Below are 144,179 nucleotides of genomic sequence, written 5' to 3'. Positions count from 1 at the left end.
TTTTCTGGTCCGTGTGCAGCGAAAGATTCACATGCTGCGGAGGTGGGGGCGATTAGCTTAGCTTTGGATGTGTTTTTAGTGATGGGGTGTGTAATACCCAATTATTGCCCGGAGCCCAAAACCATTTACATAGCCCAAATGAATTAAATACATTCGGCCCAATAAGGCTCAAATTGCTAACCCTAACCTGCTAGCCCAAAAAACACAAAGGGTATAGCAGAAACCCTAGCTTCCATACTTCGGCCGCAGCAACGGCCCCATCACCCACGTCCAGCAGCCCCGCACAACGCACGTTTTCCACACAACTGCAACGAACCATGAATAGTAGTAGAATATACGGTAAAAATGTAAATGGGGAGTTTTTGGAGTGTTTTTGATTTGGCTATAGAAGCCGATTAAGGGATCTGTAAAGGGGGTTAGACGATTGTTGTATTGAAAAATACTGAAATACGAAAACAAAGAATCAAAAGAGAAAAAACTTCAAAGGCAAATCGGTTTTTTTTAAGGTGACTGAAGGTTTTTTTATTGTTTTTTCTTTTCTTTTTGGTGTTTTTTTCTATTGTATAAAAAAGAAAAATAGAAGAGAAAGCAACTGTTTTACCTGTTAGAGCGGTGCCGATTACTTCCTTTCTCTCCGTCACGATCGGAGTTTGGAGGGAGGAAGGCTGAGGGCGACAACGGAAGCCGTAGGACGGCCCTGTTGGCAGCGGTGGCAAAGGAAGATTAAAAACCTAGCAGAGGGTTCATTTGTTTTTTGTAAAAGAAGGCAAAAAATGAATTTTTTAGAAAAAAGTTTGCTTTTATAACGGGCATGAAACGACGTCGTTTAGGGCCTATTTCAATGGCCCCAAAACGGCGCCGTATAAGGCCATACCCGCGTGTGTGACCCGACCCGCCTAGGTGACCCGCGTGTTTTCGCTGGTGTGGATATTTTTGAAATTGGTCCCCCTGTTTTTGCAGTGTGTTTAAATTAAATTTCTTAATTCTTTTAATTTTTACTGCACGTTTTATTTTTGTTTCACTTCGGTTCTTATTGAAACGCAGCGTTTTTGGCAGAATGGATTAATTTCCCTTTTGGTCGCCATCTGTTGTGTGTGTGTTCAATGGGGTTCGCGCATTTATGTTTATTTCGAATTTGCCTTTAAATTTCTGTTTGGATTACAAATTAGTCCTTCTGTCATTTTTTTACACTACTATTATTATTATTATTATTTTAAATTATTATTATTATAATTATTATTAGTACGTTTTTTATTCCAAGTTTCTATACATATACACGCATATTTTTTATATATTAATATATATGCATATATTTTAGACTTTATAAATACATGTATATATTATATACATATATATTTATTTTATTTTCATAACTTTTATATACATATATATATACATTTACATTTTATAATAAATGTGCATTTTCCATATTTTAAAATCCATGCACATATACATGCATTTTTATAATATATATACATATTTTAGAAATTATTATAAGTTTTTTTGTTTTGTATATGTCATTCATGTTTTATATATGTGTATATTTATATATACGTATCTTAATATATGCATATACATATTTTCAAAATTTACTTTTATATATATATATATATATTGTAAATACATATACATATATAATTTATATTAAAGTGTTTGTTTCATGTTGTATAATAACATTTTGTCTTTTTTTTTAAGAAAGGAAAATGTTTGTTTTAGTAAAGCATTAAAATTGTCTTATTTCGTAATTTTCAAAATATTTGGCATTCATGATTCTTGAGAAAGATTGTGTCATAACTTCTTGGATTTTAATTTTTTCGATGAATTTAGATAGCCAAATATTTATTTTGCAATAAAATCACACAGATCCAAAATAAAAAGTTCTCTCGAGATTTTCAAAATATTGAATCATAACTTATTGGATATGACGTTTTGCTACCTTGAGTTAAAGATTTCTAAAAAAATAAAGGCAATATTCTGTATTTAGGAGTTTTGGGGAAATTAAGCCCTAACTTCCTGGGTTTTGATTTCTTCATTCAACCCAAATAGCCGAATATCCTTTTCAAATTTAAGTGAATGAGTTTTAAAAATTAAGAGACAAACTTAATTTTGAAGATTAAAAATGTTGCGCCCTAACTCACTGGGTGTGACGTTTTAATTCTGTAATGGCCTAAATTCAAAGTTATCGGAACAGTGGTTTCGGGACCACAAATCCGATGAGAAAAAAATTATTTTTCTTATATTTTTATGGTCTACGATTTCACAAAATGAATTCGTGAAAATTTCGTTCAAAAATTTCGACATTTGGGCACTCAATTTAGTTAAAAGGACTAAATTGTAAAAAGTGCAAAAGTTGAGTTCTACATGTTAGAGGTGTCCAATTGTTATGAAACTTTAAATTGGAGGTCCTTATATGGTAATTAGACCATTGGTTAAGTTGGTAGACAAAAATGGACATGAGATAAGTGAAATAGAAAATTTTTAAGTTAGGGGAAATTTGGTAATCTAGTAATTAAAATGAATTAAAAGGGAAAAAGATGGCAAATTGTGCTCATATTCTTCATTTGGATGAAATCAGCAAGGGGGGAAGCCATAGTTAGGGTTTTCAAGCTTCCAAGCTCCATAGTAAGTGATCCCAAGCCCCGTTTTTAATGTTCTTTACGTTTTTTGAGTCTCGGTAGCTTAATTTATCTTATTCTAGCAATAATTTAACCTAGGGTTTATATTTGAAAAAATACTCATAGGTGAAAAGTGTTTATTTTGATGTTTTATGATATAATATGAAGCTAGAAATTATGTTAAACAACTTTTGCTAGCCGATTTTAAGTGAAAACGAGTAAGTTGACATAATCGGTAAAAATCCCTAATGTACATAAGTAAGTGTTAGAGTGAGAATTTGATGTTGTCATAGAAGAGAAAAATGTTCAGCATGTCATAAAACATAAGAATATGAGATGAAGTTTAATTTCCGAGCCTTGGGGCAAAAATGTAATTATGTAAAAGTTTAGGGGCAAAATTATAATTTTTACAAAGTTAGAGTCGAGGGCTGTTTTGATAAATGTGAGTATTAAATGAGTTAAATTTGCTATTTTAGATCAAGAAGAACGAAACTCGAGGTTAGACAAAGGAAAGAATAAAGTTGAAGGCTAAGTTGGTGAATTTGACTATAATTGGTATCGAGGTAAGTTAACGGTAAATAAATGCAATATTTCAATAATTATTATTAATGCTGCTATTTTCCAGCAACTATGAATTAATTTCATGAATTTATTTGATGATGACCTAAGCATGAAATGGCAGAGAATTAAAATTAAAAAGTACTGTTGATACATAAGGATGGTACTGGATACGAATGTCATGACATTTGGGTAAAGAGGTCCCATGTAAGACCATGTCTGGGACATGGCATTGGCACCAAGATGAGGGGTCCCATGTAAGACCATGTTTGGGACATGACATTGGCACCGAGATGAGAGGTCCCATATAGGACCATGTCTGGGACATGGCGTTGGCACCGAGATGAGAGGTCCCCTGTAAAACCATGTCTGGGACATGGCATGGGCACCGACACGAGAACATCCCATGTAAGACCATGTCTGGGACATGGCTTTGGCATGTTATTATCAGAAGAGACCCGAGTACCCTTATTGTTCCAATGTAGCTCAACGGGCTAATAAACGAATCATGTTCAGGAAAGTTCAGTTAAAAACATAAATGGCAAGCTCAAGTAAGTTATAAGAGTTAAGAACTTATTATATTATCAATTGATATTCAACGATGCAGCAAGAGAAGAGTAAGTTATGCACACAAGTATACTAAGTAAACAAGCAAGAGAACTAGAATGAGATTAACTAAAGAGTAAACTAGAGATATAGACACTTGAGTTTAATTATTTGTGTTTAATGTTGTTATTTATTTGCTAGTAAACTTACTAAACTTAATGCTTACTTCTTTTATTTTTCTTTCTCTTATAGTATTGCAAAGCTGCTTCAAGGATCCTAAGAAGTCGGAGATCGTCTACACTATCAAAAACAACTGCTAGGTATTTTATGATGAAACACGTTTGAGTTATGGTATGTATAGGGACTTAGTTATTTTGCATGTTTGTAATTATGATTTAGCTAAAGAATGAGGTGTAAGTATTTGATGATGAATGGTTATCAAAATGGTTAAGTATGAAGGTGTTTGTTGTTATAAGAGTCTAGGTGATAAATTATCCATGGAAATCATGAAAGGGGTAAAATTTTCCAAAGAAATAGAATTCAGGCTGCACAGTGACGTGACTTTGAAAAATCACCTAGGATAGTATATAATGATTTAGAAGGTTAATGATATATATATTGAAATCTTATTGAGTCTATTTTCATGGAAAAATAACAGTTTAGAAAAATGAATTTTATATTTTAAGGTATATGAATTTTAGTGGGACAGGGTCAGAACTGTTTCTGGAGTCTCCTGTTCTGAGTTTAGAAAATCATTAAAAATTGTAAAAAAATAGTTTTGAGCTGTATTTTACATGCTTAGATTCCTTATTGAGTCTAGTTTCTGTAGGAACAAGTGATAACACCATATGAAAAGTCTACAATGAGAAATTTTATTTTTAATAACAAGAGGTCAGAACAGTCTAATGGTGAAACAAGGGAGACTTTAACTAATAAACTGTACTAATTGACTGAACCAAAAATTTTAAAAGTTTTATGGTAAGTAGATATATGAGTCTAGTTTGAGGGAAAATTTACGGAGTTAAATTTTGAGTTCCGTAGCCCGATTTATAATTAATTTAGTAACTGCTGCGGGATTGGATAGATTGCTGTAAATAGTGAAATTAATTTTCAAAACAAGTTTTTATGCTTCGAATTAGTAAGATAAGCTAAGTAATGCCTCGTGTTCAACTTCGGCAACGGTCTCAGGTAAGGGGTGTTACAAATTCTTTGAAATAAGGATGTTTTATTATTTTAATTCAATCAAGTTAAAAAGTTTTCTTTTAAAATCTTTTTAAATTTTCGACACCAAGACATTAAACAATCAATTTGGTACCAATTTTGGGCGTTACGAGGGTGCTTACCCTTCCTCGTGCGTAACTGACTCCCGAACTTATTTTCTCAAATTTCGCAGACCGAAATAGTTTTTAAGGTGAGCCGATCACACCTCAATAAAGGATTGGTGGCGACTCCATTTTTTGTTTTTAAAGTCGATAACTTATTTTTGTTTTCAAAAATAGTTTCGACAGCTTGGCGACTCCTCTGGGGACTGGTTAGAGAGTCGAGCCGTAAGGGTGGAAGGGTAGTTGCTCTTTAATCATCGAGGTTGGTTCCAGGAGGTGTTTAAATGGGTTGAAAACAATGGCTCAAGACTGTGGTCGCTGTTTTCTTTATTTAAGGAAATTGATTTCAGGTTGTCTAAAATTGGAAATGTATCCTTTTCGAGAGTGGACAAGCACGGTAACGCGATGGCCTTTGCGCTGGCAGTCGCTGGCATGAAAAGGAAGGAAATGTTTAAGGCATGGTGGTGATTTTAGTGTGTTGTTCTAGGGTGTTTGCAAGTGTTTTTGCAGGTGCATTTGCAGGCTTTTTTGGTTGTTGAGGGTTTGCTTGCTGTGTTGTGTCTGTGTTTCGGATTATGTTCTTAGGTTGGGTTTTATGGATCTTGCTGTATATTTTGCTTTTCTACAGCTTTGATTGCTGTTGCTTTTGATTAAGCGAAAAAAAAATGTTATACCTAAACTTGATTTTATATCTTTTACTTTCTCATTATTGTGTTACTGTCTTGCGTATTCATTTGTTTATTTCTTTATTACAACAACGTTTAGAGCAATTTGCTGTTGTATTACTACTTACTAATTTTTTCAATATATAAAAATATTATTTTTCTATCATTATATAATTTTCATTTGTTGAAATTCAATAAATCACAACATATTATATTAATGAAATATTTTCATCTTCTAATATGTAATAATTTTAGGATACTTGGTGGCTTCCTAACCAGTTTGCAGAGTTTAAATAGTTTTTGAATTGTGTAGTTAAATTAGCATTGATATTATTGTCAAAATAGGAATACATGAATTCACGTATGTTGAAGTGCATTTATCTTCAAATGTAAAGGTGATAAGGAGTCATGAATAGTTTTAAACTCAGTGTTTTGAAGTATTAATAAATTTTAATTTGAAAATTTAAAATCTCAAGTTTAAATCCTATCTTATATTAATTTGACCTTAGTTTATTATTAACATAATTAATACATTGGCCCACTCAAGACTCATAATAGTAACTTCTCAAATCATACAATTTGACTTATATTACCAAAAGAAAAGAAAAGAAAGGCCTTGTCATGGAAAACCATACAAATTGACTTGTATTATTTAGCATATGCATTGGTCTACTCAAAGATCCAGAATAATTCTAACATCCCAAAATGCAATATAATACTGGTTTTAACATCTAACCAGTTGCATAGACTGGATAGAACATGTTATTTTCATTTTACCCCTCAAGTTTATTATTATTATTATTATTATTATTATATAATACTGATTTTAATTAATATTTAGTCTAACATAAATTTTCTCAGCAAATATAACATAATTTTATTATGAAACATTATTTAATATATAATTATTTTTATAAATTTAATTTTTAAATATAACTTATCATAAATACTAATATATGTATATTCTATTCTTTATTTTAAATATGTTCTTAAATCTTAATTAATTTATTATATATTCAAATTTAATGTATTTAATGGTCATTTTAATTCTAATTTTATCACCACTGTGTTTAAATTAAAATACACATCTCTCAGCTAATTTTAATCTCATTATTATAATTATTGCTCTCCCGCCATCACATCACCACTATTGTTTTAATTTTATTCGAGATAATTTCACCTTGAAAAAAAAAAACTTTTAACATTACTACTAAAGTTGTATTTTTATTTTGAGAGTGAGGGATATATGTAACATTAAGTCATTTCAAACAATATGGAAAAAAAAAATAGTAATTGCATTAATAGTCATGGTGATTGATCCAAGCAGACATCGACCCTTTGGTGTGAGGATATGTGATTTCTTGTTGCAATTTCTATGCATTCGCGTTAAACTGGAAAAACAACAAAAATAAAAAGTAGGGTGACAAAGATAAAGCAGTACTAGCAGTGTTTAAAAAAGAGAAAAATAAGGCTAGTGTGAACAAGTGTGCTACAATGTACCTTGCATTTGTAATAAAAAAAAATCAAATAAATGCCAGTCAGATCTTAATTAAAAATGATGGCTAGTGTGAGTGATAAAGGATGAGAACGATGAACACGAAAGCAGATAGTAAAATTTGTCAAAGTCGCGGATTTGACTTAGGGCCCTAGACGTTTGGAAAGAAATTTAGATTTTGACACAACTTAAAACAAAATTGAATCCAAGTCAGATAAATCCAAGTCAGATAAAAAAATTAAAATAAATAACTAAAATAAAATAATAAATCAAAGATTAAGGAAGTGAATAAAGAAGATAAATGGAAAGATAAAACGTCGCGTATAGAAGTCCTAAGAAGCCTCGGAAACACGAAGAATCCATAACCCCCTTCAAGCAGCTCTAATTTCCCCTCCAAGATAGAAACATTGGTAAGAAAAAGTTTGAAGATGATCCCCACAATCTAAAAAGATTGTTAAAACTCTTCTAAAAGAAACTCAAGTGAAATTCTTGAAAAAAAAAACTCAGAGAGAATTTATTAACTCAAAAGAAAAATAGAATAATAATAAATTGTCTGAATTGTGTACAATGCAAAGACCTATATATAGGCTAGCTAAATAAATCTAAATAAAACTCTTTAGTATACTAGAACTCAAATTTAATCTAAACAAGAAATAATTTTAAACTAAACTTTTTGTTAACATAAAACTCTAAATAACTTAAAATACTTAATAATTATCAAAATTCGAAATAAAATCATAATAAAATAATAATATATGATAAATACAATATTGGGTTTATATATAATAAAAATTAAGCCTAAAACCCAAACACAATATGATTTAAACTCGAATTAAAAGCCCGAATCTCGTAATTCCCGTCGTAATCCCATTCAGAAATTCTACTAGCGCAGTCTTCACTAAAACGGTCATAACTTGAGCTCCCAGACTCAAAATCGAGTGATTCAAAATGCGTTTCAAAGCTAAGAGATAGATCTTCAGACGCCATAAGACATCTCAACCCAAAAATGCCAGGATCCCATCCAAAAAGTCGTCGCAAGTCTGCTGATTTCTCAAGCCTGAAAATTGGCAATTTTGATGATTGGAATCTACTAAATTTCACCCCATCTGTGCATGTATCATTCTCCCTTTCCCTAAAAATATTCGTTCTCGAATCTTGTCTTTGATCGAGTCCTAATTTGATTTGCTTAGCCTTTGACATTGTTGTTGAGCCTAATTTGAAATTGTGCCTTGAGACTCGCATCATTCCCCCCTTCCTCAAGAAGACTCGTCCCCGAATCTTTAGCTGCACGGAAAGAAAAGGGATTAGAATAAATGACAATAAAATGAATAAAATACTTACCTAAGCTTTCTTGTGCGCCAAAACTATCTCCAGGATCAAATATATGATTTTGATATCCCAAATCAGCATGGATTAAATATCTCTCCTTCAAAAACAAATCATCAACACTAGACAAAGAAATATTATGGACACAAGTGTTCAAATAAAAATAATTTGTAACTTTCTTTTAATATGTATGGTTATCCATAAGAATTTCCAACGATGAGTTAAGAATTCCACATGATTATAAAAATAAAAAAATTTAATATTATTATGTTAAAATTCATATTTAGAGTTTAAGGTAGAAAATTTTGTTGCAAGATCAAATGCATGAGGTTCTTTAATAAACTTGTCAAATGTAACAAAAGTAAACTTTAAATACCTAGATAAACCCATAAAACTGTCAGACCATTGTTTATTGAAACTTGACAATTGAGAAAGTATGTCATAGGGAAAAATAAAATCAGTAGCATACTTATCAAAAACATTCAAGGTATGCCTACATATTTCAATTTCTTATGTATCATTACTTTTCTTATCTTCTAGTACCTGTGGAGAATTATCAATGTTCAATTTACCTCTTTCCCACAAGTAAAATTGTCTATCGATGGTAAAGTAATATAATTGAGAGTCCGTCAATGGATCATTAAAATCCTGTAACAAAGAAACACCACTAAACAAATTTAAGTTAGAGTTAGTTAAAACAAAATCACTCCTCACTTTTGTATGGGTATTTTCTTGCTTTTTATTTTCTTTTTCCACTTGAGAACTCTCCTGTAACACCCCGACCCGTATCCGTCGCTGGATTTGAGTTACGACCGGTCAAAAACCCAACTCAGAATTTTTTTTTCATAAATTATACCAACTCAACCACAAAATTTCATTCCATATATATATATATATATATATATATATATATCACATAACCAATTAAAATCAACATGCATCATTAATCAAATTTCATATACTACCATGTTTCAAAAATTCAACCATATCATTATCATTTACCTAATCAAAATTTAATATCATTCCGATTCTTAAAACATTTCCAAACATATATGATTATATATCATAAATCAAGCATATACCCAAACATTTATTTGTACACATATTTCATTTCAATTTACTAAATATACTACATATTACAACATAGGTAATCTACCCTGTTTTGGACAGCCTTTTTACATCAATTTGGACAGCATTCATATACCAAACTAGACAGCATTTTCACACCAAAAATTGGACAGCATATATACAACAATTTGGGCAGCATAAATACAAAAAATTGGGCAGCATTTAAGCATAAAAATTGGACAGCATATATGCAACAATTTGGGCAGCATAAATACAACAAATTGGACAACATTTTAGCATAAAAATTTGACAGCATATATGCACCAATTTGGGCAGCATAAATACAACAAATTGGACAGCATTTTAGCATAAAAATTTGACAGCATATGTGCAACAATTTGGGCAGCATATATATACCAAATTGAGCAGCATTTTTACATCAAAATTGGACAGCATATATACAACAATTTGGGCAGCATAAATACAACAATTTGGACAGCATTTTAGCATAAAAATTTGACAGCATATGTGCAACAATTTGGGCAGCATATATATACCAAATTGAGCCACATTTTTGCATCAAAATTGGACAGCATATATACAACAATTTGGGCAGCATAAATACAACAAATTGGACAACATTTAAGCATAAAAATTACATGAACATATACCACATTTTGGACCATTAAAGCATATGCATTAATACCGAATTCAAACCAAAAGAGATAAGCCATTTTAACATGGCTTTTAAATACATATACACATTGGTTCCAAAATCAATTTTTAACTATGCTATACATGCCATATATTTGAGAACGATTTAGCAAAATACCAAAAGAAATTATCGATAGTGTGACGAACTTAGCTGACGATCCCCGAACACGTAGCGATCACCAAAATCTATACATCAAAACAATTATCCAACACATTGTAAGCTAATTTAGCTTAGTAAGTTATAAGCAATTAAACTCTACTATTTAAACCAATATCTCAAATAATATTCAACCAATTCATACTACTAAATCATCTTACTTTTAGCTTACCATATCATAAGATAATTATTCACTTATTACTATGATTTAACTAAAATCAATATAATTACACAACCATAAACATTTCTTCAAATCTAAACACAAGACCATATACATTATGCATTTCCTCATCATGTAATATAAAGAATCATATTATATATATATATATGATTCCAAATATAATGACCACATAGGTTTAATATCTACAAAGCTTAACCTTAAATACAACCATAATGGTTACTAATCAAGAATTCCAAGTATTTACTCATTTTAATAATCATGATTTCTCAATAAGACAAATACTCAATACTAATAGTTATTCGAAAATAATTAATAAGTTCGCACACTTAGTGCTGAATAATCAAACTCGCACACGTAGTGCTTTGCCATTAAACTCGCACACTTAGTGCTTTACAATTAAACTCGCACACTTAGTGTTTTACAATTAAATTCGCACACTTAGTGTCGAAAGTCAACAACTCAATACATCTTATTTCAATAATTTTATCACTACATGTATATATATATACCATTCAATTCAGCATAATTACTTAGATACTAAGCTGATTTTAAAATGATACAATTATATATATGCTTAATAACTTACCTCGGATGTCGTCGACTAATAGATCGGCTACTCAACTACTTTCGATTTCCCCCGATCTAAATCTGATTTCTTGGTTTTTTGATCTAAACATATTCAAATAAATCTCATTTAAACATATTTTCATTCAATTTAGTCTAAGAACATATAAATGAAAAAATTACAATTTTTACCCCTAACATTTCACACTTTTTGCAATTTAATCCTTTTTGCTCAAAACACAAAATACACAAATTTTGACTACACCCCTTAAGGGCCGAATATTCCTAGTGTCTATACAAGCTCGTGCATTTTACTTATTTCACATTATAGTCCTTGAAAATTTTATTTTCTCAATTTAGCCCTAATTACTCAAATTCACTAAAAATTCAAAGACAAAACATGTTAATCTAACACTTATATTTCATATTTCATCAACTAACATCATGAAACTCAAACATTCATCAATGGCACATTTCAAAATCATCAACAATTCACAAAATTAAGACATGGGTTTTGAAGTATTCAAAGCAACGATCTCAAAAACGTAAAAATTATCAAAAATCGAACAAAACACATGCCTAAATCAAAGGACAAAATAGCCGAACCTAGCTTTCTTCTTTTCTTACTTTTTCTTTTGATGTTTCGGCTATGGATGAAATAATGCATGATTCATTTATTTTATGTTTTATTTTATTAGCATTATATTATAATATTATTATTTTACTTTTACATTTAATATATATAAAAACTATATATATAATTCATCATGCCGTCCACTACATTTACTATTGGCTAAATTACAACATAAAACCTCCAAATTATAAAGACGACAAAAATTAGGCACTTTCATATTTAACCATCAAATTTTTATTTTACGCGATTAAGCCATTTTCTCAAATTAAGCACACAAACAATAAAATTATTTCATGAAACTTTCACACATGTAAATTCACACATCATAAACACACAAAATAATATTAAAATATTTTTTATTTTTTATTTTTTATAGACTCGGATTTGTGGTCCCGAAACCACTATTCCGATTAGGGTCAAAATTGGGCTGTTACATCTCCAATTTTAATTCATATAGATTTTCACTCACCAAATTTGGACCATCAATTAGACTTTTATCACTCAAGGTCACTTTTCTCTCTGTCCTTTCACATTATTCTTCCTCACTTCCCATATCCCCTTCACAAGTATTATGAATATTCAATTCAATAAAATCTATCTCAATAGGAGAACATGATGTTTCTATCTCATCCAACTCCATGGATTTCAGGAAGAAATTCTCACTATCATCTTTTTTCGGTTCACAAAGTTTGCCATCTTTTTTAATCAACAAAAGTCTTGTGTTGGCACAATCACGACTGTAGTGTCCACGCCCTTTGCACGTAAAACATTCAATGTCATGAGCTCTTTGTTGTTTTGGTGAAAAATTAGAAGAAATGGGTTGCTTGAAAGATGTAGAAGAATGCTTTGTAGGAGCCCCACTTTTCCACATAAAAGGTTTAATCTCAGCATGTTTTGGCAGCAACTTATTAGTAACATAGGAGGTTTTGAATTCTTAAAAGTAGAATTAGAACTTGTACCTCGATAATAGTGTGATGCTCCAAATGGATGAGATTGATGTTGCTGAAATTGTTGCTCAATCTCAATTGCCTTGTATACCATCTCCTTAAGATCAATATAGGTGTGAAGATTAAGAGCATTGGCTATCGAAATGTTCAAGCCATCTACAAATCGCACCATGGTAGTTTCTTCATCCTCTTGTATATTTACTCTTTGCATAAGCATCTCCATCTCCTTAAAATACTCATCAATAGATCGATTACCTTGAACAAGGCGTTGAAGTCTTGTTGAGACCTCTTTATAGTAATGAGAAGGAACGTAATGCTTTCGCATCACTTGCTTCAACTCGTCCCATGTTTCAATTACCCTTTCGTGGTTTCTTTGACGATCAATTCCAAGTTGAATTCACCAACTCAATGTATAATCTAAAAATCTGATGGTCGCCAATTGAACTTTTTCCTCTTCGGGGCATTTATAGTAACAAAACATAAGTTCAATTTTTGATTCCCACTCACAATATGCTTCGAAATCATACTTCCCTTGAAATGGTGGAATGTTGAACTTTGGTTTGGCTAAAAAAATATTGTCTACGATCATTATAAACCAAAGTCTCATCATTTGCGCGAGAGACACGTCGAGCATTATTTGTACGAAGACGAGGCTGATCAACTTTATCTTCCTAGCGTCGAGCATTATTTACACGAAGACGAGGCTGATCAACCTTATCTTCCCAATTACGATTCCAACATTCAATTTTGGTATTTAGACGTTCCAAATTTTTGTTGATCATGTCTAGAATAGTGTCACATTACTGATCTTGAACATTTCGAACCTCTTGATCCCTTCTCAACTTCCCAATCATAGTATTGCGAATCATAATGAAAACCTGAAAAAAACACAACAGTCAAGAAAAAAAATTAAGCAAACCTCACTGTTATGCACTCAGAAATAAAAATCAAATTCTCAATGAGGTAAGAATTAATCTTGTGAGTCTTTTAAAAGTGTCTATATCAATCAATCAGAATGTATTAGAATCAAACTATCAATCAAAGCAAACCTAATAGTACCATGAGTCCAAAATTGGCTTAGACATTAAAGAATTATGTTGCACGGAGGAAGGAATATGCAACGTGTTTTAACCTACTAACACAAGAAATAAGAAAGTGTTAGAATGCGTAAAGGAAAAAATAAAAAGTAAAAACAAATGAAAACTTAAAGCTAAGAGTCAATGAAAATTACTAAAACTCGAAAACCCGAAAAATTGTGAAGCAACTTGACAAACTCTGGTCGAGGTGTTCCTAATTTCCAAAACTCACGAAATTTAAATTGAAACCTCCTCAAATAATATAGATCTGATTTGGAAAGTTTCGGCACAAAATTAAACTTGTCGAAACCGTTTTTTTTGAAAACAAAAATTTAGTTGTCGACTTTAAAAACAAAAACTGGAGTCGCCACCAATCCTTTATTAAGGTGTGATCGGCTCACCTTAAAAATTATTTTGGTCTACGTTTTTTGAGAAAGCGAGTTCGAGTCGATTCGCATACGAGGAAGGATTAGCACCCTCGTGACGCCCAAAAATCGGTACCAAATTGACTATTTGATGTCTTAGTGTCGAAAGTTAAAAAGATTTTAGGATAAGCTTGAATGATGAAATTTGCAAAAGGATAACCAATTGTTCAAGTCATGTAAAGAAATCGAGTCCCAATACGTTAGGGTACAATCCCTCATAATCCCCGAACTTTGATTATCACTTTTATTTTATGCGAAAATCTTCATTTTGAGAAGGTAACAGGCCACACCCAATACGTTAGGGTACGACAAGTTAAGTTCCCAAAAATGATTTTTATGCTCATGCATTTTGAATAAAGAATATCATCGGTTATTTAAGATCATCAAAGAAAATCAGAACCCAATACGTTAGGGCTCAATTTCCCCCGAAAATCCCAAACTCCGAATATTGCTTTTATTCAAAAAAAAAGTTTTGAATCAAGAAAATAACTTTGATGTATAGTTAAAGCCAAAATATATTTTCAAAAGGGTATATTAAAAAGTTAATGTACAATATGATACAAATATTTTAATTTACAACATATACGAATAAATATTTACAAATACATATATATACAAATACAATATAACAATAAAGTCACAAACATATGTACACATATATCTAAAACACATATACAAGTATACATGCAAATAGAAGGAATGAAATATATCCAATAAAGCAAACAAAATATGTATTAAAATAAAATAAAAGTATAAAAAAAGCATATGCATATATTTACGAGAAAAAAAGGTATACGTATATGTATATATTTAAATATTTATATATGTACAATATGTATTCAAGTAATGGAATATATATAGAATAATGAAAATGTTTTAGAAAAAAATGTAAATATATATGCTGTAAAATAAATGTATATTTTAAATTATAATATATAGGAAATATATGTATATTAAAAATTTACATGTATATTTATATATATATATTTGTAAAAAAAGTGAAGAATAAGATATGAAAATAAAATATATGGTAATATACATAAATACTATTTGCAAAAGTAAAAAAATATAAGAGTATACGTATATCAAAATTTGCTTGTATGCATAAAAAAAGTTTAAAATATTCATATACTATAAAAACATATATATATATTAAAGAAGCATGCATGTGTATACTATAAGAATACGTGTATAAATAATGATAATAATAACAATTTAAAAAACAAATTGAAAAGAGAAAAGAAAAAAAATGTAATTAAAATAAAATGAAGGACTAAATGGCGATGCGCGCATTCCCTGAGGGGGCTAAAATGAAAATAGCCCGTCTCCCTGAAACGGTGCGCAACAATGGGCCAAATTGAAACAAAAAATAAAACACAAAGTTAAAATTATAAATATGAAAAGGACTGCATTAAAAACGACTAGAGAGCAGAGGGACCAAGGAGATAAATATCCCCCTAGCGAAAACACGCGGGTTACCAAGCGGGTCGGGTTACACATGTGGGTTTTGCCCCTATACGACGTCGTTTTGAGACCATCGAAGCAGGCCCTAAACGACGTCGTTTCATAACCCTTATAAATGCCAAATTTTCCTTAAAAAATTTCATTTTCCTCTTTGATTCAGAAAAAAATAACAGAGAAGCTCTGCTAGGGTTCCTCCTTTATACCGCCGCCGCCAATCGAGGCATGCCACGGCTGCCCCGGTCTCCGATCGCGATGGAGAGGGGCGCCAACTCAGCGATTCCGACGAAAATAGGTATGTTCATCCCTTTTCTTTATATTTTAAACAAAAATAAATAAAAAGAAAAAGAAACTCTATAGAAAAAAAGATATATGTATATATGAAACAAAATAAAAGAATGATAATCTCAATGAGGTAAAAACCAGAGAGAAAGAAAACCTTTGTCTTTCAAAAAGAAAAATCTATTTGCCTTTGAATTTCTTTCGGTCTTTTCCCCCTACAGATTTCTAAATGGCCTTTTAAATAGCCGAAAATGGGAAAAAATGAAACCAAAATCTAAAGAAATCCCTTCTGTTTCTCTTTGTTGGCCAGATCTTTTGCTATTCTCTTTCGCTTGTTGCAAGTACGTGCTTGTGGGGAAGTCGCGAGATTCGCGGCGGCGAGGGGCACGATGTGCGGGATCGACGGGCGTGACGTGTGGAAGCAGTTGTTGCGCCAGTTGCTGCGGCGCTGAGGCAGAAGCTAGGGTTTCTGCTATTCTATTTTTTGTGTTTTAGGCTGATTTGGGCTTGTAATTGTTTGGGCTTTATTTGTTTAACGGGTCGGGCAAAAATTGGGCCCTACAACTGCCCCTCTTTGCTCGTTGTCGTGTAACAGGAACAGAGCAAAGACTAAAAGCCCAATTGTGCCCGGTCTTACTGGGCCTCGACTTCTTCAGCCTCATTCCTTCCTACTGCATCTTCAGAGGTATAGGAACTGGTGCTTCAATCTACTCCACTTTAATGTCGGGGAGATAGGATTCATACGTCATAGCTTCTTAAAAGAACAAAATTTGTCATCTTTAATCTACTCCACTGCAACTTCAGGGAGATGAGATCTGCGATTTTAATCCACTCCATTGCAACGTCAAGGAGATAGGATTATTTTCTTCTGTCTATTCCACTGCAAGACTTGTATCTCCGATCTACTTCGCCGCCAGTATGGGAAGATAAGATCTGCTATCTTCGATCTACTTCACGTCAATACATGAAGACGAGATCTACTTTCTTCGATCTACTTCGCCACCAATATGGGAAGATAAGATCTAGTTTCGTCGATCTACTTCACGCCAATACATAAAGATAAGACCTACTTTCTTCGATCGATTCCACTGCTGACCAGGGAGATAGAATTACTGGCTTCAATATACTCCACTGCAACCTCAGGGAGGTAAAATCTGCCATCTTTGATCTGCTCCACTACTGCTTAGGGAGATAAGATCTGTAATCTTCAATCTATTCCACTGCTACCCAGGGAGATAGAATTACTGGCTTCAATGTACTCCACTGTAACCTCAGGGAGGTAAAATCCGCCATCTTCGATCTGCTCCACTACTGCTTAGGGAGATAAGATCTGTAATCTTCAATCTATTCCACTGTTGCCCAGGGAAGTAGAATTACTGGCTTCAATGTACTCCACTGTAACCACAAGGAGGTAAAATCTACCATCTTTGATCTGCTCCACTACTGTTTAGGGAGACAAGATCTGAAATCTTCAATCTATTCCACTGCTGCCCAGGGAAATAGAATTACTGGCTTCAATGTACTTCACTGTAACCTCAGGGAGGTAAAATTCACCATCTTTGATCTGCCCCATTACTGCTTAGGGAGACAAGATCTGAAATCTTCAATCTATTCTACTGCTGCCCAGGGAAGTAGAATTACTGGCTTCAATGTACTCCACTGTAACCACAGGGAGGTAAAATTCACCACTTTTTATCTGCCCCACTACTGCTTAGGGAGACAAGATCTGAAATCTTCAATCTATTCCGCTGCTGCCGTTTTTTTTTGAAAACAAAAATTTAGTTGTCGACTTTAAAAACAAAAACTGGAGTCGCCACCGATCCTTTATTAAGGTGTGATCGGCTCACCTTAAAAATTATTTTGGTCTACGTTTTTTTGAGAAAACGAGTTGAGTCGATTCATACGAGGAAGGATTAGCACCCTCGTAACGCCCAAAAATCGGTACCAAATTGACTATTTGATGTCTTAGTGTCAAAAGTTAAAAAGATTTTAGGATAAGCTTGAATGATGAAATTTGCAAAAGGATAACCAATTGTTCAAGTCATGTAAAGAAATCGAGTCCCAATACGTTAGGGTACAATCCCTCATAATCCCCGAACTTTGAATATCACTTTTATTTTATGCGAAAATCTTCATTTTGAGAAGGTAACAGGCCACACCCAATACGTTAGGGCACGACAAGTTAAGTTCCCAAAAATGATTTTTATGCTCATGCATTTTGAATAAAGAATATCATCGGTTATTTAAGATCATCAAAGAAAATCAGAACCCAATACGTTAGGGCTCAATTTCCCCCGAAAATCCCAAACTCCGAATATTGCTTTTATTCAAAAAAAAAAGTTTTGAATCAAGAAAAAACTTTGATGTATAGTTAAAGCCAAAATATATTTTCAAAAGGGTATGTTAAAAGTTAATGTACAATATGATACAAATATTTTAATTTACAACATATACGAATAAATATTTACAAATACATATATATACAAATACAATATAACAGTAAAGTCACAAACATATGTACACATATATCTAAAACACATATACAAGTATACATGCAAATAGAAGGAATGAAATATATCCAATAAAGCAAACAAAATATGTATTAAAAATAAAATAAAAGTATAAAAAAAGCATATGCATATATTTACAGAAAAAAAGGTATACGTATATGTATATATTTAAATATTTATATATGTACAATATGTATTCAAGTAATGGAATATATATAGAATAATGAAAATGTTTTAGAAAAAAATGTAAATATATATCTTGTAAAATAAATGTATATTTTAAATTATAATATATAGGAAATATATGTATATTCAAAATGTACATGTATATTTATATATATATATATATATATATATATATATTTGTAAAAAAAGTGAAGAATAATATATGAAAATAAAATATATGGTAATATACATAAATACTATTTGCAAAAGTAAAAAAATATAAGAGTATACGTATATCAAAATTTGCTTGTATGCATAAAAAGTTTAAAATATTCATATACTATAAAAACATATATATATATATATATTTATTAAAGAAGCATGCATGTGTATACTATAAGAATACGTGTATAAATAATGATAATAATAACAATTTAAAAAACAAATTGAAAAGAGAAAAGAAAAAAATGTAATTAAAATAAAATGAAGGACTAAATGTCGATGCGTGCATTCCCTGAGGGGGCTAAAATGAAAATAGCCCGTCTCCCTGAAACGGTGCGCAACAATGGGCCAAATTGAAACAAAAAATAAAACACAAAGTTAAAATTATAAATATGAAAAGGACTGCATTAAAAACGACTAGAGAGTAGAGGGACCAAGGAGATAAATATCCCCCCTAGCGAAAACACGCGGGTTACCAAGCGGGTCGGGTCACACATGCGGGTTTTGGCCCTAAACGACGTCGTTTTGAGGCCATTGAAGCAGACCCTAAACGACGTCGTTTCATAACCCTTATAAATGCCAAATTTTCCTTAAAAAATTTCATTTTCCTCTTTGATTCAGAAAAAAATAACAGAGAAGCTCTGCTAGGGTTCCTCCTTTATGTCACCGCCGCCAATCGAGGCATGCCACGGTCGCCCCGGTCTCCGATCGCGACAGAGAGGGGTGCCAACTCAGTGATTCCGACGAAAATAGGTATGTTCGTCCCTTTTCTTTATATTTTAAACAAAAATGAATAAAAATAAGAAGAAACTCTATAGAAAAAAAGATATATGTATATATGAAACAAAATAAAAGAATGATAATCTCAATGAGGTAAAAACCAGAGAGAAAGAAAACCTTTGTCTTTCAAAAAGAAAAATCTATTTGCCTTTGAATTTCTTTCGGTCTTTTCCCCCTACAAATTTCTAAATGGCCTTTTAAATAGCCGAAAATGGGAAAAAATGAAACCAAAATCTAAAGAAATCCCTTCTGTTTCTCTTTGTTGGCCGGATCTTTTGCTATTCTCTTTCGCTTGTTGCAGGTACGTGCTTGTGGGGAAGGTGCGAGATTCGCGACGGCGCGATGTGCGGGATTGACGCGCAAAGTCTTGGGGCGAGGGTCTTGGCGTTAGCGAGGCATTGCGTACCGAACTTGCACTAACGACCTAGGGTTTCTGCAGTGGTTTCTACTTTGGGCTAGCGGGCTAGGGTTAGGTGTTGGGCCATTCTAGGTTTAGTTGGGCCTGGGCATTGTTGGGTTTGTACAGCTGCCCCTCTTTGCTCATTGTCGTGTAACGGGAATAGAGCAAAGACTAAAAACCCAATTGTGCCCTGTCTTACTGAGCCTCGACTTCTTCAGTGCTTCTTTTCTTTAGGTAGCATCATTCCTTCCTACTGCATCTTCAGAGGTATAGGAACTAGTGCTTCAATCCACTCCACTGCAATGTCGGGGAGATAGGATTCATACTTTGTAGCTTCTCAAAAGAACAAAATTTGCCATCTTTGATCTACTCCACTGCAACTTCAGGGAGATATGACTTATAGTTTCAACTTGTTCTACTACGACTTAAAGATAAATCGGATGCGATCTGCTCTACTGCAACTTCAGAGAGATGAGATCCATGGTTTTAATCCACTCCATTGCAACTTCAAGGAGATAGGATTTGTTACTTTTGTTTGCTCCACTGTAACTTCAGGGAGATAAGACTTGTATCTTCGATCTACTTCACCACCAGTATGGGAAGATAAAATTTGTATATTCGATCCACTTCGCTACCGATATAAGAAGACAGGACCTGCTATCTTTGATCTACTTCACGCCAGTACATGAAGATAAAATCTATTTTCTTCGATCTACTCCACCACTAGTACGGGGAGACAAGACCTGTTTCTTTGATCTACTTCACGCTAGTACATGAAGACAAGATCTGTTTTCTTCGATCTACTCCACCACCAGTATGGGAAGACAAGATTTGAAATCTTCAATCTATTCCACTGTTGCCCAGGGAAGTAGAATTACTGGCTTCAATGTACTCCACTGTAACCACAGGGAGGTAAAATCTGCCATATTTGATCTGCCCTACTACTGCTTAAGGAGACAAAATCTGAAATCTTCAATCTATTCCACTGCTGCCCAGGGAAGTAGAATTACTGGCTTCAGTGTACTCCACTGTAACCACAGGGAGGTAAAATCTACCATCTTTGATCAGCTTCGCTGTCTATACAGGAAGGCAAGATCTGCTATCTTTGATCTATTCCACTGTTGTCCAGGGAAGTAGAATTACTGGCTTCAATGTACTCCACTGTAACCACGAGGAGGTAAAATCTGCCATCTTCGATTTGCTTCGCTGTCTATGCAGTAAGGCAAGATCTGCTATCTTTGATCTATTCCACTGCTGCCCAGGGAAGTAGAATTATCGGCTTCAATGTACTCCACTGTAACCACAGGGAGGTAAAATTCGCCATCTTTGATCTGCTCCACTACTGCTTAGGGAGGCAAGATCTGAAATCTCCAATCTATTCCGCTGCTGCCCAGAGAGATAGAATTACTGGCTTCAATGTACTCCACTGTAACCACAGGGAGGTAAAATTCACCATCTTTAATCTGCCTCACTACTGCTTAGGGAGATAAGCTCTGAAATCTTCAATCTATTCCGCTGCTGCCCAGGGAGATAGAATTACTAGCTTCAATGTACTCCACTGTAACCACGAGGAGGTAAAATCTGCCATCTTCGATCTGCTTCGCTGTCTATGCAGGAAGGCAAGATCTGCTATCTTTAATCTGTTCCACTGCTGCCCAGGGAAGTAGAATTACTGTCATCAATGTACTCCACTGTAACTACATGGAGGAAAAATCTGCCATCTTCGATCAGATTCGCTGTCTATGCAGAAAGGCAAGATCTGCTATCTTCAACTTGCTCTACTACAACTGAGGGAGGCAAGGCTGGTGTTTTCGATCTGCTTCACTGTCGATGCGGGAAGGCAAGATCTGTTATCATCACTGATCTGTTCTCTGGGGAACATGACCTGTATAATGAACCTAATTATGCCTAATGATTAGGATGGCATGATCAAAATGAATCAAATGCTCCTAACTAGACGTGTATGAATGACATTTGAATGAATGCAAAATGTCATGAAAATGATATTTTAATGCTCGAGTTATTATTACTCCAAGTTTATTAGTGTTTTATTGCTAATATGCTATAGTGCCCTTTTGCTCGGCTGGCGAACCCAATAAGCACTTGACCAGATTGCCCCCACTGTAAACCTCCAAGTTTGATCCACTGAGATGTAAAATTTGTACCATCTTTTCCCGTTGTAACCCAAGAGTAAAAGATTTGGCCTTTTATCAATCCTCTGTTATCACAATTCAAGGATACAGGATGTGAAACTTTTTGGTCTCTTACACCATTCCCAGGGTGTTGTACCAAATGCTCATGCACAAATGAAGAAATCTTCTCCAAGAACAACTTCTTCTTATTATTCGGTGATCATTGCTTGCTTGTTCATTGAAGCTTTGTCACCAACATGACATCTTGCCATTTTATTCAATTTAGACAAGAAAATTCAAAGGGATAGTCTTTAATTTAGACTCTTCTTTATCAGATTTCCAACCTGGTGCGTTCTAAACAATAGTCTTGTTTAAGGTTCCTATATTATTCAGAGACTTCTAGAGTAATATGCAAAACTTCCCTTGTGAAAATTTTATTAGTCCATTAATCATTATTCTAATGTAACATGCTTGCAAAAAGATCATGGATAAAAATTGAGTTGGTTCTGAGCATAGCTCGAAATGAATAAGTTGTCAAAGATAATAAAGATGGATAACAAAGAAATTGATTTAGGAATGCGTATCTTGGCAATGAATGAAGTGTTCCAAGAATAGCAAAAATGGTATAAGGATTAGGTGCCCCAGATATCGCAGCTTGAAATTCTCTGTACAAACTTTCTGAAGACCATTCTGAGTTTAACATGTGTTTAGGAGTACTTTGTCGATGCCCCAAGATGTCGCCTACCATTTCCTGTTGATTTAGGTATAGCAAGACCATTGCATGCCCCATTCTGATCAGTATTTGAGCTACTCCGATAATCTCATGCCCCATTATAATCAATATTTGAGCCACCCTTTTTGGGTTTTCAACTCAAATCCCCTTTGGTCTAAGGCGCCCTTTGCGGGTTTTCACCTTAGCCTCTCCATTTTACTTTTCTATTTTTCAGTTTTCATTTTCACTTTTTCACATCACTTCTTTTTCTTTTTTCTTTTTTTTTGGGACTCAAACTACCCTTTGCGGGTTTTTATCTTGGTCCTCTCCTTCTTTAAGCGGAGTATTTCCTGACTGAATCTGAGTTTACAGGACTTCGCAAGTTTATCATCCATCTCGCTCAAAATCAAAGCTCCTTTGGAAAAAACCTTCTCTATAATCATAAGGTTCATTCCAATTTGGCATCCGCTTCCCTCCAAGATATTTTTTTTGTAGAGGGAGGATCTTCAACATTTGGTCATCCTCATGGAATTCTCTAGGATGAACCTTTTGTTTTAGGCTCGCATCATTCATTTCTGGTACATCTGACCGTGATGAATAGCTTTTAGTCTTCTTCCTTCTATCAAGTTCAATTGATCACATTGTGATTGGATATGTTCTACTTCATCCAACTTGCTCAGCCAATACCCGGAGAGAAAGAACTTCAATAGAAAAAACCGTGATGAACTAAAGAGAGAGGCACTGCTCCGGTAAAGCTTTCACTGTATCATTCATGATATTAACCTTGAACATATTGTAAATTTCTGATATCATGCTGTTGTTCAGATTGCAATGACAGTGCTTAACCTAGGCATATCCTGGTATGACCATGCGAAAGCATCTTTAAATGCTTGAAGTAACTCAACAATGTCCCTCTTTACTTTTTCGGTTATGCATGTTACCTCAAGGTCACAGTCTCTATTGTCTCCTCGTGAAGTAAAATTTCCTTCCTGCTCTACCATCCTTAACAAGTCAGGAGATAAGCTACAATTTATGACATCTTCAAAGTCATGAGATCCCTCTAAACACATGTCTCACTCAAAAGGCAATTTTGAGTCTGTAGCAGCGTCACTCATGTCATTGATATTTGGGGACCCATAGTGGGTACCAAAGAATATACAAAAGAATGTACGAATAATATGAATGAATGAATGAATCGTTTGGCAGAAAAAGTCCAAAAGAATGAAAAAAATGTAAAGAATGAAAGAACATTTGCTCAAAGATGATTACAATAATGTATTTCATTAAAATAATAATGTTCAGACGTGAGCCTATTTCACAAAGAAATCCTTATTGGTTTTAGGCTAAAAGCAACAAGTGTGTTCTAAACATTACTCTAACAGACTCTAAATACTTTAGGGGTTTCCTCTACGGTCCAATTATTTAGAACACTCCCAGGTTTACAAGGGCGAATATCTGACAAGGTCCCTTCTTCAGTTGTTTCTTCATAAATGTCACTGATGTGAACACCCCAACAACTCTTCATATATTGCATCCACCCTATTGTCAATCATGATTGGGAAGCAGATTTTTTGCACTTGATGAGTCATCAAGCTTGACAACACCCATGTTGATGAGTTTTTCAACTAGCTTTTTGAAGGTAATGCAATTCTCGATTGAGTGCCCTTTAATTCCCGCATGGTAGTCACATTGTGCGTTCGCATCATACCACTTGGGATACGGAGGTTGTGGGGGTTTTAAGTAGGAAGGGGAAACAACGTGTGCATCGAATAAACTTTGGTACAGCTCCTTATACATCATCAGAATTGGCGTGAAATTGAGCTTCTCAGTACCTGGTTTCACTCCAAATTCCTGTCTAATGAACTTTGTTGACTAGCAACCCCCTTTCCTAGATGACTTACAGTAACTGATTTAGAGTAACTTATGTTGTTCACCTCATTTTCTCTTCTCCTTGGGACTAACCTCTTGTTACTCTCCTCTGCATCAATTTTTTCGCTCCTTATAGCGCTTTCAATCATTTCACCATTCATGACTATGTCAGGAAAGCTTTTTGTGGCACTTCCTAACATATGTGTGATGAAAGGTGCTTCCAGGGTGTTAATGAACAACATGGTCATTTCCTTTTCCAGGAGCGGTGGCTGAACTTGAACTGCGACCTCCCTTCATCTCTACGCGTACTGCCTAAAGCTTTCGCTCGGCTTTTTCTCCATATTTTGAAGAGTGATTCTATAGGGAGCCATGTCTGTCACATGACTATATTGTTTCATGAACGATTGTGCCAAGTCCCTCCATGAACCAATCGTGGCACGACTCAACTGATTGTACCATTTGGATGCTGCCCCTGCAAGGCTGTCTTGGAAACAATGTATCAAGAGTTGGTCGTTGTTAACATATCCCGCCATTCGCCTGCAGAACATGGTGATGTAAGCTTCTGGGCAGCTTGTCCCATTGTACTTTTCGAATTCTGGCATCTTAAATTTATGAGGGAGTACCAAATTCGGTACTAAACTCACTCTTTAGGCGTCAATACCTTGATAACTTTCAATGACCTCCATTGCCTTGAACTTCTCCTCGAGCCACTTGTATCTTTCCTCTATCTGTTTCGACAACTCCTCCTTTATTCTTTCCTTCTCTGCCACTTCATCAAAGTCAGGAATGGCCAGGTTGACAGGGTTATTTCTGGGATTAGAGCCCGATGCAGCTTGAAAGTTCGAAGCATCGGCCTGAGACTGTTGAGGTTTAATTGTGACAGTAGGTTTGAGCGGGTATGCTTCAGCTTGAGCTCACGCATGTGGAAGAGTAAAGCCTGGAGGATAGAGTAGTTCATCCTCGTTACCTTCTTGTTTCATCTTGTCTAACCGCTCCTGCACCTGTAGCTGAAGTCGATCTTGCATCTCCTTCTGACATTGTTCGAGTTTTTCTAACCTCTGATCCATATATTTAATCTTTGCTCGGGTGCCGTAACGGTGCTTGGTTAGTTGGTTGGTTTCCAGGTTAACTGAGTAATGATTTTAATCAATTAGGATCTTTTAATGGACTTTATTGTGTATGATGTCATGTGATGCAAATGCATGCAATAAATGCATAAAGAGACGTTGATTCTGATTCAATTTCATTTAGAAAACTTTACAAGAAAACAAATCTCTTTACATAAAATGGATATTTATATGGCCTTGCCCTCATAGGCGGAGACGTTCGATCCTCTTCTTCATTTGAGCGTTAAGATAAATCTCACGAACTCTTCAAAAAAGATGTCTCTTCTATCTCTTTTTGCTCGATCCGGGTCACAACTCGTTGCTCACTCATCCTCGTGATGCTCATTGGCCTCTCTTTAAGAAGATTCAGCAGCTCTCGAATAATCTTTGTCATCTTGAATCGTTGGGCAACGGAGCCATAGTCGTGTAGTCCTCCATTAAATTATCATCCTTCTCTTATCACGAGTTCTTGGACCATATTCGGACAACCATATTGTCATCCACTTTATCAAGAAACCCATTTTCTTATGACAAGCTCTCTATTTAGCAACTGAACGTGAATCAACACCTCTTTTTTAAGATGAAAATGTAATGCCATGTCATGCAATCAAAACAAAACACAAAAAGGTCAGTATCATATAAACATAAAATATAACCAAGAAATAGTAAAACTCCTATTCGGATATCTACTAAGGTTTAGTGTAGCTCTACCTAGGGTAAGTTCCTAACTTTTACTATATGAGGGTTATTTTCTAGAGTAAGGGTACCCGAACCAGCAGATTCCTCGATCCTCACCCATTATAGGCTCATGTGGATCGAGTTCAGTTCAGGGGGATACATTTCCCTATGGCTGCACGGAGATGAAAATCTCACGAAGACATAGGTACAGATGTATCCCGGAAGCGGTCCACTACCCTGCACGGAGGTGAAAACCTCACGAAGGACTAGTTTCTCGCTCCCACTTAAAGGGTAACACTAACCATGCAATGCAAAATGCAAATACAGATCAACCAACTTGATTCAATCATGCAAATGATGAAAATCAACAAATGCAAAAGGAAATCATGATTTTTTTTAAAAACTTTTGACTTTCGACAAAAAGACAAAGCATAATCAATTCATGGCTCGACTCTCAAATGTCCCCAGTGGAGTCGCCAAGCTGTCGAAACCGTTTTTTTTAAAACAAAAATTTAGTTGTCGACTTTAAAAACAAAAACTGGAGTCGCCACCGATCCTTTATTAAGGTGTGATCGGCTCACCTTAAAAATTATTTTGGTCTACGTTTTTTTGAGAAAACGAGTTCGGGAGTCAGTTACGCACGAGGAAGGATTAGCACCCTCGTAACGCCCAAAAATCGGTGCCAAATTGACTATTTGATGTCTTAGTGTCGAAAGTTAAAAAGATTTTAGGATAAGCTTGAATGATGAAATTTGCAAAAGGATAACCAATTGTTCAAGTCATGTAAAGAAATCGAGTCCCAATACGTTAGGGTACAATCCCTCATAATCCCCGAACTTTGAATATCACTTTTATTTTATGCGAAAATCTTCATTTTGAGAAGGTAACAGGCCACACCCAATACGTTAGGGCACGACAAGTTAAGTTCCCAAAAATGATTTTTATGCTCATGCATTTTGAATAAAGAATATCATCGGTTATTTAAGATCATCAAAGAAAATCAGAACCCAATACGTTAGGGCTCAATTTCCCCCGAAAATCCCAAACTCCGAATATTGCTTTTATTCAAAAAAAAAAGTTTTGAATCAAGAAAATAACTTTGATGTATAGTTAAAGCCAAAATATATTTTCAAAAGGGTATGTTAAAAAGTTAATGTACAATATGATACAAATATTTTAATTTACAACATATACGAATAAATATTTACAAATACATATATATACAAATACAATATAACAGAAAATCGCAAACATATGTACACATATATCTAAAACACATATACAAGTATACATGCAAATAGAAGGAATGAAATATATCCAATAAAGCAAACAAAATATGTATTAAAATAAAATAAAAGTATAAAAAAACGCATATGCATATATTTACAGAAAAAAAAGGTATACGTATATGTATATATTTAAATATTTATATATGTACAATATGTATTCAAGTAATGGAATATATATAGAATAATGAAAATGTTTTAGAAAAAAATGTAAATATATATGCTGTAAAATAAATGTATATTTTAAATTATAATATATAGGAAATATATGTATATTCAAAAATGTACATGTATATTTATATATATATATTTGTAAAAAAAGTGAAGAATAAGATATGAAAATAAAATATATGGTAATATACATAAATACTATTTGCAAAAGTAAAAAAATATAAGAGTATACGTATATCAAAATTTGCTTGTATGCATAAAAAAGTTTAAAATATTCATACACTATAAAAACATATATATATATATATATATATTAAAGAAGCATGCATGTGTATACTATAAGAATACGTGTATAAATAATGATAATAATAACAATTTAAAAAACAAATTGAAAAGAGAAAAGAAAAAAATGTAATTAAAATAAAATGAAGGACTAAATGGCGATGCGCGCATTCCCTGAGGGGGCTAAAATGAAAATAGCCCGTCTCCCTGAAACGGTGCGCAACAATGGGCCAAATTGAAACAAAAAATAAAACACAGAGTTAAAATTATAAATATGAAAAGGACTGCATTAAAAACGACTAGAGAGCAGAGGGACCAAGTAGATAAATATCCCCCCTAGCGAAAACACGCGGGTTACCAAGCGGGTCGGGTCACACATGCGGGTTTTGGCCCTAAATGACGTCGTTTTGAGGCCATCGAAGCAGGCCCTAAACGACGTCGTTTCATAACCCTTATAAATGCCAAATTTTCCTTAAAAAATTTCATTTTCCTCTTTGATTCAGAAAAAAATAACAGAGAAGCTCTGCTAGGGTTCCTCCTTTATGCCGCCGCCGCCAATCGAGGCATGCCACGGCTACCCCGGTCTCCGATTGCGACGGAGAGGGGTGCCAACTCAGCGATTCCGATGAAAATAGTTATGTTCGTCCCTTTTCTTTATATTTTAAACAAAAATAAATAAAAATAAAAAGAAACTCTATAGAAAAAAAGATATATGTATATATGAAACAAAATAAAAGAATGATAATCTCAATGAGGTAAAAACCAGAGAGAAAGAAAACCTTTGTCTTTCAAAAAGAAAAATCTATTTGCCTTTGAATTTCTTTCGGTCTTTTCCCCCTACAGATTTCTAAATGGCCTTTTAAATAGCCGAAAATGGGAAAAAATGAAACCAAAATCTAAAGAAATCCCTTCATTTCTCTTTGTTGGCGAGATCTTTTGCTATTCTCTTTAAGCTTGTTGCAGTGCGTGCTTGTGGGAAGTCGGAGATTCATGGCGGCGAGGGCACGATGTGCGGGATCAACAGCGTGTGACGCAGCGATTCTTGTGCTTGATTCTGCTGCTACCGAGGCGAAGCTAGGGTTTCTGCTATTCTATTTTTTTTGTTTTAGGCTGATTTGGGCTTGTAATTGTTTGGGCTTTATTTGTTTAACGGGTCGGGCAAAAATTGGGCCCTACAAAACCCACAAAATATTTTTTTATATTTTCATATTTTATTTTTTGTACTTTTTTATCACTTTTTTTGTGGAAAATATTTTTTTATACTCTAAAATAGTGCCAAGAAATCATATGTAAAATTTTAGAATTTAAAAATCGTTTACCCACTGAATTTTTTTTTTTTTTGAAAACTGTAAGGGTAAAAATTTGTTTTGAGGCTGTTTTCTAAAAATCAATTTATAAAAATAAAAAGAACTCCTAAAACACCCAAATCTGATACCAAATGATAAAGGATGAGAAGGATGAACGCGAAAGCGGATCGTAAAGTTAGTTTGTCAAAGTCGCAGATTTAACTTAGGGCTCTAGACGTTTGGAAAGAAATTTAGATTTTGACACAACCTAAAACAAAATTGAATCCAAGTCAGACTAAAAAATTAAAATAAATAACTAAAATCAAATAATAAATCAAATATTAAGGAAGCGAATAAAGAAGATAAATGGAAAGATAAAATGTGGCGTATAAAAGTCCTAAGAAGTCTTGAAAACACGAAGAATCCACAACTCCCTTTAAGCAGCTCTAATTTCCCCTCCAAGATAAAAACCTTGGCAAGAAAAAGTTTGAAGATGATCCCCACAATCTAAAAAGATTGGTAAAACTCTTCTAAAAGAAACTCAAGAGAAATTCTTGAAAAGAAAAACCCAGAGAGAATTAATTAACTCAAAAGAGAAATAAGATAATAATGAATTGTCTAAATTGTATACAATGCAAAGGCGTATATATAGGCTAGCTAAATAAATCTAAATAAAACTCTTAGGTATACTAGAACTCTAATTTAATATAAACAAGAAGTAGTTTTAAACTAAACTTTCTTTTAACATAAAACTCCTAAATAACTTAAAATACTTAATAATTATTAAAAATTCGGAATAAAATCATAATAAAATAATAAAATATGATAAATACAATATTGAGTTTATATATAATAAAAATTAAGCCTAAAACCCAAACCCAATATGATTTAAACTCGAATTAAAAGCTCGAGACTCGTAATTCCCGTCATAATCCGGTTCAAAAATTCTTTTCGCACAGTCTTCACTAAAACGGTCATAACTTGAGCTCCCAGACTCAAAATCGAGTGATTCAAAATGTGTTTCGAAGCTAAGAGATAGATATTCAAATGACATGAGACATCTCAACCCAGAAATGCCAGGATCCCATCCAAAAAGTCGTCACAAATCTGCTGATTTTCCAAGCTTGAAAATTGGTATTTTGATGATTGGAATCTAATAAATTTCACCCCATCCGTGTATGTATCAATGAGTGTGCTGTACCTTGACATAGTAAAAAAAATAATCAAATAAATGCCTGCCAAATCTTAATTAAAAATGATGACTAAGTGTGCTATGATGTAATTTCTATTTTGAAACAAAAATAGTAATTGCAGTTGTCATGGTCTTTCTTCCAACCCAATATCCACCCTTTGGTGTCGGGATCTGTAGTTTCTTATGACCATTTCTAAGCATTCACACTAAATTGGAAAAATAAGAAAAAAAGAAAGGTGACAAAAATAAAGGAGTACTGCTACTCTTTAAAACAAAACAAAAGCTAACTTATATATATTATAATTGATAGGTATATAACTAATATATTTTTAGCTTTTTTTTTGCGTTTTTGGATGATTATTTGATATTAATAGTGAATTTTATGTTTTTAATCCTTTAAATTTATGTTTTTATATTTAAGAGAGCATTTGGAAGCAAAAAGAGAGAAAAACGAGCGAAAATAAAAAAAAATGAAGCGAGTAATATGAGCCACACGAGTTGGACCATTCCACATTACCTGGACACATGGCCGTATAAGCCACATGAGTTGCCACACGGCCATGTGGCAAGCTATGTCGATTTCCCAAATTGCACTACAAGCTGGAAAACGCGATTTTTAAGGTTTTTTAAGTATTCTGAGACCTATATATGGAAAAAAATAATAGAAGAAAGCCGTAATAGAATACTCAAGAAAATAACTCGAAAAACACCATTGAAATGGATTCTGAAACAGATTTCCATCAATATTGAAGATTCCTATTTGATTTCTTTAGAGATTATCATGAGTTTCTTTGTTTCTTGTGGTTATACTATACTTTGGATGTTTTTATTTGCAAGCATGAACTAATTTTCTAAATCGTGAGAGATGAACCTCATGATATATTCATTGTTTGATTTTTATTTTACGAATAAAGAGTTAGATCTTATTCTCAATTATGTGTAATTAATTCTTGGTTTTATATTTCTAAATTATTGATTCATGTTTGATGTGGTTAAATCATAGAAGGAATAAACCTGTTTAAGAGTAGATCTAGTGTAATTGAGTGGAGTTGCATGCAATCCTAAAAATAGGACGACATAAATCTATTGGATTAGAATCAAATCTAATAAAGGAATTCATAAATCGAGTTAATTCGATATTAGAGATTTTAATTAGAAATAATTTTCAATTAATGAACCTAGAGCCGATTGTTTTTATTCTTGAGGAGATATTAACATAATTTAAGAATTTAGATTGATAATGACAGATGAAATCTAGATGAATTACATCCTAAGTATTATTTTGTTTCTTGGTTGTTAATCATTTTTCCCTAAATTGTTAAATAGTAGAATTTATTGGTTAAATAATTGAAAGACAATAATTACTGCTACTTTTAGTTTTTATGGGAGCGATATTTTACTCACCGTAAATATACTATTAATTGATAGATGCACTTGTCTTAGTCGATTTTTAGTTAGTTCGTGCACATTAATAACCACAAATTTTTCTTTTCATTGAAAAATCTTAATATTTTTATTGAAAATCTAAAATTAATTTTAAAAGGATAACGTAAAAAGATAAAATAGTTTTTCCTATAAAAATTCACAATTTTATTATAAAATTGAAGTAATTTCCTACAAAACCCTAGATCTTAATTTCCTACAAAACCCTAGATATTTCTTTTTTTACTGAAAAACTAAAATTAATTCCAAAAAGAAAATGAAAAGAAAAAATAAATTGATTTTTCTATAAAAATTCAAATTCTTCCTATAAAAATCTAAATAATTCTTTGCAAAATCCCAAGTTTTCTCTTCCTAAAAATATTAAAATTAATTTTAAATAAATAAATTAGAAAGATAAAATAAATTTTCTAACCTAAATTTTCTCTTTTAAAACCAAAGTTTTTCTCCTTGATAAAAATTAATTCTTAAAAAGAAAAGCATAAAGAAAATTAAAAAGATAAAATAAGTGGTCAAAATGAAAATTTATTTAAGTTAGATGACTAAAACAAGTCTATGTAATGACAATTTAACAATGCTTGACTAAAATGATAAAAATATGTAAGATGAATGCCCGTATTGTAAATTTTTTATTTTGGTACTAAAAATATAAATTTATAAAATAGTTGTGGAATTTACGAAATTTATACTTCGCTGACTAATGATATGACTGGGTCAACCATTGATGTGTTAAATTTCAAATTATTGGCCCCATCTTCACTGTCCTAGTCTTTTCTTTATTCATAAATTTCTAAGAGACATCCGTTACGAAGTCATTTCATCACATCTTTAGAGAGAAAACCTCGAATATACAGCACTTGCCTAACACAAATTTTCTGCATCTAGGCTCTACTATTAAAATTTATTATGGTTCGCGTTGTTATTTATTAATTATTTTTAGTTAAATTATAAAATAAAATATATTTTAAGTTTCTATATTTTATATATTTAAAATTTAGTTTTAAATAAATTTATTTTTAAAATTTTATTTTTTTATTTTTGAATTTAAAATTCAGATCTATTATTAATACCATTAATTTTTTATTAAATTTATTAGTGTGACATTTTAAAATTAAAAACACTCACTTAGTTATAATATAACAAAAATGACATTGAAATGAATTTGAATTTAACAAATAATTTTAATATTTTAAAAGTTACATTAAAAATATTTGGGCCAATAAATGGTATTGTAAAATTGAGATACCAAATTCTGTTAAAAGTTGAAGTACAAAATTTAAATCTTAAATTCAAGTACAGAAAATTAAAATTAAAATTTAACCATTATTATATATTCTTAAATTTAAGTATAGCTTAGAAACTAAAATTAAAATTTAACCATTTCTTAATATAATGCCATAAAAGAAAAAGGAAAAGGCTAGTCCACGTGTTGCCCCGTTCTACCTTCCTTCTATAAATAGTTACTAAAATGATTAAAGTAAAAATTTTGAAGGTTAAAATATGTTACATTTGTAATTTAGTTTATTTACTTTTATTTTTAAAAATATAGTTATTTACTTTCAAATTCTAAAATTTATATTCAATTATTACCGTTATTGAAATTCTTTTATTAAATTATTTAGTGTGACATTTTAGAATTTAAAAAATTCTTTGATAATTATGTAATAAAAAATATTTTTAAAAATACTAATTCAAATCCCAGGATAATTTTTTATTACTCATAGTTGTATTTAATTATAAATTTATATAAATTTAACATATTTATATAAAAACAAAAAGAGGAACTTTCAAAGCAGACGTTAGGAAGAAATTTCTACTACTCTTAACAGGCAAAGCCGAAAAGATAACTATTATTAATTTCTCTTTTCGCATATAGAAATCTATTATTATTTAACATTTTTATTGAGTTGGTGGTACAGTTTATTGGATTAACTAAGTTAGAAAAATTACAAAATATCTTTTGTAATTAAAATTATAAGTTATATTATTTAAAATACTGTATTTTTATTTAAAAACCAATAAAAATATGCAGGTATTTGAACCCAAATCAATTGTTGCATTACCAAAACTTTTAATTTATCACTAAAATAAAGCTTTATTTTAATATTTTTATACATTTTAATTTTATTATGCACACTTCATTTCTTCTAACAATTGTATATCTATACTTACTATATACTATTATTTAACTTTTTGACTAAGTTGGTGTCACTGTTAAGGAAATTACGGAAACGTCCTTTTGTAATTAAAATAAGTTATATTCTTTGAGGATACTTTAATCTTTATATTTAAAAATCAATAAAAATATGTATATGGTGGGATTTGAACTTGAAGCAATTGCATTATTAAAACTTTTAATTTACCACTCAAATAAAGTTTGTTTTAATATTTTTGCACTTTTTAATTTTATTATGCACACTTCATTACTTCCATCACTTCTATATCTATACTATATATAAAGATTCTGACTGAGTTTGTGTCACCCATAATCGAGCCCCAACTCAGTTATTAAATTATCACATTGTTAGACAGAGCGCCCATGAGACTTGGTTCAATCGTGGGAAGAGTCAAAGCCAATAGGCAAAGAGGAACAAGAAGAAGCCTAATGAAATGCTTCTTGTGTTGATGCATTGCGAAACCAACTAAAAATCTAATTAAGGCAAGTGCACCTATCTATGAATAGTATAGTTATGGTGAGTAAAAATATCGTTCCCACGAGGACTACAAGTACTAGTAATTATCGTCTTTCTATTATTTAACCGACAAATTCGAGTTATTAATTAAAAACTAAAATTAACTATGGACACGGCAAATAACAATTCAGGAAAATAAATGATTAACAACCAATAAGCTAAATAATACCTACGAAAAAATTCACCTAGACTTCATCTGTCACTATCAATCTAAATTACGCAATTTCTTCACTTAGTATCTTGATCCGTAGAAATTCCTAAATTATGCTAATATCTCTTATGAGAGTAAGAGCAATCGACTCTAGGTTGATTAATAGAAATTATTTTCTAATTAAAACCCCTATTATCGAATTAACTTGATCTATAAATCCCCTATTAGATTTGACTCTAACCTGGTAGATTTATGTTGTCCTATTTCGAGGATTGCATGCAACTCCACTCAGTTACATCAAATCTACTTTTAAACAAGGTCTATTCTTCCTCTGATTTAAGCACATCAAACATGGATTAATACCCTAAGGTTTATCACATAAAGTAAAAATCAAATGACATAATTTCATCTCCCCTAGGCATTTAGAAAATTATTTCATGCTTAAAAATAAAAAAAATCCAAAACACAGTATAAACGAAAGAAGCAAAGAAACTCATTATAATCTCTTGAGAAATCAATTGGGAGTCTTCAATCTTGACATAAATCTACTTCAGAATTGACTTCAATGGTGTTTTCAAGTTGTTTTCTTGAATATTCTATGATGGCTCCCTCTTATCTTCTTATTTTTGTCATATATAGGTCTCAGAATGCCCGGAAAACCTTAAAAATCGTATTTTTTCGCTATTTAGAATGCAATTCACGAAATCGATACAGCCTGCCACACGACCGTGTGGCAGCCCGTGTGACACACACGACCGTGTGAAAGGGGTCAACCCGTGTGGCCTCTGGACCTTTCTTCGATTTTTTAATCTCATTATTACAATAACTACTCTCCCCACCATCACATCACCACTGTTGTTTTTAATTTCATCGAAAATAATTTCACCAATGATAAAAAAAAAATGTTTTTTAACATTACGAATAAAGTTGTATTTTTATTTTGAGAGTGAGGGATATATGTAACATTGTCATTTCAAACAATATGGAAAAAAATAGTAATTGCAATAGTCATGGTGATTGATCCAAGCAGACATCGACCCTTTGGTGTGAGGATATGTGATTTCTTGTTGCAATTTCTATGCATTCGCATTAAACTGGAAAAACAACAAAAATAAAAAGAAGGATGACAAAGATAAAGCAGTACTAGCAGTGTTTAAAAAAGAGAAAAACAAGGCTAGTGTGAACAAGTGTGCTACAATGTACCTTGCATTTGTAAAAAATAAAAATAAAAAATCAAATAAATGCCAGTCAGATCTTAATTGAAAATGATGGCTAGTGAGAGTGTGCTGTACCTTGAATTAGTTAAAAAAAAAAATCAAATAAATGCCTGTCAAATCTTAATTAAAAATGATGACTAAGTGTGCTATGATGTAATTTCTATTTTGAGAGTGAGAGATGTACATAACATTAAGTCATTCCAAATAATATGAAACAAAAATTATAATTGCAGTAGTCATGGTCTTTCTTCCAACCAAACATCCACCTTTGGTGTCGGTATCCATTTCTAAGCATTCACACTAAATTGGAAAACTAAGAAAAAAAAGAAAGGTGACAAAAATAAAGGAGTACTGCTACTCTTTAAAACAAAACAAAAGCTAACATATATATTATAATTGATAGGTGCTAAAAGTAATATATTTTTAGCTTCATTCTTTATATGTTTTTTGATGATTATTTAATATTAAAAGTGAATTTTATGCTTTTGATCTTTTAAATTTATGTTTTTATATTTAGGAGAGCATTTTGAAGCAAAAAGAGAGAAAAACGAGTAAAAATTAAAAAAATTGAAGCGAGTAATAGGAACCACACGAGTTGGACCATTCCACACTACCTGGACACATGGCTGTATAAGCCACATGATCTGCCACACAGCTCCGAGATGGAAACCCGATTTTTAGGGTTTTTCAGGTATTCTAAGACTTATATATGAAAAATAATAATAATAGAAGAAAGCTGTTATAGAATAATCAATAAAACAACTCGAAAAACACCATTAAAATGGATTCTGAAACAGATTTCAATCAAGATTGAATATTCTTATTTGATTTCTTTAGAGATTATCATGAGTTTCTTTGTTTCTTGTGGTCATACTGTACTTTGGATGTTTTTATTTGCAAGCATGAACTAATTTTCTGAATACATAGAGAGATGAACCTTATGATATATTCTGTTGTCTGATTTTTATTTTCCGCAATAAAGACTTAGATCTTGTTCTCAATTATGTGTACTTAATTCTTTGTTTAATATTTCTAAATTATTGATCCATGTTTGATGTGCTTAAATCATAGAAGGAATAAACCCTATTTAAGAGTAGATCTAGTGTAATTGAGTGGAGTTGCATGCAATCCTAGAATTAGGACGACATAAATCTATCGGATTAGAGTCAAATCTAATAGGGGAATCCACAAATCTAGTTAATACGATAATAGAGATTTTAATTAGAAATAATTTTTAATTAACCTAGAGTCAGTTGTTTTATTCTTGAGGAGAGATATTAACATAATTTAGGAATTTAAATTGATAATGACAGATGAAATCTAGGTGAACTCTTTCCTAGGTATTATTTCGCTTATTGGTTGTTAATAGTTTATTTTCTTAAATTATTAAATAGTAAAATTTATTGGTTAAATAATAGAAAGACAATAATTACTATTGTCGAAATCATTTTTTGAAAATAAAAATTAGTTATCGACTTTAAAAACAAAAATTGGAGTCGCCACCGATCGTTTATTAAGGTGCGATCGGCTCACCTTAAAAACGATTTTGGTCTGCGAAATTTGAGAAACCAGGTTCGGGAGTCAGTTACGCACGAGGAAGGGTTAGCACCCTCGTAACGCCCAAAATTGATACCAAATAGATTGTTTAATGTCTTGGTGTCGAAAATTTGAAAAGATTTTAAAAGAAAACTTTTTAACTTAAGTGAATTAAAATAATAAAACATTCTTATTTCAAATAAATAAAACGTCACACCCAGTGAGTTAGGGCGCAACATTTTTAATCTTCAAAATTAAGTTTGTCTTTTGATTTTTAAAACTCATGCATTTAAATTTGCAAATGATGTTCGGTTATTTGGGTTGAATGAAAAAATCAAAACCCAGTAAGTTAGGGCTCAATTTCCCAAAATTCCTAAATACAGAATATTGCCTTTATTTTTAGAAATCTTTAACTCAAGGTAGCAAAATGTCATATCCAGTAAGTTAGGATCCAATATTTTGAAATCCCAAGAAAACTTTTTATTTTAAATCTGTGTGATTTTATTGCAAAATAAATACTTGGCTATCTAAATTCATCGAAAAGAATTGAAGCCCAGTAAGTTAGGACACAATCCGTCTCGAGAATTGTGAATACCAAATATTTTGAAAATTTACAAAATAAGATGATTTTCGTGCTTTAATAAAAAAACAAACATTTAAAAATATATATACAAATATATTAAAAAAGAAAAAAGAAAATTAGATATATATAGGTATGTTTATAAATTGTAAAATATATAAAAGAAATGTAAGTATGCACGTATATATATAAATTATAAACACGATATGTACATATATTTCAAAAGTATTTACGCAAATACATTGTTATAATAATAATAATAATAATTACAATAATAGTAATTTAAAATAATAATAATAATAATAATAATAATAATAATAGAGTGTAAAAATAAAATGATATCAAATCTATTAATTTATTTTTTAAAAAACATGTACAAAAAGGATCAAATTAGTCCTAAAACAAATGTTTGGGGCCAATTTGAAGATAAAAAAATAAAAAAATGGACCAAATGGACCACACGGATAACAGTGGAAGACCAAAAGTGAAATTAATCCCGCCCTCCAAAACACTGCACAGTAACACGGATTAAACTGCCAAAGAAGAAAAATATTCGGGCCAAATTAAAAGAGAAACAACGGGTTTATTTAAAATGCTTCACGAAAAAGGAGTCCTTATTGCGAAAATTTCCCATTTAGGGCAGAAACGCGCGGACCCTGCCTACGGGTCGGGTCGACATGCGGATCCTGCCCTCACCAAACGGCACCGTTTTACTTTTATTATTAAAAACAAAATTTTTCTAAAAAACATTTCATTTCATTTTAAAAAAAATAAAACAGGGGGAAAACCTTTTCTAGGTTTTCCTTAACCCAAACTCCCCAGCAGCCGTAGCCACTTCAGCGAGCCTGAAGCTTCCTTCCGGCTCCGATTCGGGCAGAGCAAATAGGGCTCCGTCTTCCTCCACGCAGGTAAGAATCTTTTCTCATTCTCTTTATTTCTGTTTTGCACACCCAGAAAAAACGAAAAAACAAAGAAATAACGGAGAAAGCTATATAAAAAGAATGAAGAAAATCACCTTTATATAGCCGAAATAAAAACTCCCCCTTTTACATTCTTTTGATTCCTTGTTTTTGTATTTTTAATATTTCTTAATACCACATTTTTTAACCTCTATTACAGAAATCAATTGGCGTTTTATAGCCAAATCTTTTTACAATTTGCTATCTTTTGGGTCACTCCCACTGTTTGTGGTTTATTGCAGGTGGAAACGGCGTTATACGGAGCTACTGATCGTGGGTGAAGCGACGTGGGGGTGATGGGTAGTTGCTGCAACGTGGGTCGTGTGGCGTCGGGGCTATCTGCTGCTTAGGGTAGGGCTAGGGTTTGCAAATTTGGGCCTTATTGGGCCAAATTTATTTGGGTTGTGTAAATGGTTTTGGGCCTCAGGCAATAATTGGGTATTACAACTATTACTTTTAGTTTTTGTGGGAGCGATATTTTTACTCACCGTAGCTGTACTATTAATTGATAGATTCACTTGTCTTAGTCAGATTTTTAGTTGGTTTCGTGCACATTAATAACCACAAAAATTTTCTTTTTATTGAAAAATCATAATATTTTTATTGATAGTATGTCCTTGACCTTCTTGATCGGTACTCTCTAACTAATGCAAAAGCCATACATACTCCTATGGTTAGTTCTTCTACCTTGTCTAAACATGATGGTCGTCTACTTACTAATCCGACTGAGTATAGGAGTCTTACTGGTGCATGAGTATGTTGCTCTCTCTCGACCAGATATTGCTTATGCTGTTAATCGCGTTTGTCAATTCATGCATGCCATGACGGACACTCATATGGTTGCCTTAAAGCGTATTTTAAGCAATCTTTGTGGGACTGTTGGTCATGGATTGATGTTTCGTCCTTCTACCCGTCTGTCCTTGGTCGACTATGCTGATGCTAACTGGAGATTGGATTTTGATGATCGATGATCTACCACCGGATATTATATTTATTTTGGTGACAATCCTATTTCTTGGTGCTCGAAGAAACAACAAGTGGTGTCTCGTTCCACTGTTGAAGCAGAGTACCGAAGGTTGGCTGCGCAGCATTTGATGTCACGTGGATAATTTTGTTGTTACAGGAACTACATGTTTGTTTCGTGGATGTTCCTACTATTTGGTGTGATAACTCTGGTGCTGTTGTTGTAGTTGTTAATCCGGTGTTACACTCTAACACTACACCAAAACTGACTTTTAGCCGCGTTTTTAGCGGCGCTACACGAAAAACGCTGCAGAAAATAAGCATTAGCGGTGTTTTTGGTAAAGCGCCGCAAAAGACTTCAGCCCAACGACGCCGTTTTCTGAGCTGAGAAGGATTTAATGGTGATTTTATGAAAGCGCCGCCAATTATCAGTCTTTAGCGGCGTTTCTCGGTAAGCGTCGCAAAAAGACTTCAGCCCCACGATGCCGTTTTCTGAGCTTTTGGGGATTTAGTGGCGTTTTTGGGGATGCGTCGCAAACGTACTTCAGCCCAACGACACCGTTTTTGAGCTTTCGGGGGATTTAGTGGCGTTTTCATGAAATCGCCGCTAATGCTGAGGTCTTTAGCGGCGTTTTTGGGAAAGCACCGCAAACGTACTTCAGCCCAACGACACCGTTTTCTGAGCTTTTGGGGATTTAGTGGCATTTTTATTAAAGCGCCGCTAATACTCAGGGATTTAGCGGCGTTTTTGTGAAAGCGCCACAACAATACTTCAGCCCAACGACGCCGTTTTCTGAGCTTTCGGGGATTTAGTGGTGTTTTTATTAAAGCGCCATTAATACTCAGTGATTTAGCGGCGTTTTTGTGAAAGCGTCACAATAATACTTCGCCTTAACGCCGCTTTTACGAAATGAGAAGGATTTAGTGGCGTTTTTATGTATCTTGCCGCTAATGCTCGTGTCTTTAGCGGCGTTTTTGGAAAGCATAAAAATACTTCAAATTTCAACGACGCTGCTTTTTTAGCTTTGAGGATTTAGTGGCGTTTTATGAAGCGCCACTAATACTGTGGATTTAAAATAAATTAAAATATTTGTTAAAAATGGATAAATTAAAATACTATTGATTTTTAATTTATGTACTAAATTATTTCAAATATAATTGTAAGAGATAAGATAGTATTAATTTTAAAATATTTAATTTAATTATCATTATAGTTTAGGGTTTAATAAATATGGTTAAGGTATATATATGGTTAATTTAGGATTTAAGATCGGTTTAGGAGTTACAATTTTAAGTTTTATAGATTATGAAATTAGAGATTATGGATTAGGGATTCTGGTTTAAGGGTTAATGTGATTTAAGGTTTATGGGTTAGGGGTTATGGGTTAGGGGTTAGATGTTAAGAGTTAGGGATTTAGGGTTTATAAACTCGGTGTTAGGTTAGAGTTTAGGGTTTAAATTAATTAGTGTATTTTAAGTATATATTAAATAAGGTTTAGGGGTTAGGGGTTAGAGGTTATGGGTTAAGGGTTTAGGGTTAAGGGTTAAGGGTTAGGAGTCAGGGATTGGGCTATGGTTTAAGGTTTAGATTAATTAGTGTTTTTAATTTATATATTAAATAAAGTTTAGGGGTTAGGGGTTAGGGGTTATGGATTTGGAGTCGGGTTAGGGATTAACATTTGAATTAATTAGTACTTTTTAATTAACATATTAAATAAGTTCTTTATATAATTGTAAAGGAGATAATAATAAATTGTAAAGATTATTAATTTAAAATTGATATGCAATATATAATAATTTGAATATAATAATTTAAAATTGTAAAATTGTAAAAAATTGTCAAAATTACAAAAATAAAATGAAAATAAAAATAAAAAGAAATAAAAAACTAAAATTTTATTTTACCTAATTTTTATAAATATTACTTAAAAAGCTGAGATTGATAATTTTATCTAATTTTTTAAATATTACCAAATTAACAAAACTATTCATTAAAATTTGGCAAAACAGCGCCGTCTCAATAGAAAATTTAATGTAGTAGTGGCGTTTTTATTAAAAACGCCACTATAAACTAGATATTAGCGGCGTTTTATAACAAACGCCAAAAATATTCTTAATATTGGAGACAAAGCAGTGCGATTTTTGGTGAGATTCATACCATTTGATAAAAATCGCTACTTTTTATTATTTGCTTTTAGTGGCGCTTTAGAAAAACGCCGCAAATTAATGTAACTATGTTTTAAGATTTATGCAAACGCTGCCGTTTTATCTGTATTATTAGTGGCGATTGGGCTAAAACGCCAGGAGTTCGAGTTAATGGACTGTATTTGGCCTAATATTTAGTGGCGTTTATGTATAAACGCCGCAATTTACAGAAATTGTTTAGGAAAACGGCTCCGTTTTCTTATTTAACTTTAGTGGCACTTTTAGTAAACGCCGCAAAAATGTTTTAATTTTTATGGAGACGATGCCGTTTTCTCTAAAACGCCATGAGTTTGAGTTATCTGATCGGGAAACGACAGTGTTTGATCATATTACTAGTGGTATTTGGTATATAAACGCCGCAAATTACAGAAATTGTTTAGGAAAACGGCTTTTTCTTATTTACTTTAGTGGCGCTTTTAGTAAACGCCGCAAAAATGTTTTAATTTTATGGAGACGATGCCGCTTTTCTCTAAATGCCATGAGTTTGAGTTAATCGATCGGGAAACGACAGCGTTTGATCATATTACTAGTGGTATTTGGTATATAAACGCCATAAATTGGTTAATTATTTTGATGAAAACGACGTCGTTTTTTTCCCATCCTTTTAACTTAAGCTAAAACCCGATTCTCCATCCCCAACCTCTCATTCTCCCAAACCCCTAAAATTTCCCTAATCCCTTACTGCATCACAACCTCTCATTCTCCCAAACCGCTCGCTTCATCGCATCAACACCTCCGTCTGTATGCGGTGCATAGAACTGCTTGGTAAGTTCAACTACTTCCTTCATCTTCTTCATGCGCGAATGTTTCTGGAATACTGAATTTGAACAAATGTTTACTAATTGCGTACAGTAAAAAGGGTCTTTCGAATATATCTGGAATTTGGGGCTTTTGAGCATTTGGATTTCTCATTTCAAATTGAATCATTTACTGCTGTTTTGTCGAAAATTAGTTTCCATTGCTACCATGTTTCATCATTTACTGTTGTTCTGTCGAAAATTGCAAAATTGTTCAAAACCTATTGAATGATATCTATTAATATTTGCTATGGCAGGGCTACTATACTACTATCAGAAAAAATCCAATACTGGCAAGGAACTGAACACTACACCACTGTTCAAAACTTGTAAGTTCAAATTTCTAAAGAGCAAAGTAATATTTTAGCACGAAATCTGAGATTCAATCTTTTTTTTTATTTTTTTCTTTTATAATATATTTAAAATTTATATACATTTTAATATATAATATATATAGTTTTAATTGCTACCATGTTGAATCATTTATTTACATTGCTCATTTAAAATTGCAAAACTGTTTCTAAACCTATTGAATGATATCTATTAATATTTGCTATGGCAGGGCTACTATACTACTGTTAGAAAAAATCCAATAGTCTCAAGGAACTGAACACTACAGCACTGTTCAAAACTTGTAAGTTCAAACTTCTAAAGAGCAAAGTTATATTTTTGGTTGAAATCCGAGATTCAATCTTTTTTTCTTTTATAATATACTTAAAATTTATATACATTTTAATATATAATATATATAGTTTTAATATCTAGTTTAAAATGGATATAAATTTATATACATTTTTGATTCAATCTCTTTATTATATATAGTTTTCTTTTTCTTTATTTAGGAACAGAAACTATAAACCGATTCATAATCAAATTTAGACTTTGCTTAAATCATCAAATGTATTTATTTGTTCGGATTTCTTTCATGAAAATAAATTCTTTTACTTGGTAACAAATCTTGCGACTTTGAAAGGAATATGGACACGAAATTTCATTTCTCTAGCATGTTATGTATCTGTACCATTTTATGTTTCTTTATTTTCATTTTCGCTTTTCTATGTTTTGTTTTCTGTTTTGCTATTTTCATTGAATGAAGTGTTTATCAAGTGGAAACAAAAACCGAGTGGTTCCCCCACTGCTCCAACTTGAGGAGGTTTTCCAGTTTAGATTAATTTGTATCAGCAGTTTGCTAAACATTGAGAAAAATATTATTTGTCAAAATCATCAATTAAAGTTTTTCTTTTGATGTGGTTCTGAGTTTTGTGATGAGAAAAGGATGTTAGAGAGGATTGGTTCAATTTGATGATTCTATCAATCAAGTAACAACATCATAAATCTCAACTTGTACAATACTGTGTGCTGTAAAGGAAAATAAACATAATACATAGGCGACAATGATTTTGACACATTTTAGTTTTTATTTAACTTATTAATATTAAAAAAGTATATATTCATATATTTTATCATAACTTATTAATATTAAAATTTATATATATGTTAATATTTTTACAATTTAATTTAACTTATTACTAATATATATATTGTTCGAATATAATTTTTAAAATTTATATCTTACATTACTTAAATAAATATTTTTAAGTATATTTTAGATGTCTTACATTAATAAATAAAACATATTTTTACTAAATTTTACTCTTAATATATTACTTGAATATATTACTTAAATAAATTACTTAAATACATTACTTACTAAAATTTCGTTAAATTTTTACTTAAATATGTTACTCGAAACATTACTTACTAAAATTTGGTTAAATTTTTACTTAAATATGTTACTTAAATACATTACCCGCTATAAATTTAAGTATATATTACATTACTTACGAACTTGTTAAAATATATTATAGTTTTAAATCGGTTATAAATCGATACGTAATAGTGATATACTTACATCATACATAACCTACATAACTTACATAATACAAAGCTTACACAACCGAAATAGCTTACACAACTTACGTAACTTACATAACTTACATAACTTACATAACTTACGAAGTTATATAATACATAATAACTTACAACTTACATAACATACATTACTTTGATAACTTACATAAGTTACATAATACACAACTTACATAAGTTACATAATACATAACTTAGATAATATCGCGATCCTCATCAACGGATTTAGATTTCATACAAAATATAGCGAGAGGTTGAGGAGAACGCAAAATTGTGGAATAGTTGTCAATTCTGCAATTACCAGTTATGCAAGTGCTAGGGACAATAATCCTGTCGAGGGAAATGTGGAATATTTCGGACATCTTACTGACATAATTGAGTTGGATTACTACGGCAAATGGAAAGTTGTCTTATTTCGTGGTGATTGGGCCGATGTTAATACAGCTCGTGGAATTAAGCAAGATCAATTTGGTTTTACAATGGTGAACTTTGACCGATTGATTCACACAGGACAACAACTGATAGATGAGCCGTATGTATTCTCATCTCAAGTCAAACAAGTTTTTTACTCAAAAGATCCAACTGATGAGGGTTGGTACGTTGTACTCCGTAACATCCCTAGAGGCTTGTTTGACATGGGCAGTGGGAGTAGAGATAACATCGACGATAGATCAGTAACTTTGCCCTTTTCAGAACAAAACTTAAACAATAATATCCCTAGTACTAGTGCATAATTTCAATAGGTTCGTCAGGATACCGATGAAGATATTTACGAATAATGATGTAGTAAGATTTTACGATTGTTTAATTATATGTAATATCATAATTTAAATCTTGGTCTTATTATATATTTCAACTGCTTTTATATGTCTTTATTATTGTTGTAATTAGTTATCCCGTTGTCAACTATTTTATGTGTATCGCAGATAAAATGCCTAGAAGAAAAATTCTAAGGGGAAGCATTGTTCAAAATGATCCAAACTCGATGAAACAAATAATCTTGAACAACAGATGCAGCTTGGATCTCTGAATGTTCGATTACAACTGAGGATCCTCTGAAGTTCAAAGTAATTTTACATTTAATTTACATGCGTGTTTCATTATAGTTTATTTATTTTCAAATTCTTATATTATAATATACCATTTGTAGTGAAAATGGTGGGACGCGCAGAGGTCGAGGACGTACGCTACTTAGAGAGTTATATGAGTTAGATCCAGTCGAGCGTGTCAAAGTTGGACGAAACAATTTTGGTCAGCCTGTTGGATCAGAAGCTCGACTTTTAGTAGGATACATGGGCATTTTAGCATGAAATCCGAATATGTTGCCTATCAACTACGAGTCATGGCCTCAAATGCCCGATAGCAACAAAAACCAAGCCCTCGATAATATTAAGGTAATATAATGTTAATGTCATCTGTAATGCTTGGGAAATAGTTTCATTTATATTTACTTTATTAACTTGTGTTTTTTGTTTTTTGTAGGCGAGGTATGCTTTAGAGGTCTCGGATGCTTATGTAAAGAAGGCATTGGGAAAAAGATGGAGAGACAACAAAAGTACTTTGAAGAAAAATTATTATAAGACAAAAACAACCCTCGATGAGAAATTGCAAACTGTCCCGCCGGGTATGTTGAGGTACCAATGGGAAGATGCGGTTAGATTTTGGCATTCGAAGAAAGGCGAGGTATGACGTACTTCCAAACTATTTTAATTATTTTGGTTTATAGTATTTTCTATTTACGTACTAAAAAATTTAATAACGTAGGATCGTGAACAAGTTGAAAAAAGCAGCAGGCAGAAACAAGAAATGGAACTTTGTGATCAGACGAAAATTTTTGAATTTAGATGATGGGAAAAATGGGTGCATACCAAAGTCTTAATGGCGTTGGCTCGTAAAAATATAAATTATTCCGAATACAAAAGGGATATATTATAGAAACAGAGTATCGTCATACAAAAAGGCATAAAATATTCCTAAAAAACCATAGAATGAAAAACTCCCGAACAGTGCACTACACCAAAACAGACTTTTAGCGGCACTTTTAGCGGCGTTTGGATAAAAAATGCCGGTAAAAATCGAGCATTAGCGGCGTTTTTCAAAAAACGCCGCTAAAAATAAGCATTAGCGGCGTTTTTAAAAAAAACGCCGCAAAAAACCAAAGCCTAACGGCGTCGTTTTCTTACCTTTGGGGGATTTAGTGGCGTTTTCGTAAAAGCGCCGCTAATGCTGGGGTTTTTAGCGGTGTCTTTGGAAAAGCGCCGCTAATACTGGTGTCTTTAACGGCGTTTTTGAGAAAGCGCCGCTAATGTTGGGGTCTTTAGCGGCGTTTTTGAAAAAGCACCGCTAAAAATATTTTATTTATTTATATTAATTAAAATACAAATGAAATAATTTTTGTTCAATTTGACAATAGCGGCGTTTTTTTTAGAAAACGCCGCAAAAATCATTTAATTTTATAAAATCCCGCCATTTTACCCCAATTTCACCCCCTGAAATCCCTAATCTTCAGACTTTTCTTCACTCCCGTTTTCTTTAGACTTTTCATATCCCGCTTCCTTCTCATTATCTCTCTCTCTCTCTCGGTTTCATTTCAATATTTCCCCTCATTCTTTTTCGTGAGAGGGAGAAACCCAAAGATTTTGTCTGCCGTTTCTTTTTTTTTTTGGTGATAATGAAATCCCCTGTTTTCGATATTTGTTTGAAATCTATTGTTGTCGGCCTGTCTGTTTCTTTTTGGTTTTTTATTTGTCTACTTTCGTGAGGGATAATCCCTAAGCTTTCTATTACAAAACTCACAGTTTCACTCTTTGTTTGAAATCTATTGTTGTGGGTCTGTCTGTTTCTTTTTGGTTGCTTTGTCGAAAACTGATTTCAGGTATGAATCTTTACTTGTGTTTGCGTTTTCATTTCTGTCTTTCTCTTTGTCTTTTGCCTTTTCATTTCTATTTTTAGTTTTAGAACTATGTTTTTTTTTTTTTTTTACTTCTAATTCAATTGGTTTACTTTATGATTATTAGTTTTCAGGTTTAGGCATCTGAGCTTTTGGAGCCGTTCTACCTTAACTCTTTGGATTGTAAGTACAATCAGATGAACATTTGAACTTTTTTTCATATAATTGGAGGGCCCGACTTCTACGAAAAAACTTGAGTATTTCAAGAAAAATGAAAAATCCGAGTCCCTTCTGTAAAAGAAGTCCAGCAACCATTGAATTTATAGCATAGGATTCTTTTTCTTTAGGTGACATTTTATGGTTATGAATTCTGATTCGATTCTTTATTTATAGGTCTGTTTCTTTAGACAATTCTTTGGGTCAGTCACAAAGGTTGATTACCTGACATTGAGGCATGGATTTATCATGGTAAGCTAAGCCATGGATTTCTATGGAGTTTTATGCTATTTTATTTTTCCTATTTTCTTGTTTCTAATTGAAACTTCAATCTGCAATACTTTCAGGCACATTTGGCACCTGAAAACGAAACAAAATTCGATTTCCAGAAATACATCAAGAGATCATTAGAGAATGATTTTAAAGTTGTTGTAGGGATCAGGTTGGTAGTCTCAAGCTAACCAAGAGTTCTTCAATTTTATTAGTTAAAACTTTACGATGCTAAGTTAATGATTGTGTTTGCAGTCCAATCATCTGGTTCATTGCTGTCTTGTTCTTGCTTGCCTATACACATGGTAAGTATCTCATCATATTCATAAAGAATTGAGTTCAATAGTGTCATCATATGAACATAGTGATGGATATTTTTGAGCTTACTAATGATTAATGATCAATTTGCTCTTCATCAACATGATGGTATTCATATTTATGGCTACCTTTTATTCCCTTAATTGTAAGTACAATAGCATGTTTGATTTATTTGTACATGTATTTCTGGTTTGGGATTATGAGCAAATTGTTTGATATGCAAATTTGTACATGTGTTTCATATGCAATTGTTTGATCACCTTATCTAATAAGTCATTTTTCATCAAATTTCAGTATGAATTTACGATAAGATCTTGCTACCATGAACATATTGAACAGTTTGAATAAATGTTTATTTTTGCAAAAAAAAAAAAAAAAACTGTGGATATAATTTATCCATGTATTTTCTACTTTAGCATGGCCTTGCTGTCATTACTTTCATAACAACTAATTTACTTGTATTCCATTCATTAGTTTATTTTTCATAGAATGTTTTAGTACTTTCTTCCCTAGTTCTAGATTACTACCGATTGTTCTTTGAAGCTCATTGCTAAAGCATAATTGTTGGATCTTTTTCAGCTGTGGATTTCTTCAATCAGGTGAATCTGCTCTATGGTACCCTCACTAAGTTTTGTACTCTTGAGAATTGCCCTACAATGACTGCAGGACCTAAGTAAGAGATATAAACTAGATTCTTTTTGCCCTTTTCAATAAATTAGGCGTACAATTCCTAAATATTATTGTTTTCCCTCATGACCTCTGTCGTGTTTGGATCCATTGATGGTATTGAAACCTTTTCTCTCAAACAATGCATGTGTTCAGTCTCTAAGGATCTAGATAAATCGAAACTCCCTCAACTTGAATTTAGGCTCTTTATCTCTTTGAGCTAGATGATACTGTATTAATTTATTTTTGTTAAAGTTATATATATCTGCCTTTTTTTTTTTTTTGAATTTTGATGTCAAAATATATCATTTAATCTTGGCTGATTAGTGGGATAAGAGTTTGACTTTATATCATGTTTTCTTTGATTTGATAGTCCTAGGTTATGATGAGATGATGTTTATTATTTTATTATTATTATGATTTGCCTTTGTCTTTTGTAATAATTTGATTTTTGCCATATTTTAGATGTCAGTAGAAAGACATCAAATATGTTAAAGCTAAAACTATTATATTTTTGATATTTAAATATCTTTTGCTTTAATTATGAAATTTTCAAACTTACTAAATATGTTTTTCGTATTGATAGCTTAGAATATTTTTCTTGTAAAGAAGAGTTTATGTATTTGTATTGATATTTAAATATTTTTCTTGTAAAGCAGTGCTTCGTGTGACAACAAACATCGCTCGGGAAGGTCTCGTTATCGGTTCCTAATGGTGAGTTTTATATCGACCATATATCAGTTTGTAGCTTTCCGTGTTTAAGAAATAAATTCAGTTAGTTACAGATTATATGTTGTTCTTTGAATCTGATCAATGAAGTTAATATAAACCATGCTAAGCAGTGGAATAAATTCAGCTAGCCTTGTGCAGACCCTTTAACCTTCTTTTCTTTTTTTTACTTTGTTGTTTAATACAGTTTATAGGACTAATGGTTTTGGGTTTGATGCAGTTTTTGCACTTGCAAAGCTTATGAATGTCAGTGAAGATGAGAGTCAACTTTCTGCTATAGCTAGGTATGGCCTTTTTTACTTATAGAGATGCAAGAATTTTAGTTGTAATTCAATTGATGATTTATTGATTTTTTAAAAATATTTTGTAGGCAAGGTTCAGGTAGTGCTTGTCGGAGTTTGTTTGGTGGATTCGTTAAGTGGATTATGGGAAAAGTAAGTTCTTTCTGTATGTGTTGAGCGGTTCATTTCTGCATGTATTTAACAGTTCATCTTTCATCAGGAAGGGTAGTACCTTTGAGTAACCAATTCTTATATTTTCTTCTTTTTTAATACCTCTAGGAGGATGATGGAAGTGATAGTCTTGCAGTTCAACTAGTAGATGAAAAACACTAGGAAGATCTCTTCATCATTATTGCTGTGGTGAGTATTTTCTCCAATCCTCATGTTTTACATTTTTCCAACTATAGGTTTATAGTTGCTACTCTGCAGGGAGATAATTTTTTCCCCACAAGAACATGAAATATACTTACGATTAGATTTTGCAAGATTCTGTCTCAATTAATCTGCATCCTTTCTCGTGGTTTGGTATTATTGATTGCTAAGAGATTGACTTGCAGGAGAGGTGCAGAGGGATAGAGCTGCAGAGCTTTTGGGTTTGCGTGCATGCAATTTTCGGCCACGACACTCAAGCAAACTTGGAAATGAGTTTCGGGTGTTCACAAACTATGACCCTGGGGAGAGATTAGGAGGATGGGAGCAAGAACAATAGGTGCCTTTTTCTTGCCATCGTTTGCTAGGAATATTTTCTCATGGATGAGCTTCATGCAACCTAATTTTTATCCATTATCAAGGCATTTCCAACACTTACCCTTGGAAAAATTAACCAGCCTTTCTGCTAATTTTCCCAGAGAAAACATGAAAACATGTAGATGAGAAAACTTCCAAGCAAGTTCATCCTCATATTATGCATTTTGGTCTACTTTTTTAAACTAGTGCAATTTTCCTCACTTGTGTAGATTTCGTAATACATAAAACTATTTAAGGTTGTCTAAAGTTGTACTGACTCATGCCTACTCATTGACATTTTGAAATGTAATTAGGAAGTTGTTCCAAAACGCACAATACAGATGGAAGAAGCCATACAAGTTTCTCATATGTATTATTTATTTTAGTTTTGATTCTAAATTTTAATTTTTACTTTAATATTTACGACAACTTGAGTTTTAACTTTTGTATTTTAATTGTGTTATTAATTTATTATTTTAAATTCTAAAACTAAATTCATTAATTTTTATATTTAGTTTTAAAGTTAAAGTTTTCATAGAAAATTTAATTTAAATAATATTTTTTATTTACCCTTAAAAGTATATTTAAAGTTCAAATTTAGAAAATAAAAACATAATATAATATTTATCATAAAAATAAATATAATTTGATTAAAATAATTTTTTTAAAGAAAAAGAAAAACATGGCTAGTGTGAACGAGTGTGCTAGGATGTACCTTGACTTTGTAAAAAAAAAAAAATGCCAGTCAAATCTTAATTAAAAATATGACCAAGTGTGCTATGATGTAATTTCTATTTTGAGAGTGAGAGATATACGTAACATTTAAGTCATTTCAAATAATATGAAACAAAGATAGTAATTGCAATACTAGTGGTCTTTCTTCCGACCAAACTTCAACCCTTTGGTGTTGGCATCTGTAATTTCTTATTACAATTTCTAAGCATTCACACTATATTGGGAAAAAAAGAGGTAAAAAAAAAAGAGTACTAAGAGTGCTAGTACTCTTTAAAACAAAAGAATGGCAACCTATATATTATAACCACAACTTTTGTCCATTTATCGAAAAATCATAATTCATTTCATTTTAATTTAATTCTAAAACGATAAAGTAAAAGAAATTAAAAGATAAAATAATTTTTCCTCTAAAAATTCAAAAATTTCTTATAAAAATTCAAAGTAATTTCCTACAAAACCCCAAATATTTCCTTCTTATTGAAAAACCTAAAACTAATTTTAAAAATGAAAATGAAAAAATAAATTGATTTTTCCACTAAAAACTCAAGTTCTTCCTATTAGAATCCAAATAATTCTCTGCAAAATCTTAAGTTTTTCCCTTCCTTTTATTGAGAAAAAATTGAAATTAATTCTAAAATTAAAAATAAAAGAAATGAAAAAGATAAAATGATTTTGCTAACCCGACATAAGTTAATTCTTAAAAAATATATAAAAATTAAAAATATAAAATAAGTGACTAAAATGAAATTTTATTTAAGTTGGATGACTAAAATAATTCTATGTAATGACAAATTAATAATAAGTGATTAAAATGATAAAATATATAACATCAATACTCATATTACAAACTTTTTAGTTTTAGTACTAAAATAAAATTGTATAAAAGTTGTGGAATTCGCCAAATTGATACCTTGACCAATGACTTTTAACAGATTAAGTTATGATTTGTCTCAACCGTCACTTTAATTACATGATCTTCACTTTCCTGTTCTTTTCTTTATTCATAAATTTCTAAGGGACATACGTACGAAGTCTTTTCAATTCTACTTGCCCTTTAAGGATGTGCAGACGAACACATGTGTATGAGTTTAATATGTTTTGTTTTATTTTTAATTCAAGAGGTGTTTCGGTATTTTCTCTAAAAAAATTGAAAAAAAAGATGATTTTCCCAACTTTTATTAGGGGGCCTAGAAATATTTAGATGCAATGGCTTAGTACAACCAATTGAAAAGTCCTACTTTTTTTTTTTAATAACTATAACCATGCAAAATGGAAAGAAGACTAATTATATATAAAAATAAAATAAGTTCATTTATTAAAATAAATTACATTATCATTTTTGTGCCTGCTAACAAATTCTTCTTTATAGGTTATCTATTTAAGAAAATATCAAAGACAATAATATCAAAGGGCAAATACAACATTTCCTTTGAACATTGAACATTGTTTAAATTCAAACAACTCCAGGCAAACACACCAAAGCCATAGATTTGACGAAAAAAGGAAAAGAAAAAACTAAAAACTAAAACAGCATACAACGTCTCATAAACCTAACATAGCCCAAAAATACTAATTTACAAATGCAAACACTCGTATGATCAAATTGAACAAGAAGGAATGCAAGTTATCCTCCAAGTCCACCTTGAATCCTTTCTTCAAATCACTGGACACGAAAATGAACTCCAAAAACATGCTATTTCTGGCCAAAACATACAGTAGCAAGGCTGCATCTTCCTGATCTCGAACCACTACATATGACAAAAAGAAAGAATAAGGCTTGTCTGTAAACTACAAAATCAGAAAAAAAAAAAAAAAACTAATAGATGGTCAAAACGTATCTTGGAATTTGGGTTCAGTGCTTGTTTCTTTTTCCTCTAATTCTGCAAATCCATCTTGTAACATTCGGTTTCCAATATCTCTCAACCATTCTTACAAACCACCATGGCCTTCCAGTGGTGAACACAAGGTAGCCAGTGCTCAATCCTAGCACTACTCCACATCCGTATCCCATCATCACAAGTTTCCATATAAAGGCTACTGGAGAACCTTTAGCTTCCTTACGCTTCGGTGCAGGTGGTTTCGATCCCTCACCATTGCCGCATTGCTTTGTCAAGGGGAAGCCACATAATCCCAAGTTACCGTAATAGGAATCATTCTCAAAAGTGTTGAATTGGTTTCCATGGGGGATGGGTCCCACAAGATTGTTGTGTGAAAAAGTTAACACTTCGAGAAACGTCAATTTTGTCATTTGAAAAGGAATCTCGCCACTGAGGTTATTTGATGAAAGATCTAATGATTCAAGTTCTACTAAGTTCCCCAACGATGGTGGAATATTACCGGTGAAGCTGTTGTGAGACAGGTTGAGCACCTCAAGTGTACGAAGCTCTCCAATTGCCTCCGGGATTTTTCCAGAGAATCTATTATTTGAAAAATCAATGGCAGTGAAAATGGGTAACGTTCTTATATACTCCAACTCCATTTCTGACTTTTTCCATGTTACATTGACCGAAACTTGATCATAGAAATGTAATGCGTAAAGCGGAGTCAGTCCTTCCTTATCGGATTCTTGTACTAGTTCACTTAGGTTTCTTGCATGCTTCAGAGAATTTAGATTTTGGAAGAAAGTTGTAGGTAAGACTCCATTAAATTCATTCCCAGAGAGATCAACAATTTGCAATGATGAAAAGGATGGTCTAATATCTCCGGAAATGTTCAAGAGACCATGAAACCTGTTGAATCGTAGGATTAAAACTTGCAGAGCTGGAAGTGCACCCAACCAACGGGGAAAAGTATCATTTAACTTGTTATTTGCCAAATTTAAAAACTTTAAAAAGGTACAATTGATCAAGGATCGTGGCAATGGCCCTTCCAGCTGGTTGTCATTAAGGGCAAGATTTATCAAACCATTGTAATCAGCACAAAAATCAGGGATTTTTCCTTTAAAGATATTCTTTTGTAGGTTGATGATTCTGGAACCATAACTCGAACTTCCAAGACATTTCAGAATTATTCCACCCAAGTAATTTCTAGATAAATCAAGAATCTGAGGGAAAGTCAAATTACAAATAGGAGGAGGGATTTCTCCTGTAAAATTGTTATTTGAAATCCAGAATTCTTCCAATGAAGGTGGTAGTGGAGCTAGAAGGGGACCCTGGAGTAGGTTAGAACGAAGATCCAGGATATGAAAATTCTCCCCTGGAAATTGCTTTAAACTCATCAGTAAATTGTGGGAAAGATTTAACTAGGACAATTGTTCCCAACCTTCTGATTCCCATTTGAAAATTGAACCCTTAATTGCATTATTAGAAAGATCAAGATAACGCAAGCTTTTGGCTGATCTCAAGATATTCGGAAATTGTTGTACATTGCAAGAAGAGAAGTATAAAGTCTCGAGCTTTTGAAAAGTGGAGTTAACACCATCGTCACTACTCAATGATAGCAACTTGTTATGTGAAAGCTCAAGCATTGAAAGATTCTTCAGCTTTGAAAGCACATCTAACTTGATGGCACCATTAAAATTATTTGACGAAAGAACGAGTGTTTCAAGGTTCTTCAACTTTAAAAGCATATCTGACTTTATGAGACCACTAAAGTTATTTGATGAAAGATCAAGTTCGATCAGATTTGCAAGATTGAAGAACGAACTTTGTATTTCCCCATGCATGTGATTATATGCCAAATAAACCTCTTGAACTGAATTAGGCTTTTGAATCTTGTCAATTGGACCGGTTAGACTGTTATTACTAAGGTCTAAATATTTTAGAGATGGCAAAGTAAAAGGCCAAGATGTAATTCCTCCGGTTAACGAGTTATCATTTAGAAAGAACTCATTCAAATTCTGAAGCCCTGTTACATGAGTTGGGAGGGAAGCTGAGGGAAGCTGTTTAAGGATGAACAGAATTGAGGGAAGCTGACCTTCGAATTCATTGAGGGATAAATCTAGAAAGGTGATTTTTGTGAGGTTTCCAATGGACGCAGGAATGGACCCTCCAAAGTGATTATTGTAAAGTTTAAAGTACTTGAGGGTACTGCTCCAATTGGACTTAGGGAGATAACCTGTTAAAGAGTTCCAACTTAGATCAACATGCTCAAGGTACGCTAGCTGGAATATTTCACTAGGGAATTCCCCCTTTAAATCACAAAACTCGAGACGCAAACGCTTTAAAGACGAAGGCAAGTTGTTGAAGGAAGTAGGCACAACATCAAACATATTTACACTGTTAAGAAAAAGGTTTTGTAATTTAGATAAGTTGCGTGTAAGCATGGCCAAACTATGGCTATCAAATTTCAAATGGTTATTTTGAGAAAGATCAAGTGAAATCAGTTTTGCTGGCAAAGAAATATCCGATGGAACTGAACCGGAGAAAGAAGAATCAAAAAGATCAAGATGTATCAAATTAACTTAATAACTGACTAAACCCGGACTGAATCGGAGAAGCATTGAAATCATTGGAAGCAAGGTTGAGCCGTTTGAGTCCTTGAAGGCGGAAAGGGCTAGTGTTTGGAGAAAGAGAGCCAACAAGCAAAGAGCAACTAAGGTCGAGTCCAAACACTTGACCACTTGCCTTATCACAATTGACTCCTTTCCATGAACAGCAATTGGTGCTTTCATTCCAGTAACTTGTTTTGGGATAGCAAGAGGAATCATAACTAGAATAATCAATGGACATGGTGTTCTTGAATTGGAGGAAGGCTGAGGCGTCTTCTGGTAGACATAAAGGAGTTGGCTTAAGAGAAGAGATAGACAAGCCCAGACAACAACCGACAACAGAAAGAAAGAACAGCACTAAGAGAAGACTACGGATTTGACACAACCATATAAATTTTCCCATTTTAAAAATATTTGAAGCAAGCGATGGCAGGAGACAAAGTTTTAAGGAGGTGAACTTGGAAATGTGCTATGGGTTGAAGGCTTAAGGTATGAAAGTGGAATAAGGAGTGTCGAAACCGTTTTTTGAAAGCAAAAATTTCAATTGTCGACTTTAAAAATAAAACTGGAGTCACCACCGATCTTTTATTAAGGTGTGATCGGCTCACCTTAAAAATTATGTTGGTCTACGAATTTTGAGAAAACGAGTTCGTGAGTCAGTTACGCACGAGGAAGGATTAGCACCCTCGTAACACCCACAATCGGTATCAAATTGATCATTTAATGTCTTAGTGTCGAAAGTTAAAAAGATTTTAAAATCAGCTCAGATGATAAAATTTGCAAAAGGATAATCAATTGTTCAAGTCATGTAAATAAATCGAGTCCCAATACGTTAGGGTACAATTCCTCATAATTCTCGAACTTTGAATATCACTTTAATTTTATGCGAAAATCTTCATTTTGAGAAAGTAACATGCCACACCCAATACGTTAGGACACAACAAGTTAAGTTCCCAGAAATGATTTTTATACTCATGCGTTTTGAATAAAGAATATCCTCGGTTATTTAAGATTAACAAAGAAAATCCGAACTCAATACGTTAGGGCTCAATTTCCCTCGAAAATCTCAAACTTCGAATATTGCTTTTATTCAAAAAAAACCTTTGAAGCAAGAAAATAACTTTGATGTATGGTTAAAACCAAAACATATTTTCAAAAAAGGTATGTTAAAAAGGTAATGTAGAATATGATACAAATGCTTTGATTTAAAACATATATGACTAAATATTTACAAATATATATATACAAGTACAATATACAAGTAAACTTGCAAATATGTGTACACATATGTTAAAACACATATATAAGTGTACATATAAAAGACAAAATTTATAATAATTTCTACAAAATGCATATGCGCTAGAATAAGGAAAATTCGTATGTACTATAAAATAAAAGTGTATGTACATGTATATATATATATACTTGTTTATAAAAACTATGGAATCAAAATTTATAAAATATAAAAAATATGTGTGTATGAGAATTTAAATATGTATGTATGCACGTATATATGAATGTAAAAAAATTTATGGGAATAAAATAATATAAAAGTATGTGGATATGCATATATTTACAAAATAAAAATGCTTATGGATACATATATAATATAAAGTATATGAAAGCTAAAACAAAAAAAACTATATATAAAAAGAAAATTTTAACACGTATGAATGCATGTATTTATAAAAGCTTAAAAATATTAAATAAAGAAATATGTATATATATATATATACTATATAAAAAATGCATGTATGAATATAGAAATAGTAATAAATGATAATAAATAATATAGTAATAAATTTAAAAATAAAAATTAAAAAAAACGAATTGCAAAAAAAAAAAACAAAATAACCAAAAACGAAATTAAAATAGAACAGGGACCAATTGGCAACGCACGCATTATATGAGGGGGCCCTAATGGAAATAATCCGCCTCCCTAAAACGATGCGCGCAAATGGGGACCGATTTGAAACAAGGTAAAACATTTGGGCCAAATTAAAAGAAATAATCGACTTAATAAACATGGCGCAAAGGGGAGGACTTATTGCAAATTCTACCATTTAAGGTTGATATGTGCAGACCCCCAAACCAAGCGGTGCCATCTATGTGTGCTGCATAAATGAAACAAAACTGAAAAAAAAAAGAAAAAACAAAATCATTTGGTTCCTTTTTAAAAAAACAAAATGTGGCTCTGCTAGGGTTCTTTTAACCCATCCTTGCGCCGCCGTTTGAAGCGATTTGGTCGGTCCAAATTCCGGCACCGATTCCGACCCCGACTCAAGCGTGGCAGACTTGGATCCCCACGGCGTAACCACGAAGGTAGTATTTTTCCCCTTGGTTCAATATAAAAGCAGTAAAAAAACAACAAAAATAAATAATGAATAATCAAAGATGCGATTCACCTCTTTCGACTTTATTTCACTGTTTTTCTTTCAATTTTCAGTATTATCCTCTATTTCTTTTTTTTTCCCCTGGTATACAGATTTTAATTGGCTTTTTATAGCCAAAGCGAAAAGGAAAATAGATATATAAAAATATTTCTTTCATTCCATTTTGCTATGAATCCCTTTCTTTTCGCTATTTGCTCCTTGTTTGTTGTATTGCAGGTATGCGGCCAGTCAATGTGGAGGAGAACGTGGGTGCTGTTGTATGTGGGAGCGGCGCGCGTGTAGGGGAGGCCGGTTGAGGATTTCAGCAAATTAATTTTGCTTGGCTAGGGTTTGAAAATTGGCTATTGGGCCTGCTAGTATTGGACTGTTTATTTTTTCTGTTTTAATTATTATGTGGGCCCGGGTAAATAATTGGTATTACAGTTGCCCCTCTTTACTCGTTGTCGTGTGACGGGAACAGAGCAAAGACTAAAATACCCAATTATGCCCGGTTTTACTAAGCCTCGATTTCTTCATTGCTTCTCTACTTCCAATAGCTTCATTCCTTCCTACTGCATCCTGAGAGGTATAGGAATTGGTGTTTCTATCTACTCCACTGCAATGTCGGGGAGATAGGATTTCTACGTTGTAGCTCCTCAAAAGAACAAAATTTGCTATCTTTAATCTGCTCCACTGTAAACTCATGGAGATGAGACTTATAGCTTTAACTTGTTCTGCCACAACTTAAAGATAAATCTGATGCGATCTGCTCTACTGCAACTTCGGGGAGATAGGGTAACTGGCTTCAATGTACTCCACTGTAACCACAGGGAGGTAAAATCCATTATCTTTGATCTACTCCACTACTGCTTAGAGAGATAAGATCTGAAATCTTCAATCTATTCCACTGCTGCCTAGGGAGATAGAATTACTGGCTTCAATATACTCCACTATAACCACAATGAGGTAAAATTCACCATCTTTGATCTGCTCCACTACTGCTTAGGGAGACAAGATCTGAAATCTTTAATCTATTTCACTGCTGCCCAGGGAAGTAGAATTACTGGCTTCAATGTACTGTAACCACAGGGAGGTAAAATTCACCATCTTTGATCTGCTCCACTACTGCTTAGGGAGATAAGATCTGAAATATTCAATCTATTCCACTGCTGCCCAGGGAAGTAGAATTACTGGCTTCAATGTACTCCGTTGTAACCACAGGGAGGTAAAATCTGTCATCTTTGATCTGCTCCACTACTGCTTGGGGAGACAAGATCTGAAATCTTCAATCTATTCCACTGTTGCCCAGGGAGATAGAATTACTGGCTTCAATGTACTCCACTGCAACCTCAGGGAGGTAAAATCCACCATCTTTGATCTACTTTCTTCGATCTACTTCGCCACCAGTATGGGAAGACAAGATCTGCTATCTTTGATCTACTTCACGCCAACAGGGGAAGTAGAATTACTAATATACTCCACTACAACTTCAGAGAGGTAAAATCTGCCATCTTCGATCTGCTCCACTACTGCTTAGGGAGGCAAGATCTGAAATCTCCAATCTATTCCATTGTCGCCCAAGGAGATAGAATTACTGGCTTCAATGTACTCCACTGTAACCTCAGGGAGGTAAAATCTGCCATCTTTGATCTGCTCCACTACTGCTTAGGGAGGCAAGATCTGTAATCTTCAATCTATTTCACTGTTGCCCAGGGAGATAGAATTACTGGCTTCAATGTACTCCACTGTAACCTCAGGGAGGTAAAATCCGCCATCTTCGATCTGCTTCATTGTCGATGCAAGAAGGCAAGATCTGAAATCTTCAATCTATTCCACTGCTGCCCAGGGAAGTAGAATTACTGGCTTCAATGTACTCCACTGTAACCACAGGGAGGTAAAATCTGTCATCTTTGATCTGCTTCGCTGTCTATGCATGAAGGCAAGATCTGCTATCTTCAACCTGCTCCACTGTCTCTGAGGGAGGCGAGGTTGGTGTCTTCGATCTGCTTCACTCTTTCGATGCAGGAAGGCAATATCTGTTAGCATCACTGATCTGTTCTCTGGGGAACATGACCTGTATAGTGAACCTAATTATGCCTAATGATTAGGATGACATGATCAAAAATGAATCAAATGCTCCTAACTAAACAGATGTGAATGGTGTTTGCATGAATACATAATTTTATTTTATATTTTTTCAAGAATGATCCTTCTTAGGCTATCATTGCTCAAAGTTTATTAAGGCTTTATCACTGACGTGCTACAACGCCTTCTTGCTTAGCTGGCTTTTCTGAGGAAACATTTAATCAGGTTGCCCCCACTGTAAACCTTCAAGTTCGATCCACTGGGATGTAAAATTTGTACCATCTTTCTCCCGTTGTAACCCATGAGAAAAAGATTTGGCCTTTCTTAATCCTCTACTATCACAATTCAAGGATACAGGATGTAAAACTCTTTGGTCTCTTACACCATTCCCAGGGTGTCCTACCAAATGCTCATGCGAAAATGAAGAATTGTTTTCTCCAAGAACAACTTATTCTTATTATTCGGTGATCATTGCTTGCTTGTTCATTTAAGCTTTGTCACCAACACGACATCTTGCCGTATTGTTCAATCGATGTTTTAGACAGTAAAACTCAAAGGGATAGTCTGAATTTAGACTTTTCCTTATCAGATTTCCAACCTGGTGCGTTCTAAACAATAGTCCTGTTTCAAGTTCCTGTATTATTTAGAAACTTCTAGAGTAATATACAAAACTTCTGTTGTGAAAGTTTTATTAGTCTATTCATCATTATTCTAATGCAACATGCTTGCAAGAGATTATAACAATGGGTAGGATTTGAATTGATTTAGAGCATGGCTCTGAAATGAATAGATTATCAAAGATAATAAAGATGGATAACAAAGAAATTGATTTAGGAATGCGCATCTTGGAAATGAATGAAGTGTTCCAAGAATAACAGAAAATGGTATAAGGATTAGGTGCCCCAGATATCGCAGCTTGAACTTCTTTGTACAAACTTTCTGAAGACCATTCTGAGTTTAACATGTGTTTAGAAGTACTTTGTCGATGCCCCAAGATGTCGCCTACCATTTCCTGTTGATTCAAGTATAGCAAGACCACTGCATGCCCCATTGTGATCAGTATTTGAGCTGCTCTGATTACCTCATGCCTCATTCTGATCAATATTTGAGCCGCCCTTTTCGGGTTTTCAACTCAAATCCCCTTTGGTCTCAAGGTGCCCTTTATGGGTTTTCACCTTAGCCTCTCCATTTTTCTCTTTTTCTCTTTTTCTCTTTTTATTTTTTTGGACTCAAAGCACCCTTTGTGGGTTTTCACCTTGGTCATCTCATTCTTTAAGCGGAGTATTTCCTGACTGAACCTGAGTTTACAGGACTTTGCAGGTTTATCATCCAACTCGCTCAAAATCAAAGATCCTTTGGAAAAGACCTTCTCTATAACATAATGTTTTTCCCAATTTGGCATCCGTTATATTTTTTTTGTAGAGTGAGGATCTTCTTCAGCATTAGGTTGCCATCGTGGAATTCTCTGGGACAAACCTTTTGCTATAGGCTCGCATCATTCATTTCTTGGTACATCTGACCTTGATGAATAGTTTCTAGCCTTTTTCTTCAATTAAGTTCAACTAATCGTGTCGGGATTGGATCTTTATCCTACTTCAGCTCAGTCAAAACTCGAAGAGAAGGAATTTCAACTTTAATGAAACAACGTGATAAACTAAAAAGAGTGGCATTGCCCCGGTAGAGTTTTCACTGCACCATTCATGATATTCACCTTGAACATACTGCAAATTTCTGATATCGGGCTGTTGTTCAAATTGCAATGACAGCGCTTAAACTGGGTACATCCTGGTATGACCATACGAAGGCATCTTTGAATGCTTGAAATAACTCAGCAACGCCTTGCTTTATTTTTTCGATCATGCATGTTCCCTCAAGGTCACAGTTTCTATTGTCTCCTCATGAGGTAAAATTTCCTTCCTGCTCTACCATCCTTAATAAGTCCAGAAATAAGCTACAATCCATGTCATCTTCAAAGTTGTGAGATCCCTCTAAACACATGTCTCACTCAAAATGAGATTCTGGGTCTGCTGCAGCATCACTCATGTCATTGATATTTGGGGACCCATAGTGGGTACCGAAGAATATACAAAAGAATGTATGAGTAATATGAATAAATGAATGAATAATTTGGCAGAAAAAATTTGAAAGAATGGAAAAAAACGTAAAGAATGAAAGAACATTTGCTCAAAGATGATTGCAATAATGTATTTCATTAAAATAATAATGTTTAGACGTGAGCCTATCTCACAAAGAAATTCTTATTGCTTCTAGGCTGAAAGCAACAAGTGTGTTCTGAACATTACTCTAACAGACTCTAAATACTACAGGGTTTCCTCTGCAGTCCAACTATTTAGAACATTCCCAGGTTTATAAAGGGCGAACATCTAACAAGATCTCTTCTCTAGTTGTTTCTTTGTGTTCGGCACTGATGTGAACGTTTCCCAACATTTCTTCATTTATCGCAGTCCCTTCATTATCCGTATGATTGAGTAGCGGGTTTTCTGTACTGAAAGAATCCTCAAATTTGACAATGCCCATATTGATAAACCTTTCGACCAGCTTTCTAAAGGCAGTGCAATTTTCTATAGAATGCCCCGTAATTCCCGCATGATAGTCACATTGCGCATTTGTGTCGTACCATTTGGGGTACGAAGGTTGTAAAGGCTTCAAGTAGAAAGGGGAGACAACATGTGCGTCAAATAAACTTTGATACAGCTCCTGGTACGACATTGGGATTGGTGTAAATTGAGACTTCTTAATGTTTTGCTTTGTGCCAGATTCTTGTCTTGGAGGGATCTGATGGCCAATAGTAACCGTCTTTGGCTGGTTTGCGGTAATCGGCTTTGAATAACTCTCGTTATACCTACCCACATTATTCACCTCATTTTTCCTCTTCCTCGAGACTTTTGAAGTATTGTCTTGGGAGTTCCACTCTTGCCCATTCCGTTTGCAACAATCTTCAAATTGTTTTGAAAACTCTAGTTTCGCCTGTTTTGTTTCTGCTAGATCATCGATGACAACAGGATTAGTTAGATTGCCCCTAAGATTGGAACCTGAGCCTGTAGTGAAATTCACCGGTGTCGAGGTATTGGTCTGGTACTGTGGTCGAATGTTAACAGTTACCCTTTGTGGATATGTGTTTGGTTGTACTTGGATGTTTGTTGGGGTAAAGCCTGGAAGATATGCAAGGCCTTCATTATCATTCCCAAAGTGGACCATTGGGTTTTTTCCTTTTCCTAACCTCATATCCAATAACTGGGTTAATTGGCTCATCAAATTTCTTTGGATTTCTAGCATCTAATCCTTCATATCTTGTTGAAATTTGGCCAATTACTCTAGCATCTGTATTTGCATCAGCTCTAATCTCTCCAACCTTTGGTCCATTCCTTTAGTTTCTGTTCGGGTACCGCAGGAATGTTGGTTTTTTAGCTGAAATAAATTTACTCAATTAGGGTCTTTTAATGGCCCTTAATGCATGTAATGTTGTGTAATGCAAATGCATGAAGTGAATGCGAAAAGAGACGTTGATTCTTGGTTCAATTCTATTAGAACAACTTTACTAGAAAACAAATCTCTTTACATAAAGCAGATATATATACGATTTTGCCCTTATAGGCGGAGTCATTCGATCCTCTTCTTCATTCAAGCATTAAGATAAATCTCACGAACTCTTCAAAAGGGATGTCTCTTCTATCTGCTTTTTACTTGATCCGGGCCGTGACTCGTTGCTCTTTTACCGTCGTGATACTCGTTGGCTTCCCTTTAAAAAAAAGTTCAGCGGCTCTCGAATAATTTTCGTCAGCTTGAGTCTTCGGGCAACGGAGCAATGGTTGTGTAGTCCTCCATTAAACTATTATCTTTCTCTTGTTGTGTTTTCTCGGAACATATTCGGGCAACCGTATTATTTTCCACTTTATCAAGAAACCCATTTCCTTATGACAAGCTCTCTATTTAACAATCGAACGTGAATCAACACCTCTTTTTATGATGAAAATGCAATGCAATCATGATGTCATGCAATCAAAACAAAATAAACCCAAGTCAGTATCACACCAAAAAGATATAATCCAATACAAACATGAAATAGCAAGAGCATTTATTTAGGAATCCACTAGGGTTTGGTATAGCTCTACCTAGGGCAAGTTCCTAAAACTCACTATATGAGGCTTAGTTTCTAGAGTAAGGGTACCCGAACCAGCAGATTCCTCAATCCTCACCCATTATAGGCTCATGTGGATCGACTTCAGTTCAGGGGGATACATTTCCCTATGGCTGCACGGAGATGAAAATCTCACGAAGACATAGGTACGGATGTATCCCGGAAGCGGTCCACTACCCTACACGGAGGTGAAGACCTCACGAAGGACTAGTTTCTCGCTCCCACTTAAAGGGTAAAACTGACCATGTAATGCAAAATGTAAATGCAAATACAAAGTTGCTAACACCATGATGGGAAAGAAAAAAAATCAATGAGTATGAAGGGAACTCATGAATTTTTTTAAAAAAACTTTTGATTTCCGACACAAAGACAAACATAATCAGTTTATGGCTCGACTCTCTAAAGTCCCCAGTGGAGTCGCCAAGCTGTCGAAACCGTTTTTTGAAAGCAAAAATTTCAGTTGTCGACTTTAAAAATAAAACTGGAGTCACCACCGATCCTTTATTAAGGTGTGATCGGCTCACCTTAAAAAATATGTTGGTCTACGAATTTTGAGAAAACGAGTTCGTGAGTCAGTTACGCACGAGGAAGGGTTAGCACCCTCGTAACGCCCACAATCGGTACCAAATTGATCATTTAATGTCTTAGTGTCGAAGGTTAAAAATATTTTAAAATCAGCTCAGATGATAAAATTTGCAAAAGGATAATCAATTGTTCAAGTCATGTAAATAAATCGAGTCCCAATACATTAGGGTACAATTCCTCATAATTCCCGAACTTTGAATATCACTTTTATTTTATGCGAAAATCTTCATTTTGAGAAAGTAACATGCCACACCCAATACGTTAGGACACAACAAGTTAAGTTCCCAGAAATGATTTTTATACTCATGTGTTTTGAATAAAGAATATCCTCGGTTATTTAAGATTAACAAAGAAAATCCGAACTCAATATGTTAGGGCTCAATTTCCCTCGAAAATCCCAAACTTCGAATATTGCTTTTATTCAAAAAAAACCTTTGAAGCAAGAAAATAACTTTGATGTATGGTTAAAACCAAAACATATTTTCAAAAAGGGTATGTTAAAAAGGTAATGTAGAATATGATACAAATGCTTTGATTTAAAACATATATGACTAAATATTTACAAATATATATATACAAGTACAATATACAAGTAAACTTGCAAATATGTGTACACATATGTTAAAACACATATATAAGTGTACATATAAAAGGCAAAATTTATAATAATTTCTAAAAAATGCATATGCGCCAGAATAAGGAAAATTCGTATGTACTATAAAATAAAAGTGTATGTACATGTATATATATATACTTGTTTATAAAAACTATGGAATCAAAATTTATAAAATATAAAAAAATATGTGTGTATGAGAATTTAAATATGTATGTATGCACGTATATATGAATGTAAAAAAAAATTTATGGGAGTAAAATAATATAAAAGTATGTGGATATGCATATATTTACAAAATAAAAATGCTTATGGATACATATATAATATAAAGTATATGAAAGCTAAAACAAAAAAAAAAACTATATATAAAAAGAAAATTTTAACACGTATGAATGCATGTATTTATAAAAGCTTAAAAAATATTAAATAAAGAAATATGTATATATATATATACTATATAAAAAATGCATGTATGAATATAGAAATAGTAATAAATGATAATAAATAATATAGTAATAAATTTAAAAATAAAAATTAAAAAAAAACGAATTGCAAAAAAAAGAACAAAATAACCAGAAAACGAAATTAAAATAGAACAGGGACCAATTTGCAACGCACGCATTATATGAGGGGGCCCTAATGGAAATAATCCGCCTCCCTAAAACGCTGCGCCGCAATGGGGACCGATTTGAAACAAGGTAAAAACATTTGGGCCAAATTAAAAAGAAATAACTGACTTAATAAAACATGGCGCAAAGGGGGAGGACTTATTGCGCAATTCTACCATTTAAGGTTGATATGCGCAGACCCCCAAACCAAGCGGTGCCATCTTTGTGTGCTGCATAAATGAAACAAAACTGAAAAAAAAAAAGAAAAAACAAAATCATTTGGTTCCTTTTTAAAAAAACAAAATGTGGCTCTGCTAGGGTTCTTTTAACCCATCCTTGCACCGCCGTTTGAAGCGATTCGGTCGGTCAAAATTCCGGCACCGATTCCGACCCCGACTCAGGCGTGGCAGACTTGGATCCCCACGGCGTAACCACGAAGGTAGTATTTTTCCCCTTGGTTCAATATAAAAGCAGTAAAAAAACAACAAAAATAAATAATGAATAATCAAAGATGCGATTCACCTCTTTCGACTTTCAGTATTCTCCTCTATTTCACTGTTTTTCTTTCAATTTTCAGTATTCTCCTCTATTTCTTTTTTTTCCCCTGGTATACAGATTTTAATTGGCTTTTTATAGCCAAAGCGAAAAGGAAAATAGATATATAAAAATATTTCTTTCCTTCCATTTTGCTATGAATCCCTTTCTTTCGCTATTTGCTCCTTGTTTGTTGTATTGCAGGTATGCGGCCAGTCAATGTGGAGGAGAACGTGGGTGCTGTTGTGCGTGGAAGCGGCGCGCGTGTAGGGGAGGCCGGTTTAGGATTTCAGCAAATTAATTTTGCTTGGCTAGGGTTTGAAAATTGGCTATTGGGCCTACTAGTGTTGGACTGTTTATTTTTTCTGTTTTAATTTATTATGTGGGCCCGGGCAAATAATTGGTATTACAAGGAGGTTTATATCATTTAAAGTCCACTATAAGTCTTTTAAAATTCTTTAAATTCCTAACGTGGAACTTGCAAGCTGAGATTTTTTTTTCTTAATTGGATCCTTTTGAATTCAATCTTTTCTAAATCTCTTAACATATGGGTTATGACATAGAATTTCATGAATTTCATGTAACCTTTTGTTAATATATGAATATTAAATTATTGTAGAATAATTAAATTACTGCTAATAATTTTATTGTAAAATAATTAAATTATTTGTTTCACCAATGATATTTTATCACATTAAATATGTATTGCAATTTAAAAATAATAAAGTAGATTATATATTATTTTTATATTATTATATATTATGATTTTACTAAATTCATATAAGAATAATTATATTAAGAATTTTATTAAATTATATTTAATAATTATTATTTTAAATTATATTTTATAGTATTATAGATTATGATTTTAGTAAATTCATATAAGAATAATTATAGTAAGAATTTTATTAAATTATATATTTTATTAAATTATATTTAATAATAATTATTTTAAATTATATTTTATAGTATTATAGATTATGATTTTAGTAAATTCATATAAGAATATTTAATATTAAGATTTTTATTAAATTATATATTTTATTAAATTATATTTAATAATAATTATTTTAAATTATATTTTATAGTATTATATATTATGATTTTAGTAAATTCATATAAGAATATTTAATATTAAGATTTTATTAAATTATATATTTTATTAAATTATATTTAATAATAATTATATTAAAATATGATTAAATTATTTATTATTTATATTAATAATCTTATTAAAATTTAATAACAATAATAATAATTATCTACCTAAAAAAAAATTCTGCTAAGGGTATTCTAGTCATTTTAATTTTTTTCCTTATACTATTACAACATCATTCCATTCAACCAAACACAAGAATACTATTACAGTTCTATTCCATTCCATTAAACCAAACAATTGAATTACTATTACGCCTTTATTCTATTACAGCTTTATTCCATTACACCTCTATTCCATTACGGCGAATTAAACGTTGCCCTAGGGTTTTTTTTTTGTTCTATTTTCAGTTTAGTAATTTGGGCTCATATAACTGGGCTTTGGGTTAATAGTTGTATTGGGCTAGGTAATTGACTATATTATTAGACTTTTCTATTTAGTTTTATTTATTTTCTTAAATTAGGCCGGGTAAATTTGGGTATTACACTATCCACGTAATGAGCGGTCATAATTTTTAAAATACAATAGGACTAACTAGTAAAGCGGTCATTAATTATTATTAATCTTTTTCTTTTCTGTTTTTAGCAGGAACTTAGTCTTTGGTGCGTGCTTCATAATTAAGAAAAAATACAATACCACTAGCATTATATAAAATATTACTTCTTTTAATTTTTCTCATTATAATATAATTACATTTTAATTTCCCTATATTTGATAATATTTAAATGTTGCATTTTGGCTAATCACATGAAACTAAAAGACAAGGGGTCTTAAATTTCAAAATAAACGTGTGTGAACGCCAACTTGAGGGTCGAAGCCAAATTCCTTTAAACAGGGGAAGGTGCAGGTGGATCTGTATGTCTTCCAATTTGTCATCAAAGGCCAACTCAAGAGCCAAAGTTGAACAACAAGCCAAGAAAGAGCAAGCTATCCTCTAACAACACCTTAATCATATCTTTAAACCACTGCCTTGAAAATGAACCCAAAAAGTAAGAACAGAGGCTTCGACCCAAATCTTACAGAAGCAGTTCTGCATTTTCCCTCTAATTCACCTCAGGTCCAACTATGGCAAATAGAATGGAAAAATTAAGTCTAAATTACTATATATGCATCATCAATTAAAAAGTAAATACAAATTTTGGTCCAAGTTTAAGCAAAACATATTTGAATCTCACCTATGCAATTTGGATGAAGTGCTAGTTCCTTTTTCTTCCAATCCTGCGGGCCCATCTTGTAAAATTCCTCTGCCAGTCTCTCTCAACCATTCTAACCAACCACCACGGTCTTCCAGTTGTGAATACTATGTATCCCGTACTCAATCCCAACACTACTCCGCACCCATACCCCATCATTACAAGTTCCCAAATAAAGGGTATTGCAGAGTCTTCATCTTCCACAAGCTTTGGTGTTGGTGGCTTTCGTTCCTCCTCACTACCACATTTCTTTGATAGTGGGAAGCCGCATAAACCCAAGTTTCCAGCATAGGAATCAATATCGAAAGTATTGAATTGATGTCCAACCGGAATTGGTCCGAAAAAATTGTTTTGCGACAAGTTTAGCACTTCCAGAAATGTCAGTTTCGTTACCTCGGAAGGAATTCTACCACCAAGCTTGTTAGATGACAGATCTAATGATTCAAGTGCTGCCATATTTGCCAATGACGGTGGTAGGGTATCGTTTAATCTGTTGTGTGAGAGGTTGAGCACTAAAAGAGCATGAAGTTCGCCGAGTGCCTCAGGGATTCGTCCACTGAATCGATTGTTTGAAAAATCTATGAGTGTGAAATTAGTTAATGATTTGTCTAGATCTAGCTCTAGCTCCAACCTTTTCATGGTTAGTTTCACATAGTTTTTATAGTTTTCGGGACCTCGAGGACTACGAAGACAAGATACATTACCAGCGTCTCTACCACAGTTACTCACTTGTTGTGGTTGTAGTTGTGAAGCTGCAACTAATTTTGAACGTCTAAAACTTTGGAAGAATATTTTCGGAAAGGGGCCAGTGAACTCATTTTTAGAGAGATCAAGGATTTGCAAGCTTATAAAGCTAGATGTAGCCATGGGATGGTCTAGGCGACCATAAAATCTATTAGAGCGTAAGATAAGAACTTGCAGGACTGGAAGTACACTGAGCCAACGGGGAAAGAGATCGTACAAGGTGTTGTTTGCTAGGTTCAAAAAACGTAGCACGGTACAATTAACAAAGGACCGTGGCAATAACCCTTCCAATATGTTGTCATTAAGAGCAAGAGTTGTCAAACTACTTAATTCAACACAAAAATCAGGGATTTTGCCACTCAAGTTATTCTTTTGTAGGTTTATGATACTGATCCCCCGACTAAAATTTCCAAGACATGATGGAATAATTCCACCAAAGTAATTCTTAGACAAATCAAGAATATCAAGTGAAGTCAAATTACAAATTGAAGGAGGTATTTCACCTGTCAATTTGTTATCTGAAATCAGGAATTTTTGCAATGAAGGTGGCGGAGCTGGAAGAGGACCTTGGAGTTGGTTGGAACGAAGATCTAGGGTAAGAATATTCTTCCCTGGAAGTTGCTCTAAACTCGTCAACGAATTGTTGTAAAGATTCAAATCAATCAATTGTTCCCAACCTTCCGATTCCCAATTGAAAATTGAACCCTGAATATTGTTTTTGGAAAGATCAAGACTTCTCAAGCTTTTCGCAGATCGCAAGAAACTCGGGAATTGCCTTAACTTGTTATTGGAAAGATTAACTTCAGTGAGATTCTTCAATTTTGATGGAACATCTAAGTTGATAACACCACTAAAATTATTTGTCGAAAGATCGAGCGTTTCAAGACTCTCTAGCTTTGAAAGCATATCCGATCTAATGACTCCACTCAAGTTGTTTGATGAAAGATCAAGGTGGGTAAGCTTTGAAAGACCAAAGAAAGAACTTGGTATTTCACCATGGATGTCATTATCCGCCAAATCAACCCATTGAATTGAATTAGGCTTTTGAATTTGATTGATTGGACCTGTGAGACTGTTATTACTGAGGCCTAAGTATTCTAAAGATGGCAAAGTAAAAAGCCAAGATGGAACTCCTCCTGTTAGTAAGTTATCAATTAAACTGAAGTCCTTCAAATTCTGAAATCCTGTTACATGAGTTGGAAGGGGACCTTCTAGCCTATTGGCTGATAAGTCTAAATAAGTAAGTTGTGTGAGGTTGAACATCGATGGGGGAAGTTGACCACTAAAATAACAATCAAAGAAATCCAAAGTAGTAAGTTTGCTAAGGTTTCCAAAGACATCTGGAATTTTTCCCTCTAATTTGTTATAAGAAAAACCGAGATAGGTGATTTTTGTGAGGTTTCCAAGTGAAGAAGGAATTGACCCTCTGAAATAATTACGGGAAAGGTCGAGGAATTTGAGGGGACTACTCCAATTGGACTTTGGGAGATAACCTGTTAAAGAGTTCCCACGTAGATCAACATACTCTAGGTACCCAAGCAGGAATATTTCACTAGGGATATCCCCCTGTAAATCACAAATCTCGAGACTCAAACGCTTTAAAGACGAAGGCAAGTTAGTGAAGGCTGTAGGCACAACATCAGACATATTTAATAAGTTAAGGGATAAATTTTCTAATTTAGATAAGTTGCGCGTAAGCATGTCAAAACCTTGACTGTCTAATTTCAAATGATCATTTCCAGAAAGATCAAGTGAAATCAATTTTGATGGCAAAGATATATCTGATGGGACTGAACCACTGAGTAAAGAATCAGAAAGATCAAGATGTGTCAGACTTACTAACTGATTAAACCCAGACGGAATCGAAGAAGCACTGAAATTGTTCGAAGAGAGGTCAAGTTGTTTGAGTCCTCGAAGGCGGAAAAGGGTGGTGTTTGGAGAAAGGAAGCCAACAAGCTTAGAGCAACTAAGGTCTAGGCTAATCACCTGACCGGTTGCCTTATCACAAGTGACTCCCTCCCATGAGCAACAGTTGGTGCTTTCATTCCAGGAGTTTGTCTTGGGATAACAGTAGGAATAAAAAGCAGAATCATCAATGGACATAGTGTTCTTGAATTGGAGCAAGGCTGAAGTGTCTTCTGGTAGACATGGAGGAGTTGGATTAAGAGAAGAGGATGACAAACTCAGAGAACAATCAACTACGGAAAGAAAGAACAGCACAAAGAGGAGACTACGGATTTGACACAACCATATAAACTTTCCCATTTTTAGAACCTAATAAGGAACAAGCTATGAAAGGGGGCAATGTTTTAAGGAAAACGGAATTGGAAATTTGCTATAAGTTGAGGGATGTAGGCTTTAGAGATGCTATGCCAAAGTTGATTCATTGGCCTATATTTATATTCTCTAATTTCATGTGGACTGTTATAAAGTCTTTCCCGAGTGTTTAAAAAAACTTATTTTACTTATTCAGAAAAGACCTTTCCTTCCAGCTGTTGTTTTATTATATTATTTCAATTATAGAATATCATTTTGTCTTTTATGTTTTATTTTACTCTTTTAATTACGCGTTAACGTACATGATATACTTTCTCTATTTTAATTTGATTGTATATTCACCATTATAAATGTTGCAGAGTGATCATTCATTAAATGATGAAACCAGATCGCGTACCTACTAACTCGTTCAAATCTGTGAGTTCATCCACAGTTGCGAGCTCATCAAGAGGCAAATTTAATCAAAGATAAGAGCTCATCAAAGATGCAAATTCAACTGTTAAAGGTTTTGGCGAACTGCAAGATAAAGTGTGAATAAGATTCACATGTTCTAAAACCAATGTTTTTTTTTGTTTAGTCTGTTTGTTAAATTACCGTTTGTCTTTTTTGAGTTTTATTTTACTCTATTTTAGTTTGATTGTATCAGCTTTCTTGAATGTCAATGTCAGTAAGTGTAGTGAGTTTGTTGATTCATTTGGCAATTAATATATGTCCTATATATACACTGAATTAAGAGGAAATGGCAGTGGCCGTCCTAAAGGGGATGGCTAGTGTGAACAAGTGTGCTATGATGTAATTTCTCCTTTCACTGTGAGACAAATAGATGAAAATAAAAGTAGTAGTGGAGAGCAGTAAATTGACTTGGTATGGTCTTGGTCAACCATGTCCACACTCCACAGGATAAAAACTAATTCATTTAAAAGAATGGTTACTGTTTTTTATGTTATTGCCGGCTTAGCTGCCATGGAAAGAGTAATGTGATCTTGGGCTAATGTGAAAGTAGCTTGAAATTAAAAGACTATAAACATAATTTCGTATTTAATATCTGCACCAAATCAAGATAACAGTTTCTCAAATAAAAGATTTCCATCCACCCTGCTATTTTATACTAAAGAATCGATAAAATTAAAATATCAAGGTCACAATTTTAAATTTTAAATAAATGAGAAAAAGTTAACCCTAATTTTTGTTTCAATTCATTGCCACTAGAGTTAATTATGGTTTTTATTTTAATTTATTTTCACTCGAGTTAATTGTTATTTTTGACCTTTGTCATCAAGGTTAAGGGTGATCATAGCGATATAATGAGAGTTGATTTCTTTTATCTATTAGCGATATAATTTAGGCTATTAAACAAGCACAAATGTGAGGATTTGAGCATTACATTGGCTAGGTAGTTTCGAAAACAATCCCTATTTCATAATTTTCTCAAGTTTCGAGCGAGGTTTTGGGTTAGTTTCACACACCTGATTGCTAATTTGATAAGTCACACGTTTGGAACCCACGATACGTGCATTCACTCATTAAGTCACACTGATCAATGTCAAAACCTTTTTTTCGAAAATCGAATTTTTATTTTTTTTAGAAAACAAAAAATATAGTCACCACCAATCTTCTTTTAATTAGGTGTGATCGGATCACCTCAAAATTTGATATTTTAATAAAATGTTAGATTTATTAAAATGATTTTCTAGTCTATTGGATGATAAGACTAAATGAGTAAGTTGTTTAAGGCTGAACAGCGTTGAGGGAAGCTGACCTTCGAATTCATTGAGGGATAAATCTAGAAAGGTGATTTTTGTGAGGTTTCCAATGGATGCAGGAATGGACCCCCCAAAGTGATTATTGTAAAGTTTAAAGTACTTGAGGGTACTGCTCCAATTGGACTTAGGGAGATAACCTGATAAAGAGTTCCAACTTAGATCAACATGCTCAAGGTACGTTAGCTGGAATATTTCACTAGGGAATTCCCCCTTTAAATCACAAAACTCGAGACGCAAACGCTTTAGAGACGAAGGCAAGTTGTTGAAGGAAGTAGGCACAACATCAAACATATTTACACTGTTAAGAAAAAGGTTTTCTAATTTAGATAAGTTGCGTGTAAGCATGGCCAAACTATGGCTATCAAATTTCAAATGGTTATTTTGAGAAAGATCAAGTGAAATCAGTTTTGCTGGCAAAGAAATATCCGATGGAACTGAACCGGAGAAAGAAGAATCAGAAAGATCAAGATGTATCAAACTTACTAATTGACTAAACCCGGACGGAATCGAAGAACCATTGAAATCATTGGAAGCAAGGTTGAACCGTTTGAGTCCTTGAAGGCGGAAAAGGCTAGTGTTTGGAGAAAGAGAGCCAACAAGCAAAGAGCAACTAAGGTCGAGGCCAATCACTTGACCAGTTGCCTTATCACAACTGACTCCTTTCCATGAACAGCAATTGGTGCTTTCATTCCAGTAACTTGTTTTGGGATAGCAAGAGGAATCATCACTAGAATAATCAATGGACATGGTGTTCTTGAATTGGAGCAAGGCTGAGGCGTCTTCTGGTAGACATAAAGGAGTTGGCTTAAGAGAACAGATAGACAAACCCAGACAACAACCGACAACGGAAAGAAAGAACAGCACTAAGAGAAGACTACGGATTTGACACAACCATATAAATTTTCCCATTTTAAAAATATTTGAAGTAAGCGATGGCAGGAGACAAAGTTTTAAGGAAATGAACTTGGAAATGTGCTATGGGTTGAAGGCTTAAGGTATGAAAGTGGAATAAGGAGGTTTATATCATTTCAAGTCCACTATAAGTCTTTTAAAATTCTTTAAATACCTAATGTGGAACTTGCAAGCTGAGATTTTTTTTCTTAATTGGATCCTTTTGTAGTCAATCTTTTCTAAATCTCTTAAATTTTCATTTATTTCTATTCGAATTTTTGTTATCTATTTTAAAAATCAATTGTTACTTAATTAGGGTTGGTCATTTACCTTTGCTTTTGCTTTTGTTAAGTCTCATGGTAATTGCCTCAGTTTTTGTTGAGCCTTCTGTTTTAATTACGCGTTGATCTTTCAAATGATATGCTTTTGTTTTTGTACGTAAACTGAATAAAAAATAATGAAAGGACATCACTTAAGGTCCCAATACTTGAAGCTATTTAATTTACTATCTCAACCTTTATTTTTCTAATATTTTAGTGATGATGAACATATGAATTTTAATTTCTTGAGCATATATAATAAGAAAGATGAAAATAAAAGTAATTTTATCTAAATAATAAGTTAATATTTAGAGTAAAACCAAAATCTTGAGCACTTGCTTTCTTTTTTGCATTAAGAAACTTATTGCATCTTGGCTTTAACCTTGCAATCTGAGAATTGTTTGTATTAAAAATTTATTTTGAGAGTAAGAGATATATGTAACTTTAAAGATCATTTCAAACAATATTAAATAAAAGAGTAATTGCAGTAGTCATTGGTCTTTGTTCTTATCACATATCGATCCTTTTGATGTGGTATGTTGTTGAAATTTCTAAGCAATCTATATATTATAATTATAGGTAAATTATATTGATACTCACTTAATTTTTGTCATCTAATTAGGTAAAGGTATAAAATGTCACTCAAGTATTAATAAATTTATTTTTAATTAATCAATTATAAAAATTATAACATAATCACTCAATTATTCAGTTTTGCCTTTTTTCATCATCAGCGGATTAAGAGTGGTAACTTTTAACATTAGCATAATAATAATATTTATATATAGTATCAATTTAACCTTTTTCTTTTATCAACAATCAAGCGAGTTTTATAAAGGAACTAGGTACCAAAATTCCATTACAACGACAAAGAAAGACACCAAAGCATGCTGCAAGCATAAAAAAGAACAAAAAACTGATGCAACATCAAAACAAAACAACACAATCAACACCAATCCTGAAACATAGAAAATCCTATCTCCCCAACTTTATCAAGAGCATCCACCATGAAACTTCAAAAGTGTTTTACAAGTTGAAAAATTGACCGAATCAAACTTTACATTAAAAAGAAGACCTTACGCAAAACATTTGCCATACTAACAGCAATGCGATTTCCATACAATCTAAAATCGTTCAGTCTCTATATTGCTCTAGTAACATCTCTCACACTTTCGTATCGAATGAACCCAAACCTATTCCCACTCTTTCCCCTATTTCGCGGAATAAAAGCATCAATGACTTTACCATGGAATTGGAAAATATGCCATAAACCTTTCCAGTGGATTTTCGGTGGTAAAATATTGATAAAAATGGTTTGACAATGACTCATCTGATGGCCGTTTTTAAGTGGTTGTGTAGTGGTGGTTTCTTTCTCCGTCAAGCATTCATCTTGTTCTGTGGTTCACAAATTGATTTTCTCTTGAACCAAATAGATTATTACGTATTGACCAAAAATATTTTTTCCAGTTTAAATAGAATGACCAAAAGGGTAAAGAAAAACCAAGTTATAAAAGCATCATGAGAAAATTGTTTTCGACATTTACGTATTATATATAATTGGTATTTTTACAGATTTCTTTTAATCTTTCCTCTAAAAGTTATAAAAATTATTAATTAAGTTTAATTTAAAATATATAAAAATGAAAACACCCAAAAATAAGATAATTTTATTTTTTTCATTTTTAAAATTAATCCTAAATATTATAAAAATAAAACTGAAAAGAAATGTACACAATATATATATTACAGGTTAAATTTATTTTAAAATAAAAATAAAATTAAAGTAATTTATAAATATTGAGAGTTAAAATTATTATTTTTTTAATTTTAAAAGCTATCACTATTAGTTTGTTGGTGATAAAATGATAAAATTAAATAATTAAGTGATATTTTATAATTTAAATTTACCCTATAAGGGACCACAGACAAATAGTGAATAGTGGAGAGCAGTCTATTGACTGGAAATGGTCTTGGTCAACCACTTCCAACCAACAAAGTAAGTCTTCGTCAACCCTATCCACGTAATGAGCGGTCATAATTATTAAAATACAATAGAACTAACTAGTAAGCGGTCATTAATTATTATTAATCTTTTTCTTTTCTGTCTTTAGCATGAACTTTGTCTTTGGTGCATGCTTCATAATTAAGACAAAAAATACAATACCACTAGCATTATATAAAATATTACTCCTTTTAATTTTTCTCATTATAATATAATTACATTTTAATTTCCCTATATTTGATAATATTTTAATGTTGCATTTTGGCTAATCAAATGAAACTAAAAGACAAGGGGTCTTAAATTTCAAAATATGTGTGTGAACGCCAACTTGAGGGTCGAAGCCAAATTCCTTTAAACAGAGGAAGGTGCAGGTGGATCTGTATGTCTTCCAATTTGTCATCAAAGGCCAACTCAAGAGCCAAAGTTGAACAACAAGCCAAGAAAGAGCAAGCTATTCTCAAACAACACCTTAATCATATCTTTAAACCACTGCCTTGAAAATGAACCCAAAAGGTAAGAACAGAGGCTTCGACCCAAATCTTACAGAAGCAGTTCTTCATTTTCCCTCCAATTCACCTCAGGTCCAACTATGGCAAATAGAATGGAAAAATTAAGTCTAAATTACTATATATGCATTATCAATTAAAAAGTAAATACAATTTTTGGTCCAAGTTTTAGCAAAACATATTTGAATCTCACCTATGCAATTTGGATGAAGTGCTAGTTTCTTTTTCTTCCAATCCTGCGGGCCCATCTTGTAAAATTCCTCTGCCAGTCTCTCTCAACCATTCTAACCAACCACCACGGTCTTCCAGTTGTGAATACTATGTATCCCGTACTCAATCCCAACACTACTCCGCACCCATACCCCATCATTACAAGTTCCCAAATAAAGGGTATTGCAGAATCTTCATCTTCCACAAGCTTTGGTGTTGGTGGCTTTCGTTCCTCCTCACTGCCACATTTCTTTGATAGTGGGAAGCCGCATAAACCCAAGTTTCCAGCATAGGAATCAATATCGAAAGTATTGAATTGATGTCCAACCGGAATTGGTCCGAAAAAATTGTTTTGCGACAAGTTTAGCACTTCCAGAAATGTCAGTTTCGTTAACTCGGAAGGAATTCTACCACCAAGCTTGTTAGATGACAGATCTAATGATTCAAGTGCTGCCATATTTGCCAATGACGGTGGTAGGGTATCGTTTAATCTGTTGTGTGAGAGGTTGAGCACTAAAAGAGCATGAAGTTCGCCGAGTGCCTCAGGGATTCGTCCACTGAATCGATTGTTTGAAAAATCTATGAGTGTGAAATTAGTTAATGATTTGTCCAGATCTAGCTCTATCTCCAACCTTTTCATGGTTAATTTCACATATTTTTTATAGTTTTCGGGACTGTCATAACGATCTCGAGGACTAGGAAAACAAGATACACCAACTCTACCACATTTACTCATTTGTTGTGGTTGTGAAGCTGCAACTAATTTCAAACGTCTAAAACTTTGGAAGAATATTTTCGGAAAGGGGCCAGTGAACTCATTTTTAGAGAGATCAAGGATTTGCAAGCTTAAAAAGCTAGATGTAGCCATGGGATGGTCTAGGCGACCATAAAATCTATTAGAGCGTAAGATAAGAACTTGCAGGACTGGAAGTACACTGAGCCAACGGGGAAAGAGATCGTACAAGGTGTTGTTTGCTAGGTTCAAAAAACGTAGCACGGTACAATTAACAAAGGACCGTGGCAATAACCCTTCAAATTTGTTGTCATTAAGAGCAAGAGTTGTCAAACTATTTAATTCAACACAAAAATCAGGGATTTTGCCACTCAAGTTATTCTTTTGTAGGTTTATGACACTGATCCCCCGACTAAAATTTCCAAGACATGATGGAATAATTCCACCAAAGTAATTCTTAGACAAATCAAGAATATCAAGTGAAGTCAAATTACAAATTGAAGGAGGTATTTCTCCTGTCAATTTGTTATCTGAAATCAGGAATTCCTGCAATGAAGGTGGCGTAGCTGGAAGAGGACCTTGGAGTCGGTTGGAACGAAGATCTAGGCTAAGAATATTCTTCCCTGGAAGTTGCTCTAAACTCGTCAACGAATTGTTGGAAAGATTGAAATCAATCAATTGTTCCCAACCTTCCGATTCCCATTTGAAAATTGAACCCTGAATTTTGTTATTGGAAAGATCAAGACTTCTCAAGCTTTTCGCAGATCGCAAGAAACTCGGGAATTGCCTTAACTTGTTATTGGAAAGATTAACTTCAGTGAGATTCTTCAACTTTGATGGAACATCTAAGTTGATAAAACCACTAAAATTATTTGTCGAAAGATCGAGCGTTTCAAGACTCTCTAGCTTTGAAAGCATATCTGATCTAATGACTCCACTCAAGTTGTTTGATGAAAGATCAAGTTGGGTAAGCCTTGAAAGACCAAAGAAAGAAGTTGGTATTTCACCATGGATGTCATTATCCGCTAAATAAACCCTTTGAATTGAATTAGGCCTTTGAATTTGATTGATTGGACCTGTGAGATTGTTATAACTGAGGTCTAAGGATTCTAAAGATGGCAAAGTAAAAAGCCAAGATGGAACTCCTCCTGTTAGTAAGTTATCAATTAAACTGAAGTCCTTCAAATTCTGAAATCCTGTTACATGAGTTGGAAGGGGACCTTCTAGCCTATTGAGTGATAAGTCTAAATAAGTAAGTTGTGTGAGGTTGAACATTGATGGGGGAAGTTGACCACTAAAATTACAATCAGAGAAATCCAAAGTAGTAAGTTTGTTAAGGTTTCCAAAGACATCTGGAATTTGTCCCTCTAATTTGTTATAAGAAAAACCGAGATAAGTGATTTTTGTGAGGTTTTCAAGTGAAGAAGGAATTGACCCTCCGAAATAATTACTGGAAAGGTCAAAGAATTTGAGGGGACTACTCCAATTGGAGTTAGGGAGATAACCTGTTAAAGAATTCCATCTTAGATCAACATACTCTAGGTACCCAAGCTGGAATATTTCACTAGGGAAATCCCCCTGTAAATCACAAAACTCGAGACTCAAACGCTTTAAAGACGAACGCAAGTTCTTGAAGGAGGTAGGCACAACATCAGACATATTTACCCAGCCAAGTAAAAGATTTTCTAATTTAGATAAGTTGCGCGTAAGCATGTCAAAACCGTGACTGTCAAATTTCAATTGATCATTTCCAGAAAGATCAAGTGAAATCAATTTTGATGGCAAAGATATATCTGATGGGACTGAACCACTGAGTAAAGAACCAGAAAGATTAAGATGTGTTAGACTTACTAACTGATTAAACCCAGACGGAATCGAAGAAGCATCGAAATTGTTCAAAGAGAGGTCAAGTCGTTTAAGTCCTCGAAGGCGGAAAAGGGTGGTGTTTGGAGAAAGGGAGCCAACAAGCTTAGAGCAACTAAGGTCTAGGCTAATCACCTGACCGGTTGCCTTATCACAAATGACTCCCTCCCATGAGCAACAGTTGGTGCTTTCATTCCAGGAGTTTGTTTTGGGATAACAGTAGGAAAAAATAGCAGAATCATCAATGGACATAGTGTTCTTGAATTGGAGCAAGGCTGAAGTGTCTTCTGGTAGACATGGAGGAGTTGGATTAAGAGAAGAGGATGACAAACTCAGACAACAATCAACTACGGAAAGAAAGAACAGCACAAAGAGGAGACTACGGATTTGACACAACCATATAAACTTTCCCATTTTTAGAACCTAATAAGGAAGAAGCTATGAAAGGGGGCAGTGTTTTAAGGAAAACGGAATTGGAAATTTGCTATAAGTTGAGGGATGTAGGCTTTAGAGATGCTATGCCAAAGTTGATTCATTGGCCTCTATTTATATTCTCTAATTTCATGTGGACTGTTATCAAGTCTTTCCCGAGTCTTTAAAAAAACTTATTTTACTTATTCAGAAAAGACCTTTCCTTCCAGCTGTTCTTTTATTATATTATTTCAATTACAGAATATCATTTTGTCTTTTATGTTTTATTTTACTCTTTTAATTACGCGTTAACGTACATGATATACTTTCTCTATTTTAATTTGATTTTATATTCACCATTATAAATGTTGCAGAGTGATCATTCATTAAATGATGAAACCAGATCGCGTACCTACTAACTCATTCAAATCTGTGAGTTCATCCACAGTTATGAGCTAATTCAAAGGTGCGAGCTCATCAAGACGCAAATTTAATCAAAGATAAGAGCTCATCAAAGATGCAAATTCAACTGTTAAAGGTTTTGGCGAACTGCAAGATAAAGTGTGAATAAGATTCACATGTTCTAAAATCAATGTTTTTTTTGTTTAGTCTGTTTGTTAAATTACCTTTTGTCTTTTTTAAGTTTTATTTACTCTATTTTAGTTTGATTGTATCAGATTTCTTGAATGTCAATGTCAGTAAGTGTAGTGAGTTTGTTGATTCATTTGGCAATTAATATATGTCCTATATATACACTGAATTAAGAGGAAATGGCAGTAGCCGTCCTAAAGGGGATGGCCTAGTGTGAACAAGTGTGCTATGATGTAATTTCTCCTTTCACTGTGAGACAAATAAAATTTTAAGTTATTTCAGAAAATATGGAACAAATATATTAATTTACTAATTTCATGGTCTTTGTTCCCAGCTACTGTAATTTCTAAGCATTCACACTAAATTGGAAAACAAAAAAATAAAAATAAAATAAAGAGAAAGGTGTGGAAGACAATTATGCATGATTGATGAAAATAAAAGTAGTAGTGGAGAGCAGTATATTGACTTGATATGGTCTTGGTCAACCATGTCCACAATTCATTTAAAAGAGTGGTTTCTGTTTTTTATATTATTGCCCGCTTAGCAGACTATGGAAAGAGTCATGTGAAAGTAGCTTGAAATTAAAAGACTATAAACATAATTTCGTATTTAATATCTGCACCAAATCAAGATAACATTTTCTCAAATAAAATATTTCCATCCACCCTCTATTTTATACCAAAGAATCGATAAAATTAAAATATCAACGTCACAATTTTAAATTTTAAATAAAATGAGAAAATATTAACCCTAATTTTTGTTTCAATTCATTGCCACTAGAGTTAATTGTGGTTTTTATTTCAATTTATTTTCACTCCAGTTAATTGTTATTTTGACCTTTGTCATTAAGGTTAAGAGTGATCTTAGCGATATAATGAGAGTTGATTTTTTTTTATCTATTAGCGATATAATTTAGGCTGTTAAACAAGCACAGAAGTGAGGATTTGAGCATTATATTGGTTAGGTAATTTCGAAAACAATCCCTAGTTCATAATTTTCTCAAGTTTCGAGCAAGGTTTCGGGTTAGTTTCACACACTTGATTGCTAATTTGACAAATCACACGTCTGGAACCCACGAAACCTACATTCACTCATTAAGTCACAATGATCAATTTCTAAGCAACATAAATTAATATATAAGGATATCAAATCATAATTTGAGCATAGTATAGATATCAAAATCAAATTTTAACCATTGTCTAATATAAAAAAAAAACAGCAAATAAATCTTGTTAATATCCAAAATAAATCTTAACAATCCTGACAACAGAAACAAAGCAAGAATTGGCAAAGTATAAACAATTCAAACAAAGATGACCAAAACTACTAAGTTTTCTTTGAATATTCAAGAAAAGTTGTATTCAAACACATTAAGGATAAAACATACCTGAAAACAGGAATTAAAACAGTACATATTCTTACAAAAGTAGAACATAAATCCATAAATGTAAATTTACAAATAAAAACACCCATATTATCGAAGTTGAATAATAAGCCAAGAAAGAGCAAGCTATCCTCAAACAACAGCTTCATCTTATCATTGAGCCACTGCCTTGAAAATGAACCCAAAAGGTAAGAACAGAGGCTTCGACCCAAATCTTACAGAAGCAGTTCTTCATTTTCCCTCCAATTCACCTCAGGTCCAACTATGGCAAATAGAATGGAAAAGTTAAGTCTAAATTACTATATATGCATTATCAATTAAAAAGTAAATACAATTTTTGGTCCAAGTTTAAGCAAAACATATTTGAATCTCACCTATGCAATTTGGATGAAGTGCTAGTTTCTTTTTCTTCCAATCCTGCGGGCCCATCTTGTAAAATTCCTCTGCCAGTCTCTCTCAACCATTCTAACCAACCACCACGGTCTTCCAGTTGTGAATACTATGTATCCCGTACTCAATCCCAACACCACTCCGCACCCATACCCCATCATTACAAGTTCCCAAATAAAGGGTATTGCAGAATCTTCCATCTTCCACAAGCTTTGGTGTTGGTGGCTTTCGTTCCTCCTCACTACCACATTTCTTTGATAGTGGGAAGCCGCATAAACCCAAGTTTCCAGCATAGGAATCAATATCGAAAGTATTGAATTGATGTCCAACCGGAATTGGTCCGAAAAAATTGTTTTGCGACAAGTTTAGCACTTCCAGAAATGTCAGTTTCGTTAACTCGGAAGGAATTCTACCACCAAGCTTGTTAGATGACAGATCTAATGATTCAAGTGCTGCCATATTTGCCAATGACGGTGGTATAGGGTATCGTTTAATCTGTTGTGTGAGAGGTTGAGCACTAAAAGAGCATGAAGTTCGCCGAGTGCCTCAGGGATTCGTCCACTGAATCGATTGTTTGAAAAATCAATGAGTGTGAAATTAGTTAATGATTTGTCCAGATCTAGCTCTATCTCCAACCATTTCATGGTTACTTTCACATTTTTTTTAATAGTTTTCGGGACTGTCATAACGATCTCGAGGACTGTCCAATCTTTTTTTTTTCTATTCTTTTCTATACTTTTTTATCACTTTTTTTTGGAAAATATTTTTTATATTCTAAAATAGTGTCAATAAATAGTATGTAAAATTTCAGATCAAAAACGTTTACCCACTGAAATATATTTTTTCCGAAAATTGTCTAAGTAAAAAAAAATTGTTTTGATGTTATTTGCTGGAAACCAATTTTATAAGAACATAAAAAACACCTAAAATGCCCAAATCTGATACCAATGATAAAGAATGAGGCGGATCAATGCGACAGTGGATTGTAAAGTTTATTCAGGTCACGAATTTGACTTAGGGCTATAGACGTTCAAAAATAAATTTGGATTTCAACTTGAAATGCAATAGAATCCAAGTCAAAATAAATAAATAAATCAAATATTAGAACAATGAAAATAAAGAAGATAGATGGAAAGAAAGAACATGGTAGGTAGAAATCCTAAGAAACCTGGAAATACGAAAAATTCACAATCCCTTTAAGCGACTCTAATTTCCTCTCCAAAATAGAAATCTTGACAAGAAAAAGTTTCAAAATGACCTTCACAATCTAAAAAGATTGTTAAAAACTCTTCTAAAAAGAAACTCAAAAGGAATTTCTGAAAAGAAAACATAAAAGGAATTTATTAACTCAAAACAAAAATAGAATAATAATAAATTGTCTCCATTGTGTACAATACAAAGATAGCTAAATAAATCTAAATAGAACTCTTAACTATACTAGAGCTCTAATTTAATCTAAATAAGAAGTAATTTTAAACTAAACTTTCTTATTATCATAATCAAGAATTTTGTGCTACAAAACTATAAGACTCTAAAGTAAGTTGAAATTGTTAACACAGATAAATCTAGATAACTATGATGATTTCTTATGTTTTAAATTTGGAAATTGATTTTAATAAAATAAATTTTTAGTTTTAGTATTAAATTTTTTATTCAAAATCATGTTTTTGCTTTGTAGAAATACCAAGTAAAATTTGAGAATGGCTTCAACTAAGCCAAATCATCTCGATGTTTAGGACGATTTCAAAATTTTGAAAATTTGATTTTAATTATTTTTAAAAATATTTATTTGTTGGAAACTATACTAAATTGATTTTTATTAATATATTAAAATTTCTTATAATATGCATGTATTTTATTAAATTTAATTTACTTAATTTTGAGGTAAAAGATAGTCTTATTAAATTGTACAATTGTCTTAATTTATTAAGGAATTGATCCACAACTGAAATGTCTTAGGATTATCACGAAAAGTCATAGCTTTTAAGTCTATGCTTTGTTGATCAAATTTTGATTTTCAAGTTCTATTCTTAAATTTTAAGTTATTAGGAGACTTATAAAAATTATTGTACGCCACACAAGTCAATATTTCTTTGGTGTTTAATTTTCAAAATCGACTTAAAATGTTCTATGGTATTTAAGTAATATATGATATTTTATTCATGTTTTATGAAAATTAGGTTAAACATGCCAGTATGGTTTTAAATTAACAAAGTGAAATTTTGAATTAGTTAAGTGTTAATATTTTTCTATATTTAAATTGGATTATGTGATTATTTTTGAGAAATGTGTTTTTGAATTATGCTTTTGGTATATTTATGCTATTCAAATAATGTTTTGGTATATTTATATATAATATGTTTTGAGGGAATATAATATTAAATTACGTCTTGTTATATGAAGTATGTTTTATATGTATATTTGAGACATTACAAGAAATTCAATTTTTTGATTTTAAATTTGCTTTCGGTATGCTATGTTCCAACCTTACCAATGGGTTAAATATGGTTTGTATTGACATGTATTTTGTGCTTAGAAATAAGTTTCAACCGTGCCAATAGTGGTTTTTGAACCATTACTGTTGGGGGAGATTTATGGCTTTTGTTTTGACCCATTTTTACTAGGGTGAATTGTGGTTTTTGACCTTTGCCATCAAGGTTAAGAGTGATCATAGCGATAAAAAAAGAGTTGATTTTTTTTATCTATTAGTGTATTTTGAAATTATTATTTTTTATTAATTACTGTTTTAACATGAAATATGTTTTGGATTATATCATTACGGGTTACTTATAAAGTTTGCGATTACGTATTTCCAATAAGATATTTGGCCTAAATATTTTTATGTTTGTTTAATCCAATTAAGAGAAATGCTAGTTACTCAATGAGTAGTTAAACTCGCTCCTTTTAATATTTTTACAAATTTTGATTTTAATTATAAACTTGAGTTGTGATGATTTAAGATATTATTTCATTTCTTTGAAATTTTCAAAACATTTCAAAGTTTTATATTTTCGATACTGTCGAAACTATTTTTTTAATAAAAGGGGATCAACTTTTAAAAACAAAAATAGGAGTCGTCACCGACATTTTGTAAAGGTGTGATCGGTGATGACTTTTTATTCATGATTTTATTTATTATTCTGGGCCCGGGCAATTGGGCCTGCTACAGATACTACTAAGACAAAATTTTATTTTGAACTTCCTTCATTTACTACACAATTTGAAAGTTATCTTCAAAACAAATTTTGATCTCTATGATTTTTATATTAAATGTTTTAATTTATTTGAATTTAATTAAATAGTGATAGTCTTGTATATTGGTGAGATTTTATCTAACGAGTGAGGGATGTCGAAGTATCAGAGATTCGGTCCCATTACCAGCTGCCTTGAAGAAAATTGTTACCATCCCTACTAAAATTTTGCAAACAAACACCAATCCAAAACAGAGAACTGCTTATAGGGGGTGTTGCAATTTATTTCTACACTTTAAAACAAACTTTTTGACAAATTGTCAAAATTCCAGACCATGAAAGCTGAAAAACTTTGGAAAAATTTTGAAAAACTGGAGCAAGCTACCAGCCAGAACATTCCATGAAGAGAAGCAGCTATGGATGCAGAACATACATGTCAGCTCGCTCTTATAAAGGTTGTGGAACTTCATCTTTTCTTAGACTCATCTCGGAAGTTACCTGATGAATGAGAATAAAAATGGTCTAATTTTGATTTTACAAAATTATTGAGATCTATCTACTTATAATTAATTTCGCATGCCAAAGAAAGGACATTTATTTTAATGATGTACGGTAACTCACATAATGAAGATGGATTTGCAGGACTCCTTTCTTTTCTTCCCAAACCAGCTTCAAACTTTGTTTTGCATATCTCTCTCAACCATTCTTACAAGCCACAAACACCCATGAATACGGAACAATACATCTACCGGTACAGAACTGATTGCCTTGAAAAAAAAAAACATTACGATCATTAGTAAAGTTTAGCACACGCAAATTTCTTGCGAAAGGCGAAAATCCCAGACCATGAAAGCTGAAAAACTATGCAAAGAAAAGCAGAAAAACCAAAGCAAACTATCAGTAAGAACTCCCATTATCAGAACATACATTCCATGGAGAGAAGCTGCTATGGATGCATTACATACATACACCTTGCTCTTGTACAAGCTGAGGAACTTCATCTTTTCTCGGACTCATTCCTGATGGATGAAAATAAAAATAATCAATTTGTGATTTACCTAATTATTCATTTAGCATGGAAAAAGTTGAATGTTTATTTCTATGAAATACAATAACTCACATATAAAGATGGATTTGCAGGACTACTTACTTTTCTTCCCAAACCAGCTTGAAACTTTGTTTTGCAAATCTCTCTCAATCTTTCTTACAAGCCACCGCGGTCTTCCTGTCGTGAATACAATGTATCCTATGCTAATTCCTAATACCATTCCAGATCCATACCCCATCATTGCAACTTTCCAAATAAAAGCTATTCCATTTCCATTTCCATTACCATTACCATTATCTTCCTCATCTTGTGCTGGTTCTGCTATTTCATCATTGTTACATTCTTTTGATAATGGGAATCCACACAAACCCAAGTTTCCTCGATAAGAGTCGTTTTCAAATGTATCAAATTGCTTCCCATGGGGAATGGGCCCCACAAGATTATTGTTCCAAAACCTTAACACTTGAAGAAATGTCAAATTTGTCAATTGGGAAGGGATTCTGCCACTCAGCCTGTTAAATGAGAGATCTATTGATTCAAGTGCTGCCAAAGTCCCAAATGACGGTGGGATAGGACCAGTCAGGCTGTTATGAGAGAGATTGAGTGCTTGAAGCAATCTAAGCTCTCCAACTACCTTAGGAATTTCTCCATGGAATCCATTCATCGACAAATCTATGCATGTTAATAAGGGCATACGTACTTTTAGCGTAAACTCTAGCTCCAAGCCTTTAATAGTTAAATTAACAACAAGGGAGTACCAATTACCATTGTCTACGTATTCAGCTTCTTTCATAGCCATGAGATTTTGGAAGAAATTGGTTGGCAATAGGCCAGTGAAGTCATTATGAGAGAGATCAATAATTTGCAATTTGGAGAAAGAAGATGTGGCTATGTAACTTTGAATGGAACCGTGAAATCTATTAGATCTCAAAATAAGAACTCGAAGCTGTGGAAGAATACCTAACCAATGAGGAAATGTATCGCTTAGATTGTTGTCTGCAACATTCAAAAATACTATTTCACTGCAATTAGTTAAAGACAACGGTAATGTTCCTTCCAATTGGTTGTCATTAACGGCAAGATATCTCAAATCATTATTCCGCTTACAAACTCTGTCTGAGATTGCACCTGAAAAATGATTTCCAGAAAAATCCAGATATGTAGCAACATTCCAGTTACCAATTTCCCCTGGAATGCTACCACTAATGCTGCAACTCGAAGCATCGAAATATTGAAGAGAAACCGAGAGATTTGCTATAGAAGGCGGAAGGTAACCACTGATTAATGGATTACTTCCAAATGCCAAGGTTGTCAACCCACTACAATTAGCTAATGATGACAGGAAGCTCCTTTCCGAGGATGAAAGTGTTCCACTTAAATCATTTTCCGATAGGTCCAGCAATTCTAGATCTCTTAGATTGCCCAAGGTAACTGGAATATGTCCTGCATTATCGATACAATGAACAAATTCAACCTAACCATATCATCCCTTTCCCAATTTTCTAATTCATTGGGTTGGGTTCTATTCCTAATTCTCACAATCAGGCGCATATATATATATATATATATATGCATACTAAACTACTAATTAGTGAAATTGAAAAGTGAAGAAATATTATATAATACCTGTTAAAAAGTTATGGGATAAATATAGAACTTTCAGACCTGTTAGATTACTAATTTGCTGTGGGATTACACCTGCACCATAGAATTAATTTGTTAAACAAATGTAAAAAAAGGTTTGTTATCGTACCTCTTTTTTCTTTAATTTAAAAGAGGTATGGTCCAATAATCCAAATTTTATTGCCTATAATTTATTCTACATCTATTATACAGTCTTAATCAAATAAGGCCCAATTTGTAATTTTCCTTTTATTAATTTCCATTTACTTTTGTTCTCTTTCTTTCCTAATCAAATAATTATTATATGTGAGTTAAGCAAGTCAGAACTTATAATTTGGATAGAAATCTAATATTTTAATAAATAAAAATTTATTTGGGTAAAGATATATAAAAGTTACTTTAAAAAATGAAATAATTCAGCATTTTATTTTTCTATATTTTAGTCCTTGAAATATTATTATAAAAATTATGAAATGCACAAGGTTAAAATATTAAACAAATTTGTAGAAATTAAACATAAATTTCATTAAGAAATTTAAAAATCAATATAAATAATGAAGAAATGCGATATAGTACTTATTAAATTATTACTGGGTCAACCAAAGAGATTCAAACGTTGAAGTGCAAGATATTAACAAGCTATTATGATTGATGAAAAGCATGATGATTTTTATTAAAAAAAAATTACTTGGTAAAAGAAAATTTGAGGCTTTCCTGTCGAACAAAGCAGACAATTGCAGTCGGAGAAAGACAACAAAATAAGCTAAAATTGAATCCAAATGCTTTTTACCTTGGATCTGGTTGCGGCGGAGATCTAGAGTCCTAAGCATCGAGTTCCCTTTGCACTTGAATAAACCTATTGGAATTTTCCCAGAAAGCTTGTTGTCAGACAAATAAAGCTCTTTCAGTGTGGGTAGACGATCACACATATCAGATGGGATAGGACCGGTGAAACTGTTATTGCTCAAAGACAAATACTGAAGCTCAGGGAAGTAACCAACCCATGATGAGATTTCTCCGTGGAAATTGTTATCAGACATGCTGATAAATTTCAATCGATACAAATTAGTCAACTGGACCGGTAATAGATCTTGAAAATTGTTGTACCCGATATTGAGCCGAGTAAGAAAAGATAGATTTCCCATGTCAGGTGGTATGGTGCCAGAGAGACTCATGTTAAAAAGATCGAGAGCTATGACTCTTTGATTACGAGATTCACAGGTGACACCGACCCAATTACAAATCGAGATATCAACAGACCAATTGGTTGTCAAAAAATTTCGAGGATCACTAACATGGGCTTTCAGTGCAAGAAGAGTCGACCGATCTGTGTTGATATCAGTTGTTTTGGTAGAGAATGAAACGACAAAATGAAGCAACAGCACCGCCATCATAAGAGCCATAATTAACCCAGTGTTTCCCATCAAGTTCTGTGGAAATACAACTTGTGAGAGGGAATTTTTTTTTAATTATACATGATGGAAAAAAAAGGGGGGGGGGGGGTCTACTCCAAGTGGAGAAATTTGTGTTGAGATCCTTGTTCTAACGTTGCTTTTAAGAAGTTGACTTTTCCTACAAAATTTGGCTACATCTATGATTTACTGACGACTTCTAGCTTATAAAAATTGTGGTCGACTTGACTTATAATTTCCTATTCAATATTTTCAATAGGTACGTCATGGTAAGGAACTAATTTCATGACTGACTCAAGCATTGATGTATTAAATTTCAAATGATTTGGCTCCATCTTCACTTTCCTAGTCGCTTCCAAACTTTAAAAGTCATTCTGAGAAATCACTGGAATTGCGTCCATCCTTCTTCACTTCTTTAATAGCATTTACTGTTTCAAGTAAATAGGATGAATATAAGAGTCCTGTGAAGTGTGAATTTATTTTCAGAGATGAAGCACTTGAACATTGAAAACGGACTTCATGACTGAGTCAAGCATTGATGTAGCAATTCATTTCAAACTTGTTGCCAAATCGTCAAAATCCCAGACTATGGAGAAAAAGAAAGCTAAATAATTGAAGTAAGATATCAACTAAGAATCCTCTCAATCAAAACTTTCCATGATAATTGTAATTGTTTATTGAAATTTATTCCGGACTCATGAACGGTTGTACTGATAAAGCAATCTGCAGCAAATGTTCCCATTTTTCTCTGAAACTTTTTAATATTTTAGTGATGATTAGCATAGGAAATCTAAGCCTTGATTCTCATTCAAACTATTTTTGATAATAAATATGAAAAAGGATATAAAATAAAATGAGTTACCGTTGGTATTAATCTGCCTAATTGAAAATAATATTTTAGTTTGCGTCTTATTTAAATTGTTGTCTAAATAGATTGTCCAAATACGAGATTGAATTTTAAATTACTAAATATTTTAATTTAATATTTTAAAAATTATAAAAATATAAATTATTAAAATTTAAAATTTAATTTTAACCCTTAAAAACATTTTCTGACTTCCTCCTTGCCCCCAACTGCATCTTCAACCTGCCAATTGCAACCTATTTAGGCAGCCATTCATAACAATTCTGAATAAATAAACCTATTAAATCATTATAAAAACCACCCAAAATAAAAGCTGAAGGATAAATATAAGTTTTATCCAATAAAACAAGTGGATTACAGTCTTCCTTAAGCCACTACTTTCAATTTGCAAGGTTTGAGACAATAATAATAATAATAATATGCCTTGAGCCCATTTTCTTATGATAAAATCACCTCAAGTTTTAAAAAAAAAACATTTAAATAGTTAAAAATTGAAACTTTAAAAATTAAAAGAATATATCCAAAATTAAAACTATAAATATATTTTAAAATTGTAATACTTCTTTTCAAAAATATTTATCAACTCAAAATTTATTAACAGTGAATGACGTATTTGCTCTTAGTAATTTTTAAAATTAGCTATTCAAATTGTAATTATATCTATGATAATTTTAAAATTAAATATTTAAACTATAATTAATTTTCTTGGTTGTTTTATTCCATTAAAGTTCATATTAATGTGTTATTTCTATTAAATTAAAATGTAAATTAATTTATCTTAGTAAATAAAATTAATTATTAAATTGACTTGAATTTTAGTTCGATTGGTATGGGCGTTATTGCCAATGCAGGAAAACCTGAATTTGAGTGTATTGAAACGCATTATTATCTTATTTATGAGTAGAGGAGGAACTACAGGTAGTTCTAGGTATTGTGTAAAGATATAATCAGTATTCTAAAAAGGACTATTTATTATTGAATTAATGATTTTTAATCGTTAATTAAATTAAAAAGCATCTGATAATTAGAAAATTAGTATATCAATAACTCATAAAGGGATTTAAACTTTTATAATTACTTGATAATTAATATTTAATAGTTGAATAAGAAAAAACGTGACGTAATTGGAAAACTTATTATTAATTTTGCTGACCAAACTTTAAGCATGATCGAATTGAACAAGCAATGCAAGTTATCCTCCAACGACACCTTGAATCCTATCTTAAAACCACTTGCACTGGAAACGAACCCAGAAACTATCCTCTTTAATTTCTAGCCAATTGTATTGTAGCAAGGGTGCATTCTTCTCTCAGCTTCAGTTCGAACCACTGTACATGACAGTAAAAATTGAGGAAAGAGATTAAGTCTAATCTCTAGATTACAAAACCAATGAGAAATTAATAGATGGTTAAAAACATACCTTGAAATTTTAAATTCAGTGAATGTTTCTTTTTCCTCGAATTTTGCAAACCCACCTTGTAACATTCGGTTTCCAATCTCTCTCAACCATTCTCACAAACCACCACGGCCTTCCAGTAGTGAACATGATGTAGCCGGTGCTCAATCCTAGCACTGCTCCACATCCATATCCCATCATTACAAGTTGCCATAAAAAGCTTATTGGAGAACCTTCATCTTCCTTGAACTTCGATGCAGGTGGTTTAGGTTCGTCACCATTGTCGCATTGCTTTGTCAAAGGGAAGCCACATAATCCCAAGTTTCCATGATAGGAATCGTTCTCAAAAGTGTCGAATTGATTTCCATGGGGGATTGGTCCCACCAGATTATTATCGGAAAAATTTAACACTGCAAGAAATGTCAAGTTTGTCAACTGAGATGGAATCCTGCCGCTGAGCTTGTTTGATGAAAGATCTAATGATTCAAGTTCCACTAAATTTCCCAACGAGGGTGGGATATGACCTATGAAGTTGTTGTGAGACAGGTTGAGCATGTGAATTGCATGAAGCTCTCCAATGACGTCAGGGATCTTTCCATAGAATTTATTGCTTGAAAAATCAATGCCAGAGAAAATGGGTAACGATCTTTTGTACTCCAACTTTATGTCTGATCCTTTCATCGTTACATTCAATGAAATTTGACCATAATAATCGAGTGCTAAATGTTGATACAGTCCTAGATTTTCCCAGGCTTCTTGAAACATTGATTTATGTCTGCTTATTGCATGCTTCAAAGCATCTAGATTTTGGAAGAAAGTTGTAGGCAAGAGGCCAGTAAATTTATTCTGAGAGAGATCAGCAATTTGCAATGATGAAAAGGATGGTTTAGTATCATTGGAAATGCTCAAGGGACCTTGAAAATTGTTGAATCGGAGGATTAAAACTTGCAAATCTGGAAGTACACGCAACCAATGGGGAAAGGTGTCACTTAACTTGTTATTTGCCAGATTTAAGAACTTCAAAGAAGTACAATTACTCAAGGATCGTGGCAATAGCCCTTCCAATTGGTTGTCGTTAAGTGCGAGATTCACCAAAGCATTGTCATCGACGCAAAAATCAGGGATTTTTCCACGAAATTTATTCATTTGTAGGTTTATGTTTGAGATCTCGTGGCTAAAATTTCCAAGACAAGCCGGAATAACTCCTCCCAAGTAATTTCTAGACATGTCAAGGACATCAAGTGAAGTCAAATTACAAATTGAAGGAGGGATTTTTCCTGTCAAATTGTTGTTTGAAATCCAAAATCCTTGCAATGAAGGCGGTAGTGGAGTCAGAGGAAGATTGTGGAGTAGGTTTGAACGAAGATCAAGGAATTTAAGATTCTTCCCTGGAAAATGCTCTAAACCCGTCAGTGAGTTGTAGGAAAGATTTAAAACAATCAATTGTTCCCAACCTTCTGATTCCCACTTGAAAACTGAACCTTGAATTGAATTATTAGAGAGATCGAGAATCCTCAAGTTTTTGGCTGATCGTAAGAAATTTGGAAATTGCCTTACGTTGCAAGAAGAGAAGTACAATGTATCGAGCTCTTGAAAAGTAGTGTTAGAGCCACTGTCACTACTCCATGATAGCAATGTGTTGTTTGAAAGATTAAGTTCTGTAAGCTCCTTTAGCTTTGAAAGCACATCTAATTTGATGACACCGCTAAAACTATTTGATGAAAGATCAAGTGTTAAAAGATTCTCTAACTTTGAAAACATAACTGAGTTGATTACACCATTAAAATTATTTGAGGAAAGATCAAGCTCAGTAAGGTTTACAAGATCAAAGAACGAACTCGGTATTTCACCATGGATTTCATTGTAGCCCAAATCAACCTTTTGAACTGAATTAGGCTTTTGAATCTGGTTGATAGGACCAGAGAGCCTGTTTCCACTGAGGTCTAACTCTTCCAAAGATGGCAAAGTAAAAGGCCAAGATGGAATTGCACCGGTTAACAAATTATTACTTAAACACAAAACTTTTAGATCCTGAAACCCGCGTACATGAGTCGGGAGGAAACCCTCTAGACTGTTGTTTGATAACACTAAATCAGTAAGCTGTTTAAGGCTGAAAAGTGAAGAGGGAAGTTGACCTTGGAATTCATTATTAGATAAATCCAGAAAGGTGATTTTTGTGAGGTTTCCAATGGATGCAGGAATTGACCCTCTGAATTGATTATCATAAAGGTCAATGTACTTGAGGTGACTACTCCAATTGGAGCTAGGGAGGCAACCTGTCAAAGAGTTCAAGCTTAGATCAACATATTCTAGGTACCGGAACTGGAATATTTCTGTAGGGAATTTCCCCTTCAAATTACAAAACTTAAGCCCCAACTGCTTTAGAGATGAAGGCAAGTTCATGAAGGAGGTAGGCACAACATCAGACATATTTACCAGGTCAAGTACAAGATTTTCTAATTTAGATAAGTTGCGCGTAAGCATGTCAAAACTTTGGCTACCAAATTTCAAACCATTTGAAGAAAGATTAAGTGAAATCAATTTTGATAGCAAAGAAATATTTGACGGAACTAAACCAGAGAAGGAACAACCAGAAAGATCAAGATATGTCAGACTTACTAACTGACTAAACCCAGATGGAATCGAACCACTGAAATTGTTGAAAGAAAGGTCGAGTCGTTTGAGTCCTTGAAGGCGGAAAAGGCTGGTGTTTGGGGAAAGTGAGCCGGCAAGCATAGAGCAACTAAGGTCGAGGCTAATCACCTGACCAGTTACTTTATTACAAGTGACTCCCTCCCATGTGCAGCAGTTTGTGCTTTCATTCCAAGATTTTGTTTTGGGATATGCACATAAATCTTTAGCAGATTCATCAATGAATAGGGTGTTGTTGAATTGGATCAAGGCGGAGGTGTCTTCCGGTAGACACAAAGGGGTAGGATTAAGAGAAGAGGAAGACAAACTCAAAAAAGAATCGACTACGGAAAGAAAGAACAGCACTAAGAGGAGACTACGGATTTGACACAACCATATAAACTTTCCCATTTCTAGAACCTAAGAAACAAGAGATGATTGGAGGCAAAAGTTTTAAGGAAATGAAGTTGGAAATTTGCTATGAGTGGAGGCTTGACAGATGCTATGCGAAGGTGGATTTATTTATATTCCTTAATTTCATGTGGACTGCTGTAAGTCTTTCCCGAGTCTTTTAAAATTATTTAAATTTCTTGGAATGTGAGATTTGTTTTATAATAAAAATAAAAAAATTATTTATAAAAAATTATAAAAAAAACAATAAGTAGATAAAGAATGAATAATTTTGTAAAATAATCTCGTTATATATTTTGATCATATATATTTTTAAAATATCTAAAACTATCCATACTTTCTCCTCAACCCACAATGAGAAGAATAAATATTTTAGCACTTCCTCCTGCATTAATAATAATATTCATGTCAATTGAGCTAAGATTAAATTAATTTTAATTAATATTTTTAAATATAAATTAAATAATAGAATTAAAAATAGAAAGTACTCTCGCCAGTTTAAAATATTTCTAAAGTCCTACTTATATATATATATATTATTATAGATAGATATCACCTTTTACGTTTGCTTTCGCTGTTAGTAACTCTTCCTACTTTTTTTGCTTTTGTTTACCTCTATTTTAGGGACACGTTGATTCTTTTAGATGATATGCTTTCTTGTTTTTATTGTAAACTTTATCAAAGAAAATAATGGAGGGACCCAACATTATTGCCATAATTAGATCCCAATAATTGAAGTTTTACTAGCAGGGTGTAATTATTTTTTCATGAGAATGATCAAATTTATCTTCGAAGAGTAATTTTTTACTACGGAATGTAAGAACATCTTAATAGTAGTTAAATTAACTTTATTAGAGGAACATGATTTGGCTAATTTTGATTGATACAAATTACCGAGAAACTATTTTTACTTTTTTGACTAGAGTTATTAAAGACGTACTTCCCACGTAAATTATTTTAACATTTCCACTAGGATGTGAATTTGATCGTATTAACAATCAGATTCTTGAATCTGTTTGTTCATTTAACAAGGAGGAAATTATGGCAGTGAACATCTTAAAAGTGATGGCTAGTGTGAACAAGTGCGCTATGATGTAATTTCTCTTTGCCCATCTTTAAGTCATTTCGAAAATATCTACTTTCATATCCTTGTTCCTAGCTGCAGTGATTTTTAAGCATTCATACTAAAAGGAAAAACAAAAATTAAGAAAAGGGCGTGCAAGACAATCATGCATGATTGATAAAGATAAAAATAGTAATACTAGATAGCTGTATATTGAATTGAAATAGGTCTTCGTCAACCTTATCCACATAATAAAAATTAATTCATTTAAAATATTTTTTTCTCAGCCAAAATTCATATTATTATAATAAATCAAGTTACTGAAATATCAGTAACATTGCAATCGATAGACAGTAATTTTTATTCTTTTAGCATGGAATTAATTTAATTGTATTGACTATCAGATTTTTGTATCTATGTCAGTAATGATGTATTAGATGGGCAGTGAAGTGAGGTATTAGCTTAATTACTTTTTTATTTTACGCTATAGTATTATTATAATATCTAATCTTACCTCCACCTCTGTTTTTATACTAAACGCACCATTTATCCAAATTCACCCTAAATTTAATCTAATTTCATCAGTTTTTTATATAATATTATTACATGAGAATCAATAAATAGGTACAAACACATAGATTTCAAGGCAATTAACATATAGAGGATTGTTAATTTATTTACTCATTTTCGATACAACACCACCATTAACTTCTATAATTGTAAAGTTTAAATTTAATACAATAAATAATTTAAAATTATTATAAAATAAATAATTAATTAATTAAAATATTTATACTAATACATAAAGTGATACATCATATTTAAATAAATCATACAGAATACTTCATTAATGAAAACAAAAATATGGTACATAGTATTATTCTATTAATGAAATTATAAACCCAATTGAAATTTTCAAAATATTGAATAACTAAAATTTTCATTATATATAATTTTAGTTTAATATAGTTTAATATCTTTTATGATCATTTGTATTCTTATTTTACCTTATTACTACGTTTGAATTTAAACACATATTTTATTATTAATTTTAATTTTACTATTATAATATTTAATCTCACTACTAAAATGACTAATCTTATAATTATCATAACTTTTAATTTTATCTGAGCCAATCGTACCGCTCAACTTAATCAATGGCCTGGCCATACGGCCTTGTGACTCTTATTTTCAAATTTTTCCAAATTTTTTAATTTTATTTCAAAATGACTCCAAAATGTTTTCAAACTATTTTTAGGTCCCCGTAAGCTCGATTTAAGTCCCGTGAGTGTATTTTTACTATAATTAAATTATGTTATTGAATGTTATTAATTAAATCGTATGATTGTTCTATTGTAAGTTAAATCTTCTGATTTGTACAGTATTTCTCAGTAATCCTAATTCAACGACGAAGATAGGTTAGGGGTGTTACAGATAGCCCACCAAATTAGGACGAAGATGCGACATCCCAAGAGTCTCGGCTCGGCTTATATATTAAAATACTTATTCTCAGTATTTGATATATTATTATTTAAAGATTGTATTATTTTATTTCGTACAGTGGCATGAGACATTTGGTTGTTATTGTTTTTTGTTGCTAAACTATAATTAAAATTTTGAGTAATAAATAAATCTATAATTAACTAAGTTTTTCCTTCTAAGATAAATTAAATATTTTAAAATGACTGATTTCAAAAACTCCAATAATTCACTGAGCCATTTCAATGACTAATGTAATCTTTTGAATTTGGGTCTAACGTCTAGGCTGGGTTAGTGAGGTTACAAAAATTTATCACACAAACACTTGTCTAAAATAAAGAAGTATTTATAGTGGGTGTTGCAATTTGTTTCAAAACTTGAAAACAAATCAACTTCTTGCGAAATGTTAAAATCCCACACCATGAAAGCTGAAAAACTATGCAAGGAAAAACTGAAAAACCAAAGCAAACTATCACTAAGAACACCCATTATCAGAACATACTTTCCACGGAGAGAAGCAGCTATCGGTGCAGAACATACATGACATCTTGCTCTTATGGAAGCTGAGGAACTTCATCTTTTCTCGGACTCATTCCTGGTGGATGAAAATAAAAATAATCAATTCGAGGTTTACCTAATTATTTATTTAGCATGTTTATTTCTATGAAATACAATAACTCACATATAAAGATGGATTTGCAGGGCTACTCTCTTTTCTTCCCAAACCAGCTTGAAACTTTGTTTTGCAAGTCTCTCTCAATCATTCTTACAAGCCACCATGGTCTTCCTGTCGCGAATACAATATATGCAATGCTAATTCCTAACACCATTCCACATCCATACCCCATCATCGCAACTTTCCAAATAAAAGCTATTCCATTTCCATTATCTTCCTCATCTTGTGCTTGTTGTGATCTTTCATCATTTCTACATTCCTTTGACAATGGGAATCCACACAAACCCAAGTTCCCTCGATAAGAGTCGTTTTCAAATGTATTAAATTGCTTGCCTTGGGGAATGGGCCCCACAAGATTATTGTTCCAAAACCTTAACACTTCAAGAAATGTCAAATTTGTCAATTGAGAAGGGATTCTGCCACTCAGCTTATTAAATGAGAGATCTAATGATTCAAGTGCTGCCAAATTCCCAAATGACGGTGGGATAGGACCAGTCAGGCTATTATGAGAGAGATTGAGTGCAAGAAGCAATCTAAGCTCTCCAACTACCTTAGGAATTTCTCCATGGAATCCATTGTCCGACAAATCTATGCATGTGAATATGGGCATATGTACGGTTTTTGTAAACTCTAGCTCCAAACCTTTTATTGTTAAATTAACAGAGTATGAAAAATATTCAGAATCATATCCAACTTCTTCTTTCAGAGCCTTGAGATTTTGGAAGAACCCGGTTGGCAATAAGCCTGTGAAGTCATTATGAGAGAGATCAACCATTTGCAATTTGGAGAAGGAAAAATTGGTTAAGGAGTCCTGAATGGAACCATGGAATCTATTAGATCTCAAAATAAGAACTCGCAGCCTTGGAAGCATGCCTAACCAATGGGGAAAGGTATCACTGAAGTTGTTGTTTGCAACATTCAGAACTACTAGTTCGCTGCAATTAATCAAAGATAACGGCAGTATCCCTTCCAGTTGATTTCCATTAAGGCCAAGATATCTCAAATTCGTTGGATTCCAGTTCCCAATTTCCCCTGGAATTCTGCCACTAATGTTGCAGCTCGAAGCATCGAAATATTGAAGAGGAATCGACGAATTTCCTATAAAAGCCGGAAGGTAACCACTGATCAATGGATTTCTTGCAAATGACAAGTAACTCAATTCCCTGCAGTTTGCTAATGATGATTGAAAGCTGCTCTTCGAGGATGACAGTGTGCTGCTTAAATCATTATCCGATATGTCCAGCAGATGTAGATATCTTAGATTACCCAAGGTAATTGGAATCTGTCCTGCAAAATGATCAATTACTTAAAAGGTAAAGATATGTAAGTTGAAAGGCATTCGAGTGGGTAGTTATCTATCCATCCACTAAACAAATTCAACATTCAACCTGATCATATCACCCCTTTCCCATTTATCTGATCCATTGGGTTGGGTTCTACTCCTAATTATCACAATGAGCAAAAACTAAAAAATGTTATATAACTGTAAACACAATATTACCTATACCTATATCTGTATTGGTTAGTGTTGTCAAAATATGATTTGATGGATTTATTGAACCGATTGAACTACAAATCAAATACGCAACTAATGACTTATAACAGATAACAAGAAATGAAAAATAGTAACAAAAAAATGGTTTAAAACAGAAAAACTATAATTTTTTTGACAAAAAATTTAGAATTTTATGACATTTTGAAGTGGTTAAACAAGTGAAATTAAGAATTGAAGGTCCGATGGATTCAAAAATATTTGTAAATAAAAATATATTGTATCCCAATTTAGGGATTTGTGCTGAATTTAAATATGAGAAATGAAGATTATACATTTTGGAGAAAAGGCTAAAGTCAGGGCTTAGAAAAATGGCTGTTTGTGACTACATGACACATCTCACCTGCTTGTAACTTGCCTTTGCTGTGTATGCAATATCATTTGTGGAAAGGAAGGAGGAAGCCGAGAAAGAGAGAGGAAAAGGTAGAGAGAATTGAGGAAGAAAAGCAAAGGGACTCCAATAACCTGAATTTTTTTTTAAGATTAAAAGAGGTTGTTTTCAAAATCAAGCATCTATTATTGATAGTAGTGATTAGTAGTGATTAATCTCTTCGCTATGGGTGCTCTTAAAAGGAGTAAATAGTTGGCTATAAAATGTGCTCTATTCTTATGAGCGGGACCAAACCCCCGACCATTAATTAAGGGATGAGGTGAGTAACCACCATACCACACTTTTAAATCTTATGCTTTTAGACTCACATTGAGAGATTAAGATCAGTGGCGGAGCCAAGGAATAGGCAGGGGCCTCGACAGTGGCGGAGCCAAGGAATAGGCAAGGGCCTCGACCCCCCTAAAATGGAAAATTTTTCATTTAAGCATTTTATAATATATAAAATTTTAAATTAGTAACGGTAAAATTATACTTTGGCCCTCCCAAAAATAATAAAAATTTAATTTAATCCTCTTAAAAATATACAATTTAATTCCGCCCAAAATTTTTTTCTAACTCTGCCACTCCTTAAGATTAAGGGTTCATTTTATCATTGGTAGTAAATAGAACAATTATCCATTAATTATTATAGTAACTTATAATTTTAATTTTTAAAAAATAAATTACAATTTTATCATTTTAGGGTCTAAGTACTTACTTGCCTCGATGTCACCTTTACACCAAAGCGAAGGTGACATATAACATATTTAGATCCAACTATTTTCAAATTTGAGTTATTTTAGAAGCATATAATTTTGAATTTAAATAATATCAATTAAACATTAAGTTAAATGCCCAAGTCTGAAATATTTAACGCATTCATAATTACACATATATAAATTGAAGAAAAATAAATCAAGAAAAAGATGAGTGAAGAAAGTAAATATAATACCTGTTAGAGAATTACTAGATAAATCGAGAAGTTGCAAACATGTTAAATTACCAATTTGGTGTGGAATTACACTGCAAATCAAATTAATTTGTTAAACAAATATAAAAAATTTCTTAATTTTGTTTTAAAATTAAAAGATTAAAATACAATGCTCCAGATTTTATTATCCACACTTCATTCTAGATATAACACACTAAATTAAGCTCAAATAATATCTGTATTGTAATTTAGGCCAATTAATTTATTTCTGTCAAGCATAAAAGATTCAAAACAAGAGTCAATTTTGAAAAATGCTTTTTAAGTTAAACTTTTCGATTTAAAAGTAATGGCAAATACATAGTTTTTAAGTTAAACTTTTCGATTTGACTTTCCAAGCCCAACCAAAAACAAAAATAAAAAATATATATTTTATACTTTTTAGCTTAAAATATTTTAGGTTTAAATATGTTAGAGGTCCTTATACTCTTTTGAAAATTAAAAGTTAACCCTATACTTCAAATTTGAGACGTTGGATCCTTATACATTTTATTTAAAATATTAGTTCATACATTCAATTTTGCTATTAAAATTTGAGATGCGGCTATTATAAAAAATGTAAAATAATTTTTAACTTTCAATATTTATTTTTATAATTTTTATCATTTTAGTCTTTACTCTTTAAAAATATATAAAAAAATAAAATTAAATAAAACTGTTAAAAATGAAACAATGTGACGGCATGACTCAAAAGCAGATTTACCTTTAAATGAAATGGACAAATACAAAATATTTAAGGCATTTCTAGAAATTCAACATAAAATTAATTCAAGGAAAAATAAAATCTTGGTAACTGAACATATATATTGAAGAAATATTATATAATACCTGTTAGAGAATTATTGAATAACTGGAGACTTGTCAAACGTATTATATTACCGATGGATGACGGAAGAGGCCCTTCTAGCATATTAGAAGGAATGCTTAATTGTTCCAAATTGAGAAGATTCCCAATTTGGTGTGGGATTACACCTGAAATATTATTATAAAGAAAGGCAACCATATGATGGCATGATTCAAAAGCAAATTTACCACTAATGAAATGCTTAACAATTATTTGTATTTTCTAAAAAGAAATGGTAGAAATTGAACAATGTCGTTTAAGAAATAAATAAAAATTCAATATATATTGAAGAAATGGGATATAGTACTTAACTAATTATTACTAGGTAAATAGAAGAAATTCAAATGTTGAGATTCAATATATTTCAAATTTTGAGTAATTTTAGAAACATATAATTTTGATTTAAATCATCTCAATTAAACATTAAATTAAATTTCCAAGAGTCAATATTTAAAGCATTGATAATTACACATATATAAATTGGAAAAACATAAATTTAAAAAGAAAAATAAAAATAAAGAAAAAGTTGAATTAAGAAATGGTATATAATACCTGTTAAAGAATTATTGGATAAATCAAGAAACCTCAAACGTGTCAAATTACCGATTTGATATGGAATTATACCTGCACAAACAAATTAATTTATTAAACAAATATAAAAATATATTTGTTAATTTTATTTTAAAATTAAAAATCAAGGTCCAATAATCTAAATTTTATTATTCACACTTTATTTTATATAAATACACACTAAATTAAAAATCAAATAATATTTATTTTGTAATTTAGGCGAATTAATTTCTTTATGTCAAGCATAAAAGATTGAAAAACAAGGATCAATTTATTATTGGATTTCGACAATGCTTTCCTAAATCCTTGTTTTTAAGTTAAAAGCAACAGTAAATAAATAGTTTTTAAGTCAAATCAGTTTTAAATTTAACTTTTCAAGCAACTGTAAATTTATACTATTTATATATTCGTAAATAATTTATACTAATTATTTAAAATTTATATAAATTTTATAGTTCATATATCATAATATTAATAATGAGTTATTATAACTTATTTTATTTTATTTATATTATAATTTAAGTTAAATGTTTTAATACCAAAATGATATTAAATACTTAATAAATTATTTTTAATTATAATTTATGTTTGTATATTTCATAAATCTTAATAAGAATTAATTTAAATACAAATTCAAATGTTGAGGTTCAATATATTTCAAATCATAAATGTCTTGCCAAAATAGGGACAAAGCTAAAAAATTAATTGAAGTTAGAATTAAATTATAAAATTTTGAGAATATTATAATATAATTTTATTCGGATAATTATTTTATATATTGTCATGGAGTAAAAGGTTCCACAAGTAAGTTTAGGTTGATGTCTTTTATTTTTAAGGTATAATAAAACAATAATTAAATAATTAATAAAAAGCACTTATCATTAATTTAGTCAAAGTTTTTTACTTCATTTTTGACTCTACTAACAATGGATAGAATAATTACCCATTTATTATTATATTAACTTACATTTTAATTTTTTATAAAATTAAATTACAATTTTACCATTTTAGAGTCTAAATAATTACTTACCTCGATGCCACCTTTACACCAAAGTGAAGGAGACATATAATATATTTAGATCTAACTATTTTTAATTTTGAGTAATTGTAGAAGCATATAATTTTGATTTAAATAATTTAAATTAAACATTAAGTTAAATTTCAAGAGTACATTGATAATTGCACATATATAAATTGGACAGTAAATAAATCTAAGAAAAAAAAGAAAAAAAGAATTAAGAAATAATATATAATACCTGTTAAAAATTATTGGATAAATCAAGAAATTCCAAACGTGTCAAATTACTGATTTGATATGGGATTATACCTGCACAATCAAATTAAATTTTTTAAATATAAAAAATATTTGTTAATTTTATTTCAAAATTAAAAGATCAAGTCCAATAATCCCATTTTAAAATAAATTAAATACCTAATAAATTATTTTTAATTATTTATATTTCATATATCATAATATATTAAATAATTTAAATATCATTTAAATACATATTTTAATTTTCTTCATTACAAAATCATGTTTAAAAATAACTTACACGTTTCAAAATAACTTTTCAATCTTAATAGTAAATAGTTCTTTCGAAGAATTCAAGCATTACTTCTAACAAATCCTAATACCTAAACATTATTTCAAAAGAAATAGAAATTAAATTTTTTTCAAATTTCCAACATTGTATCTTTAAACATTCTTATTTCCTCTTCAAATTTTGTCACCAAAAAGCGTACTTTAACTAAAATAGCATCCACCTGTTTTCCTTTTACCTTTCAACAGGTTGTTGTGGAGATCTAGAGCCTCAAGCATTGACATTGTCAAGTTTCCTATTTCTTTTGGTAGAATCTCTTCCAATCTATTACTATCTAAAATTAAACTCTGCAACTCTTTGCAGTTGAATAAACCCAATGGAATTTTTCCAGAGAGTTTGTTCCCACCCAAGTCAAGCCTTTGCAATTTAGGTAGACGTTCAAACAAGCCTGATGGGATTTGACCTGTAAAATTCTTGAAGTTTAATTTCGAGATACTGGTTCCCTATATTTTTTTATTTTAAAAAATTAGTTCATACATTTAATTTTTTGTTAAAAATTCGGATGTGGCTATTATAAAAAAAATTAAAACAGCTTTTTAATTTTCGATATTTACAGTTTTCACTCTTTAAAAATATATAAAAAGATTTAAAATTAAATGAAATTATTAAAATGAAACAATGTAACCATTAAATGAGGTGCACAAGTATAAAATATTTAACACATTTCTAGAAATTCAACATAAATTTAATTCAAAGAAAAATATGTACAGAAGAAATATTATATAATACCTGATAGAGAATTATGTGATAAATCGAAAGTTGTCAAACGTGTTAGATTACTAATGAATGACGGAAGAGGCCCTTTTAGCATATTGGAATAAAGGATTAATTCTTCCAAATTGAGAAGATTCCCAATTTGATGTGGGATTACACCTGCACGTTGAAATACTGTTATAAAGAAGCATCTATGTGATAGCATGATTCAAAAGCAAATTTACCACTGCACAAGTATACAATTTTTAACAAATTTGTATTTTCTCAAAAATATGGTAGAAATTGAACAAGAAATAAAAACAAAATCAATATATTGAAGAAATGTGATATAGTACTTAACTCATTATTACTAGGTAAATAGAAGAAGTTGAAATGTTGAGGTCCAATATATTCCAAATCATAAAGCTAAAAAAATTAATTGAAGGTGAACATAAATTATAAAAATTTGGAAAAATCATAAGGTAATTTTATTATGGATAATTATTCTATACATGGTTGATAGAGTAAAAAGTTTCCACAAGCAGATTTGGGTTAATGCATTTTGTTTTTAAGGTATAATAATTAAATAAGACACTTCACATTAAATAATTTTAGAAGCATGTAATTTTAAAGTTAAATAATTTCACCAAGTGTCAAATATTTAACGCTTTGATACATATATAAATTGAAAAAAAATTAAGAAAGAAAAATAACAATCAAGAAAAAGAGTGAAGAAATGATATATAATACCTGTTAAAGAATTTGTGGATAAATCGAGAATTGTCAAACGTGTTAAATTACTGATGGATGGAGGAATGTGCCCTTTTAACAAAGTGTTACAAAGGCTTAATTCTTCCAAATTGAGAAGATCTCCGATTTGGTATGGAATTACACCTACACAATCAAATTAATTTGTGAAACAAATATAAAATAAATTAATTGTTACTTTTGCTTTAAGATTAAAAGATCAAAGTCCAATAATACAAATTTTATTATCCACACTAAATTAAAGCTCAAATAATTTCTATTTCATAATTTAAGCATAAAAGATTTAAAACAAGAGTAGGTTTACTATTGAGTTTTAAAAATGCTTTTGCTAAATTTGTTTTTCAAGTTAAAAGTAATGGTAAATAGATTTTAATTTGACTTCTTCAAGCCAAATCAAAAATAAAAAATAAAAATTCTAATTTGTTTTCAAAAGCTGTCATTGTATAAACTTCTCCTCTTTAATATAAACATTTATATATTTAATTAAATTTTACAAATAATTTATATTAATTATTTAAAAATTTTAATTTTATATTTCATATATCATAATTTTAACAATGAGTTACAGTAAATAGTTTTATTTTATTTGTACTATAATTTAAGTTGAATATCTTTTAATACCACAATAATATTAAATACCTAATAAATTATTTTTAACTATAATTTACATTTATATATTTCATATATCATAACATTAATTAATTTAAATATCATTTTAATACATATTTTAATTTTATTTATTACAATATCATGTTTAAAATAAATATTTTATTATTATTATTCAAAAACAATTTTAAAAACACTCCAAACTTTTCAAAATAACTTTTCAATCTTAATGGTAAATTAGTCCTTTAGTAGAATTCAAGTAATTATTTTGGGTAATTTGATTATTGCTTTTACTTCTAACAAATAATGAATTCTTTGTTTTTCAAATTTGATAATAATTTGTTTTTGAAGTTAAAAAAAAAAGAGAAAGAAATTCTAAGTTTTTTTTAGAATTTTAATAATTAAAACATGTAACAATTAAACATATAAATTGATGTTCCTTAAAATATCACATTAATGTTTAAGCCAATAACCATATTTGCTTCTTTTAATAAAACATTAAAAATATTTTTGATTTTTAAAATTAATCACAATCATTAAAATTATGAATTGAGGACTTTGGCGCTATCATGATTGATGAAACGCATGAAAATTCTTTTTAAAAAAGTTTTTTTTTGTTACCTTGCACTCGACAATAAAAAACTACTATACCATCCAATTGCTATCCCTTTACCTTCGAACATGTTGCCGCCAAGACGTAGAATCCTAAGCATTGTCAAGTTTCCTATTTCTTTTGGTAGAATCCCTCCCATCATCCTATTATATCCGAAATCTATAACCTGTAATTCTTTGCACTTGAATAAACCCATTGGAATTTCCGAAGAGAGCTTGTTGAGGGTCAAGGAAAGCACTTGCAATCTAGGTAGATGTTCAAACATATCTGATCGGATTTCACCTGCAAAAATGTTATTTCTCAAAGACAAGTATTGAAGTTTAGGGAAGGAATATGGGATTTCTCCGCAGAAATTGTTCCAAGATAAGTCTATATGTTTCAATCGATGCAAATTAGTAAACTGATCCGGTAAAGAGCCATAAAAAGAGTTGTTCATCAGGTCAAGTGAGGTAAGAAAAGATAGATTCCCAATTTGAGATGGTATAGTGCCAGTGAGAAGCATGCTGGAAAGATTAAGAGCTATGACTCTTTGGTGTCGGGATCCGCAAGTGACACCAATCCAATTACAAACTGAGGTAGCAGTAGACCAATTGGTTTTCAACATCTTTTGAGGATCGCTAACAATATAGGCTTTTAGTGCCAAAAGAGCTGACTGATCTGTGTTGATATTGGTTGTTGTTTTGATAGAGAATGAAACCACAAAATGAGGTAACAGCATCACCATCATAAGAGCCAGAATGAACCGAGTGACGTTTCCCATCAGAATTTGTGGAAGTGCAACAATTTGATCAGAAGTATGCTCCAAGTGGCGAAATTTGTGGTTAGACTTGCTCTACTATTGGTTTTGTATAGTTAATTTTTCTTACAAAATTCAATCATATATATAGAAAACCAATGAGGTTTTCTTCCAAGCATTTGGCTGTAATTGTCTACACATATGACTTATTGACGACTCGTAGCTTGGCTCTGGTTGGCTTTGACTTAAAATTTTCTTTTCAGTTGTTTACAATAGGGACGTCATGGTTGGAGATTAACCAAGCCCACTTGTATCTTTGAAACAATTGGATTTTTTTTGGAAGTAGAATTTATTTTTATTGGATTAAGGGAACCTTGAACTCAAAACAAATTTCCAATAATTTTTCGAAATTAATTTTTTTTTTTGCCAACTCTGCAAATCAGTGGTCAAATCTTTCAGAACATCATTAAAACTTTAAATTCAAAAGATGAATACAATCAAACTATTTACTCTACTGATTAAATGTCATAACCAAGGTTCATTTGTTATTTTGTAACACAATTTTTTGGTAAAAATATTATAGAAATTTTTGTACTAATAGTTAAATTACATTTTGCTCATTCTATTTAGAAAAAGGATAAATTAATCCCTCTGCATTAGATCAAAGAGCAAAGTGGTCATTTCTTTAAAAAATTTCATCCTTTTGTACCATTAAAAACTAGTGCAGTTGACAGAATAATCAGAGAATGCCATGTGGCATACCACGTGTATCTCATGTTGACATACAAAAACTAATTTTTAACAGTAAAAATTGATGAAAATTTTAATAAAAGGACCACATTATTTTTTGATCTAACATACAAGGACTAATTTACTCATTTTTTAATATAAAAATCAAAATACATTTGAAAATTAATAAATATATCTGCTCTTTTACATAAATAATATAAAAATAATTAATTACCAAAATAGACATTTGTTTTAGTGTTTTGAGGGTGCCGTCTGACATATTGACAGCATCAAACTGAAATATGATGACGTAAAATATTCAGGGTATAAAATTATAATTATAAAAACTTTAGAAAACTCTTATTATGTATAAATTATAACTATTAGTTGAATTTATAGTTTCCAAATATAACGTGAGCAAAAGAAAACTATTATGAATACCGTTAATTGTTATGCCAAACATAATTTGAAGAGAAAAATTATTTTTCGAAAAATAAATAAAACTTATTTTTAGTTGGAATCGGCTTTTTTTTAAAATACTTTTCGGTAGAAAAAAACTTTTTGAACTAATTGGTAAGAGGCCTTTCGATTTTTGGTGTTGAAGGGGAATAAAAGAAAATAATAAATAAGGAGGATTTATAAAGCAATTTACTCTATTTAAAGTTAGGTGCCGCCACACTTTCACGCGCCACCCTTAAACCCTTTCTTTTTAGAAGCCAATCAAAATAGAAAATTTACGTATTAGGTCTTTGAATATTTTAAGTTATTACATTTCAATCTGGTGCCACCAATATGTCAAGTGACACCGTCAAAACACTATAACAAATATCTATTTTTATAATTATTCTATTTTCATACCATTTTTATAATTAATTATTTTTTATATTATTTGGATAAAAAAAGAAAAATATATCTTAATACTGAACTAAAAGAAAATCATGGAAATGCCAGTGCAAATCTTAAAAGGTAATGGCTAGTGTGAGCAGGTGTTCTGTCATGTAATTTCCCTTTTGACAATGGAGACATAACTTTTTAAGTCATTATTTCAGTAGTCAAGGTCTTTCTTTAATGATTAGTTAGTCTTGTGCAATTTTGTTACTCCAATTCCACGAATCCTTTTGCTTTTGCTTTTACTTTTTGGTAATTATATGCCGATTTCTTTCTTTAGTCTTAATTAACTAATTTACTTTCAATTCCTATTGCATAGTTTTGCCTTTTGCTTTTGTTCTTATTCGGCGGTTTTAATTACACGTTGATTGTTCTTCTTTTTATTAAAAATGGTTTTGCAGATAAACTTTATCAGTGTTCCAAAATAACAAGTCACCTCATTCCAGGCAAGCTTATTCAAGGTAGTTTATGCAGTGCCAATAGTAGTGACCATTATAGTCAATACTGCGGTAAGGAGATGGACAATTTTAAAAAAAAATTTTGAGTTATGAATCATGTTGATATTGTGGAACTATGATAATTTATCTATCAAGATAAATCTATTTAAAATAATATATTCTAAAGATTGAATCGAATCCGATCAAGCAATCAAATTTTTGAATTATAAAAATTATATTGAAATTACGTCAAAGATTTATTTCATATAATCTTATTTTATCTTATATTTTATTAATATATTATACATGCTATAGGGGAAACTGATCGGATTTAGGAGGGCTGGTAGGGTCCCAACCCCTCTAAAATAGAAATTTTGTTATTTTGAATATTTACATTTTTAAAAATTTTAAATTAATAAAGGTAAAATTTTACTTTGGCCCCCTTAAAAATAGAAAATTTTGATTTAATCCTTCAAAAATTATATAGATATAGACAATTTAATTTCGACTCCTAAAATTTTTTTCTGACTTTGCCCCGGAAGTGATTGTAATTTTTTTTTTATCAGCAAAGGTGAAAATTTATTACTTGAACAAAGCCAAAAGGCTGAGGTACAACTAGAGACAAACAAAATATAATAAAGCTATCAGGATACATAAAGAGGAAGCAAAGTGAAAGGAAATACAAATCATCAAGTGAATTAGTCCTCGACAAACCACCAAAGGAGAGGGTGGAGAAAGTCCGGCTTTTGCAAGTCACCTCACCAATTTTTTAGCCATTTTATCAATTAACTTAAAAAACACCCATAATTTCAACCGAGGTTCAGGAGAATCTGTAAAGTGATTTATTAGGTTAACAACTCTAATTTTAATATATTTAAACAGATAGATTTTCAAATATTCTATTTGTAAAAATAATTTGTTTAATTTAATTTTAAAATATTATGTAAATTTAAATAATTTAGATTAAGAATTAAGATTTGTATTGGATTGGTGTCATCTTTCAACTTAGGGTCTTTTTGATTGGCAGTAAAATGTTTTCCGTAAAATGATTTCTGGAAAATGTTTTACTTTTCTGTAAAATGATTTACTGGAAAATATTTTCTGGTGTTTGATTGAATCTGTGTAAAATATTTTCTGCTGTTTGACAGATTTCCTGAAAATATTTTCCGGAAAAGTTGTTTTTACATATATTAATAAATTTATATACATATTAATAAATTTTTATATTTTAAATTATTTTTACACATATTGCAATGATTTATTTATAAATAAATTTTTTATTAATAAAAGTTTTATCTAATTAAATTCCAAATGTTCATCTATTTGTAGATTATACCGATTTGATTTTACTTCTTCATTATTAAAACATTTATTTGTATTTAAATTTTATATTAATTTGATTCTACTTTTATCCAATCTGATTCTTGTGATACATATATTTAACATGGGATTTAAATTAAAATAAAAAATACTGTAATTATTAGAAAATTTCATTTTTTTTAAAAACTAGTATATTGTATTAACTCGTACTAAATGATATGTCAAACTTAAATTGCTACATTAATATATATTGGGTAACTAATGCAAGTGTAATATGCAATTAAAAGCTAGAATTTAAATGTTACCAACACAAAAAATAAAGACGAGATAATAAAAATTATTGAAAAAGAAAAGCAAAACAGTAATCCATAGCACAACAAGAAACTAGTTATATTGTTGTTCTCTTTTTTCTATCCAAACCCAAAACAAAACATCAAAACCGCATTTAGTACTGCCAAAGTCTTTTATGGTTCCATCTAAGATTTGCAATAAATGAATTTGAAACTACTTAGGACCAACGTCTTTGAGAGCACAGATCTGCTCTTCCCCCATTGCAGACATAACAGACACAACCAGGTCTTTCCCCTCAGCAAAACCATCCTTGATCTGCAATCACACCAAAACACATGAATGTAAAATTATATAACTACCATCTTCAAGATATGTAAATTGGAACCAACATTTTTTTTTTGTTCTAGTATTAGATACACTTGAATTAGTATGCCAAGAGATTAACTTACCTCCTTACATTCTTGTTCCATTTCCTCATACGTCAATGCTAGCTTCTTTACCACATTTTCTTTTGTTTGTTCAATTCTCTGTAAAAGATCACAGAAATAGTAGTTAAAACCATCCACTATAGTTACCATATCTGGACTACAAACAGCAGCGACATACTTTTGCAAAGGCTTTCGCTCATGTTTCACATTTTTATCAAAGACAGTTAAGGGCAAAGTAAGCAACCAACTAACCTTACTCAGTAAATCAGAGAGTTTTTTCATCTTGGCCTCCATCAATGCAATATGTTTCAGACTGTTAATGTCTTGTGAAACTGCAGTAGACCCATTTTGTCGAGGTCCGTGTGAGCCTTTTGCAAAATGTTAGCAAATAATTCATTTTTAACTTTTAGGCTGTTAGCAAAATATTTCAAGTACATATCAAATAATTCCATCAAAAATCTCAAACAATAATGCCTTTGGGGTTCTGGCAAAGTGAAAAGCTTGACATGTAATTGCAATGGATCTTAAAACCCACATTACAGCAATTAAAACAGAAGAGTACTCTGAGGTTACAAATGAATTCCAAATCTAAATTTTCAAATTTATGTTTCCAAACATAGCATAAATGAACACAATCACAGCATAAGAATTTATAGCCAGAACCACATAATATTTTTCATTCTCAAAATAACTAATTACTTTGAAAGTAACCAGCAAGATAAGATGTTTACAGTGACAACATCAGATGATACAATAGCAACATGTTTCTTCATTTTTCACTCTTTAATACAACTTGGTCATGCATTTGCCTAAAAGAAATGGAAAACACACATTTCTAAGCACTGAACTGAAGAGGCTGGAGTCACTACAACAAAAAAATGTCTAGCAATGATGAACATAATCAAAGAGGTACAAGTCGTGTGGGTTAAGATAATGTCTAATAACCCGGTAAAATTATAGCAGCACATATATAAAAGAACAATACAGTTCAGCTAGTACAACATGAGAAAAATGACTATATTTTCCTAAAAGAATATGGGGTTCAATAAGGTTCCCCGCATCATAAGGCCAGGAAATTATAGAAGAAAAAGACAAAAATCGATCAAATATAAACCTCTCATTTGCTTTATTATCATATGAAAAAAGACAGAAATCGTTCACAAAAGGAGTGTGAGGAAGATTTTCATATTTGTATGCTACAAGACGATTTTGAGTGATTTGCTCAGTTGAAACTTTGTTTTCAGCACAATGTGACAAGTCAACATGTATTGTTTTGCTTAGTGATAAATAATATGTTTTTTTTAAGTAACATCAAGGAATGAGCATGATTTCTTGAAAACCAAGTCCTGCAAACAAGTGAAGCCAGAGAAAAGACCTTATGTAACACCATTAGACCACAGTCCATGCACAAGAAAACCAAACAGTCTAAAAAGAAAGGAAATATTAATAAAGGAACTCAAAACGGGCATTGACTTCTCTGAAAAAGGATATCAGCTCGTCCAATGACTTCTCAAAACTTCCATACATTCTAATGGATAACCTTAGCCACTTCGAAATATGTGCTCTATTCTTTTCATCTTGATCACAAAAAACCATTTCCATTTAAATATGCATTAAAAAGAAAGGGGATAATTACTATCATTTTCTTAATGTTATTAAGAACATTACCTCAAATGCAGCAAAATATCACAAGCCATATTTTAGTTAAATAAATATATGGCGTCAGACTGTTATACTGCTGAACTTTGGTACGAAAACATCTAATAGAAGACTCTAAGGAAGTGCAACTACTAGCTAATAGTAACATCTGCACATTTCTAGGGGCATTGCTTCACATATTTATACAAGTTTGATGCTTTGGTACAATCAAGTAGAGCTGACAAAATTCTTCAGAAAAAGAAATAGGGAATTCTCAGAAGCTAAAGATTTGTTTTACTTGCCCTGTACAACTCATCCTAGCCAAAAAATGCAAAAAGCAAAAGTAGAAAGCAGTTCTAGACTTAACCCAAACCCAACTGGTTATCATATGATATACATTTGGTGAAGATGCCTATGAATCTCACTAGAGGCAATGCAATAAACCATCAATGAATACTCTGTTTCATATAAAAGATTACCCTAGTCCACATCTTATCCTATCCATCTACGTTTTGGGGAAGAGCTTTGCTCTCTTCCATATCTGCTCACCTAGCAGACAAATAGTGAACTATCACAAGTCCACGGCATCACTGGTAATTTGAGCAAGGGATTAGACATTGGCCACAAAGATGTTCCCTTGTTTATTCATTTGATAGTAAGTTGTGTGATTTATCAAAAAAAAAAAGTAAGTTGTGTGATGTTAGCATTTTATATTCAGAAGCTTGTGTAATAGCTAAAACCAAATCCAAAATGATTACCTAGTAGGATATGGCTCCATAATCATATCTATGGCGTATCTGACACCTCAGATAGTAAAAAAGGTAGTCATTGAATAACACCATTGAACTGAAGAAAGTTCTTTTTTCTTTTTTTTTTCAAGGGGAGATTTATGAAGAATATATGCTTAAATGACATAATCAACCATCTGTATATAACAAAAATATAACCAAAATATCATCCAGCAAGAAAAGTCGCCCAAATAGGAGGCGAATAACCCAATAGATAATCTGTAATCTTCATCGACTACTATACTTTCTCTCAATTTGATGACAACCAGCATAATTCATTAAAATAAAAATGTTAGAAATCAAAGAACAAGAGAGGAAGAGAGGAAACAAAATAGAATATGCTGAGAAGAGAAGATGAAGAACAGAAGAAGAAAAAGGAATGAAGAACGGAAGAAGAAGAAGGAGTCTTACCTGGATTAATGAGGAACCGGAAGAGGTCCTTGACCAAACTGATTTGCAATCCAAGGGGAAGGGAAAAGGGAAGGGGAAGGGAAAGGGGAAAGGGGAGAAGAAGGCATCATTTTCCGGAAAATGTCTTACTGAGTTCAAAAGCGTAAGACATTTTCCCCAAATTTGTAATAGGTTTTCCCGTGTTGCGGAATTGGTTTTACAAAAGAAAAATATTTTCCTGCTATCAAACACTGGAAAACGTGTAAAACCAATTCCGGAATTGGTTTCCCCCTATCAAACACAGCCTTAGTTCAACTCAAGAGAGAATTTTTCAAAAGTTTTTTTTTACAAAGCAATCAATATTATTTTGAGGATAATTTTATCTTTTCATCTAAAATCTAAAAATATATTCATACATGATTGTATTTAAACTCAAAATATTATGATTTTTAATAAAATCAATTTTATCATTTCAACCAAAGCTATATTTAATTATTGTATTTTTTTAAAAATTTGTTAAATAAAATTTTCACCCGCTGATCATAACCTAATATAAATAAAATGGGTTGGAGTGAAAGAGTTTGGTTGGATCTTAAGCAAGCCTCTAGTGTCACGGGGCTAGATCTTTCGTCTCGCGATCCATGCGGCCTTAGGCAATATGTTTGTCCAAACTCGGTGAAGTCAGCCTTTACTCAAGTGAGGATTCCTTAAGAACTCCTCCAATGCACCAATTTATATAGTGGAAGCAAAACAATGCCAAAAGAAGCCACAAAGAACAACAGAAAACCACAGAAAAGATCGCACACAAAATGTTTGAGTAAATACTCTCAACTTACAATGGAATGATTTACAAGTGAGGGGAGGCTCTCTATCTATAGTTGAGCTACCCCAAAATCGACGGACAAGATTAAGTTACATCGACAGATGAGATTAACCATATCCCTTGATTTTAGGGATTTACAAGATATTCCATATCAAATCTAATCTAATCTTTACAAGATATGATTTCTAATACCCCAAAAATTACTACAGTAAGAAAGTAAGATAATATCCTTGATATAGTAAAATAAGGAAATAAAGTGATAAAAGGGTAATATTGAGTTATGTCAACATTGGGAAGTATATTATGACATATTAATTCAAGAAAGGATTAAATTACAAAAGTGAGAAAAGTTTTGTTGTCCTAGAGTAAATACTCAAAAGTTGAAGGGTTAAAGTGTAAATACGAAAAAGTTGAAGGACTAATAGTGTAAATATTTTAAGGGTGGAATAATCTAGAAACTAAGGAAAATGGATGAATTAGGACCAAATTGAAAAGGTGAAGAATTTTGAGGACTAAATCATAATTTTACCAAATTAAGTGATGACTCAAGGATGGAATTTTTAAAGATTATAAAGGGAAAAATGGTCAATTAATAAGAGAGAGAAATCTAGAAGGCAATGATGATGTTGGTGATATTTTAGATTAATTAATTAATTAGTTATTAGTTTATTAATATTTTAATTAGATTTTTATATGATATTTTATTATTTTATTATTATTCTATTTAGTATACATATGGAAGAAAAATATGAAGAATCTTCATCTTCTTCCCATGCATCCAACGTATGAAGAGAAAAGAAAGAAAGAAACTTTCTTTTCTTTACAATTTGGTCCTTTACCAAAAATTCACCATTTTCACTTAGAAATCAAAGAATTTTCATATCTATCAAGAGAGAAAGATAACAAGGAGACTATGGGGAGCTAGAATATCAAGTTAGATTCAAGAAATAGAAGCTGGAGGAGAGAGAAAATTCATGATAAGTATGTGTTAATGTATGAAGTAAGACAACCATGAGTTAAGAAATGTAGAAAAGTAGAATAAAATGAAAGTTTATATAGTGATAAGCTCATTCGCGTTTGCTTGGCGCTCATATGATGTTATGTGCTCAACATATTTGATTAAGTAAATATGGTAAGTAAATATACACAAATAGATGGAATGTATGTTTATGTACACTTGCTTGAATAAGTGTAATCAGTATGTTTATATGATAGAATCTTATGTTTAATTGTTAAATTAGAAATAATATGATGTTTGTTTTATGTCTTTGCTATTGAACCATGAATATTATAATAGTATGAAAATTGAATTGAAAGATCAAATTGAGTAGAACACAGGAATGAGTACTTTTGTTCAGTGATATGTGATGAATTGACGGAAAAGACCATAGTTGGACCATGACAACATGTGATATGTGGTTTTCATATAAGACCATATCTGGGATATATGGAATCGGCGTGTGATCTCGTATAAGACCATGTCTGGGACATGGCATCGACATCGATATGTGAGCCAGTGTAAGATCATGTCTGGGACATGGCATTGGCATTATTGAAATTATGAGAGGTCACATGTAAGACCATGTCTGGGACATGGCGTTGGCACCGAGATGAGAGGTCCCATGTAAGACCATGTCTGGGACATGGCTGTAACGACCTAAAAATTTTGCGATGGGCGCTAGTCAAAGTAATTCTTGCAAATTCGAAAATTGAATCTCGATTTTATTTGAAAAAGGAGTCGCCACCGATCTTTTTTCTAGGTGTGATCGGACACCTACAAAATTCTCCTTTTTTAGAAAACTTTATTTTTAAACTTTTCTAAAAAGAGGTAATTTTAGGTCTGCGTGAAAATCCAGAGAAAATTAAGGTTCGGGAGTCGGTTACGCGCGAGGAAGGTATTAGCATCCTCGCGACGCCCAAAATTGGTATCTCGTTAAACGTGCGTTGTCTTAATTTTCAAAAATACAAGTTCAATTTAATATTTAATTGTGATCCGATTGAAACACGAGAATCTCTTATTTTGAAAACACGAGAATTTTGAAACACAATATTTTTTGAAAACACGAAAATTTTTTTTTGAAAACACGAGAATTTTAGAAACACGAAATTTTTTTTAAAAAACCTGAAAATTTTCACAACACGAAAATTTGCGAAACATGACAATTTTCGAAACACGAGAATTTTTTCAGAACACAAAATAAAACACGGAAATTTGTGAAACACGAGAAATTTTTTTAAAACACGGAAAATTTTGAAATACGAGAATTTTAAAAACACGAAAATTTGCGAAACACGACAATTTTTTGAAACACGAGAAATTTTTGAGAACGCGAAAATTTTAAAACACGGAAATTTTTAAAACACGAGGATTTTTTTTAAAGCACGGAAATTTTTGAAATACGAGAATTTAAAAGAACATGAAAGTTTACAAAACACGAGAATATTTTTTAAAATACGAAAATTTTTGAAACAATAGATTTTTTTGATAACACTAGAATTTTTTTAAAAAAAAGTTTGTGAAATACGAGAATTTTTAATACGAGAATTCAAAAAACGAAAATTTACAAAACACGAAAATTTTTGAAAACGCGATAATTTTTGAAAACCTAGAACTTTTAAAATACGGGAATTTTTTGAAACACCAAAATTTTTTGAAAACACGAAGATTTTAAAACACGCAAAATTTTGGAAACACGAAAATTTTTGAAATACGAATTTTTTTAAAATCGCGGAAATTTCTTTTGAAACACGAAAACTCTTGAAAATGCGAAAAGTCGAACATTTTGAAATACGAGTAATATTTGAAAATCCGAATATTTGAAACACGAATTTTTTTATTTTTATTGTTTTCTAAAAACGTACCGTATTTGACACGAATCGATGATATTCACCCCAACATGGCGATGAAATCGACGAATTAGTGTCAAAACGATTCAATTTGATATTTAATCGAGATTCTATTAAAACACGAGAAATTTTTTAAATACGGGGATTTTTGAATATTTTTATTTTAAAAGGGCGTCCCGAATTTAACATGAGCTATCGATATCCACCCAACATAGCGATGAATTCGGTGACTCGATGCTAAACCGATTCATTGCCTTATTTATTAAAATTATTTAAAATAAAGTAAAACTAAAATTGAATTAAATTCAAAATATAAATACAAAAAATATATAAATGCATATAATACTAATAATATTAAAACGAAATAACATAAAAATACGAACATTAAATTAAAAATGAAATAAACGAATTACCGAAAAATGTCTGAAATACGAGCTTCGCCGAACGGGTTACACAAATTAAAACCCTTTTTTCTTTTTTCTTCTTTTTTCCTCTCTTTTTCTTTTTTCTTTTTTTTTCTAGACTGGGCTGGCCTGTTGGGCTGCTGCTAGGCCTGGGGCTGCTGGGCTGCCGCTGCACTGGGCCTGCTGGGCCTGCTGCTGCGCTGGGCCTGTATGTGGGCTGCTTCTTTCTTCTTCTTTTTCTTTCTTTCTTTCTTTTTTCTGCTGCTTCTTTTTCTGTTTTGGTTTTTTTTTGGGCTGGCCAGCTACTGCTGTTGGGTTGCTGGGTGCTGCGGGTCGAGTCAATTTTGCGGGTCGGGTCGGTTTGGTCGGGTTGACCCGACTGTTGACTTTTCTTTTTTCTTTTTCTTTCCTTTTTTCTCTCTTTTCTTCTTCTTTTTCTTTCTTTTTTCTTCTTCTTCTTCGGGTCGCACCCTAGCCCCGCGTCGTTGCCGTCACTTGCGCCCGTCTCCTCCGCCCTCGGTGGCTATGGGTGGTTCTCCTCTTCCCCTTTTCTTTCTCCCTTTTTCATTTTCTTCCTTCCTTCCTTCCTTTCTTTCTTCCCTACTTCTTTACTATTTGGGTTGTTTTTTTTTGTTTTCTCTTGGCTTATTGTATAGGAGCGACGGCGGAGGTGGTGTCACAACGGCGGTGCGACGATGGTGGTTACGGGAAGATGGTGGTGGAAGCTTCAGCCTGCTGCTATTCTTTTTGGATTTTCTCCTACTCTCTCTTTGGTTGCCAAAAGAAAGAAAAAACCCCCTTTCTTTCTTCTCTTGGCTTCCTGTTTAATGCCTCAATTTATCCTCTTTCTTATTGTTTTCAGGTGGCAGAGGAGCCATGATGGCCTAGGGAGCTGCCGGAGTAGTTGGAAGTGGTAGGAGCATGCTTGGATGCCGATTGGGTGATTTGACAAGTCCAGAAGGACCAAAATGTAGAAGACACAAAATATTTAGGGTAAAAATGTAATTTTGGGAAAATATAGGGCCAAGATGTAATTTTTAGAAAGTTTAGTGGTCAAAGTGTAATTTTGAGAAAGTTTAATGGTTGAAATGTAATTTTAGAAAATTTTGGGGTCAAAATGTAAATTTTAGAAAAGTTTAGGGTCAAAATGTAATTTTTGAAAAGATCAGGGGCTAAAATGTAATTTTTATTTTTTTGCTTTTTTTTCAAAATTTTATTATTACTAATTTATTAATATTTAAAACAAAAATTAAAACAATTAAAAATGAGTTAAAACAAACCCAAAATTTAATCCTAATGGGCCCAATCATCGGGCCCATATGAGACCAGCCCGGCCCGAAATCTTACGCGGGCAAAATTCAGTGATTACAGCTGCCCCTCTTTGCTCATCTCTATGAAACAGGGATAGAGGAAAGACTTAAAAGCACTGAATTTTGTTCGACCATCCAAAATTTTCTTTTTATTTGAAAGGCAGAAATCGATAATAGCTCGGCGTGCGACCCGATGCTCAACTCACCTCTCGAATTATGAGTTGATTTTTTTGAAAAACAGAAATTGAAAAGACCTCAGGATGACCCGAGGCTCAACTCACCTCTCGCATTATGAGTTGATTTTTTTGAAAAACAGAAATTGAAAAATACCTCAGGATAACCCAAGGCTCAACTCACTTCTCGCAATATGAGTTGATTTTTGAAAATGGAAATTTAAAAGAAATACCTCAGCATGACCGAGGCTCAACTCACCTCTGTATTATGAGTTGATTTTTGAAAAACGGAAGTTTAAAAGAAATACCTCGGCATTACCCGAGGCTCAACTCACCTCTGTATTATGAGTTGATTTTTGAAAAACAGAAATTTAAAAGAAATACCTCGGCATGACCCGAGGCTCAACTCACCTCTGTATTATGAGTTGATTTTTGAAAAACGAAAATTTAAAAGAAATACCTCGGCATGACCCGAGGCTCAACTCACCTCTGTATTATGAGTTGATTTTTGAAAAACGAAAATTTAAAAGAAATACCTCGGCATGACCCGAGGCTCAACTTACCTCTGTATTATAAGTTGATTTTTGAAAAACGGAAATTTAAAAGAAATACCTCGGCATGACCCGAGGCTCAACTCACCTCTTGCATTATGAGTTGATTTGATTTTTTTTAAAGCAAAAATTTAAAAATACCTCGACGTGACTCGAGGCTCAACTCACTTCTCACAATATGAGTTGATTTTTTTGAAAATAGAAATTTAAAAGAATACCTCAGCGTGTGACCCGAGGCTCAACTCACCTCTCGCAATATGAGTTGATTTTTGAAAGAATCAGAAATTGAAAAATATTTCTTGAAAGAAACAGGGTTTCAAAAAACATCTGGTGGAACTAAAAGCCTTCTTCTTCATTAATTCTGTGTAGCTTTCTCCAAATATTCCTTGCTCTACTAGTATACCTGTATATGTCATGTATGATGTTATTATGATATGCACATGTTTGTCTTAAATGCTTTTGTGTCTAAATGATCATGTCATGCAACCTGGGCTGTTTATCACGTGCCCCACTTTTGATTTTCGTGAGGATCCGTATTCATTTCCTCAATTCTTGACTTTCTCTCAAGTTTTGTACTCATCTCCAAGTTTGTTGAGTGACCCACATTTCCTCGTATATCACCCTCTTGCCCCCTTGTTGAACTTTGTTCCTGCTTTGGGGTCCTTGTATTTATCAAATTCTCATCCAGGTAATGCTCAACATTCCTTTTGTTTAGAGTATGTCATCTTACTATTTATCATTCAAATGAATCAAACATGAGTTGCATGAAAAATGGCAAAGTAGGCATGAAAGAAAGACCTCACATTCATTTTTCAAAAGAAGCAAGCAAAGAAAATTGACAATGAATGGTTCAAATAATAAAAAAAAATAGCATCATAAAGACAGGAAAGCGAATTCAATGGCCACAAATGTTCTAGATATCCAATGCATGAACTTCTCTGCGTTTCTTCATCCTGGATCTTTTCGAGCACGGCTTATTATGTAGAAGATTCTAAACTTCTGAAAATGCTTCAAATGTTGTAACCTCGACATTCGACTCCTCGTTCAAGTTGTCTTGCCCCTTTAAGCCCGAGCCCACCTTATTAGGACGCCCTTTTGGGTTTTCATCCTAATCCTTTTTGTTTATCAAGATGCCCTTTTCGGGTTTTCATCTTGATTTTTCTTTTTTTCTTTGTTTTTTGTTGTTGTTTTTTTTTGTTTTTGTTTTTTGTTTTTTTTGTCTCTTTTTTTTAGGCATAATATTTCTTCACAGTATCTGAGTTCACTGGGTTAGGTAATTCTTTCCCGTCCATCTCAGTGAGAATCAGAGCCCCTCCCGAGAATGCCTTTTTTACAACGTATGACCCTTCCCAATTTGGTGACCATTTTCCTCGAAAGTCCTTTTGTATCGGGAGGATCTTTCTTAAAACGAGCTCCCCTTCGCGAAATTCTCTTGGTCGCACCTTTTTATCATGGGTCGTGATCATTCTCTTCTAGTACATCTGTCCATGACAAATTGCCTTCAAGCGTTTCCCTTCAATAAGGTTTAGCTGATCATATCGAGCTCGAACCCACTCTAATTCTTCTAACTTTGTCTCCATCAAGACGCGTAGAGATGGGATCTCTACTTCGATAGGCAGAACGGCCTCTATCCCGTAGACCAGAGACAAAGGAGTTGCCCTTGTAGAAGTCCGTACAGAGGTGCGATATGCGTACAAAGTGAATGGTAGCTTCTCGTGCCAGTCTTTATATGTCTCAGTCATCTTCCCGAGAATCCTCTTATGTTCTTATTAGCCACTTCTACTGCTCCGTTCATCTTCGGCCGATAGGGCGAAAAATTATGATGTTTTATCTGAAATTGCTCACATACTTGTTTCATCATCTTGTTGTTCAAATTTAAAACATTATCTGAAATGATTCTTTCAGGCAGACCATATCGACATATGATCTCCTATTTTAAGAACCTAGAGACTGCAGCCTTTGTCACATTAGCAAACGAAGTGACTTCTACCCATTTTGTGAAGTAGTCTATAACCACAAAGATGAATCGATGCCCATTGGAAGCTTTCGGGGAAATTGGCCCTATAACATCCATGCCCCACATAGAAAAAGGCCACTGAGAAGTCATGACATGAAGGAGCGATGGAGCTGCATGAATTTTATCACCATAAATTTGACATTTGTGGCACTTTCGTGCGTAGCCAATGCAATCCATTTCCATCGTCAGCCACTAATAACCAAGTCTGATAATATGTCTGGCCATAGTGAAACCACTGGCATGTGTTCCACAAATTCCTTCATGTACCTCTTCAAGTATCTTTCTGGCTTCAATAGCGTCCACGCACCTCATGAGCACTTGATCTTTTCTTCTCTTGTATAGAATATACCCGTCAAGAACAAATCCAACCGCCAAATTCCTGATTGTTCTTTTATCATTCTCGTTTGCTTGCTCTAGGTACTTTTGATTCTTGATATACTCCAAGATATCATGGAACCATAGTCGTCCATCTAACTCCTCCTCAATACTACAACAGTGTACGGGGGTCTCATATATACTCATTTGGATGGGCATTATCTCAGTTTCTCTGTTTGCTTTGAACATCGAAGCCAAGGGGCTAGGGCATCAGCCAATTGGTTCTCTTCTTGTGGAAAGTAGTTAAAAGCCACTTCATAGAACTCCTTGATCAGCTTTGCAATGAGATCGCGATATTTGACTAATTTCGAATCCCTTACTTCCTAATCTCCCGGATTTGATAAATGACTAATGCCGAGTCTCAGTGTACCTCTAAGATTTTGATTTTCCTTTCGATAGCTGTACGAAGTCCCATGACGCAAGCTTCGTACTCTGCTATGTTATTGGTACAGAAGAAATTCAATCTAGCAGTGAGCGGGTATTGATCCCCTTCCGGCGACACTAAGACTGCTCTGATCTTATGACCTCAATGCATTCGATGCACCATCAAAGCTTATCTTCCATGATTTTTCTTTTGATGACTCACCCTCTTCTTCTGAAATGCACATCAAGTCTTCATCTGGGAAATCAAATCTCAAAAGCTCGTTTTTACTTTCAGCAGCATTTCGGGTTTCATCCTTCTTAGCTTTTGTTGAACAGGTTTACATTCTGGTTTCAGTGGGAGCTTATGGACCACAATATTTGTGTTCAACCCTGGCATATCCTGATATGACCAGGCAAATACGTCTTTGTACTCATAGAGCAAGGCAATCAAATTCTGCTTGGTGTTCTCTGAAATGGAAGTCCCGATCTTCATGTCTTGTTTCTTTTCTTCACTTTCCAAGTTCACTGTCTCAACAGATTCTTGATGGGGTAAAATCATTTCTCTTCTTGCTCAACCATTCTCAGTAAATCAGGAGACAAGACACACTCTTTAGCATTTTCGTCAGCTTCAAATTCTCCTAAACAAAGAGCCTTCTCGAAATCGATTTCAGGATTTGTAACGGGATTATTCGTGTCATAGATATCTGAGCACTTGAAAGGTGAATGAGAAGGAAAAGCAATAGAGGAGTATCAAAGTATTGGAATCAACACACACAATGTTATGGAATGATATGAAATATATGTAAGAAAAGACTATGAGAAGCGGGAATAATTATGACACCAAAGGAAATGAAAAGATAATGACAAAATGCATCTTCATTAATGTTCATTGAGATAATAAAGAGCAAACATAAGCTCTTACAAAAGGAATCCCATTACTTAGGGACACACAAAATAATGGAGAATTAACATTGGGCATTACTCTGGAGAGGACTTAGAAACTACAAGGAGGTCCACAGCAGTTCAGTTATTCAAAACATATCCTGGAGGACAAGGGCGCATCATATCGATTTCATCACCCTCGTTGTCAACAACATTTATGCTGATGTTCTGAAATCCCTTTTCATTCAAGGCGCTTCGCTGATTGTTTTGCCCCCCGTCTTCATTTGTTACCGCATTCACATTCCCATCAGTATGGTTAGGAAGAAGATTTCCAGCCACATTACTAACGCCATCAAATCGCAGAATGCCAGCATCGATGAGATCTTGAACCCTCTTTTTAAAGGCCAAACAGTTTTCTGTAGAGTGTCCCTGATTCCCAGCATGATATACGCAACTAGTGTTAGGATCATACCACTTCGGGTATGGGGGCTTCAGGGGTGCCATATAATGTGGGGATATTAATTTTTTTTTCTAACAGCTTCAGGTATAATTCTCCATATGATACAGGAATTGGTGTAAACTGAGGTCTTTCAGAATTGGGTCTTGCTGGTCTTTGTTCATTTTTGGGTTGGGTTTGTGTAGGCACGGTATTTGGTGGAAACATGGTGAATGGTCTTTGGTTGTTCATGGCATACACGGGGTAAGAGGGAGGTGCTTGATAGTAAGGACCTTGAGGAGGAAAGTAGAACTTTGAAGGTGGGCGATAATGAGGTCATGGTTGGGCTGAGTAAAGGTTGGAAGCATGGTGGCTTGCATTTCTGACCATATAGGTTTCTGCCTCCTTTTCCCTCGTGGGTACTACCTTTTTAAAACTTTCAGGGTCTTCCATTCTCCCACTCTTAATGGCGTTCTCTATAAGCTCCCCAGATATTACAATATTTGTAAAGTCCTTTGTGGCACTTCCTACCAACTTATCATAAAACGGCGCCTTCAGAGTATTGATGACTGTTATTTCCGTTTTAGTCAATGGGGGTTCCACTTGAGCTGAAATATCCCTCCATCTTTGTGCATATTGTTTGAAGGTCTCCGTTGGCTTCTTTTCCACCATTTGTAGCGTTAGTCGATCGGGTACCATATCTGATACATGCTTGTATTGCACACAAAATGCTGATGCTAAGTCCTTCCATGATCGGATCTTTTCTCTACTGAGTTGATTGTACAATCGAAGAGCCGATCCAACCAAACTGTCCTGAAAGCAATGTATCAGTAACTTATCCTCATTCACGTAACCAGTCATCTTCCTACAAAACATAACAAGATGTGCCTTTGGACACCGTGTCCCATCATACTTTTCAAACTCCGGCACCTTGAATTTCGGGGGTAAGACCAGATCGGGTACCAAACTGAGCTCTTTGGCACTCAATGCAGAGAAAACTTCAGTACCTTCTATTGCCTTGAGCCTTTCTTCTAGGATTCTATACCTATCTTGAGTATCATGATCATCAACCTTCAACCTTGCTATTTCTATCGGATCGTCTAGATCTGGAACAATTGGATCTGTAGGATTAGCTCCAGGATTCGATACGAACATCCCTTGCCCTATGTGAACAGATGGTGCAGGATGCTGTTCTAAGACTGTAGGTTCCCTTTGGGAATATCCTTTTTGCATTGCATGAACGTGAGGTGGAATGAATCCTAGGGGGTAAGGTGGACCTTGATTAGCTCTTGAATGGGGCTCTACGATGTCAGGGCTTTGCACGGGTCCCTTTCCTTTAACCAAAACTTTCATCATTTCCATCATTTTGGCCATTTGATCTCTTTGCTCGAGTGATTCCTCTCGAGATCTCACCATCATATCTCTTGCCTCTTGTTGTGACTTGGCCAATTGCTCTTGTAACTCTCTTTGGACCCTTTCCATCCTTTCGATTCTTTCATTGAGTTCAGCGTCCATAGCTCTAGTTCTTAAACGTGTCCTGTAAGGACGATGTGATTCCAGCCTTGTAGTACCGCCACTGTAGATTATACGGTTTTAGCCTCAATGAATGATTGGGGTGATATGCACATGCAATGAATGAATGAATGAATCACCATTGAATGTTAGCCATGCATGAATATGTAAAAAAAAAATGGTGTTGATTTCAAGATAGCCCCATACTTAGGCGTTTTATTAATCAAAAGAGTCCATTACAAAATATTTTGCCAATGAAAATGCCCATAGTGTCTAAGTCTCATTGTTTCCCTATCCTAGTCAAGTCTTCAAGATCGTTCTGACGAGCATTCGAAGTCACACGCTTAGGAAGATCAGAGGTGTACCCTTCCTTTAAACTGTCCCCTTTTACTTTTTAAGTCCTCGAAGACCAATCTCGGACTATGGTATTTTTCTCGATTACTTGTGTAATTGACTCCTCCATCAAAAACCCGTTTTTGGCAACCAATCCCTAATCAACACCTTCCTAATGAGATGCCTATGGTGCATGATGAAGAACAAATAACCTTGGTTAGAGATCACAATAGATATAAACAGAAGAAAAAAGAAAAATAAAGACTATGGAAAATTTAACAAATTAAGCTATTCAATCATGCAATTTGGTGGAACAGACCCTTTTTTTTTTTTTTGCCCCAACATGCTTTACAAAAACCTACCCCACATATCATCAGACAATCTATCCGACCCAATTTATTAAACAGACTCAATTCATTGGCAAATAAATGTAAATGTAAAAGAAATAAAAGGTAAGACGCGTTTCTCCCGTGTACTTATTTTGGTAACTATCAAACGGACAGAGGTTCGGCATAGCTCTAATTGGGTGGCTCGTACGGTTCGCTATATGTAGTTTCGATTTTAGAAAGGTACTCGAATTGTCCATACTATCACCTATTAAGGTTAGTACAGAGCCCCGGTTATTGCCCGTCAGGGCTCGCGAGCTCAATTCGAGGGATTACATTTACTTATGCCTATGCGGAGGGACAAGTTAACTCACGAAAGCATAAGTCATATGTAACCCGGAAGTAATTACTAGCCTGTGCGGAGGGACGAGTTAACTTACGAAGGCATAGCGTTTACTTCCACTTAAACGTACGGAGCCCGGGTAGAGAGCTCATGTTATGAAGAAAATGCAAGTGCACGGTGTGTGGGGAGAAACTCGCAAACCTTTTATTTTATATTTTCACTAAAAAACAAACTAAAAAAAACGTAAAACTTAGAGCTGAGAAAAAAATGGAAAAATAAAACAAGTTAGAATATTAATTTAAAAACCGAATGCAGATGCATGACTTTTCAAAAACAAAATTCAAGGATCACGATTAAAAATTAATTTGAAAAAGAAATTTTAAAAATTTTGACAACACGTGTTTATCATCAGACTCGACTCTCGAAAAAAGTCCCCAGCGGAGTCGCCAGCTGTAGCGACCTAAAAATTTTGCGATGGGCGCTAGTCGAAGTAATTCTTGCAAATTTGAAAATTGAATCTCGATTTTATTTGAAAAAGGAGTCGCCACCGATCTTTTTTCTAGGTGAGATCGGACACCTACAAAATTCTCCTTTTTTAGAAAACTTTATTTTTAAACTTTTCTAAAAAGATGTAATTTTAGGTCTGCGTGAAAATCCAGAGAAAATTAAGGTTCGGGAGTCGGTTACGCGCGAGGAAGGTATTAGCACCCTCGCGACGCCCAAAATTGGTATCTCGTTAAACGTGCGTTGTCTTAATTTTCAAAAATACCAGTTCAATTTAATATTTAATTGTGATCCGATTGAAACACGAGAATCTCTTGTTTTGAAAACATGAGAATTTTGAAACACAATATTTTTTGAAAACACGAAAATTTTTTTTTGAAAACACGAGAATTTTAGAAACACGAAATTTTTTTAAAAAACACGAAAATTTTACAACACGAAAATTTACTGAAACATGACAATTTTCAAACACGAGAATTTTTGAGAACACAAAATAAAACACGAAAATTTCAAACACGAAATTTTTTTAAAACACTGAAACTTTTGAAATCGAGAATTTTAAAAACACGAAAATTTGCGAAACACGACAATTTTTGAAACACGAGAAATTTTGAGAACGCGAAAATTTTAAAACACGGAAATTTTAAAACACGAGGATTTTTTCAAAGCACGGAAATTTTGAAATACGAGAATTTAAAAGAACATGAAAGTTTACAAAACACGAGAATTTTTTTAAAATCTGAAAATTTTTGAAACAATAGATTTTTTGATAACACTAGAATTTTTTAAAAATAAGTTTGTGAAATCTGAGAATTTTAATCGAGAATTCAAAAAACGAAAATTTACAAAACACGAAAATTTTTAAAAACACGATAATTTTTGAAAACCCAGAACTTTTAAAATACTGGAATTTTTTGAAACACCGAAATTTTTTGAAAACACGAAGATTTTAAAACACGAAAATTTTTGAAATACGAATTTTTTTAAAATCGCAGAAATTTCTTTTGAAACACGAAAACTCTTGAAAATGCGAAAAGTCGAACATTTTGAAATACGAGTAATATTTGAAAATCCGAATATTTGAAACACGATTTTTTTTATTTTTATTGTTTTTTAAAAACGTACCGTATTTAACACGAATCGATGATATTCACCCCAACATGGCGATGAAATCGACGAATTAGTGTCAAAACGATTCAATTTGATATTTAATCGGGATTCTATTAAAACACGAGAAATTTTTTAAATACGGGGATTTTTGAATATTTTTTATTTTAAAAGGGCGTCCCGAATTTAACACGAGCTATCGATATCCACCCAACATAGCGATGAATTCGGTGACTCGATGCTAAACCGATTCGTTGCCTTATTTATTAAAATTATTTAAAATAAAGTAAAATTAAAATTGAATTAAATTCAAAATATAAATACAAAAATATATAAATGCATATAATACTAATAATATTATAATGAAATAACATAAAAATCTGAACATTAAATTAGAAATGAAATAAACGAAATTACCGAAAATGTAAAATCTGAGCTTACTTAACAGGTTACACAAATTAAAACCCTTTTTTCTTTTTTTCTTCTTTTTCCTCTCTTTTCTTTTTTTTTTTTTTTTTTTTTTCAATTTGGCTGTTAGGGTCAGCCGCTAGGCCTAGAAATTTCTTGAAATTTGCCACGCACTAAACTTCTTGGGCTTTCTTCTTCTACTGGAGCACATATGTGGGTTGCTTCTTTCTTCTTTTTTCTTTCTTTCTTTCTTTTTTTTTCTTTTGCTTCTTTTTCTATTTTGGTTTTTTTTTTGGTGGCTACTCTCTTCTTTGTTGGGTTCTTTGAGTCTTGGTCAGGTCAATTTTATGGGTCGAATTCGGTTTGGTCGGGTTGACCTTGTTGACTTTTTCTTTTTTCTTTTTCTTTCTTTTTTTCTCTCTTTTTTTCTTCTTTTCTTTCTTTTTCTTCTTCTTCTTCTTGGTCGCACCTTAGCCCATGTGCTTGAAATCACTTGCATGGTCTCTTTCGCCTCGGTGGCTATGGGTGGTTCTCCTCTTCCCTTTTCTTTCTCCTTTTTCATTTTCTTCCTTCCTTCCTTTCTTTCTTCCCTACTTCTTTACTATTTGGGTTGCTTTTTTTTTTGTTTTCTCTTGGCTTATTGTATAGGAGCGACGGCAGTGGTGGTGTCTGTGGCGGTGCGACAGCAGTGGTTCTGGGAAGATGGTGGTGGAAGCTTGACTGCTTGCTTTTCTTTTTGGATTTTCTCCTACTCTCTCTTTGGTTGCCAAAAGAAAGAAAAAAACCCCCTTTCTTTCTTCTCTTGGCTTCCTTTTTAATGCCTCAATTTGTCCTCTTTCTTATTGTTTTCAGGTGGCAGAGGAGCCATGATGGCCTAGGAGCTGCGGAGTAGTTGGAAGTGGCGGGCATGCTTGGATGCCGATTGGGTGATTTGACAAGTCCGGAAGGACCAAAATGTAGAAGACACAAAATATTTAGGGTAAAAATGTAATTTTGGGAAAATATAGGGCCAAGATGTAATTTTTAGAAAGTTTAGTGGTCAAAGTGTAATTTTGAGAAAGTTTAATGGTTGAAATGTAATTTTAGAAAATTTTGGGGTTAAAATGTAAATTTTAGAAAAGTTTGGGGTCAAAATATAATTTTTGAAAAGATCAGGGGCTAAAATGTAATTTTTATTTTTTTGCTTTTTTTTCAAAATTTTATTATTACTAATTTATTAATATTTAAAACAAAAATTAAAACAATTAAAAATGAGTTAAAACAAATCTAAAATTTAATCCTAATGGGCCCAATCATCGGGCCCATATGAGACCAGCCCGGCCCGAAATCCTACTCGGGCAAAATTCAGTGATTACAATGGCGTTGGCACAGAGATGAGAGGTCCCATGTAAGACCATGTCTGGGACGTGGCGTTGGCACCGAGATGAGAGGTCCCCCGTAAGACCATGTCTGGGACATGGCATGGGCACCGATATGAGAACTCCCATGTAAGACCATATCTGGGATATGGCATTGGCAGTGCAAAAAACATCCCATGTAAGACCATGTCTGGAACATGGCTTTGGAATGTTATTATCAGACAAGAGACCCGATTATCCTTAGTATTCCAAGTGATTCAACGGGCTAGTAAAGAAATTATGTTACATGAAAGTTCAGGTGAAAGTACGATAAACAAATTCAGGTGAGTATAAGGATTAAGAATATTTCAGTTATTAGTTGAGAAAAGAATTTCAATAAGAAATGAGTAAGTTATAAACATGAGCTGTTTAAGCAAGCAAGTAAGTAAACAAGTAAGAGAGTAAATAAAGAAGTTAAATTTGATGAGACAAAATATTCAGGTGTGATACCTAAAAGAATGTATGTATTAACTGGAAGTTTTTTTTAGTGAATGGAATAAAGTGAGGTTCGTGATAACAGAATTAGTCAGAGAAATGATACTTAAGTGGTATCAGAGCTATGGTTTAGTCAGTTCTCGGACTAACATAGCATATGTGAGTTTAGCTATACATGCCATATTATTACTCGTGATAGTGTAATATCTTCCGACTCCAATGAAATTGTTTTGTAAGACAGAGATGACTTCTAACCAAGTTATTTCCAATAATGCTAAAAAAATTATGTTGAGGTGATTGAAATGTGTTTATGATGAAAAGAAATTTAGAAAGGTATGAATAGAAAATTACCAAATTGTCCCTGAATTTTTGGTATTTTTGCAATTTAGCCTAGTAAGTTCGTGTAACTTGAATTATATTCTTAGATGATTGAAATATATATATTAGATTGAGAAATTGATTTGAATTGTGAACATGAGAAATTGTGAATTGAATGAAATGAAAATAAAGCTTTGAATTACATGAGTAAATATTGGGTCTCGTAGGCCCTATTTGTTATGAATATAATATTTCGAGAATATGTTGTAAAGAATTATAAAAGCACATTAATAATTTAAAAGTTTTAATTCGGATGAAATATTGCAACTCGGTTTAATACGTATGCAAATGTATGTCTTCTAGTAATGCCTGGTACCCTATTCCAGCGCCGAATACGGGTAAGGGGTGTTACAATGTGACATCACCAGATTCGATCATAACGTTTAAACTGGGTTTGGGGTGTTACATGATTCCTATCAATCTTCTAAGATTAGTTACCAAAATAGCCTAAGTAGCCATTATCTTCATTATGGGCCAACCAGGCTTCAATCTGACAGGCTTCTCTAACAGTTTTTTGAATCGGGCCAATTCTCGTGGGCTAAATGATTCACATCTTATCGACAGACCTCTATGGGGCGCATCTTGTGCCATGGTTATGGGATTTGCACTTTGATCCGTGACACTAGAACGTTAATCATCATCATCAGTGACAACGAACCTTGGTGAAGGCAGTTGTGCAATTTTTCTGCATTTCTTTGACAATGGCAAGCCACATAGTCTCAAGTCGCTGCGAGAGAAGAAATTCTTTTAGAAGTCTTTTTAGAAGAAAATTTTGAAAATTATTGGATTTTTAAAATATTAATACTTTAGAATTCATTAATTCAAAATTCTAACATTTGTAACTATTTTGTTTGGATAAATAATTGATTTAGAAAAGTTAATTTATTAGAGTTTTACAAATTAAAAATGATTATATTATAAATAAATAATATAAAATTCAATATAGATATCATTATATTTTTAAAAGTATAAATAATTTTAATAAAATAAGTTTTAAATTTTATATATTAAAATTAAATAAAAATATTTTTGAAGTTTAAATTTTTGTCTTATAACAAGACTATGTGTATTAAATCAAATAAATTATGAGAAATCTTGAAAAATCACCTCTTTAGGTGGAATTTGAGAAAAGAAATTGAGCTATTGAAATCTCCTAGAGTGTATTTAGACAAAGAATTTTAAATTTTTGTGATTTTAAAATACTAACATTTTAGGATTCATCAATTCAAAATGCTAGCATCAACTACTTTGTATGGATAAATAATAGATTCTTGAAATTATACTGATTAAAAAGTAATTATAAAAGAATAATTATATTAAAAATAAATAATATAAAAATATTCAATATAGATATTATTATATTTGTAAAATTTATAAATATTTTAATAAAATAAATCTTAAAAATATGTATATGTTAAAATTCAATAACAATAGTTTTTAATTTGATTTTTATCTTATGGTGGGGCCATGTGTATTAAATAAAATAAAATTTGGATGAATTTTGAAAAACCACCTCTTTTGGTGAAATTTTGAAATTCTCCAACATTTTATTTAAACAAGTAAAATTATTTTTAAAATTTTAAAACCTTGATATAAATAAAATTTCTTTTACAAATCTTTCATCCCAACACACCCCTATTGAAATTACTCATGAATTTTGAAATTCTCCAACATATTTTCTCAAACAAGTAAATTTGTTTTAGGATTTTGAAAACTTTGATATAAATGAAATTCTTCATATGCAAATCTCTCACCCAAACACATCCTAAGGGTCAAAATTGAATTCTAATTTTTAAGAGGTCAATATACAATTTTTATCATGTATTAATTTATAATTTCATCATAATTTGAAATACATGTTTTTGGCCACATTGTATCTGCTAAGGTTATTAAGGTAGATAAATCAGAGATAGATGTGATCAAGTCTTTACCTTACCCCACTAGTGTGCAGGAAATTCGTTCTTTTGTTGGCCATGTAGGTTTTTATCGATGATTCATCGATGACTTTTCAAAGGTTACACAACCCTTATGTAAATTGTTAGAAAAAGATGTGTCATTTAATTTTAAGCATTCAACAAGTTGAAGGAAGCATTAACCATGACGCTGATCATACAGCCACCGAACTAGGAACTCCCATTCGAGATTATGTGCGACGCTAGCAACTACGTAGTGGGAGTCGTGCTTGGGAAAAAGAGTGGGAAAGACCATCATGTCATCTACTATGCCTCGAGAACACTTGATAGTGGCCAAAGCAACTATTCAAGAACGGAAAATGAACTCAAAAAAGACGCAGTTATTACAATTTGTTCAGTGGATGGATCCTTAAACATTGTCATTCACTTGCTTGTGGGGGGAATTTCAGTCCGAAGAGAACGGCACGTAAGGTGCTGGATTGTGGCTTCTTTTGGCCATCATTGTTTCGAGACTATTGTTTGTGTTGACACCATTTTTTTGATGAAAACGGGGTCGACTTGGATTTTGAAAAAAGAATGAAAACGGGAGTCGCCACTAATCTTTTTTTTGATGAGGTGTGATCGGGTCACCTCGAAAAGTGGTTGTTTTTAATAAACGATTTAATTTTTATTAAAACAACGATTTTGGTCTGCGAAATTCAGAAAAACGGGTTCGGGAGTCGATTCACATACGAGGAAGGGTTAGCACCCTCGTCGCCCAAAATTGGTACCTAGTTGATTACTTAATGTCTTGGTGTCGAAAATTAAAAACTCGAAAAGAATTTAAAAATACGATCCTTCTTTATATTGCATTATTTAAAAAAATTTACTTGGATAAATCAAAATGGAAAAATGCCTTCTTATCTCTAAGTAACAAGATGTCACATTCAGTAAGTTAGGACACGACACCTCGTATTTTCGAGAGTAAGCTTGCATATATTTTTTGTTTAAACCTCATTTATTTCAATTTTAAAAGGATATCGAAGCCCAGTAAGTTAGGACACGATTTCTCGAATTTTCTAAATATAGAATATTACCTTTATTTTTTGAAATTTTATATGTTTGGAAATTTAAAAGGATATTTTGCTATTTAGGTTTAACGAGAAAATCGAGACCCAGTAAGTTAGGGTACAATTTCTCGAATTTCCAAAATACAAAATATTGCCTTATTTAGCAAAATTCCATTTCGAATAATAGCGGGTAATCTATATGAAGGTAGGCATTTGTTTTGTTTGGAATAAAATAAAGTAACCTAAGTTGGATAATTATGTCGAGTTTAATTTACAATATGATGACATGGAATAACAATATAATAAACATGGAATAATAGTACATGGAAAAATTACACAAATGTATGACAATAATATGAAAATATGAGTAAACTAATTATGGTACACACAATGACAATACACACTCAACATACATTATTTGAATACTAGCATTAATAAATAAAGACGAATGAATTAAGCAATAATTTTTAAAAAGGTATAAAACAAACTAAAATCAAATAAAATGTAAAAAAAATGATGATGATGAGTTTAAAATAGATAAGGCAAAACAAGAGATTTGAGGTTAATATATAAAAAACAATTTTTAAAAAGGATGACATATATCAATAAAACAAGTGATGTACATATATATATATATATATAAGTATAAAATAATATAAGAAAAGAAAAAATCTAAAAAAAGCAAATAAAGCATTTTAAAATAAATATGTTGCATTTAAAAGGTGTTCAAAACTATTTTTAAATAATAAAACACGAATCTGGACTGAAATGAATGCGGGTAAAACAACCAGGGACTAATCCTGGAATTATTCCGGAAGTCCCATGCACAGCGTTTCACTGGGACTGAAATGAATTAACCGCGAAACCTTCAGGGTCAAATTAAAAAGTTAAAAAAAAGGATAAAAGGGCTGCATTGAACACAAGCATCAAATCAAAGGGACCCGAAGCGCAAATAGCCCATTCGGCCTTGAAAACTCGCGGATCCTCCGCTAAACGGGTCGGTATTCGAATTGGGGCGTGAAGCAGCGTCGTTTTGGCCATTGTTGCCTAAACCCAAAACGGCGTCGTTTTAGAATCAATATAAATGAAAAAAATAAACAAAAAAATTCAGTTTTCCCCCACCCCACTAAAAAATCAGAGAGCTCTCAAAAACTCTCTCTCGGCCTCTCCCAAATCCGGCCGTCGGGCCTCGCCTGCGCCAGTGTGATTCCACCGTAAGCGGTAGTCCGATCGACACGGAGAACATGTTCCCGGCCCGTCCTGATTTCGACAAACAAAAGGGCCAGCGAAGGGCCCTTCAGGCGGCCCCAGGTGACCGTTCCTCTCCCTCTTCCCCTTTTTATTTCTTTATTAATAGTTTTTTTTTTAAAATCGATTTTAAAAAATGATAAATAAAATAAATGAATGAAACAAAAGGGAAACAGCAACCTTTTTATTTGATTTCTAATGTGTGTTTTCTTTTTTACAAAGAAAATCGAAGAAGAAGAAATACAATAACAAGTTTCGGCCTTTATAGCCGATTTCAAACTCTTAAATCTATTGTTTTTGTCGTTTTGTATTTGTTGTTTTCTACTTTGTTGGTTGCGTGTGGCTCTCTGTTTGCAGGTGTCAGAAGGCGTGGACACGTGAAGCCGGCGATTGGCGGCGGTGGCGGTGGCGTAGGTGAGGGAGCCTTGGCAGAGGCATGCGGCACTAGGGTGGCGCCCTAGGGTTAGGGAACCCTAGGGTTTTCTGAAAATGTTAAACATTTTGGGCCATTGGGCCACCTAGTTTTATTTTGGGTTTGGGCTGTTTGGGCCCTGTTGTAAGTGGACTGTTTATCTTTGGACCTATTTTGCTTTATTATTTGGGCCCCGGGCAGATCTTGGGCTTTACAGCTGCCCCTCTTTGCTCGTTGTCGTGTAACGGCAATAGAGCAAAGACTGAGAAAGACCAAATTTGCCCGGGCTCGCCGAGTCTTGACTTTTTGGTGCTCATCTTCTTCAAGTAGCTTTATTCCAGCCTGCTACGTCTTGTTGCTTCGATCCACTCTACTGCAACTTTAGATACGCCTTGTAGCTTCTATCTACACTGCTACGACTTCATGGGGATGAGATTTGTGTTTTTAGTCTGCTCCACTACTGCTTAGGGAGATAAGACTGGATGTGATCTGCTCCACTACTGCTTAGGGAGATAAGATTTATAATTTTCAATCTATTCCACTGCCAACCAGGGAGATAGAATTATCGGCTTCAATGTACTCCACTGTAGTCACAGGGAGGTAAGATCTGCCATTTTCGATCATCAATCTATTCCACTGCCAACCAGGGAGATAGAATTATCGACTTCAATGTACTCCACTGTAGTCACAGGGAGGTAAAATCTGCCATATTTGATCTTCAATATATTCCACTGCTAACCAGGGAGGTAGAATTATCGACTTCAATGTACTCCACTGTAGTCAGGGAGGTAAAATCTGCCATCTTCGATCTGCTTCGCTGCCAAATACAGGAAGGCAAGATCTGCAATTTTCAATCTATTCCACTGCCAAATACAGGGAGATAGAGTTATCGGCTTCAATGTACTCCTCTGTAGTTAGGGAGGTAAAATCTGCCATCTTTGATCTTCAACCTATTCCACTGCTAACCAGGGAGATAGAATTATCGGCTTCAATGTACTCCACTGTAGTCAGGGAGGTAAAATCCGCCATCTTCGATCTGCTCCACTATTGCTTAGGGAGATCAGATCTGTACTCTTCAATCTATTCCACTGTTGCCCAGGGAGATAGAATTATCGGCTTCAATGTACTCCACTGTAGTCAGGGAGGTAAAATCTGCCATCTTTGATCTTCAACCTATTCCACTGCTAACCAGGGAGATAGAATTATCGGCTTCAATGTACTCCACTGTAGTCAGGGAGGTAAAATCTGCCATCTTCGATCTGCTTCGCTGCCAAATACAGGAAGGCAAGATCTGCAATCTTCAATCTATTCCACTGCCAAATACAGGGAGATAGAGTTATCGGCTTCAATGTACTCCTCTGTAGTTAGGGAGGTAAAATCTGCCATCTTCGATCTGCTTCGCTGCCAAATACAAGGAGGCAAGATCTATTATCTTCAACCAGCTCTGCTACAAACGAGAGAGGCAAGGTTTGTATTTGATTTTTACTGATCTGTTCTCTAGGGAACATGACCTGTATAGTGGACTTAATTATGCCTAATGATTAGGATGGCATGATCAAAATGAATCAAATACTCCTAACTAGACATGTGTGAATGACATTTGGATGAATGCAGAATGTCATGAAAGCGATTTCTTAATGCTTAGGTTATCATCACGCAAAAGCTTATTAAGGCTTTACCACTGACGTGCTACAACGCCTTCTTGACCGGCTGGCATACCCAAAGAAACACTTAATCTGATTGCCCCCCATTATGAACGTCGAAGTTCAATCCACTGGGACATAAAATTTGTACCATCAATCTCCCACTGTAACCCCAGGGTAGAAAGATATGGCTTTTGTCAATCTTCTCCCATCGCAATTCAAGGATACAGAATGTGAAACTCTTTGGCTTTACACCATTCCCAATGTGTCATACCAAATGCCTATGCATTAATGAAGAATTTTCTCTTCCAAGAAACCTCTTCTTATCACCCGGTGAACATTGCTTGTTTGTTTATTGAAGCTTTGTCACCAACACGGCGTCTTGTCATTTTGTTCCATCAATGTTTGGACAACAAGATCCGAAAGGATAGTCTTTAACTTAGACTCTTCCTTCTTAGATATTTCTCCTTTTAAACTTGGTGTGTTCTAAATAATAGTCCTATTTCAGGTTCCTATATTATTTAGAAACTTTTAGAGTAATATGCAAAACTTCCTTCGTGAAAGTTTTATTAGTCCATTAATCATTATTCCAATGCAACATGCTTGCAAAAGATCATAACGATAGATAAAATAGAATTGATTTGAGAGCATAGCTCAAAATGAATAAACTATCAAGGATAGCAAGAATAAAATGGGAATTAATTGGGAACACGTATCTTGAAAAAGAATGAAGTATTCCAAGAAAAAAATAGTATGAGGACAAGATGCCCCAGATATCGTAGCTTGAACTTCTCTGTACCAACTCTTTGAAAGACCATTTTGAGTTTGACATGTGTTTAGGAGATTTACAAAACTTTGTCGATGCCCCAAGATGCTACCTACCCTTTCCTGTTGAATCAGGTATAGCAAGATCATCACATATCCCGATTTGATCAAAATTTAAGCTGCTCTGATCGCCTCATGCCCTAATTTGATCCAAAATTTGAGTCGCCTTTTTTCGGGTTTTCAACTCAAGCCCCTTTGGTCTCAAGGCGCCCTTTGCGGGTTTTCACATTGGCCTCTCCTTTTTCACTCATTTTTCTTTTCTTTTTTTTTTCATTAATTTTCTTTTTTCATCTTTTTTCTTTTTTCTTTTCTTTTTTATTTCATTTTTGAATCTGAACTCATAGGATTAAGCATGTCATTGTTATCCCTTCCGATCAAGACTAACGCTTTTCCAGATAAGGCCTTTCACATAAGGTTCTTCCCATCTCGACATGAAGTTCTTTTTGTATGGGAAGGATCTTCTTGATACCGAGTCCTCTCATGGAAACCTTTAGGGTGAGCTTTTAGCTCGTATCATTTGTTTTAGCTCATTTGACCATGATGGATAACTTTAAACATTCTCCTTCAATCAGGATTGGATGCGAAAACTTAGAGAGAAAGACTCTTATCTTCAATGGGCAAAACTGCAATAGGCCAAAGAGACATGCATTGTCCCAGCAGAGTTTTTTTTTTACGCCGTTCTCTTTCTGGGTGATCTAGTGTATTGTCAGATACGATCCTTCTCGGCATTCTATACTAACATGATTTCTTCAAAAATTTACTGACTGTCAATTTTGTGACATTGGCATATGAAGCAGCTTCTACCCACTTAGTAATTAACAGCTGTAAAGATAAATTGTTGATCGTCGAAAATTTTGGCAAGATCGGCTCAATGACATTCATGCCCCACATAGGGAGGAGTAGTGGATTCCAATGATTCTTTATAGGGTAGGATTTGTTTTTTCATCTTGTTCTACCCTCCTCAATAAATACGGAGATAGGCTACAGTCTATGTCATCTTCGAAGTCATGGGATTCCTCTAAACACATGTCTCGCTCAAAAGGAGATTCTGAGTCTGTAGTAGTGTCATTCATGTCCTTGATATCTGGGAACCTATTGTAGGTACAAGAGAGTATACAAAGAATGTATGAATTTAAGAATAATTATCTGCACAGTATAATTATGAATGAATGAATGATTTGGAAGAAAGAATGAAAAATTAAAAATAATTATTCATAAAGAATGAAAGAATATTGGCTCAAAAATGATCGCAAATTTCATTAAAATAACGACGTTCAGACATGAGCCTATTTCACAAAAGAGTTTTTATTGCTTCAGGCTAAAAGCAACAAGTTTGTTCTGAATATTACTCTAAGTAGGCTCTAAATACTACAGAGACTTCTTTTACAGTCTGATTTATTTAGAATATTTCCAAGTTTATAAGGGCTGACATCTAACAAAGTCCCTTCTTCAATTGTGTCTTCATGCATGTCATGGATGTGAACATTCCCCAACATCTCTTCATACATCGCATTCACCTTATTGTCAATCATGATTGGGTAGCAGATTTTCTGCAGTAGATGAGTCACCCAACTTGACAATACACATGTTGATGAGTTTTTCAACTAGTTTTTTGAAGGTGATGCAATTCTCTATTGAGTGCCCCGTAATTCCTGCATGGTAGTCACATTGTGCGTTCGCATCATACCACTTTGGATACGGAGGTTGTGGGGGTTTTGAGTAGGAAGGGGAAACAACATGCGCATCGAATAAATTTTGATACAGCTCTTCATATGACATTGGAATTGGTGTGAACTGGAGCTTCTCAGTACCTGGTTTCACTCCAGGTTCTTGTCTCAATGAGCCTTGTTGGTTAGCGACCATTTTTCTTGGCTGATTTACCGTAATTGGTTTTGAATAACCCTTGCTATATGTACTCGTGTTGTTCACCTCATTATCTTTGTGCTTTGGGGTTGATCTCTTGATACCTTCTTCCGCATTTATCTTTCCACTTCTTATTGCATTTTCAATCATTTCACCAGACATCACTACATCTGAGAAGCTCATGGTAGCACTTCCTAACATGTGGTTAATGAACGGTGCTTTCAGAGTGTTGATGAAAAGCATCATGGTTTCTTTCTCCAAAAGAGGTGGCTGGACCTGCATCGCTACCTCTCTCCATCTTTGGGCATATTGCCTAAAGCTCTCACTTTGCTTCTTTTCCATGTTTTGCAATATGATTCTATCGGGTGTCATATCTGTCACATGGTTGTATTGCTTCATGAAAGCCTGTGCCAAGTCCTTCCATGAATGGATGTTGGCGCGGCTTAACTGGTTGTACCACTTAGCTGCAGACCCGATCAGACTATCCTGGAAGCAGTGGATCAACAGTTGATCATTATTGATGTATCCCGCCATCCTTCGACAGAACATAGTGATATGAGCTTTAAGACAACTAGTCCCGTTATACTTTTCAAACTCCGGCATTTTGAATTTGAGAGGGAGTGCTAGATCAGGTACCAAACTCAAGTCCTTGGCGTCGATTCCGCAACGATAGTCGATGTTCTCCATGGCCCTGAATTTTTCCTCTAGCCATCTACATCGATCCTCAAGTTGTTTTGGCAGGTCCATTCTTGCCTTTTCTATTTCCGCCATATCATCGAGATCAGGGACCATCGGATTGGTGGGGCTGTCCCCGGGATTAGAACCCGAGCCTACTTGCAAGTGCATTGGTACCGAGGTGCCAACCCGATATTGAGGTCCAGATGTTCCTTGAGGGCACACATCTAATCGTGCCTGGGCACTTGTCGGGGTAAAACCTGGAGGATAAACAGGGTCCTCCTGATCAACTCCCGAATTAATTACAGGGCTCTTTCCTTTATCAGCCAATAATTGAGCCAGTTGGCTCATAATTCTTTGGGATTCCCAGCGTCTCTGAATTTTATCCAATTGTTCTTGCATCTTATCCTGTATTTCTTTTTGCATTTGTTCCACCTTTCTAACCTCGATCCATTGCTTTTGTTTGGCGACGAATGCACCGTAATGATATGTGGTTGGCGGATTCTTGTTGGTTTCCAGGGTAACTGAAATAATTTTACCTAATTAGGGTCACTTCGTGAAAATCTAATGCATATGATGCAATGTAATGCAAATGTATGAAATGAATGCAAAAAAAGACGTTGATTCTTGGTTCAATTCTATTAGAACAACTTTACTAGAAAACAAATCTCTTTACATAAAGCGGATATATATACGGTTTTGCCCTCATAGGCGGAGTCATTCGATCCTCTTCTTCATTCGAGCGTTAAGATAAGTTTCACGAACTCTTCAAAAAGGATGTCTCTTCTATCTCCTTTTTACTTGATCCGGGCCATGACTCGTTGCTTACTCAACCTTGTGATGCTCGTTGGCTTCTCTTTTAAGAAAGTTCAGTAGCTCTTGAATAATCCTTGTTACCTTGAATTCTTGGGCAACGGAGCAATGGTTGTGTAGTCCTCCATTAAACTATCATCCCTCTCTTATCACGTTTTCTTGGACCATATTCGGACAACCGTATTATTATCCACTTTATCAAGAAACCCATTTCCTTATGACCAACTCTCTATTTTACAACTGAACGTAAATCAACACCTCTTTTTATGATGAAAATGCAATGCAATCACAACCAAAAAGACAACAGGTTAGTACAAAGTAAAAGCAAGCAAGAATAAATAGAACACCTATTCGGGTAACCACTAGGGGTTTGAAGTAGTTCTACCTAGGGTAGGCTCTTAGGTTCACTACATGAGGTTCGGCTCTAAAGTGAAGGTACCTGAACCAGCAGATTCCTCGATTCTTACCCATTATAGGCTCATACGGATCGAGTTCGATTCAGGGGAATACATTTCCCTATGGCTGCACGGAGATGAAAATCTCACGAAGACATAGGTACGGATGTATCCCGAAAGCGATCCGCTATCCTGCACGGAGGTGAAGACCTCACGAAGGAAATAACTTCTCACTCCCACTTAAAAGGTGTGACCCACGGTCATGCAATGCAATTCAGCAGTATACCAAACTTAAACTACCACAACAATCAAATCACAATGAAAAAAAACCGAAATAAAGATGCATGAAATGCAATGAAAGGATCGCAAATTTAAACCAAATTTTTAATTTTCGACAACAAGACAAAAGGTAATCAATTCGTGG

At 32.9% G+C, this 144,179-nt stretch overlaps 8 protein-coding genes and 3 long non-coding RNA genes across 13 annotated transcripts in view; 2 read left to right on the top strand and 9 right to left on the bottom strand.

Annotated features, from left to right (window-relative positions):
• The window catches only part of LOC105786698 (receptor kinase-like protein Xa21), an 11,803-nt gene extending 11,016 nt beyond the window's left edge, over positions 1-787 (bottom strand). The window contains exons 1-2 of the mRNA XM_052621276.1: positions 602-787; positions 1-305 (exon numbers count right to left, since the gene is read on the bottom strand). The exon at positions 1-305 is cut by the window's left edge and continues 986 nt beyond it. The gene's annotated coding sequence lies outside the window, so the exon portion shown is untranslated. The remainder of the gene's footprint in view (positions 306-601) is intronic.
• Positions 788-47,793: 47,006 nt separating this feature from the next.
• Positions 47,794-48,656, top strand: LOC128041148 (uncharacterized). The gene is made up of 3 exons (XR_008195828.1): positions 47,794-48,172; positions 48,315-48,370; positions 48,581-48,656. It is a non-coding gene; the product is annotated as an uncharacterized LOC128041148 (long non-coding RNA).
• A 174-nt stretch (positions 48,657-48,830) lies between these two features.
• On the top strand, positions 48,831-51,778 carry LOC128041143 (uncharacterized). Of its 2 annotated transcripts, XR_008195827.1 has the most exons (8): positions 48,831-48,845; positions 48,929-48,978; positions 49,571-49,590; positions 50,314-50,371; positions 50,607-50,670; positions 50,757-50,820; positions 50,947-51,027; positions 51,225-51,778. It is a non-coding gene; the product is annotated as an uncharacterized LOC128041143 (long non-coding RNA). The 2 variants fall into 2 exon arrangements; XR_008195826.1 differs by lacking the exons at positions 48,831-48,845; positions 48,929-48,978; positions 49,571-49,590 and having other exon boundaries at positions 49,675-50,371.
• Positions 51,779-53,697: 1,919 nt separating this feature from the next.
• On the bottom strand, positions 53,698-56,960 carry LOC105786697 (receptor-like protein 32). The gene is made up of 4 exons (XM_052633450.1): positions 56,543-56,960; positions 55,390-56,481; positions 54,029-55,323; positions 53,698-53,916 (listed from the first exon to the last, which is right to left on the bottom strand). Exons 1-4 carry the CDS (start codon positions 56,958-56,960, stop codon positions 53,698-53,700), a joined length of 3,024 nt encoding a protein of 1,007 aa, XP_052489410.1.
• Positions 56,961-69,316: 12,356 nt separating this feature from the next.
• On the bottom strand, positions 69,317-72,994 carry LOC105778149 (receptor-like protein 6). The gene is made up of 2 exons (XM_052630483.1): positions 69,848-72,994; positions 69,317-69,735 (listed from the first exon to the last, which is right to left on the bottom strand). Exon 1 carries the CDS (start codon positions 72,872-72,874, stop codon positions 69,869-69,871), a length of 3,006 nt encoding a protein of 1,001 aa, XP_052486443.1. The 5' UTR covers positions 72,875-72,994; the 3' UTR covers positions 69,317-69,735; positions 69,848-69,868.
• Positions 72,995-78,032: 5,038 nt separating this feature from the next.
• Positions 78,033-81,676, bottom strand: LOC128041140 (receptor-like protein 9DC3). The gene is made up of 2 exons (XM_052630489.1): positions 78,562-81,676; positions 78,033-78,449 (listed from the first exon to the last, which is right to left on the bottom strand). Exon 1 carries the CDS (start codon positions 81,586-81,588, stop codon positions 78,583-78,585), a length of 3,006 nt encoding a protein of 1,001 aa, XP_052486449.1. The 5' UTR covers positions 81,589-81,676; the 3' UTR covers positions 78,033-78,449; positions 78,562-78,582.
• Positions 81,677-87,367: 5,691 nt separating this feature from the next.
• On the bottom strand, positions 87,368-91,275 carry LOC128041123 (receptor-like protein 9DC3). 2 transcript variants are annotated; one of them, XM_052630470.1, is made up of 6 exons: positions 90,603-91,275; positions 89,816-89,887; positions 88,262-89,632; positions 88,069-88,160; positions 87,763-87,908; positions 87,368-87,639 (listed from the first exon to the last, which is right to left on the bottom strand). In XM_052630470.1, exons 1-3 carry the CDS (start codon positions 91,234-91,236, stop codon positions 88,284-88,286), a joined length of 2,055 nt encoding a protein of 684 aa, XP_052486430.1. In that variant the 5' UTR covers positions 91,237-91,275; the 3' UTR covers positions 87,368-87,639; positions 87,763-87,908; positions 88,069-88,160; positions 88,262-88,283. The 2 variants fall into 2 exon arrangements, with proteins under 2 accessions (XP_052486430.1, XP_052486426.1); XM_052630466.1 differs by having other exon boundaries at positions 88,292-89,632; positions 90,603-91,273.
• Positions 91,276-93,211: 1,936 nt separating this feature from the next.
• Positions 93,212-96,651, bottom strand: LOC105778080 (receptor like protein 22-like). The gene is made up of 2 exons (XM_012601670.2): positions 93,510-96,651; positions 93,212-93,417 (listed from the first exon to the last, which is right to left on the bottom strand). The coding sequence occupies exon 1, from the start codon at positions 96,525-96,527 to the stop codon at positions 93,525-93,527; it is 3,003 nt and encodes a 1,000-aa protein (XP_012457124.1). The 5' UTR covers positions 96,528-96,651; the 3' UTR covers positions 93,212-93,417; positions 93,510-93,524.
• Positions 96,652-99,297: 2,646 nt separating this feature from the next.
• On the bottom strand, positions 99,298-102,710 carry LOC128041132 (receptor-like protein 9DC3). The gene is made up of 3 exons (XM_052630477.1): positions 102,620-102,710; positions 99,752-101,032; positions 99,298-99,664 (listed from the first exon to the last, which is right to left on the bottom strand). Exon 2 carries the CDS (start codon positions 100,614-100,616, stop codon positions 99,774-99,776), a length of 843 nt encoding a protein of 280 aa, XP_052486437.1. The 5' UTR covers positions 100,617-101,032; positions 102,620-102,710; the 3' UTR covers positions 99,298-99,664; positions 99,752-99,773.
• A 3,051-nt stretch (positions 102,711-105,761) lies between these two features.
• Positions 105,762-109,209, bottom strand: LOC105778091 (leucine-rich repeat receptor protein kinase EMS1). The gene is made up of 4 exons (XM_052627564.1): positions 108,411-109,209; positions 107,114-107,257; positions 106,400-106,543; positions 105,762-106,073 (listed from the first exon to the last, which is right to left on the bottom strand). The coding sequence occupies exons 1-4, from the start codon at positions 109,108-109,110 to the stop codon at positions 105,814-105,816; spliced, it is 1,248 nt and encodes a 415-aa protein (XP_052483524.1). The 5' UTR covers positions 109,111-109,209; the 3' UTR covers positions 105,762-105,813.
• Positions 109,210-112,777: 3,568 nt separating this feature from the next.
• LOC128041116 (uncharacterized) lies at positions 112,778-115,445 on the bottom strand. Its single transcript, XR_008195823.1, has 3 exons — positions 113,432-115,445; positions 113,201-113,278; positions 112,778-113,066 (listed from the first exon to the last, which is right to left on the bottom strand). It is a non-coding gene; the product is annotated as an uncharacterized LOC128041116 (long non-coding RNA).
• Positions 115,446-144,179: the final 28,734 nt, after the last annotated feature.

This window comes from Gossypium raimondii, chromosome 1 (assembly GCF_025698545.1).
Source record: "Gossypium raimondii isolate GPD5lz chromosome 1, ASM2569854v1, whole genome shotgun sequence".
In the NCBI taxonomy this organism is placed as follows: Eukaryota; Viridiplantae; Streptophyta; class Magnoliopsida; order Malvales; family Malvaceae; genus Gossypium; species Gossypium raimondii.
Note: the sequence above shows the minus strand (reverse complement) of the source record. Positions and strands in the feature narration are given on the sequence as shown.

What these genes read in the sequence shown, in the direction of transcription:
- LOC105778091 (XM_052627564.1), bottom strand. Translation starts at nt 109,110, where the DNA reads ATGGGAAACGTCACTCGGTTCATTCTGGCTCTTATGATGGTGATGCTG. An exon ending in ATCCACAAATTCTTTAACAG is followed by an intron (nt 106,544 to 107,113) that starts GTATTATATATC and finishes TTCAACGTGCAG; the next exon opens with GTGTAATCCCACATCAAATT. An exon ending in ATCACATAATTCTCTATCAG is followed by an intron (nt 106,074 to 106,399) that starts GTATTATATAAT and finishes AGAATTTTACAG; the next exon opens with GTCAAATCCCATCAGGCTTG.
- LOC105778149 (XM_052630483.1), bottom strand. Translation starts at nt 72,874, where the DNA reads ATGGGAAAGTTTATATGGTTGTGTCAAATCCGTAGTCTCCTCTTTGTG.
- LOC128041140 (XM_052630489.1), bottom strand. Translation starts at nt 81,588, where the DNA reads ATGGGAAAGTTTATATGGTTGTGTCAAATCCGTAGTCTCCTCTTTGTG.
- LOC105778080 (XM_012601670.2), bottom strand. Translation starts at nt 96,527, where the DNA reads ATGGGAAAGTTTATATGGTTGTGTCAAATCCGTAGTCTCCTCTTAGTG.
- LOC128041132 (XM_052630477.1), bottom strand. Translation starts at nt 100,616, where the DNA reads ATGCTTCCAAGGCTGCGAGTTCTTATTTTGAGATCTAATAGATTCCAT.
- LOC128041123 (XM_052630466.1), bottom strand. Translation starts at nt 91,236, where the DNA reads ATGGGAAACACTGGGTTAATTATGGCTCTTATGATGGCGGTGCTGTTG. An exon ending in ATCCCATAACTTTTTAACAG is followed by an intron (nt 89,633 to 89,815) that starts GTATTATATAAT and finishes TCGATAATGCAG; the next exon opens with GACATATTCCAGTTACCTTG. An exon ending in AAGCTGGTTTGGGAAGAAAA is followed by an intron (nt 88,161 to 88,291) that starts GTAAGTAGTCCT and finishes TTCATCCATCAG; the next exon opens with GAATGAGTCCGAGAAAAGAT.
- LOC105786697 (XM_052633450.1), bottom strand. Translation starts at nt 56,960, where the DNA reads ATGGGAAAATTTATATGGTTGTGTCAAATCCGTAGTCTTCTCTTAGTG. An exon ending in TCCGATTCAGTCCGGGTTTA is followed by an intron (nt 56,482 to 56,542) that starts GTCAGTTATTAA and finishes TCTCCGGTTCAG; the next exon opens with TTCCATCGGATATTTCTTTG. An exon ending in AGAGATATTGGAAACCGAAT is followed by an intron (nt 53,917 to 54,028) that starts GTTACAAGATGG and finishes CTGATTTTGTAG; the next exon opens with TTTACAGACAAGCCTTATTC.